General features: G+C 37.6%; 8 protein-coding genes across 24 annotated transcripts; 4 read left to right on the forward strand and 4 right to left on the reverse strand.

Moving 5' to 3' along the window:
* The first annotated feature begins 30,875 nt into the window (after nucleotides 1–30,875).
* Nucleotides 30,876–43,688, forward strand: LOC109855506 (solute carrier family 41 member 1). 3 transcript variants are annotated; one of them, XM_020429826.1, is made up of 9 exons: nucleotides 30,876–31,309; nucleotides 34,716–34,820; nucleotides 35,162–35,434; nucleotides 39,431–39,714; nucleotides 40,355–40,682; nucleotides 41,361–41,655; nucleotides 41,871–42,076; nucleotides 42,312–42,460; nucleotides 42,558–43,688. In XM_020429826.1, the coding sequence occupies exons 3-9, from the start codon at nucleotides 35,164–35,166 to the stop codon at nucleotides 42,735–42,737; spliced, it is 1,713 nt and encodes a 570-aa protein (XP_020285415.1). In that variant the 5' UTR covers nucleotides 30,876–31,309; nucleotides 34,716–34,820; nucleotides 35,162–35,163; the 3' UTR covers nucleotides 42,738–43,688. The 3 variants fall into 3 exon arrangements, with proteins under 3 accessions (XP_020285415.1, XP_020285416.1, XP_020285417.1); XM_020429827.1 differs by having other exon boundaries at nucleotides 34,719–34,820; XM_020429828.1 differs by lacking the exons at nucleotides 30,876–31,309; nucleotides 34,716–34,820; nucleotides 35,162–35,434 and adding an exon at nucleotides 38,474–39,012.
* A 2,591-nt stretch (nucleotides 43,689–46,279) lies between these two features.
* LOC109855509 (FYVE, RhoGEF and PH domain-containing protein 4-like) lies at nucleotides 46,280–51,763 on the forward strand. 4 transcript variants are annotated; one of them, XM_020429831.1, is made up of 7 exons: nucleotides 46,280–46,820; nucleotides 48,681–49,243; nucleotides 49,332–50,047; nucleotides 50,204–50,409; nucleotides 50,486–50,851; nucleotides 50,932–51,377; nucleotides 51,457–51,763. In XM_020429831.1, the coding sequence occupies exons 2-7, from the start codon at nucleotides 48,762–48,764 to the stop codon at nucleotides 51,560–51,562; spliced, it is 2,322 nt and encodes a 773-aa protein (XP_020285420.1). In that variant the 5' UTR covers nucleotides 46,280–46,820; nucleotides 48,681–48,761; the 3' UTR covers nucleotides 51,563–51,763. The 4 variants fall into 4 exon arrangements, with proteins under 4 accessions (XP_020285420.1, XP_020285419.1, XP_020285421.1 ...); XM_020429830.1 differs by having other exon boundaries at nucleotides 48,761–49,243; XM_020429832.1 differs by lacking the exon at nucleotides 46,280–46,820 and adding an exon at nucleotides 46,862–47,061 and having other exon boundaries at nucleotides 48,761–49,243.
* A 21-nt stretch (nucleotides 51,764–51,784) lies between these two features.
* LOC109855514 (cytochrome P450 6k1-like) lies at nucleotides 51,785–64,838 on the reverse strand. Of its 3 annotated transcripts, XM_020429845.1 has the most exons (7): nucleotides 54,748–54,908; nucleotides 53,728–54,475; nucleotides 53,331–53,555; nucleotides 52,820–53,097; nucleotides 52,560–52,737; nucleotides 52,231–52,441; nucleotides 51,785–52,048 (listed from the first exon to the last, which is right to left on the reverse strand). In XM_020429845.1, exons 2-6 carry the CDS (start codon nucleotides 54,353–54,355, stop codon nucleotides 52,275–52,277), a joined length of 1,476 nt encoding a protein of 491 aa, XP_020285434.1. In that variant the 5' UTR covers nucleotides 54,356–54,475; nucleotides 54,748–54,908; the 3' UTR covers nucleotides 51,785–52,048; nucleotides 52,231–52,274. The 3 variants fall into 3 exon arrangements, with proteins under 3 accessions (XP_020285434.1, XP_020285433.1, XP_020285432.1); XM_020429844.1 differs by lacking the exon at nucleotides 54,748–54,908 and adding an exon at nucleotides 62,995–64,838 and having other exon boundaries at nucleotides 51,785–52,441; XM_020429843.1 differs by having other exon boundaries at nucleotides 51,785–52,441.
* On the forward strand, nucleotides 55,245–62,513 carry LOC109855511 (RNA exonuclease 1 homolog). Of its 4 annotated transcripts, none has more exons than XR_002250300.1 (10): nucleotides 55,246–55,726; nucleotides 56,129–57,795; nucleotides 58,396–58,765; nucleotides 59,160–59,317; nucleotides 59,454–59,921; nucleotides 60,017–60,314; nucleotides 60,421–60,583; nucleotides 60,717–60,976; nucleotides 61,072–61,275; nucleotides 61,615–62,513. XR_002250300.1 is itself a non-coding variant. In XM_020429836.1 (10 exons), exons 2-10 carry the CDS (start codon nucleotides 55,627–55,629, stop codon nucleotides 61,155–61,157), a joined length of 3,570 nt encoding a protein of 1,189 aa, XP_020285425.1. In that variant the 5' UTR covers nucleotides 55,246–55,423; nucleotides 55,519–55,626; the 3' UTR covers nucleotides 61,158–61,588. The 4 variants fall into 4 exon arrangements, 3 of the variants coding, with proteins under 3 accessions (XP_020285426.1, XP_020285425.1, XP_020285424.1); XM_020429836.1 differs by lacking the exon at nucleotides 61,615–62,513 and having other exon boundaries at nucleotides 55,246–55,423; nucleotides 55,519–55,726; nucleotides 61,072–61,588; XM_020429837.1 differs by lacking the exon at nucleotides 61,615–62,513 and having other exon boundaries at nucleotides 55,245–55,726; nucleotides 56,132–57,795; nucleotides 61,072–61,588.
* On the reverse strand, nucleotides 56,162–85,859 carry LOC109855512 (solute carrier family 41 member 1-like). 5 transcript variants are annotated; one of them, XM_020429842.1, is made up of 9 exons: nucleotides 78,518–78,794; nucleotides 74,554–74,957; nucleotides 72,539–72,920; nucleotides 71,962–72,141; nucleotides 69,797–70,236; nucleotides 69,473–69,693; nucleotides 68,986–69,369; nucleotides 66,958–68,678; nucleotides 56,162–56,232 (listed from the first exon to the last, which is right to left on the reverse strand). In XM_020429842.1, exons 2-7 carry the CDS (start codon nucleotides 74,640–74,642, stop codon nucleotides 69,038–69,040), a joined length of 1,644 nt encoding a protein of 547 aa, XP_020285431.1. In that variant the 5' UTR covers nucleotides 74,643–74,957; nucleotides 78,518–78,794; the 3' UTR covers nucleotides 56,162–56,232; nucleotides 66,958–68,678; nucleotides 68,986–69,037. The 5 variants fall into 5 exon arrangements, with proteins under 5 accessions (XP_020285431.1, XP_020285429.1, XP_020285428.1 ...); XM_020429840.1 differs by lacking the exons at nucleotides 56,162–56,232; nucleotides 78,518–78,794 and adding an exon at nucleotides 85,792–85,859 and having other exon boundaries at nucleotides 66,611–68,678; XM_020429839.1 differs by lacking the exon at nucleotides 56,162–56,232 and having other exon boundaries at nucleotides 66,611–68,678; nucleotides 78,593–78,794.
* A 1,770-nt stretch (nucleotides 85,860–87,629) lies between these two features.
* On the reverse strand, nucleotides 87,630–95,422 carry LOC109855491 (solute carrier family 41 member 1-like). Of its 2 annotated transcripts, none has more exons than XM_020429801.1 (7): nucleotides 95,303–95,422; nucleotides 91,271–91,697; nucleotides 90,635–91,106; nucleotides 90,401–90,548; nucleotides 90,122–90,324; nucleotides 89,894–90,042; nucleotides 87,630–89,815 (listed from the first exon to the last, which is right to left on the reverse strand). In XM_020429801.1, exons 2-7 carry the CDS (start codon nucleotides 91,658–91,660, stop codon nucleotides 89,630–89,632), a joined length of 1,548 nt encoding a protein of 515 aa, XP_020285390.1. In that variant the 5' UTR covers nucleotides 91,661–91,697; nucleotides 95,303–95,422; the 3' UTR covers nucleotides 87,630–89,629. The 2 variants fall into 2 exon arrangements, with proteins under 2 accessions (XP_020285390.1, XP_020285388.1); XM_020429799.1 differs by lacking the exon at nucleotides 95,303–95,422 and adding an exon at nucleotides 93,732–93,907.
* A 131-nt stretch (nucleotides 95,423–95,553) lies between these two features.
* Nucleotides 95,554–97,899, forward strand: LOC109855492. Its single transcript, XM_020429802.1, has 2 exons — nucleotides 95,554–95,763; nucleotides 96,204–97,899. Exon 2 carries the CDS (start codon nucleotides 96,214–96,216, stop codon nucleotides 97,726–97,728), a length of 1,515 nt encoding a protein of 504 aa, XP_020285391.1. The 5' UTR covers nucleotides 95,554–95,763; nucleotides 96,204–96,213; the 3' UTR covers nucleotides 97,729–97,899.
* Nucleotides 97,900–99,293: 1,394 nt separating this feature from the next.
* Nucleotides 99,294–109,250, reverse strand: LOC109855490 (alkaline phosphatase 4-like). Of its 2 annotated transcripts, XM_020429797.1 has the most exons (8): nucleotides 108,887–109,250; nucleotides 106,005–106,104; nucleotides 104,811–105,031; nucleotides 103,936–104,128; nucleotides 102,697–102,863; nucleotides 102,045–102,356; nucleotides 101,062–101,482; nucleotides 100,722–100,954 (listed from the first exon to the last, which is right to left on the reverse strand). In XM_020429797.1, the coding sequence occupies exons 2-8, from the start codon at nucleotides 106,087–106,089 to the stop codon at nucleotides 100,722–100,724; spliced, it is 1,632 nt and encodes a 543-aa protein (XP_020285386.1). In that variant the 5' UTR covers nucleotides 106,090–106,104; nucleotides 108,887–109,250. The 2 variants fall into 2 exon arrangements, with proteins under 2 accessions (XP_020285387.1, XP_020285386.1); XM_020429798.1 differs by lacking the exon at nucleotides 108,887–109,250 and having other exon boundaries at nucleotides 99,294–100,954; nucleotides 106,005–106,089.
* Between the last annotated feature and the right edge of the window lie 34,929 nt (nucleotides 109,251–144,179).

Genomic DNA, 144,179 nt, shown 5'->3' on the forward strand with positions numbered 1-144,179 from the left:
GAGAGAGAGAGAGAGAGAGAGAGAGAGAGAGAGAGAGAGAGAGAGAGAGAGAAACGATGTGAAACACATAATTTACCCTCTGGTATAAAATCGTTGCAAGTTTTTGTGCAAACAAAAAAATTGTGACAAATTCTATGTGCGAAGCTAATTTTACATACACGCGATATCCACCACAAACACAGATAGATTGTATTACGATATTTCAGGCAAATAAAAATTTCTGCTTATTTGAAAAATCATGATTGTTCAACGATGTTTCGATGAAAATGTATATATATATATATAGAGCGTTATAACATCTCTGGATTACGGACTCTCGGATACCTCCTATGAAAATTACCAGTGCCAGAGTCCGGATGGCGGACGTGGTCATGTAAAGCCATTAATTTGTAGAAACTGAGGCAGACCACTTTTATTATCGTTATCAATACTGTATATAGAATCGCGTGACAAGTGCGTGACCGCAGATGCGGAACACCCTACACGGTACGCGCACGGACGTTTTCGACCGACCGCCTCAATTTGTCCTTTAAATTATGCACCATCTCGCTAAGCATGGCGCAGCGGTTTTTGATCCGCAAATAAAATCGATTAGTTTATACGTCGATGTTCATTCTTTGTTTGTTTAATTGCAATCTGGTTCGAAATCGCATTTTTTATAACTTCAAAATATCGGACAAAAGGAAGAGATAACAAATATATATGCGCGAATTTTTATTTATCTAGAAGATTAATTTCTCTTGTAATCAAATTTGTGTTGCGCGTTTTATCTTGTAGCATTCTCTATTCAGATTTGATCGTTTTTTCGTTTGTATTTTTTGTTCGCTAACGCACAGCGTTACATTGTGAAACGAATCCAAACACAAACGGTGTGCTCGATAATCGATACGGGGAAAAGAAGCTCGTCAAAGAAAAGGCCACTCGTCCGTAGGCTTGTGAGAACGTTTTTAAGGAAGAGTCTGTGTGTCGTTTCGTTCGCAGAATAACGGAGAAAGGTTCTTAAGAAGAGGCTCGGGCTAGAACTCGAACTTGTCCGTGAGGCTAAACTAATTTGCTGCGTGAGGGTGGACGGTTGAAATGTCTAGGTGGGGTGACAAGGGACCACGGATCGAGCGGGGAACAGCGAGGAGAGAAAAACGAGGGTCGAGGGGGCGCGAAGGGGGCTCTAATACCGTGTAGCGATGGTGGTGGTGGTGGTGGGGCACCGAATTCCAAGTGACCAGTAAAAGTGCCACCCCACGGCGGAGAGATCTCGCTTTTCCCTTTCATCCCCCTTTTTCTCTTCTTCCTCGTTGCTACTGCCGCGCCCCCCTCCTCCCCACAAATTCCCTTTCCCTTTCGCTTCGACACCCCCGCACCTTTCGTTCCCCTCAAAAGACCTCAGTGACCACCCGAGGGGAACTGTGAACTGGGGTAAAAGACTCATGGTAGGTCGAGAAGGACGCGTTACGTACTTTACGAACGTATATGTGTACGTACGTGTGTATGCGCGCGTACATAAATGCCCGTGTTTTTTTTTTTTTTTTTCAGCGCACGTGTGTGCAGGTGCGTAACTTCGGAAGAGGAGGAAGTGTGTCTTTGCGACGAAGCTTTGCGACAGGAATGGCCTAAGTATCATTCAAGTCCCCGAGCTTTAAACAGAAGTAGTTATCTTACGTTTTGTAGTATCGTATGACGCGTTTTTGCCGTTCCTTGCGCATCAAGCGCGAATACTAAAACTAAAGATAAAGCGCACAAAGATCAAAATACACTTGCTGTTTCTTCTTCTTCTTCTTCTTCTTACAGATATATTGTATCGCATAATTTAATTTTTTTTACCTTCTTTTTCATACGAAATTGTTTTGATCTCGTTAGCGACGTGTATATAGAAAAGTGTGAAAAAAAATTTCTCTCTCTCGAAGAAAAAGCAAGAAAAAAAATAAGAAAGAGATCCCGTTCGTTCGCAGAAAAGTGTCGGTCCTGACTTTGAAAGAACGTGGGGGTGGGCAGGCTGGCAGGCAAGCAAGGGGGGTAACTCCGTGAGGCAGGGACGTCGAATCGTAGCACACACACGGGGACGGGGGCGCGGCGGCCGCGGCGAGCTGGAGGGTTGATTCAGCGCGGGGGTGTATGGGGGAATTAGTGGATGGTCGCGGACAATGTGGGGGATACTTTCTCATATCAAGTATGGCCGCCATCGTGGCACGATGGTCAAAACAATAGTAAGTAGCCGAGGCCGCGGGCGATCCTTGTTCAACTCCGTATCGTCACGCGCCGCCATGATATATTTTTCTTTCTCTTATTTCGATCTCGCTTCTTAATTATCACGTCACCTCTCTTCGCCCATCGACAGCGCGCGACCTGCCATTATATTCCACCCTCCACCTCTCGGCTTTCCAGTGCGCAGTGAACAAAGTGGTGTTATCGTCGCGTTATCGCCGGCACACACGTCCAGCCTCCTCCTCGTCGCTGCTTAACAAATGGATAATAACGAGAGATCATCGACGTGTTGCGATTTTCCGGGGTGGTTTTACGTTCGCAAGTTACGCTGCTGATCGCGGTAAGTATGATCTTTTTATTTTTAAGACAACTTCAAGATTGTCGTCGGCGATCACGTTCGGTTGTGTGTGTGTGTGCGTGTGCGTGTGCGTGTGTCGCGGTTATGCCACGTACGTATCGGGAATTGAAGCCGATATTATGACTGTGTGATAAATTTTTATTTTCTCATAACAGATACACGTCAAAAATTGTCATTTAGTTTTATTATCATATTTTAGGTAACACATAATATATAACTCTAAAGCCAAGATTATTTATTTAGCACACTCATTGTATTTAGTACACTCATCAAAATCGCGCCGGTTTCGATTCGTGATATATAATCCTATAACGATTTGAGTAAAAAAAATTTTAAAACACCAAGCTTCAATCGCATAAAAACGTCGTTAAAAATTCGATTCGTTTTTTCTAACTTTTTCTCTCGAAGCATTTGACGCTCTCGATTTGACAAACACGAGCTTGTCGCGCGTAATTCTCCAACGGTTAAAAAATTGCATCGATTCTTGAGAAACTGTTTTTTTTTTTTTTTAATCGTGAAACATGACACGATAAACCGAGGTAACGTGATAAACGTTCCTCGGTATCGTATTAGAGTGACTTTTGCGATCGAATCGGACGGCGTTACGCCGATGATGGATTGCGAAACTTGTCACGTAGTCTGAGAAATCCCCGTCTTTCTTTAGGGAACACAGACGCGCGAAATGCGCGAAACGACACCGCTCCCCTTTCGGGGTGGACTAAGAGTACCGACCGACCGAGTGCTCTCGCCACGACGTCTTTTGCATGCGAATACTCCACGTGGTTTCATCCGGCGACACGCATTGCGCAGATCCAACCTTCCGCAATCCCCCACCTTTATGCGAATATCACAATTTTTACCATATACCGTTACGGATTCATGTGTGCGAGCTGTACTAATGAATGAGTTGACCGCGACAACGTTTCATCTTCTTTCGATACAAATTGCGCTGTAAAACAACTTTATATACGATTATCTTGTTGCGCGTTGTGTGTAAAAACTTTAAAGACGTCGATTGAACTTAAAGAAATTTGTTTCAGAGACAATTGAAAACAAAAATTTTTAAAAATTGTAAACGTTTCTAGACAACACGTGCTCAGCGGTGATGTGTATGACAGATTTGTCTGATTTCTTAATATTAAAATAGTCTTATTTCGTTTTCTTTTTAAGTGTGTAAAAATATTTTTATACACTTGCACATATATTATATATAAAGAAAAGGAAGATAAAAAATTAAAAAATTTGTAATTTTAGCAATATTCTAACGTAATGTTTTGTATTTCTTCTTTCATGAAGTTTAAAATTTTCCTAGGAAGACATTAATAAACTACATATATTGCATGTGTATATATAAATTTTATATTAATTTCCAAATGTTTACGGAAGCTATTGTTAAGTAATTTAACGAAGAATAAAAGAAATAAAGAAAAAAAATATTTAAATGTAATTTTCTCTGTGAAATGCAATTATATTATTCCACGATATCGCTCTAATTGCTAATAAGCGACATTTTGGCGAGAGCGACAACGAAGTAAGCTTCGACTAGCTTCGAGCGAGGTTCGCGAAACCGACGACGACGAATCGCGCCGAATGGACGTTTCGGGACGGAAGCGGGAGGGAACGGTGCGCGCAAGAGGGTAGGTGGATGGATTTTCAGGACTGGCGCGATGATATTTGTCTTGTTTACGGGAAGACTTATGCGCGTGTGCGAACCGCCGAAGTTCGCTCCTCGATCAATAGGCCTCTGACTGAAATCACACGTAAACGGATCCCGCGTGTATCTGCACACGCCCACGCGGCATGACACGCACGCACACGCGTGTGTTCTCGGTCGAATGTGCGCGGCGGCGACACCGGGCCAATCCACGCGAAAAGTTCGCGAGAGCTTTTCTTTCGACTTTTTTTTGCGACGAGGCTGTCATAATTCACTGTCCATAGCCGCTATTGATTCCGTTTTCTCTCTCTCTGGGCCCGTTTGGTGTCCTCGGGGTTTTATTGCTTTGCCTTACGTTCGATTGATTCACCGTCTCTCGTTCACTTTCGTCGACCTGGTTTTGCGCTTTCTTTTAATCAGACTTTATACAAGTACCGAACAAATAAATGTTCGATTACCAACTTTCCCCAAATGGAAAGGCAGAGAGAATCTTGAAAGACAATCGCTTTAATCTTACAACAAGTGCAGAAAATATTTTTCTCAAAAAATTTTCTCAGAAAATATTTTTTTCACAAAAAATGTTTATATTTTATAATTTTTATTCTTTATAATTATATATATATATATTTTTTTTTCAAGATTACGAATCATGTGTGATGTATTCGTTGTTATAATTGGACCGTTTATTTTGAAAGTGGTGTAAGTCCATTTTCTTTTGTTTCGTAAACTAGTTACACATAAAAAGTTTACATTAAATTAAGCATGAATTACGTGATATCTCATTTTTTTTCAAAAATGGACTTACACCACTTTCAAAATAAACGGTCCAATATTGTGCAAACAACTTTTCCAAAATTTATGCAGCATTTTATGTTTCACAACGCGCGAAATGCATTACGTTATTTAATTTGATTTATCGGAATTACGTTACGTCGCTTTTGCGAAATAATTTTTATTATCGAGCTTATTGTATTGTACATATACATGCATCACGCGGCAATGTGAGAGAGCAGCTGCGAAAACAACGTTTGACGTGTGTTCATCCATTATTTCGCGAGAATGCACCGTTGTTTGTCGCGCAAATGCACTTACACATCCACGCGATCCACCCACGTAAACGCGAAGAAAATCTCGTGAAAAGAGAGAGAGAGAGAGAGAGAGAGAGAGAAGAGAGTGCGGTATGCGTAATAATATTACAATCTCTTCTCAGATAGGCATCTCCGTTCGTTACACCCTGAAGCTCTCTCTTCGCTTCTCTAACGACATGTTTTTCCCAACACCCTTTCGCGAACGATCAACTACATATCCCCCGCCAGGACGGATCTAACCCACCCCTCTCCATCATTCATCCAATTTCGACGTTGAGTTTCCACAATGTTGGAGTTCTCCGTTCCTCCGCGCGACCATACGGGCGTATTTACGCGTATTTTTGGGAAATCTGACAAACGTTGCGCAGAAATATACGGGTTTCGCGTAACCCCCCCGATCTACCCTTCTCTCGTTATTTTTCTCTCTCTCTCTCTCTCTCTCTCTCTCTTTCTCTTTTTAGCGCGCGTCAACAATTGCTTTGTAACCCTCCCCGTAATCCACTTTTCGCTCCGGCGTTACACATATATACGCACCAACTGCGAATAATACGCGGTGTTTCCGTTCGGACGAGAGAGACAAAACAAGTAATTACTTTAATTGTTAAAGTAGTAATTAAAATTAACACCCTTGTGTAAACAAAACTTTTCGAGAGACTCCACTTCTTCTGCGTTTCGAAATCGAATAAATCTCGATCTCTCGCTTCTTCGAAATCGCAACTAACTTCCCTTCGCACCTTATCACCGGAGCTCACTCCCGAAACACAACAGGCGTTTTCCCGCGAGTTTTAATAATGCAACATATCGTCTCGAGCACTAACGTGCTAGTTCTCGCAACTGACAAGTTCTTTTTTTTTTTTCCTGAAACTGAAACGTCCCGATAATATTGTAACAATCGAGATTTCAATTTTTAACAACACGGCATTTTATCACGAAATAAACAACACAAAATTAACGTCTCTCTGCAATTTTTTCTCGCGCATCTTTTTATCTTGAGGAAATATTTTCTCAAACGTTGCCTGGAGCGCGGCTTGGTGTTTCTGCCCCGTCTCCGAAAAAAAAATCCAAAAATCATCCATCCCGTTGAATACAGCCGAGAACGCAGCATCGGTAGTGAAGTGGGGAGATTTGTATCGGTCTCTTCGAAGGTGGTGGAAGGGACGTGAAAACGACATGACGGACCTTTCGTAGGGCATCGCGTCTACACCTTCTAACAGTAACCTGGTAGAATCCGTACTAGACGTATTCTATCTATAAGATCGCTGAAATACCTGAACGATGGGAGAACCGTTTGTTTTGCTGTTCATTCAATTTCTTTGAATTTCGTGCCTTCGCGAAATCTCTCGCAAATCGATTCAAATGACGAGATCGAGTATAAAAGAAAATTCGATAATTCTCCGTACAAAAAAAAAAAAAAAGTAGCGAGACGATCTCGATCGATTCGCGAAAATGCTCGGTCGGCATACGCGAAGAAGCGTTGGAAATATCATCGCGATCAGATATGAGAGTGTTCTTGATCAGTGACATCTCGGAGATATAGTGCGCGCGCGGTTCATTTACCTCCGGAAAACGTCACGTGCTGGTAACTACAGACGGTGAAGAAGACGAAGGAGGCGATTGTCCCCTCGCTGGTCTGACTTTGCTGCTGAGTGCCGCGAGATTTTTGCAATCGCAAATGCACGACGAAAGTTGTCGCTCGCGTGATTATTTACGACGACGATGTTTTTTTTTTTTTTTTTTTTTTCGACGTATCTCATTTCAGTGCGATAATGATTCCCGCGTTTTATCGGTCATGAGACGAAGACGTACGAGACAGGGAAACGTGTCTCTCGCGGGTAAGGATGACCTTGCGCAAAGCAGAAGTTGTAATTGCCGTTGCAATTGTTATTATTTTTTATACGACGTTGTGTACGCGCGCGCGCGCGCGCGTGTGCGTGCGCGCGTGTGCGTGTATCGAAGTAAATATACCAATTGGTAAAATAAAGTAAACACTGTTGACGAACAAGAGAAAATGTAAACAACACAAAATTATAAAAACACTGAACTGCGTAAAATTAAATTGAACAAACAACAATTAATAACTCATGTTTTATTCAACGTGCAAGATGTGTTAAATTGTTAAGAAAGTTGAAAATAAAAACTTCCGCGTCAATAATTTACTTTCTTTTTTTTTCGCGAGATGTTAGTAATCGCGGCGAGAAAAAAACCGGGGGAACCTATACCTACATAAGAGAATCGTGTACTGAAATGTTTCTAAACTTTTGCACGCACCGCTGCGATCTTTCTCACGCGTGTATCACGCACGGCCGGACACAATAGGAGCAGATATTGTTGTGGGTTCACTGACCGCGCTTACTACACCGTCCACTTACTACTCGCGATACGAGGCTGTCATCCTGAATTAGTAATTACGCCGCGTCTCCGAAATGCATATTCGTACTATCCTCCGAATTCCCTGAATATATACGTGGGGGCGGACGTATAATATGAGTCATAAGGGTGGTTTCACCTCTCTCTCCCCCTCCCCCCTCCTGCCTCTCTCCCTTTTCGATATATTCCGTATCTCCCTCTTTCGAAACCGCATATCCGTCGCGCGAGGGTGTCTCGTTCGTCAAGTTTCGCGTGTGTCTTTGCACGAAGTGCTCGTTAGCGATCCCAACCCTCCGGATCCCGTTTCTCCGTCAAGAAAAAAATCATTATGATTTTTCTGTCGAATTCTGACGTTTGCACTTCTTCGCGACTCCGCGCGCAAGACGCAACATACGCGTTTTTCAGAATTTATATTCGCGTAATAAGCTCTTGTTATTAGATTGGAATAACAAAAATTTTATATCGGTATTAGATATATTGTGCGTCTAATTTAATTACTTTAGAAGGAAAACATAGATAGAGCTTTTTTGTGGAAAATTATTTCCTCAGCTTTTTAAACGTGAGAAATTGGTTTTTTGTTTCTCTGCTAGGCGGGTGCCTGAGGAGAAGCGGACTCGCGGAGTGAGATCTATCGAGATGTCATCGAGCGTGACGACGTCGCACGAGTCGTCGACGATGGCGGAAACGGCGGAATTGGACAGCGACGGTTCGAGCTGTGGCGAACGCGACGTATGGAAGCGCGTTCGCGGCGATTCTGCCGATGCCGGGCCGAAGAAACGCCGAAAGCAGACGACGCCGGTAAGATTCTCGTCTAGTCTGGTAACGGACGCGGACGCGCGCGAGGACGAGCGCGAGGACGAGGGCAGCGAAGGTAAGCCGTCGTCGCGATCGCCGTTGCCGGGCAACGATCATCATCATCATCATCATCACCACCATCATCATGAACACGCATCGAAAGACGAGAATCTAAACAACGAGTTTCGTTGTCAGCATTGCGGCCGGCTCTTTGACAGTCACGAGACGCTCACCGTTCACGTGGACGGCGAGCACGGCGGCGCGAGTTGTCAAGCGACACCGGGCGTGGCCGTCAAGGTAGAGCCGGCGCAGCAGTTGGATTACACCAACGAGAATCCCATTAGTCTTCTCAGCGTTAAGAACTTTGCTACCACGTGGCTCGCGTCCGGCAGCCAGCAACAACAACACGTGCAGTCGCAGACGCAGATGCAGCCGCAAACCGAGGAAACATCGTGGTCGAGCGGTCCGGTCAATCAGATTGTCACGATGACCAATCATCTACAAACGATTTCCGGTTTTCCGAGCTCTCTAACGCAATATCTGCCCCTACCGAGTTTTCCCTTGGGAACGGATTCCCAGAATCTCCCAAGATCCTCTATCGGTTCGGTGCCGATCAAGATCTTCAATCCCGAGGCTTACTGCGACTTGTGCAACAAAGAGTTTTGCAACAAATATTTTCTGAAAACGCACAAGGCCAACAAGCACGGAATTTTCGTGGACTCGCCGGCGCCGAGCGCGACCATAGACGCTGGCGCCAGCCACGTGTTCGCTACAAACTTCCACGCCGGTACCGTAAACGTGAAACTAGAACCGCCGGCGACACCACCCCAGAAGCGTTTTCGCAACGAGGAATCCGTTGTAAAAAAGCACCAAAAATCAAAAACGCACGAGTCGGATCAGCAGTCGGATAGCCAGCCACCGATCTTGTTGTCGCAAAACGAGGAGGATCGCGAAACGCCGCGCAATAGTCCCAACAGCATGGAGGTGCTTCTAAAGCATGAATACGGGGTCGAGCAAGAGGACGCGACCTTCATGCCGGCACCGAGACATCTTTCACCTCAGTCCATTCAACAGGCGCGCGATTCCGGTTTTAGCGCCGATCTCTTGCGTCGTCTCGGCGTTATTAATCCCGAAGCGTTTTGCGAGATCTGTTGCAAAGAGTACTGCAACAAGTACTTCTTGCGCACGCACAAAATGAAGCGGCACGGCATAATCGTGCAGGACAACGAAAGACCGCCGAGCAATGCTAGCGCGGCCGCCGCCGTCGCCGCCGCCACCACCACCACCTGGCATCAGGTGCAAACCAGTCCTCTCAACTTGATCGTCACCGAGACCGCGGGTTCGGAATCCAACGATCGCCCGAGCGAGGAACACGAGTGCAAGTCTTGCGACATTCGTTTCCAAACAATCGGTTTGTATCAAGCGCATTGCAGAGAGATGCACGAGAGCGAGGAACAAGTCTCGCCGAAACAGGAGTACGACTTGGACTGTACCGATCAGCGAACCGATTCGATATCCGAAGATCTTCAGAAGTTGCAAACGATGATCATGCAGTTGAACAGTTTGGATTCCAATAAGGGATTGTCCTGCGCCGTTTGCGGCAAGGAATGCGATTCGAGATCGGCTATGCGCGTGCACATGACGACCGAGCACGGCGTCGCGAACGACGAGACGACCTCACCGCCGCCTCAGGAAAAATCTCCCGCCGTGATTTTAACGAATTTTTGCACTCTGTGCGAGAAAGATTATCCCAGCCAGGAGGCATTGAAGAGACACATCGGCGAGGAACATCAGCCTGTTGTGTCCAACGTTCTGCCGCCAATCGCGATCGCTTCTTCCGCCGGTTCGACGCCAACCAGTCAGACCTCGAACAACCATCACACAACGATAACGACCGAGAGAAAGGTAACGTCGTTGACACCCACGTCGAGCTACTGTGAGATTTGCAACAAAGAATTGTGCAACAAATATTTCATGAAGACCCACATGCAACGGATGCACGGCATCGAGATCGAGAATGGCGCGCAAATTGGCGGAGTAATCTGCAACATCTGCAACAAGGAACTGTGCAGCAAGTACTTCTTGCGCGTTCACAAGCACAACACCCACGGTATCGTCGACGAGAACACGACGTCGTCGGGAGCGGCGAGCAAGCAGGAATCCTACGACGCTTCGAGCGGAGAGGACTCGGCAATGAAATCGGAACAACTGGGCGATCTTAGTCACAGATACTTCACTCACTTCACCGAGGTCTGTCCGATCTGCAATCGAAGGTTTCGCAGCGTCAAGTGGCTGAAGATGCATCTGACGAGCGATCACGGCAAGGCGGGCAGCGACAAGTGGCGAGAATTAGAACAGCAATATCAAGCGACCCCGAAAACCAGCGGCAGAAGTGTCGTTTCGACGAAAAACACTCAGCAACCGCCGAATCTGAAGATTCCCAACGGCTTCGAGATCACGCAGCAGATCAAGACCATTGATTACGCGAATCTCGGAAATCAAGTTCTGTCGAATCTTCTCGGTTCCTCGTCCGAAGAAAATTCGCTTAAGAATTATCGCTGCGCTTACTGCAACTTCGTAACTCCGGTTCTGCCGTTTCTATTTCTTCACGAACGATCGCACGCGAATCCTCAGGAAAACGTTCTCGAAAGCGATCGGACGCTACAGTGCCCGGTATGTTTGCAGGATTTCAATCAACCGGAACTGCTGCATCAACATCTGCTCGTTAAACATAAATTTCCGACTCTGATGAATCATTTTCAACATCCTCTTCTAAACAACTTCAGATCGGACGTCGATTCCAAGACGAGCGACGTTAATGATCAAGATACAAAAGACGAGCGAACGAGATGCAGCCCGATGCAAACCGATCGAAACTCATCGGCGGAATCTGGGAAGAAGCAACGGTGTCAGAATGACACCGCGGTGCAAGTGACGGCTCAGGGCGCGTACAAGTGCGCTCAGTGCGATTACGCGACGACGAATCTGAATCGCATCAAAAAACACGTGCGAAAGGATCATAAAACGTTCGGCGATCCGACGGAGAGCGTGATCGCTGAGCTCAGCAAAACGCTCAAAGACGTCGCGAACAAACAGAAAATGCCGGCCTGTTACGCGATGCCGCAGGACACGAACTCGAATCCGGACAAGACCATCATGCAACCGTTCTTGATCGAGGAGCAAGATCTGATGCAGGCGGGCGCCGAGTCCGGCTCGACCAAGAGATTCGCGCCGGCTTTGGTTTATCTGCCGGTTAAATCCAGAATCAACAACGTCCTGACCGCTTCCTTCACCCTCACCCCCGCCTGAATTTTTCGATTTCGATCGCGTGTATTTATCGCGTCTCTCTAAAAAACGAACTAAAAAAAGCAGGTACGAGTAGGCAGCATCTGCATCTGCGACCTGAGCACGTGGTATTGGTTCCTATTTATCGTGTAAGATGAGCGGCTGAACAGGCAAGTGTGTTATATTTGCACCATATATATATATATATACGTATATATATATATATACATAATATTCGGATGTTCCACTAATTTCTGCGTATTTTTCGCCAGTTTTTTTCCAAACTTTTTTATTTATATCAATTAAACGCGAGTTGTCGATGTTGCGAATCGATAGAGCGTAAGAGAATTAGTCGATCGCTATAACGCAACACCGCGTAATTATTTTACAACAATTATCGCATCGAAATATAAATTTCCGCTTGATTTTCAAAAATTTCTCTTGACGCAGCAATGATATTTTTGCAAGAATAGAGACGGTGTAACGACAATTTCAAAACGTTTTACGTTGTCGCGAAATTGCTCGTCGCTTCGTCATTCGAAGAAAGAACGAACTCGTCCGCTCGAAATACGGGAGGAAATTGTTTTGAAGCAACAAGAAATAGAATTTTATATATACGTAGCTTTATTTCAGATCGGTTTTCTCGTGCGGGAGACAAATTTAATAGACAAAGGTCTTTCCTTCGAGAAGAGAGACCACCCCCCTCCTAGATAAATAACGAGAGACGAGATTGTTATTATTGTTCTAAATAGGGAACAGGCCGGTTATATATATACATATATATATACATATATATATATACACTCTCTTGTAAATATTTATCTTAATTATAATTAACATGAACGGGTGATCGACAAAGTTCCTATTTTAAATGTGAACGGCCCCCTATCTCTCTGTATCGGGGAGAAGGGAGATGACCTTTTTAGGTTGTTCGCTCCGCATTTTATTTTGTTTTTATTTATTTTAATCTCTCGGTTCTCCGCTTTTGCTCAAAGTTGTCAAACTCGTCAAAATCGAGCACAATCGTTCGATCGGCACTTCGAACGACCGCACGTTTTACTGATTTCTTTTCGCGACAGTTCTAGTCAATATTTTATATATATATACATATATAAATATAGATATATATATATATATATATATATTTATATTTATGTGAGAGAACGCGTGTGTGCGTGCGCATATGTTTATGCGTGTGGGTAAGCAGAGTTTTGGAAATAGAAAAAAAAGAAAAAGAGAGATTTAGAGAGTGGTATCTATCGTATATATAAAAACGCACACACACAGAGTATGCTATATTCCGGGCGGATTGCGGGCGGAATGCGCCTATAATGAGGCTCTCGACCGCTAATTATCATCGCGACGATGGCCGAACGAAGGCGAGAAAAAACACGATCTGATGACAACGGTGACAGAGCATTGGACGTATTGTATATCGCAGAGAGAGAATCGCCAACCAACTCAGGGGTGGATACAGTATAACCCGCAACAAAGAGTACAATCGTATACACAGCCAACAGATTTACATAGACTTTAAATAAACATTTTAAATATAACGATGATTATAGCCGCGCGTCTCGTAAATCACCGCGTTATCGGATATCAATAAAACGCGATCGCGGCCTCTCTCCGTCCGTTTTGGAGAGAGGATGAGAGAGGATCGCAAAACAAAACGAAACACGCGAATATTTCGAAAACGAAAACAACCCCCACGATTTTTACATGCACGATCTGCGTATTATTAAAGTTTATATACGAAGCGCTCTCTTGAATTTTTTTTATTTTTAACTAAGAATTTTGCATAATCTCTAGTCGATATATCGAAAGAAACAAAAAAGATCGCAGACGAGAGTCGAGTTCCTGATCGAAAAAAAAAAGTTCCTCCCTGAATAAAAAAACTTAAATATTTCAAATCTCGTGCCTTTGCAGCTTCAAGAAACACATAATCCGCAAACTTCCTCGTTGATGTCGCGCAGGTGTCTCGAGAAAAATATCCGACGTAACGAGCCGATTCGATTGCGATTATAACAAACGGGTGTGGTTTCTGTCGGTATACTGCTCTCTCGATCGCGTCGCATACGTGTAACGAAGGTCGCGATCTTCTCTCTCTCTCTCTCTCTCTTCGTAATAAAATACAATTATAAAATCTTCTCTACTCTCTGAAGATAATAAAAAAAATAATGAATGAATCTCTTTCTCGGAAGCATTTCGCAAGTATCAATCGTGGAAACAAATTACGAATGGAGATTTATTTTATATGACGCGCAATATCTATTTTATAATCTCTTGTAACTCAGAAGCGTTTTAAACACGCTTCTGTTTTTCTGAGAGTTGTTTTGTTTTCTAAAATGAAAGAATTGTTGAAAATATAATTTAAAGCAAATGACAAAAAAGTTAGAAATCAAATCTCAGTAAATTGTAAAAATCAGATTGCTCGAAAATTGTATTAGGTTGCAAAAAATTTTTTTCGCTTGCTTCTCCGGCGACGGTCAGGGCTCGAGTTCGATCGAGAGGCTCGAAAAAACAGCTGTCATAGCTGACCATATTCTCTCGACGCGCGTGCACCCGTCGTCCTTTAACTAAGTCGTGCCTAGCTTCCCAAAATACGTTACATACGTCTCCCTCTCTCCGATGAACAAACATACACGATGCATTTCCGCCCACGCGATGTCGCTCTCGCTATCAATCAGCGAAATAATGCTTACTCATTTTTCATTTTTGCCGAAACGACAATATTTTCGATACAAATATTGTTTTTCAACAAAATATCAGAAAAAAATAATTTTTAACGAAAGTTTTTATTGCATGAATATTATATAACAAAAGATTATTCGCGCACATGTCCGTATGTGTGGATATAATTTTTACGAGGAGAAAAAGTTTTTTTAAAAAATTACCACACGGTGCAATTATCAAAATACAGACACGACACGCGAGAAATAAAGTTGCGCGTCGCCGCTAAAATCGCCGCTCGTGAAATAAACGCGATGAGATAAAAACGATTCCCAGCGAGATGCGTTCGTCGCGTTTCGTTAATGCGAATTCGGCGATAATCTCGGGAACGACGATGATTTATTTCCAAGGCGATTTCCATGGCACGAGCTGCTTTTTGTCTCAGAGGCCATAAAAGTTATCCCCGCGCAGCTGAAATTCGAGAACCGCGTCATTTAACGGGAACGCGCACCCTGACCGTTGCCGAAAATTCGGCTGAATTAGTATGCGCACACGCGTGCATTAACATACCTTAGGGGAGAGGAGAGAGAGAGAAAGAGGCGACCGAACCATTACGCGAGTTCGAGCGTCGAGGGTGTGGGAAAGAGAAAACGTGAAAGAGAGAAAAAGGAAAAGAAGAGCGGAAACGCCTGTTAAACCTGATAGAGAAGGAGAGAGATTTTGGTTGGGGAAAAACGAATTTTTAGTCGGCATTGTCGTGTGCCCAGCGAGGACGGACCCGGACAGACGGACCCCCTCCTCACATCTGGTCCCCCTTTCTGGCGAGAAGGTCAGAGAGGAGGAAAGAGGTTGCGACCTTGTGTGGCGGGGGATTTTTCCGAAAAAGTTCGAGAACGAAACGATCCAGAAGCAGAGAGAAGGGCGCAATACATCCCATCCGTTTTCCCCTCGCCTTTACCCGGCTCGCCCATTTTTCTTGTCCCACGTGCGCGATGCGCGACGACATGCAAAACGCATGCGTCCATGCAAAACGGCCGTCTCTTAATTGCATCCCGCGCAGATACGCGCATTGTGCATTTAATGGCCCGTGTGCCGACGCGTTACGCACACGGGAGAAATACGGATTTTAATTGTTATCACGAGAAAAAGAAGGAAGGGGCGCCCCGCGCACACGCACGGTCGGATAATAAATTTTATCGACGCCAGGCGAGCCGTGGTTCGTCGCGCGCGCGGTTGCACTCATTTCCGGATAATAGCGAGCGATCGTGATTTTCTTGATGAAAATCGTGGTAATTAGTTTCGATTGCATCGACGTCGCGTCGTGTTTGATGATGAATTTTCTCTCGTTTTACCTAAATCATATTATTAATAGATCACTTTACTTTTCTAATTTTGTGATGAATATTGTTTTCACAATTACGATTAATTAACGAAAGATGTCGATGCAACCGAAGAGCAAAAGTAGAACACAACAAGATTTCTAAATGGCTCGCATAACTCGAAATCAGCATTGCCTTCGTAACGTAATTGAGCGCAAAATCAAAATTTTACCGAACAAGAAGAAGACACAAAATACATATATATATATATATACACACATATATATATTGTTCATTAATATATATATATATATATATTATTGATTATATATTAAGAGCGTCGCATAGGCTAAGTGTATTACATGTGTGAATATATGAGCGAGGATTGCGCAAACACACTTGCGTGTACATTGCGTTATCTGTGCGCTACGAAAAAATATATATATATATATAAAGTGTAAATTTTGGTGGTGAAATTTAGGGAAATTTACTTGTCTAGGATGTCTAGTCATTTCTTTTCGAAGCAATTTACAATTCTTCTCTACCTACCTGATCTAGTCACACGATATAGTCAAGTGTTTCGATTATCAGCACAAACTTGTCGAACTAATTGCATATTTTTATAAATAAGACTGTGCTATAAAAGAACGAGAGAAAGACAGATATATATTTATATACACACACGCACACACACACACACACACACACACACACACATACACTTATTTTATTTTTGTTATTTGTATTTTTTTAAGTATAAGTTTTAATTTTTGTTTTCGCAATTATTCTTAGTTTATAATTATTTACATGTGTGATCGGCAGAATATTATACGAATAAAAATTTTACTTTCTATTTTTCTTTCTTTTTTTTTTTTGTTAACCTTCGTTTGTTATCCTTCTTCCTTTTGTTTTATGATTTCTACGCAAACTTTACGTTTATATATAATTTCGGCGAAGTTTTAGGTATCGTAGATACTATAAGTATAGAGAAAAAAAAATAATATAGTGTACGCGCGCGCTATGTATAACGAGAGCGTTTATATTGTCACGAGGAAATATAGAGGTCTCGATTTCGATGCGGTCTATCGAAGCATCGAAATTCGAACTCACCGGGAATTATCCCGGTTTCGAGCGTCGGTTTTAAGATATCGAGTTACCCGATTCAGTTTGATGAGCGGCTGCTAGACTCGCCGCAAACTCGTCGGATTTGCTTTTTTTTTTTCTTTTTTCAAGGGTGTCGCTCCTGGGGTGTTTTTTTATTTTGTTTTTTTTTACCACGTGTGACAAATGATATCTCAAACAAATTAAATTTGACAAATTACATCTCCTCTGTCTCCGCGCGTTCTCGCGAGTTTTTTCTAAATAGAAAAAAAACTACAGCACTAGACTAGTTTTCTACGTTTTAATTTTACATACAGAGCGAACACAGAGAGAAATAAGAAGATATATCGATATACGTCTCGCAACGTCAAACATATTTCACGTTTGAAATAACAAGCAAGGTTTTACTCCGCAAATGTCTTTGTGAAAAAATAAGAAGAAAGGCGGATAATAAGAAACTTTGCTGACGGAAGAAGAAAATTTGATAGTTTTCACATACGTAATTTATTATTATGGCAATTATAATGGGGATTAATGATATTATTTTCCCGACGGTGAAACGACGACGTCGATCGAACGGCGACGAACGAAAAAGGAAAAACGAATATATATACGATAGTTTTCAATCAGGAGAGGGACGCGCACACACGACGATGGGACACGAGGCGCTTGCGCCATATAGAAGTTTTCCTTTCGCTTGATGGCCGGTCGAGTCGAGTCGGTTTGAAAAGGGAAGGCGGAAGGACTCGTCGTCTTTCTCGCACCGAGCGACGACCCGATGAGTAAATGACACACACAGCCAGCCCCTCTCTTGGCAAACACACAGACGCGTGAACACAGAAAACGAATGTCCACCCACACCATACACACACACATACACACACATATATATATATATCCTGGGTGTACAGGGATATGTATAAAAATCAATAATATCTTGCGGTTTCCAAGAGCTCCGAAAACGAAGGAGATCGTAGCGCGAGAGGGTGGCAGTTTGTAGACAAAAGGCGGAGGATATTTCGTTATTGTTCGTTATCTTGCGACGAAGAACCCGAGGATGTTGACCCGATCCTACAGATACGCAGTAAATATTTCGGCGAAAAGAATAGTAAATCAAAACCTAAGATCCACATGTTGCCAATTTCAAGTTTATTAGTTTTGATGTAAAAAAACACACACACACTGTGGTTATAAAATTTAAATATCATGCTTTGAGTTTGTTTGTGACATCTGTTCAATCGCGTCAGTTATATTCGCGCATAGTATGTTTTTACAAAAAAATTTAAAAACACACTTGCAACTGGAGAGAGAATTTATTATCTTTTCCAATATTAATTATAATGTCTCTTCTATATACATTAAAAATATTTTAATTTCTGTTTAATTTTTATTCTTATTTAAAAAAAAGAAAGAAATTTTTGCTCTCTTGTTTTTGTTAAAACTCGTAAATTGTTTTTCGTATTTAAAGATGGTCGCTATTTCTCTTTCTCGTTCTCGCGTCATATCCCACCCTCGGATTCAATATCCGTGATCGATATTTCGTTTCCTAGTCATTTATTTACAAAAGCACGACCGGGTCGAGATACATACTAAATTTCAGAAAAAGATATCGAACCGTTTTTGCTCCCCTCTTTTCGGTCCATCTTCCGCTTTCCCTGCTCATCAACAACAACGATCCGCTTATATTCCAGTAAGGAAGTGGATTGCAATTATCAAAGTCTCTCCCACTCTCGATTCCACCCTACTACTACTCCCCGTCATTTCTCCTTGGACTTGGTCACCCCTCGATCTCATCCCTCGCGCGTTCACTTTCTTCCGTTTCTCCCCTGTCTACCGCCAACTTGTAGAAATTTTATCCTCCCGTAATAATTTCACCACCACCGCCACCATCAACTGCCATCCCTGTCGTCATATCCGCCTTCTTTTCTCCGTCTTGAAAACTTCACCGCGGTCACAAACGACGTCTCGGACGATCAAAGAAATCCACGTGTCGAGACGAGGGTCGACGAAATATACTTTTTCGCGCGGGAAAATTCGCGAAAACACAACGGCGCCGAGCAGTTGAAGAAATAAACCCCCCCAATTCGATGAAGAAAATATTCGTGATATATATAATCGAATCGTACAATAAACTTGTAATATTTATAGAGAAAAGAGAACGTGACAAAAGATCATCAGTTTGTTTTTTATTAGTTTATTTTATCGCCGCACGAATCAAGATCTGTGTATTTTCATAAAAATTCATTTCTTTTTCCTTATTATTAATGTATTAATTATTTCTTGAAATTAGTTTGCAAATCGTGATATTTCCGTTATAAATTATCGTTTATATTCGATCAAACATGATGCAGCGATAAATATTGAAATTAAATACTCGCCCGAGTCGTCAAATTCGATAGACTATAAAAATCTTTATCGCGCGCGAGAAACGGCGATCGACGTAAAACCCATCGCAAACAAGCAATGCGTCGCGGCACGTATTTATTATCGTGTGTGAGATCTTTTTTTTTATATCCAATTCAAAATCATTAACTGATTAAATTCTCCGATACAGACAAAAGCGTCGAATTTGCAGAAGAAATTTTAAATTACAGAACGTCGAGACACAATTATATTTGATTCTGATTTATGAGAAAGCAAATATATATTTCATTATTATATCTACACTGATTTTTACTTCCAAATTTATTGTCAAATAAACTTGACACAATACGCGCGCGCGCAAATTCTAGACAGTAAAACATCGATCGCTAGATATTTGAGAGAGATGCTGTTTCCATGGATTCTTCGATATCATGCAAAAGAATAAAACAATAAAAAAAAAAAAAAAAAACAGGAAGTTGTGCCGAAAAGTCTTTCATGGTTTTTCAGCTCGCGCTACGAATTGTACAGAAAAAACGAAACGTTTCCAATTGAGCAATTCCACGATGAAGGGTGAAAGTGGAGAATCCGCGAAACTGGAAACGAAATCGTTGAAGGGTTGAAATCGGGAGGTATTGTGTGGGTCCGCGCGCACCCTACGCGAAATGAAGAACTCGCACACAACCCTTTATTTATTTAACGTCGCGTTCACGCGCCGGGTGCGTTTTCCCCGCTTTTTCGACGAATTTCACCCCAAATTTTCAGCTGGCACGTTCCTCTCCCCCGACCGATTTACACAATATTTTGGAAATCCTTTATAAGATTTCGTTTCTCTCCCTTACTGCCGTCAGCTTAGCTCGTGTACTCGCTATTGTTGCGCCCCGATCGACCCCCGATGACGACGACGACAGATGGATGAATTTTACGTCGATCGTGAAAAACCGGCGCAAAAAAAAAAAAAATGTGTGTAAAACGCCGTGAATTTTGTAAAAATAGGGTTGACGCGCGCCACGCGAGAGAAAAACGTGGAATACCGAAGGAGGGAGAACCGACACGTGTCGAGTTTTATGTTTTGTTCTTCGTTTTTTTTTCTTTTTTTGAGAAAACATAAGGGAAGAGCGAAAGGTGGCGAGATATGCTTTGACAGACTGAATTTACAAAGCATTGAAAATATGTTTGAGATTTCATTTCGTGAGTAATCTCGAGTGTCTCGTTCGGACTTTCCTATTATTGGTTAAAAATTGAACGCGATTTTCCAATTAATTTGATATTAATTTTTACAATTATTTTAAAAATTAACTAATCTTGAGAGTTGATCGTGATAGGAAACACGTTCGTTTCAAACTGTTAATTATCACTCGATGATAACGAGTGTAATATAAAAAACAACGTCTCATCATATGTGTAACAGTGATACTCACGTGATTAGAAAATTTTAGTATAAAACAATCGATCGCAACTCTCACGAAGCGGCACTCGTTAACTCGTTATATCTACGTTTTTTTTAAAGTAGATAATCCGAATATACCATAATATTATGCGACACATGAATCGACGATTAATTGTTTGTAATAATGAAGAATTCCAGCTTTTGCATTTACGCGACTAACAACAAGCGCGTGACAATAATAACTCTGAAATCGTTATACAATTCGCCATTTGTATTCTGTATATGCGCACAGAAAAAAATATACAAGGTGTAGAAAAAACCCATCGTTCGATATATATAAATATTATATTTTGAGAGGATACGGTATTTGAAATTAAACGAGTCACATCGCACATATTTAAATACATTCTTTCTCGGACATTACACTCTTTTCTCACACTAAAAACGATACAGATAAATATAAAGAAACCCAAACAATACGATTCAGTTATTTTTATAAAGCAATTTTATATATAAATTATTTTACGAAAATTAACGTACTCGTGTGAAAAAAAACGAAGAACACAGCGTAGTCTCTTGATAAACGACTTTTACAATGTTTTTTTTTTTAACAAACATAACTATATATATATATACACGAGTGTCTTCGTATTTTTGAACCGCCGATTTCTTCGACACCCCGTATAGACGCGCTGATATCGTAATAAGTGCGACGCAACTGCGGAATGCTGATTCTCAGGAATCGCGTGGCTACCTCAGCAATGAATTTTTACGAAGTTCGCAAATCTTTATTCAGAGATCTGCGGAAAAACATCCGCGCGGAACGACGGCGTGGAAAAGTGTCGCGATTATCGTGGCATTTATCAAAGATGTCCTTGCACAGCGACGGCGACGCGTAAATCCGCGTGTCGCGTGCACAAGAGATAATTCAGTTCCTATTATATTTTAAACGACTAGGTTCCTATAAATTGAGCTTTATCAAGCGATACACCAGGTTAGTCCGGTCGGAGTAGACTAGATATGTCGACAACACAAAGAAACGGGCCCGATAAAACTGGACCAACCAAGTATTTTATTCGCGCGCGCGCACGTATCGATTGTATTTCACATCGATAAGCGAAGGAAGAACTCGAATATTTTTTCTACACAAGTATTATTTTTATACAAAATATTATATCCTTTTTACAGATATGAAGAAAATTTTATAGCCAGTGTAAGAACATTCCTCCGAACGAACAATCGTATGAACGTTATTAAGATTATATACACGACCAAATAGATGCGCAAATCTTCGAATGTTAATTTTATCTTCAAGGCGAACCCAACAAAGATAAAAATAAATATACGGTTTACTCACTGTTTCGAAGAATGGAAGAACATTTTCAAATTACTCGCGGATTCTTCTCTCGCTTGTCGATTTGATTTTGCAAATGTGCGTAATGTCGTGCGCAAAATGCGCGTAAATAAATTAATTAAGTATTTTAAGAAAAAAACGACGTAGAATTATAAGATATACGCGTAATACGTAACGCATGTACATGTATGGTGTAAGTTTCGAGGATAATCAAAATTAGTGGTTAAACCAGGATAAACAGCGATTCCGCAAAAAAGAAAGAATCTCGCTAAGTGAGCGATATATACATATACATATATATATATATATATATATATATATANNNATATATATATATATATATAGATGTACTTTAAATATGTATGATCAGTAAGTCACTACGATTCAGGGTTTCCTAGTTACTTCTTTTCTCGACCGAGCATAGCATAATAATTAAACTTATCTACTGGGTAAACAAAAAAAGTACAAGTATGAGTACGTCGTATCCGACACGTGAAAAAACGAATTATTAAATATATATTTACCAAAGTGTGCATTAGGAGATGTGTATATAATATAAAAAAAGCGCGCGCGCGTGCGCGCGCGATCAAAATAGAGCCACTGTAATTTTCTATCTTACTTTACAGACGACTGTAGCGTATAGTGTATACACAAACGACTACCGAGTATTTTTTAATGAAAAAAAAAAAAAATGAAAGATCAAAAGACTGCAATCACAATGTTAAAAAAAAAAAAAAACGTGTAACAACGTTCGCCATTTTTTCGTTTCACTATTCGATTACATTGCGAAAAATTACATTTCTTCTGGTTGACCAAAGCACAAATTAACATCGAAGAGAATAAATAATTACTACATATGTAACTGTACAAATTGCACAAACATAATCAAACTTGGACACGTGTTGAATAACAGATTTTAGAAACTGTGGCGCGATATATCTCTACACGTCCACGCACTCCACGTGCGTATCCGTCAAACCGGATCGTGTGGCGTGTGTGTGTGTGTGTGTGTATATTGTCACAGTAACATTAGAACGTATTTTTTTCTCTTGTACTTCGTTAAATTATAATTTTTTAACACACAAAGATGATCGAGTCTTTATTTCGGTCATAACGTTGAGTATAAGAATTAACGAGATTCACTAATGCGCGTCTATCTATAAAAAAAAAAAAAAGAAAAACAAACAAATTAAATATAAATTAAATATAAATTAAATCGAGGATCCTGTCGCGTGTGTATTTTTGCCAAAGTTCTTCTCTCGAAGAGACGAATTACTTTTCAAACACTCTTTGCCAACAATTTTAGATCGCTAAGAAGACTCACGCAGATATATCGTATGTGTTAGCTTTTGTACGTAACCCGAGAGTTTCGTAAACAAGAAAGATATCGATTGACTCATTACGGTAATCGCCACCCTCTCCCATCTTAAGTGTAACGGTAATTTAAGAACAGCAGCAGCAGCAGCAACAACAACAACAACAACAAAAAAACGAATGTTCCTATTATAATGCTTTCATCTAAGTATCGTATATATTTATATAGATATATTATATGCGATAGAGTAATCATAGTGTTTATATATGCCGTGTTCTCTATATCGCGTTTTCGTTTTGGTATTTTCAAGAAAATGAAACGAACGGTATTAGTTGTACACGATATATTTAGTGCGAGCTAATCTGAGATTAAGAATTATTGTGTATCTGTGAGATATATATATATATATATATATAAATACATATATATATATAAATACATATATATATATATATAAAGAACTGAGAGTAATATGATGTGTGTATATGATTAAATTAATTAGTATAGAGAAAAATTATTGAGAGAGAGTGCACGCATCTTCTGTAACTGATTTGTGTAAAAGATTGTGTGTGTTCACAATCACTTGAAAATCATAAAAAAAAAAAAATTCCAACCATTCTGCGCATGAATATAACGTAGATACTATTTTAAATAAAGACGCCAAATCGCGATATAGAAATAAAAAAGATTTGATACTTTATACACACATATAAATTTAATTAACGATTAAGAAATTTAAGTAATTAACTAATTCGATATGTATAACACAATAGTGTAAAGTCTCATTTCTTTTACACAAATTAGATATGTGATATACGAGCGGAAGAGTATGCTGTGCTTTGGTGTCAAAAAAAAAAAAAAAAAAACTATTTTTACCGCGCGAGAGATATTTTTCAAATTCACGTACGATCGCGTGACATTGATTTGTCATAGAGGTAAATTGTTTTTTTTTTTGTTTGCGTGTGCACACATCGCTGCACTCTATATATCTCTCCTTTATGTGCGACGTTATTCGTGAGCGATCGTTGTGCGTTTAATCGCCGACGAGCGACTGAGGGTACAAAGTGTGTGAGGAAAGAAAGAAAAAGGTGAGAAGAGAAATCCAAAATCAAAATATTCAGAATCAAAATTACATTGTAAGTTCATAGAGATTACATTGTTCGTCGATAAATATTATTTGTTAGCAAAGAATAGTTGGACACGTCCAATAATATAGTCTAACAAAACATGTTGTTCTTTCATACTCCCTTCTCATTCCCGATTATTGCATTACCACATTTTTTTTTTTCAGTTTAAAATTAATTCTCGAATATACTTTCATAAGATCCAAATTTTCTTTTTTATACAAAGCTAAAAAATAAAATGTTACGAAGTTGACAAAGTTGTTTAGTAACAGTGTATTAGTTTAAATAGTAAATTAGTTTAAAGTATTTATTTAAGATATAGCAAAAATGTAAACTAACATTAAATTGGTCGTTAAGAGAAACGCTGGATGTTCGTGCAAAACGAATATATAAATATAAATATATATACATATATATATAAAATTTTGAAAAAAAAAAACAGTCTGAAAACTCTCACTTTTCGTACGATCGCTTTTCCAATTCGGCCACCGAGAGGAACTCTCTGATGTTTTTTTTTTAATATTTTAAAATTAGATAGGGGAGAAAACGGGCATTTCTCTCATATATATGTGACGTAAATTCAGCATCCTATATGAATTAAAGAATTGAATTTTTAATTCAAAATACAGTTGTATAATTTACACTGAAATAATATAAACATATATGTATATATTTATATATTCGTTTCGCACGAACAAAGCTTTTGGCTCTTAATGACCAATTTAACGTTAGTTTAGAATTTCGAGAGCTTTATTTCTTAGAAAAAATTAAATTTATATACTGTTATGAAACATAATTTTGTCGATACATAAGTTGATTTTATAATTGTCTCTGGATATAATTTTTCTTGTTATTTTGTTAATTGTGTCTCATTATTAATTTGCTTAACCTAGTTTATAATACACGGGTAAACATTTGTTGAATATAGACGATAATACTTATAGATTTGCTGAAGTAGAAGAATGCTGATAAAATACACATCTGATAAAAACCGACATACGTGCCAATGACACAAAGTATCAGCGGGCACAAATCGATTACGTCATAATTATTATTACAATAAAGTACAGATAATGAGCGTTTAACCCAATATATAATTTCTCTCTATATCAATTTATATTTATACAATTGCCATTTTTACGTTTTAAAATCTTTCAGATAACAAGCGTTGCAAAATCTCTTCTGTTTAACGCAATAAACGTAAAAGTGATTTCAAAAGTATTTCAAATTTCTTTTTTTAATATTTGAGGCGCGATCAAAGATTACTTTAATTGTAACGTATAAGCAAGCAACAAGCAATCACAGAATTTTGTGTACTCAAAATATTTCATTACGAAATTTCTTTATCGATGTATTTCTTTACACGTTTCACAAGCAGTGCACAGTAACGTGAAAAAAATTCCGATCGTGTACACAAAACCGGGAGATCAAACTCACACGCCTGAACATACATCGAACTTATTGCCGCGCGTAAAGATAAACAATTTCTATAAAATTACATTAAAAAAAAAAAAAAAAAAAAAACAGACGCACTGACGTTATATAACAAATAATAAAAATATCGACGCTATAACTGATTTAACAGATAAATTTACAGAAATATCGCAGTACATATCTTGCGATCTTTCAACGTAGACATGTGTTTTTTTCACGCGGAAAGTTTGACGCGAGCATTGTTGTAGTAATCTCTTACCTCTCTGATGATCGCGATGACTAAGTAAGTGTACGAGTATACAGGTGCAAGTGTGTTAATCATCGTCGTATCTCTTTTGTCACGGAAGATGTGCTCGACGACTTACGCCGGTTATTCCCGGAAAGAAACGTTCTGCGTTGCGTTAGTTTTTTCCATGTCTATTATGATAAATCAAAGCTACTTGTCTCGTTAAAAAAAAAAAAGAAAAAAAAACAGAAAACAAGTGAAGAGAGAAGTCATGCGTCATATCCCGAGAGTACACAATGATAATCGCATATCGCGCACGTAGAACCATTTATTTGACAAGCGATCTTAATACGGATTTAATTATCATCAGAGACGCGATGTGTGAAATACGTGAAGGACAAACAAAAAATTTCATGTTCCAATAAGAAATTTATATTGACATAAATGTGATACGTCAATATACACGTCTATTACACTAATGTGATACGAAAGCGTAAAATTTCTGTAAAGTGTTTAAATAATTTTCAAAAACAACTTTCGATTGATTAAAAAATTTTCTTCTCGATCAAATAGTAACATCAATTTTTCAATATATTTGTAATTACCAATAAGTTTCACTAAAGGTAAGTAAAGAGAAGTTTAATAATAAGCGCGTAAATATTTATACGAAATGTTTTTTTATCTTTAGTTTATTACCTCCATTTCTTTATCTTTTTAATTAATACAAAGATATACATTTAACGATAATTGCAACAGTCTGTTTTACGAGTGAAATTATAAAGGCATGTTCGTTATCGTCACACATAAGCAATTGTTTAAAACTGCTTTATGCTGCTAAATGTGAAAGACGCGCGTATTATACTTTTTGTTTACTCTCGAAGCTCGGAGAGAGAGAGAGAGAGTACTGTACGGAGTAAATAAATTTTACAATTGCTTTATTGCGCACATTCTCGACGAGCGCAAATCCGATAAATATCCGGGCTGATTTCCTTCCGATAAGCACGATTGTAAAACGTATCACAAGTTAAATCTACGTACAAAAAAAAAAAAAAAAAAAAAAGAAAAAACGTCGAAAATGACGGTGGTATATAATCTCGACGTGAGTAAAATTTTTATTCTATGCGGTAAACTAAAGCGAGAGAATATAAAGTTTCTCTCCTTGTAAAAAAAAAAAAAAAAAAAAAAAAGAAAAAACGTCGAAAATGACGGTGGTATATAATCTCGACGTGAGTAAAATTTTTATTCTATGCGGTAAACTAAAGCGAGAGAATATAAAGTTTCTCTCCTTGTAGAGAAAAATTTTACAGAATAACATCATTCTTCACACTCCACATAATTTAATAAAATAGTGATAAACAATAAAAGAGACAGAACAATCAAAAGTCAATCGATGCAGTATAATATCAAATAATGTTACTTCATTATCATCGCGATTAATAGATTTTTTTTTTTTTTTTTTTTTTAATAGCAATATCTGCAATAGTATCACAATCAGTTACAGCAATCTCACAAAATAAGTTTAGATGAGTGATAAACGTGCTCAGTGTAACATGCATGTACATGATACAAACATCGCGTAGATAAGCTTCTTTATGTGAGAAATACATATTCCCCGCGAGTGTAACAACTGATACCTAGTAATATCAGATTCAGTCGGTGATAATCAGAGTTTGCACTCGATTTCATCAATTTCTTCTTCTTTGGATGACAACGGCTCACTGCTCACGTTCTTGAAGAATATGATAATCACTCAGCGAGAGATCTTTATTTTATCTCGAATTTTCAGTAGATGTGTTTTACGAGCAAAATTCTCACACGTCTACCTCTAAACGTTCATGATACGAAACACTTCTCTTTCACTTTGAAGAAAAGCAGCATAATTCAAAAAATAATTTACAATTGCTTACCATCACATCACGCGATATAAAAGTATGATAATTACTTAAATTACTTAATAATTATCTAAATTACACTTAATAAAATCATCAGAAGACAAAAAAACTGCGTTGACTCTCAGGTGGCGCAGATGTAATCGTGTCGTCTTCGGTGACCTCTTGGGCCAAAACAGTTGTGTTCATTGCCAAATAATGACAATGCGCGCGCATGCGTCTAATTACGGAAACAATTTGTGACAAATCGGCGGTGTTTCCCCGTTTCGGGCTGAAATGTAAATCCCGGCCATTGTAAGGTCACGTTTGCGTGCGCGGAATGTCAATCGTGCGGTCGACCGTCGTGGGAGATATAATATTCATGGGACACGCACGCGGAAGGACGACGCGTATATTCGTTAGATTAACGAGCGGGTTAAAGTTAGCATAAAGTGTGCGCGCGTACGTTACGAAGTAACGCGCGCACAAATTGACACATGACTCACTTTTCAAGGCGCTCTCACTGACGATCGAAGCGAAGCCTATATCCTAAAAATCTAATTAACGATTCGATGACGCAAGAATCTTACAATCGGCTTACGTCGTACTATAAATTCTAATAATATTACTGTCCTCCGCATGCCGGAGCAATCAAGATTCACGCGCGCACACTTCATTCACGCACTTACTTCAGCTCGTTGTCATTAATCACTTTTTAATTTACCAAGTAGGATGATCTGTCCAGTGAATGAACACTTGAGCTACATGTCTGTTAAAATTAGTTTTTAAAAATCGTTATTTAATGCACCGAGTGCTATTACAGTGAACGTGTTGTTCCATTATTAAAATCAGACATTTCAGAACGCAAGTCTAGCAATATTTAATATTTATAGTGTTTTTAAAAGTCTAATAAGATTATAAATAAAAAGTGGCCACCAAATGACCAATGAATGAACATGAATTTCTAATGAATTTACAGAAATATTCCGGTAAATAAACGGAATAATATTGTTCAAGTAAATGTGATTTTCAATGCACTTATTTATTTTTCTCGATTAATTAGAGCAATTGTTGCACACAGTGGGAAAAAGAAATTCTGAATGCGTGTAACTGTAAGTTTTTATTTAGAAAAGAGTATATAGAATAATATTAAATAGAAAATATTATATATAAAAATATTATATATGAAAAAATATAAGTATTTGTAGATATATTATACTATATACTTATATATATATTAAAGTACAAAAAAGCATTTATACAAACATTATATTTATACGTAAACAAATTAATAGAGTATGGTCGTATCAAAAAACAATTAAAATAATAACAAAATTATAACTCAAATATAACGAATTACTAACATTTGTTACAAAATAAACTTTCCACATTTCTATTTAATCTGTACAGTTCTCATGCCACCGTAAAGAGCACGACGAGCACTGAATCCGATCTTCTTTTGGAGGATCTTGAAAAAGTTCTTTACATTTAGATCATTTCCTTTCACATAATTTTACTTTTTGAATCGCTTTATTATTTTTTTTTTTTTTTTTTTTTGCATTCTTTGTCTTTATTTTTTTTAACTCTTTCTGTTCAGAACTTTCTTTTTCTTTTTCCTCTTTCATTTTTTCTTTTCTTCTCTATTTTTTATCTTCATCAATGCATGAACACTTAATAAAAATCGATATTCTTTTACAGATCTCTTATTTGCTATATATTTCATGAAAGAAATATCTATAAACAATGTAACTATAAAAACAAATTTATCATAAGATCATTAAATGCACTTAAAGTATTAATTGTAGATGTCAAGTAACAAGACTTACTTTGAACTTGTGCGACGCCATCAAAACAAATGTTCAATAAATCAAATGTAATGACATATGAATTACGGATATAAATAAGAACGTTTTTTTGAAAGACATCTGTAAATATTTTCTGAAAGTATTGTGTCAGTTTTTAAACGTCAAGAAAGAATGCTGGATCCGACTGAGTAAGGGTCAGAGACTCTGTTGCATAATCAATAAGAAAATCAACCAATTCAAGCCTTTTATTTCCATTCCTACTTCTCGTTCCAGAAAGCTTTGATTGGTCGTATCTCTTATATCTTGTGCGTTATGCATTTTAAAACAGTTTGTTCAACAGAGCTTCGGCTCTGAACAAAATTTCAATACAGGAGTGCCAACACAATTTGTTATTCTGATAGTGAAATGCATATTTGGTCGTCGATGTTGAATTGTATGCGTCAGAACATTGTCCGATTTGTGGAAGCTTGATCGTGCTTTCGGTTGGCACAACAGACGAATTCAAAAAGTAAAAGTTTTATTACAAGTCAATACACGTGACAAAATATATTGATTTCGCCACGAAAATAGACACGTCTCTGTTTACTGAAAAAAAACCATCAATCGCGAAACAATTCGTGCGAAACGAAAAAACATTGCTAACGACTTCGTTGCAGTTCTTTATTAATTGTTTTGCTTCTTGTTTACTTCTTGATATTATTAATTATTGTTAGAACAAATTTGTCAGGCTGAAGAAAAATAAAACGTAATTCAATATTGAATGTGCAATTTTATTTTTGCCGATTATCAGTGGTCTTAAAAGTTTTAGTTTAGTCAATTTATTTTTGTAACTTATTTATATAAATGCATACGTATTTAAGAGATAAAGTTTTTCTTAAATTAACATGAGTTTTGTTTTACGTGAATTTCTATTTAAAACATTACGCAATTCTGTCGGCGTTTTTTTTCTTCGTAGAAAAGTGAAAGAAAAATCCGGTTTTCTAAGAAATACTGCAATTGTACACGCGGTAAAAGAGCTTTGTATTTTCCTGTGACGCTCCAACTCTCAACCAATTGATCGACGATCTTCCACTCCCGTAAGATGGGGAAGGAGAGGGGGTGGTCGGAATAATTTTTCAAACACTCGCCGAAGATCGATCTTGGCGATTCTCACCACTGAAGAATATGACTCCCACCTAGAGCCGGCGAGATAGCGCACGTGCATACATCAACGAGGTAGATGTACGAGCTCCGGACAAGGTAAAGAATCGAGTAGTGGCTTCCTTTTATCAGTCAAGCCGAACCGTGCGCGCCACGCGGACCCCCCTGTCGCGCGCTCTGAAAATCAAAGAAGAACAATTGTTCGGCTTTTCTCATCACGGCATAATGTCTGCTGCTTTAACAACGCTGAAGTTTCTTTAAATTTCTCTGAGGGCGCTCTAAACAAGTCAGGTGGAAGGGAGTGTGTAGTATTTCGAAAGACGTGAACAGAAAAACCAGAATCGAAGCTGTTCAAGCTGCTGGTACATTGTCGTCATTATTCTTAGTGAAATCTTCCGAGACGAAGGCCCTAACGGTGAAGTCTAACACGCTGGCGCAGATTCAACTTTCTGTGTGAGTATAAATGTGCGATAACTAAATATTTTTCTTTTTGCTACCTTTATCAGCTATTGTTTATCGAGAGTTTTGTTGTTGCATTCTTGTTAAATATCGTCTATCAGATATAATATAAATTTACTCGAAGTAAGCGTGTATTATAGTTGAAACTTTTAACGCGATTCACATACCAGAGAAACGTACAAAATTTATCTTGTGTGCTTGTATGCAGAGTCTCGCTCGCAATATTTTGATATTCTTTCTTGAGAACGTCATTTTGCAAAAGTCTCAATTAAACGATTAAGCTAATTTTATGTTTTTTTAAATTTATTCTAAGTGTGTATTTTTTTTTTGTTCTTAATGCGATTCACAACGCAATTAAATTAGTAATTAATACAGTTCCTATCTGACTCTGTGAAATAAACTGATAAGACGAACTATTTGAAAATTTTGATTAATAATACGATGTGGTCTACATGTGAAAATATAAACGTACACGTACACACATGTACGCGTACGAAACACGATTATCTCACGCGATATCGTGATTTTCATCTTACGAAGGTTATCTTAAACAAAGTCTAAAGTGGGAAGTATTATCTGTCTTTTATACGAGTAATTGGCTCGCGTGGATTATATGTCACACGAAATGATAATATGATAATGTATCACAATGATATATTGACACTTAACGATTTGCGAAATAATTTACAATTACATTTAGTACTTCCATTCGAATTAGTATCATTATTTTATGATATACGATCGCGAGCACAGATTCTAAAAGAGAGAAACTGTACGTATATAATTATATTATTATTTTATTTAACATATATCAGACTTACATTAATTTAATCAAGTCAAATGAGAAAGTAATTACTAAAATTATTTAATTATTACTAAAATTATTTAATAATTCGATATACACATTTTAGGAAATATATAAAATCAATCGTACATGTGTGTATAAACTATCTCATATATAATTAATAGAAATATCAAATTACTTTTGCGACTGTGCAATCTGACAAGTCGAATTTTTCCGCTTTTTTCGTGGATTATTAACAAACTACTTTCACAGACTACTTTAACAAAAGGTACGCGTGCCATTTTTCTTCACGTGGCTAAAAAGTGTACCAGCGACATACAATGTTGTTTCGTTCCTATAACTGGCAACATTGCTGACTTCTCTGTAGAATTTCCGTAATAGATGCGTTTTTTCTTGCGTCGTCATACGCTGATTCGTTGGAAGAACCAATCGAGACGCAGCCTTAGACTGTCACGTGGCTAAAAAGTGTGCCGGCGGCATACAATGTTGTTTCGTTCCTGTAACTGGCAACATTGCAGATTTTCTTCTCTGTGGAATTTCCGTAATAGATGCGTTTTTTCTTGCGTCGTCATGCGCTGATTCGTTGGAAGAACCAATCGAGACGCAGCCTTAGACTGTCACGTGGTCTAAGGTTGTGCGTTCCAATTGATTCTTACTAGTGAACTAGCAATCAGCGAGAAATACTATCTATTATGGAAATTTAATAGAATGATTATCAACGTCGAGCAAACTTACATAATTTATAATTTGCGAGACAATATATAAGATATCACCAGCAAATGCAAGCAATCCAGCAGACAAAAACGCATCGTGTGCAACTGGCTTAAGTCACAACACACACGTGAGTTCTGGCTATTCTTACCTCTATCAGCTCCGATGATACTCCCGCTGATTTCGTATATTGCATTACACAACGCGTCAGGAGAAAATCTACTGTCTGCATCTAATGATGACTTAGCTACCAGCTGCAATTATCGTTATCAATCGCTACCGATGAAAATAATCTCTGATAAATAATAGAAGCGTCTGAACGCATTTAATGTTTATCTATTGCAGACATAATGTTTCAAATATGACAGAAGTAAACTCATTTAATCAAATATTTCGTAAGCATTTTAAAAAAATGTGAACCTAATCTAATCTTTTAAAAAAAATGTCAACTTGAAGAAAAAATAATAAAATAACGATAATAAAAAAGAGTATAACCGTTAAGAACGTTCGAACTTGAAAAGCAATAAATTACGATTGTTTTTACGTATATGAGACGTTTTCCTTAAAAAACTGTTGTTTTCTAAGAATTATGACATCCGGTCACGTGCACTTGGTCGTTTCAAAGAGTTCGCAGAAAACTTGCGACATTCTACAGTCAATAAAATTTTTTTATCATTTAAAAAAAGAAACTATTGTCAAAATGGCTATTTTGGAAATCTTTTTTATTTCATTAACTTTAAATGACGTGACAACGAAATTCTGAGATCAGATTCAACTCATCAAACTTTATAAAAAAAATCACTTTTCTTTATTAAAGCGACTAAAAAAATTATAAATCAGACCAGTGTCAACGATCGATAAATGAAAATGATTATTATCTGTGCCACATACATTAATTCGTTAAATATAGATATAAAATTGTTAAAAAAAGTAAAATCAAAATTTTTTTTAATATCTAAAAAAAAACTTTAACAGATAGAAATATACTTGATTAGCCCGCGGTTATTATTTACCATTTCTACGAGCAACGCAAAGGAACGAGAGGACAATTATTAAATCACCATCTGCTATCAATTTGGCATCGATCGATCGCTTTCGCCTGACGAGCGTGCTTATATTGTTGCTTATGAATTATATCTGGCGCCGGCGAGCGATTAGGTTTATATTAAAATATCGATCTCTTATATGTTTGTAAGATTTTCATACACCAAGCACAGGAGTTCTCAAGTTTCCGCTTGCAAAACACGGTGTTAAGAATGTTACACGATCTTCTCTTTGAATTTTGCGCAAATATCACACGTATATGTGTAATCATTTTTAAAATTTCAGACTTTAAATTTCTTCCAATTTTCGTTGTTGTGTGTTATCTGTTTTTCTTATTTTCACTGATAATAAGTATGAGACTTTGGATTTGGATAGTGCAAGTAGTTAATTTCTACTAGATAAGCTTGTCTGTGCTTAACTGATATTAACTTTAAGAAGAACCGGAGCTCTCACTGAAAAAACAATTTTGTTGAGATTACCAAATTTTGATAATCTCAAAAATTGGTTTTCAAAACTTTATTTCGTTTGCTTTACCCGCTTGTGGTTATCTCAACAAACTTGTTTTTTCAGTGCTGAAAGCGGAAAGGAGGAATGCGTTTATCTAGACAAGTTTAGTTGTCATCAGTTATCTAGATAAAAAATGTTCACACTGCACATTAAAATATACATTTTGATAAAGATGTCATGTTGAAGAAATCGTGTAACATATAAAAAAAATAGCTTTTAAAAACTGCGGTTTATACGGTATATTACATTCCGCTGCGTGCTGGACAAGTTTGAAACATAAAAATTCATGAAGATTATTAAAATAGAAATATTTTCTTTTTTTTTCAATTTCAGTAGATCAAAGATTGCGGAAACAGGTCGATCCGACGTAAGACTGTCGCAGGTCGATCCTAAGGTCTGTCAAGCGAAACATTGCAACATCGTACATCAGCGAATTCGGTACGTATAAGTGTTTCAGTAAAAACAAATAAATAAATAAATATCTTAGAGATTTTAACGAGAAGAACGTTCGTTCAAATTTTATAATTTAAAATCAGATCATTTTGATTCGCTTTTGCAATTACAATCTCAATAACATACACTTGTGCAATAAAGAATTATATATTAATAATTTTCGCGAATTAATTTTCATGTTTTTCGATCACACTGAGCGTTGCTCATTTGTGGAAGATAAATGAAAATACGACAGTAAAAACAAACAAATACCAGAGTTACAAACAAAAATCCAGTTATCACTGCTAGCTGCTTGTACACGAAACTTTTATGCGATTGCATTGCAGATATGGTCGGTTTGCCGGACTCGAAGACTGAGCCGATGTTGCTGAACGGCACTGATATTACGCCGTACAGCAGCAACGCAACCAACAATGAAAATCTGACGGACGACACCGCAAGGATTAGAGATCAGGCTTTTGCTCTACCTCGTCTTGTGAGGCCTGGTAGCAATAGCAACAACAACAACAGTTACACGCTGAAATTCGACGTGCTCGATGACAAGAAGGTGAACGCGGACAATATCAATGCAGAACCTGTTGTCGTGAAAAAAGTCGCCGGTAAGAAAACTCGCGGAACGCGACGTAGATATGTAGGGAGATCGAGTGATCTCATACACCGATTATCACACACGACTGCAGTTACACCAATACAGAGAGTCATATATCATTGACATATGAGCTGTTGAATAATTTACATAGTAAATGTGTAAAAATATTCGAGTGAATCTCGTGTCAATAATAGTATCGATCGGTTTTGCTGATTACACCGTGAATAAAGATTGAATTTTTGTTCACGACGTGTATATTGGAATTTGAACTTGTTTGAATAAAATTAAAACTTCGTCGCAATCTTTGATCAAGTGTACTTGAAATTTCTTGACGCTCGAGTGACTAATAAACGGCGATAGATACGTGAGTAAGTCTCAAAACGCAAATAAACACGTAAAGACATAAAGTCTTAAAACCAAACGAACCGAAGACATAAGGTCTCAAAACACAAATAAACAACCCAAACAACACGAAGTCAACTAAAAGTTGACTATAAGTTGACTGGAGAAGTCAAGAGTCGACTTTTAAGTCAGGCTGAATGTTGACTTAGAGTCGACTAAAAGATGACGAATGTCCCAAAAATAGTCGACTGTCAGTCGATTATTCGAGTTGACTATTAGTCGACTTTAAGTTGACTTACGGCCGATTTCTTCATACCTCTCGATAGCTATCCTCTGGATAAATTCCTCTGAGAACCAATAAGGAGAACCAATTTTGGGAGATATCTTCCAGATAAAGTTATCGAAAACTTATCTAGAAGTGAAAAAATTGGCTGTAAAGAGAACTGTTAAAGTTGACTAGCAGCCAATTTTTTCACTTCTAGATAAGTTTTTTCGATAACTTTATCTAGAAGATATCTCCCAAAATTGGTTCTCCTTATTGGTTCTCAGATGAATTTATCTAGAGGATAGCTATCGAGAGGTATGAAGAAATCGGCCGTAAGACACGTCGACTAAAAGTTAACTATAACTCGAGTATTACTAGTCCAACCAATCAAATATTTATTGTCTAGATAGGTAACGTTCTACCTTTTTGTTAACGTATGGCACACTGCATGACTACAAAATATCTTACAGACATCAGTGCCCAATAAGTTAAAAAAAGTGGAATGTAAACTATCAAATAGCTGAGTATTATTTATAGTAACTTAAGTTATGCATCTCACATGAAAAATGCTTCTACAGAAGGACATAAATATAAAAAACTATATAGTACTTTTGACAATGAGATATAATGCTCTTTTGAATTTTTTTTTTTTTTTTATTCACAATGCATATGATAGACTATTTTTTCATCACAATATTTTTATTTCTCTCATTAATTAAGTAGTAAAATTATAATCTGAGTGTCTCATTATGTTCTTTTTGTCGTACTTAGTGCGCTAATTCACTGTAAATACGTACAGAAGCTTAGAAATAATTTTACATACATGAATATATGATGAGGTTATAGAAGAAAACTGCATGAGAGAAAAAATTTATCCTGAATTTTGACATTATAAAGAACAAGCGCACTTTCTTAGCACAATTTACTTATTTTTAGAGAAACATTTTGGATTTAATGCAGTAAATACGACACAAAATCAAATATTAAAACGTTGATTTACAAGTATCTATATAGTCGGTATCCAGTACCCTCTTAAGCGCTTACAGCATGCTATAGCGGTGGAAGGAATGCGCACAAAGTAGCGAATAAATGCTTGCTGGTGTTGTGCGCATCCCATCCACGCTGCTGCATGCTGTAAGCGTCTCAAAACTGTGAACACAATGCTGTCGACTTATAATCAAACGTTGAAAAGTCGACTTTAAGTTAACTTTAAGTCGACGAATAGTATATTATTATATAATTTTTAATACTCTCTAAAATATACTTAAAAAACAACCGACGCAATGATCACAATGATTAATTGACACTTACTGAGACTTACTGAGAGGAGACGTCAGATATAAACACAAATGCATAAATATATACGTTAGCGCGACAAAAAAATACAATTATCCAAGATAAACACAATAATGTGACAAGACCAATGGTCGCGTGTACACTCTATATATTCAATAAATTTTCAACACACAAACAAAACAGTGTTCGTGCTCCCATTAGTCTTGTCACATTACTGTGTTTATCTTAGATATTTGGAGCCTTTATCACCTCGCTGATTAAATGCAATTATGTTTAAGTCGACAATAATTATATTTAATTGACCTTTCAAAGCCATCTAATTGTTGGCAAATAGTCGACTATAAGTTGACTGAAAAAGGTCGACTAATAAGTCGACAATTAATCACTCGTGTTGTGGGGAAAATTCCTGAAAAGTTAAAGTTAAATAAATTGACTTAACGTATAATTTTCTGAAAAAATAAAATATTTTACGAAGAAAAACAATACGGTTTGTCGACTTCCTTCATTAGTATTTTATTCTTCGTTTCGTGTATATTCTCTTGTATATTCTCTTTGTTTTCTCTTATCCGTCTAACGGTTAACATAACATTACGTTAATGACGAAAAGCGATAAAAACTACATTGTGCTATCGCAGTTAGTTTGTGATAAATGTAGCCAAAGAAATGGCAAAAGTACAGTCAATTTCACTCAGAGCGAACTCCGCTAAGGGTATAGTCGATGAAAACGAAAGAGATTCTTAAAATTTACTATTTTCTCTCACGCTACCACATCTTCGCTACCGTACACTCGCCATATGATCGCACACGTGATCGCGGAAAAAAACTAATCTCGTGACATGTTTCAACGCGCTGGATTGTTGCCAGAGCAAGAAATGAAGGAGCGGAAATTTCACAGTATCCCGGTTCAAAGAGCCGTTTCCGAACCCGAAATTTTATTTTAGTCCATCAAAAACGCAACGGAGCACGCTCCTTTGAATTGTAGCTACGCAAAGTGCTGCACAAAGTCGTCACGTGTGAATGAAAAAGTTTGTAGCCTCGTGAAAATTTCATGAGAACGCATGAATTAATTTATCACACTTCTGCATGCGGTTAGCACAAATATACTGTGTATGCAGAATACGTTCGACAAAAATATTTATAAAGTTCAGTGTTTTGCAAATTCCAATAACTCTTCGTCACGTGTTGCGTTCGTCGCGAGACGCGAGTTTTAGTTTTTGACGAGAAACGAAATTTTCTGCACCTCTGTAAATTGAAGAAGCGAGGAAGCTAAACTAATTACCCGTCGCGGTTTGCATAGTGGGGAAAGGTCGCACGGCGTGTGTTCACACAATAGTGATTATAATGACGACACTAGGTGACTCTTCGATTATTCTACCCACTTCTGATGGTTCCACGATCGTCGGAATTCAGAATATCGTGTCAGTACTTCGCGTCAGTACACGAAGATCACGCGAAGACGTTCACAGTACGTTCGGTGCGTTGTTTCCGCGTCGTTTATTGCGTTATACATATTGTCCAAGTAGTACATATCTCTCTCTCTCTCTCTCTCTCTCTTTCGCGCGCGCGAAATACAAGCCTGTGTTTACCCAAGACAAGACTCGATAACGTGATGAATGAATGTCAAGAGGCTAGATGGAAATTGATCGCCTGATGTCAGTGAACATTCTACTTTCCTGAAATCTCGGGTAAATCGTGTATAAAATAAATTACGTCGAATTATTAAAAAGGAGTATACAGAAAAAATTATTATTACGTGATATATTGGATAACATTATTATTTGATACTGAATGATATAAAATAATAATTTCACGCAAAGTGTACGTTGGGTGTTTTCCATGTATATAAGTTCTTTTTTTATTTTCAAACATAAATAACACGAATTGTTTTTTTTATATGTATATCTCTCTGGAAGTCACTGTGATTCATCGTGTTTAATCAAAGTTAATTATTCTCATCTCTCCAATAGATCACACACACAATAATAGATTACGTGATGATGTTATTGAAAATATTTATGTTTAGCAAATTGTAATTACATATTGTTGTGTTGTTTGTGATCGCGCGCACTCACATTATAATTTGACATATGTCCTGATCGGCAGCTGGTCTGATGCATTCCAACAATCAGACCAAGAAGGACAAAAGCATGACCGGCGGCGATGGTGGAAACGGTTCTCTCTCCAGCGGAAGTTCCTTGGCAACGATTGCGTCCATTGCCATCACAGATCCCGATCCGAATTATCACCACAACGATTTAGGTGGATCTGGAAACGAAAAGAACATCAGGAACGAAAAATGGTACCACACGATTCTACAGGTGTCGGTGCCTTTCTTCATTGCCGGCATGGGTACTATCGGTGCCGGTCGTGTTCTCACTTCCGCAAAGGTAGGAAGATTATTGAAGAAGATACGACAGCGCGCGCGCGGGAAAGATTCATACGTGAATCGTTTCTTTTTTTTTTTTTATAGGTATTAATCTTGTGAAATGAATGTTTTATCGAGAAAGTGTTCGTTCGAGAATAATAAATGAGAGAGACGATCGATTGTAATCAAAGACGATTGAAGTTGATCTTTTCTTTATCGGGTCGGATATATTTTATCGATCGCGCAAAGTAGGATATGGTGTCACTCTTAATGCGACATCGATATAGATTACATAAGAGTCTTAAACGACATCGCTTGCACACTTAAGTAATCCGAATTTCAGAAAATATTTTCGATTGACGTATAAGTGGTTTTTTTTTTCAAAGATAAAAGAACCCGCGCTTCTTAAACGAGAGCGGAATAATCGAGCGTTCGCAGTTTCTTATCGCAAGTTCGTGATGAATCGAATCCACGCATTGTTTTTTTTTTTTTAGGTCAAATTACATGTCACATTTCAAATGTCATCGTATCTGCGTTCAATACGTTCGGTTTTTTTTCTTTTATCGTGAAATAAAAAAATAAAATATTGCACGCATACAAATTTGAATTAGATAAAAATTTCTCTTCTTTCTTTAAAAATTCCAAATTTGATTCGATTGCAGGATCTGCCCGCTTTCAAAGAGGTTCCTCAATTAATGATCCTGACGACAGCGTTGCAAGGTCTGAAAGGTAATCTTGACATGTGCCTGGCGTCGCGTTTGTGCACACAAGCGAATTTAGGCAACATGACGAGCCGGCGGGAGATCGCCAAGATGATCATCGGAAACATCGCTTTGGTACAAATTCAGGCGATCGTCGCAGCCATGTGTCTGTCGCTGTTCGGCATGGGAGTGGGCACTCTCAATGAGAACGGAGCCTGGGCCTGGGATCGGGCGCTGTTGCTCGCGGTATCCTGCATGTGCACGGCGACCAGTTCCTGCTTTATCTTAGGTAAAATCATCATCTCATATATGCTTACTTTAAACGTTGATTAATGAGCAATGCTCGGTAGTGCAGGATTCGCTCTTACAAGTCAACATTTGTGTGACATACGCAGTTTATCAGCAATTAGCGTTAGCAAAAAATTGCTATCGCAGCTTGCAATTCAGTCGCGCATTATTATACTAACAGATGTATATCGTTTCTTTTATACACTCGCGTCAAACACTTCTTGTAATGAAAATATAATATGTTCTTTTTTTTCGCGCGAAGTGTTTCTACCACTGTGGAAAATTTTACACTTATTATTTGACGCGCGCGATTCTTTGTTTAGCGAAAAATTATGCAAATTTTTTCACACTATCGCATTCTAAATCCATCATTTATCATATCGTTATATTCTAGTTATATACCACGACCGTTAGTATACTTTTACCTTACACGTAATATTTCAATTTTCAACATTTTACCGTGCTTGTGGTATTTCAATAAAATTCTTTGTGGTCGTAAATCTTTGAATACTTACAAGTAATTTTTTAAGTATTTTCGAACGTATGAAGTTTCTTCGCTTACTTGACCTTTCGATTAACACGTTGTATAAATTTGGCAATCAATCTTTGAAAATAATTTAAAAATTATACTTAAAATTATTATTGTATTTTTTAAATCGTACGTAATAAAACTTTATAGATTTTGTCATGATCGCCGTAATCATGATATCTTATCGATACAAGATGAACCCAGATAATGTGGCGACTCCATTGGCTGCGTCCATCGGTGATGTTGTATCCATCAGTATACTCTCCGTGATCGCATCGCAATTCTTTTTGAAGCTTAACAACGAAATATGGGTGTTATACGTCGTTCTCGCGATCTTCGTAGTGCTCTTGCCAGTTTGGATTTTGATCGTATTGAAGAACAAGTACACGAGAAGTGTATTGAAATCTGGCTGGGTTCCGATTCTGTCAGCGCTTTTGATTAGCGGGTAAGTTTGTTCAAAATAATTTTGACTCTTTAGTTCGCGCTTCGTCGTTATCGACCCAATCGAATTCGTTAAATGCGAGTAATTAATAATAAACAAAATTTTTTACACTTGTGTATATTGCTTGATTATTTATCATTTATTTAGCCCATTACCTTGTCTGTGTGATTATATTTTTTAATTTATTCGCTTAAAGTGTTATTGTGTTTTATCTTCAGCGGGGGCGGACTGGTGCTCGAAAAAATGATCGACATGTACGAAGGACCGGAAGTATTTCAACCGGTTATTAACGGAATTGGCGGCAACCTGGTGTCGGTGCACGCATCTCGAATGTCAACCATGTTACATCAGTCATCTATTATGGGAATTTTGCCGCCGCATGGCAAAATTTGGGTGTTTCCGTGGACAGCGCTTTTTGTTGGATGTACGTACATGAAATTTTTTTTGACGCAATTTGATTTTGAAAAAATGTATTTCTTTGAGAAATTTTTCTTTAAAATTGTCATCTTATCTTTGCTTGTTTTTTTTTTTTTTATTTAGAGAACAAAATAAATTTCTAAATACTTTTTCAATCTGTAAATAATATGTCTTTAATGAAAATATTTATTATGCATTTGTGTTCTAAAATTTTCAACTTTATTTTCTCTCTTTACAAACAGCGCCGTATGCTAAGGTCGCCAGATTGCTAGTCGCCTTGGCGATTCCTGGTCAATTGGTCTTCGTCTTTATTGCCGATGCGTTGAATCCAGGCAATTGTACACTACACGTGTATTTTGTACTTTCCTACATAATCGTTTCCGTAGTCCAGGTAAAATGTCGCATAATTTATTTGTTTCGTTTTAAATCTCGCACGAGAGAAAATTGTAAAAAGACACTACAAAAACAAAAACTTTATCTTATTTCAGGTAATGATTTTGTTGTACGTCGCGCACATAATTATTCACGCGATGTGGAGGTTCAAAATTGATCCTGATAACTCGGCAATTCCGTATTTGACAGCACTGGGCGATCTCAGCGGATCGTTACTCCTAGCGTTGGCTTTCTTCTTCATGGACAAAATTAATCGACCTTACTGCACCGAGTAATAAATCTGATATATATATATATATATACGTGCATATATATATATATATATATATAAGTTTTTTGTTTTAATTTACATCAAAATAATAGCGCACGAGAAGCTTGTAGATCCACATTCGTACTCGTGATTGATTTAGAAGATCAATATTTTAATTTGAATCACGTCTATGAACATACGGATTGTCTTAATAAGATAAAGGTCTTAAAAACACAAGAATCATTAAACGCTCGCATCGGCAAGAAAATTCCCGTTTTCATGACGTTTACCTATTCAATGTGTGACCGTATTCGAGAAACAAAAAGTCGCAAGAGACAATGGCCAGACACAAAACAGAAGACGAGATACGATCAAAGAAAATTAGATATTAATATACACAATTTTAAAAGATACTTGTTGTGATACTTTTTTTAATATGAAAATATACGAATGCGAAATAAAAGTTGTTTAATAAAAGTTGATGATTGCGTCTTTACTTTGTGAAGCACAATTTTTTTTAGTACGCGTGCACAGGTCTTTCTCGTGCGGACAGATCACCAGACTAGTCGATTTAGTGGCAAAGAACATATTTTTAGAGAGAAGCCGTTTCATAGTATTTATCTCTAAAATATGGGATCAAATTGCCTCTAAATCTTGAATTTCATATCATTTTTCGTGTCACGTTTATTTCCAAGGCTTATCAGTTTTAATATGATTTAAAACACGGACATAAAGTTACAATCGTTTTTATTTACAGTCTAGTATTTCGAATTTATTATTAGAATTAAATGCAAATAGGATCGATTATATACAACTTACAGACTTTAAAATAAGGGTCAATTTACACTGCGTGTGTGTCTCAGGACAAAAAATCGGATGTTTATCAATCGCTCACACGCACATGTACAGAGTGTCCGACAATTACTTTAACATCTCTTGTAGGCAGGTAGAAGAAGTAAAACTGAGTCGAAAAGTCCTGAACCATTTTTTTCTATTACATATAATAAAGGAGTAATTATTGAGTAAATCAGGCCAATCAGCGCCGACCTTTAGCCAGGCGCACGTCAGTGAGACGCGCGGAGTGCTCACACACACCAAGCGCGTGGCTCACTGACGTGCGCCTGGCTAAAGGTCGGCGCTGATTGGCCTGATTTACTCAATAATTACTCCTTTATTATATGTAATAGAAAAAAATGGTTCAGGACTTTTCGACTCAGTTTTACTCCTTCTACTTGCCTACGAGAGATGTTAAAGTAATTAAAGTGAAAATGGAGAGGTGTCACCTCCTCTGGCTCTCTTTGGAAAATCCAATAATATGAAAAAAAAAAGGTTAAAGTAATTGTCGGACACCCTGTATATATATATATATATATATGTATGCGTATATATATATATATATGTCTATATGTATATATAAACATATATATAAATAATATATACCAGCATATATATATAAACATATACAAAAAAACCAACGTGTGTTTTATTTGTATAAAGTGATCGTGGACAGAGCTTTGTGAACAAACGAATGCCATTGCTGAGAATTTTGTATTTTTTTTATTTTAGAGGTCACAACGTTTGAGAGGAATCGTGATGAATGCTAATTGTGTAATTGTAAAATTGCGACGCAATTGCGGCTCAATTAAACCAGCAGCGATTTAAAAAAAGTGGCATTTTAAATACGTATTTCCAAAGCAAACACCGATTGTTGTTGTTTCTCATCGCCACCTCTCTTATTGTACATATCTTATTTAATTACGCAATTCGCCGGTTTTCATGTCACAACGTTACACAACGCAAAGTCTCGGACAATATCAAATAATTAGTCAATTACTTGTGTCTTCAAACATGCGAAATTCAAGGCAACGCTAAGAATTATTTTACAATAATATAACGTTAAAAATAATATTCGCACGCATTTATAGTACGTAAGCTATAGCCAAATTTTTGCTAAACGTTTTTCAAACGCTAGTTAGTTTCTTTTTTTATAGTAGTTTCTTTAAGATGAAACAATATAAGAAAAACTAAAAAAGTGCAACGTTTAACAGTTTAATGGCGCTTGATCACGGAAAATATCGTTTACAAGAAAAGCATGTGATAACAAAAAAAAACAAATTATAATAAATAAAATAAGAATATTGATAATAACAACTTTTAGAAATGTAAAATACACTGTTCATTAATATTTTTAATACTCAAAATAAGTATTATTTTAAACACACACATCACCGTTAAATTTCTATAATAATGGCAGATATGATCCTCTTAATCTATTCTCTGCACATCTCTATTTATATATATATATATATTCATATTTGAACTATTTAATAATATTGTATGTATGTACATATTTTCAAGTATTTTTTGTAAATAATAATAATTGTGATTGTTAATACTTGACAATGAAATAGTTTTTTCAACAAACCGAATATCTTAGCGTTTTAGCATGTTTGATTAATGTAATCGCAGATAGATAATAAATTATTATTTATGTTCTTTTTTTAATAATTTTGAATATATATATATTACAACAAAAGCAAATAAGTCTAGTAAATGTACCTATTTATATTTTTACACGAGTAAATCCATATCCACATGTACATTCAATGAGTCAATAGATTCTATGCTTTTACTGTAATATATATAGTGTTGCAAATTGTGTACAAATATAACAAATGCAAATATATCTTTGACCAGTATTTGTTATTGTAACATTTTTATCAGATAATGTACTTATATTTTAATCTTTCTCTTTTATCAAATTAAATATCTTACTTATTTTTTATAAAATCAACATATGTCATATATATACATAATTTACTTTATATTTTTATTGTAAATTAATTAGCGCTGATAAATATCACAATTTAAAAAAAAAACAGCACAATTTTAAAATATCCACTAAAAACAAGAGATCTTAAAAACATATTAGGGATATATCTTACGATGTAAGGAAAAATCACAAAGATCTCATGTGATTATAAAAAAAATACATTTGTACAATATTTTTAATTACCTACTTATTTTTAATATAGTTAGTGGCACCAGATATATTTAAAATTACAACGGTAGAATCTTCCACAACTTTGTTGATTTACAAAAAAATATCCCAAAATCCTATACTCATACTCGAATGCCTTAATTGTTTTCGCGCAAATAACGCAAATATTTTTTTTACATTACTTCTCTCGTAAATTGCGTTGATTGCATCAACAAGAAGCGATACTTGGTAATAAATTATACATCTGGTCAAGAAGATACTTTTTGGGGACGATTTTTTTTTCCGCAGCGGTGCTCGGATTTGTTTGCACATTTCGGCGGATGTCTGATGTGACCACATAATGCGATTGGTCGATTCTAATGAAATTATCGGTCGGTTAATCAGAAAATTGATGAGATGATGTTACCGCCAACTTGGTTAAATGTTACCGTCGAACGATAAACGCAAATTTCTCGCTTACCGACGGCAAAGCAAATAAATTTCGAAAACTGCGTTGTCGCTCCGTTGGCGTCGCTAGTGTCGCGGAGTGTCCGAGTATCGACGCGTATTGGATCGGACAAACCTGTGCGCACACAGTGTACCTGATCATTCGAACAACTTCGGAAAACGGATGAACCGGAGTGCGCGCGCGATAACGTCCTTGATGCGTAACGTGTTGTGTGTGTGCGCGCGTGTGTGTGTGTGTTCGTGCGCGGAGTGATTAGATTTAATATTCGTTATTATTGGCATCGTGCGATCTTTGTTTTGTTTCTTTATCTAATCGCTCGTTGATTTTCGCTCGGTCGTCTTGATGACTATTACGGGACAATTTTTTGCATCGCCGATCACCGCGTTGTTACTCGCATACATATATATGTACACGCACACACAGACAGCAGAGTGCCGCCGATGTACGGCTGGCTTGCCCGTTAATCAGTCGTACTTGCCGCGATCATGAACGTAGCTGATTTTGTCGGTGTTTGAGTTTGGAAAAACATATCGGTCTGTGCCACTTAGCCCCGTCTCGATTCCCCCTAAGCTGGCCTAAGCCAATCATTATGCCGATTATGCCAATCCGCGTACGCCTGTTGCTGTCTCGCTATCCTACAACCGGTCTAAAGGCAAGAGGTAATTGGAACAGTTCGAGTTTGACGACGAGACATTCTCTCTCTCTTTCTTTTTCTATCTTTATCTCACGCTGTCTAGCTCCCAGAAGCTGTTACAAGCTTTACCGTCTAGCACGAAAAGTATATGTGTGCGTGCGCGCGCGTGTGTGTGTGTGTGTGTGTTAGAGAAAAGCAGTCGCCGCGCGCCGGTCAACCTGATCCGGTCGGAAATGAAGGGCGTAGTAAGCACCTTGTGACGAAACGTAATGCACCTGCCAGTCTTTGCCCCCCAACGCTGACGTGATATTTTCAGAATGATATACTACTTACGTCGCGAAGTCGATCGAAATCGAACGTCAAATTTCTCGATCGATTTTTAAAATGAAACACGTATATATACGCACAAAAAAACTTGTAAATAAATAAACAAATAATTTGTTATTTCAAATGCCATAATATCGGCTTTCACAAGGTTTCGAATAAATTTCGTGATAAAATAACTCACAGTTTTTTTTTTCAACACACTGCGCTGTGTTTTTTTCTTTCTTTGTCGCATTTAGGAGATTAATTTTTCTTAGAGTTTGTTTACTTTGCCACAAGTGTTTGCGTGTATATCTATTTATCTACTGTAACCATCTACTCCGTCTAATTTGTTATCAGTTCTTTTGCTTCTTCCCGATTTCGATTGCCGGCTTGTGAAACAATTGCGCGTAAAACTATAATTTATAAATTAACGCGATATTGTTGAAAACATTCGACGTGTGTGCGCGCACACATACACACTTGGATTTTGCGCGACATTCTTCGTTTCGTTTCGGAACCGCTTTTGCGGCGGCTGTGTGTGCGTGCTGTTTTATAAATATAAACTTCCGATAAGAGCCGCCACTTTTGGTTGTGACTAGAAACAGAACACCATGTTGTTTTGTGTCCCGCTGTTTAGACCCCGCGCATTAGAAAAATGTTTCATCGCTCGATTACACACATAGTAGGTCGATTTAGATAGTTGCGCGCGATAGAAAGGGATCGGATCTGAGAATTTCTCGTGTCACAAATGATGGGAAATAAGAAGCTCTCACGCGCGAGCGTTTGTTTGAGAGCAACACGCGAGCACGCGTTATATATCGTCTAACGATCGTGTGTGTGTGTGTGTGTTAGCTATTTATTACGCGTGTGTATCCGCGGGAGGCATGCACGCGCGTTCAACTCGGAGCACGCCGAGTGTCAATTAGCGATGCCGAAGCTTCGCTCCCGCGCGCGCTGGAACGGACCGGCACGCGTTAATTTTAGCGTAATGGATCGATCTAAGAGAGGAGGATGCGTTTTTAAATAGCCCCTCTCTTCCCCCCTCCCCCTCCCCCGAGAGATCTATCGCGCCACGCTAGTTTATATTTCGAAACCACATTTCTCTCGCGCTCATCGACACGTCGGATTCGTTCGGCGCGCCGGCCGCGCCGATAATCTTCTTTCTTTTCTCTCGTCCAATGTTTTCGCGTCGCGGAAATATGCGGCGTGAAATTTTGACGGGATTCATCAATCCCGCGACGTAATTTAATTCATCAGCGTTTATTATTTATCATCATTGAGACCTGAAAAAGTTCAGCTTCTTCGAGTGGACTTATGAGTCAATCTCGCGATAGCGCGGTGTATAACACGCGCACACACACACACGAACTATATTTCTTTATTGTTTGTTGTCATAAAAAGATTTGAAGCGAAGAAAGAGTTACAGTTGTCATTCATAACTTGTTCGCGATTGAGAATGCGCGCCAGGTTTTTTTTTTTTTTTTTTTTGTGTAAAAGTCAAGTTGCATATTCACAACAGTGCGCTCTTATTATTATTTATTGTTTTGTTTTGTTCTGTTCTTCAAACGCGCGCTCGCAGTTTTTCTCTTCTTTGTGCGTCCCGATTGTTCGTACGCGATAATTGACTGCAATTATCACCGCAACTCACGATGATCGTAGGATGCAACGGAGTCAGTTGAGAGACTTTTCATCCTGGATGACGCGTCTATTGCCAGAACCTGGAGACGGTCATAGTTGGATGATCGAGGGATTCAAGATGTTCAGCTCGAAGAACACAAGCACGTCCACCAGCACGTTTTACACGGATCTGGACATCACCGAGAACGAGAATAAATATGAATCCCAGCGGGAGGACGAACATTCCAAAAAATCGCCGTGTTTGTTGGAACAGCAAAGCGCGAGCAGCGAAAATGGGAACTCGCAGGATTCGGACGTGTCGTCGGCGGGTGTCGAGGAACGGCAATACGTTAGACATTCCTTCCACAGGATCGCCAGTTTTGGCGGATTCCCGCGATTTCAATCGTTTGTCATGTCCGCTTCCACGCCGGCCGAATGCATCGATATCAGGAGACGCGAGGAAACTTCAACGGAAACGTCCTTTATTCAAATGTCACATAGCGTCCTAGAGTATAGAAGCAGCAGGTAGGTGGAGATTTGTGAGAAAAATCAATATATATAAAAACAAATATATATGCTTTAATGGAAAATAAAACTTTTTAAAAACACGCAGTTACGTAGCTTCGGAAAGGAGGTCTCATCAGTATACATTAGATACGTACGCGGTAAGTGAGTCCGAAAGTGAGGAGGAGTCAGACGAAACAAGGTCTTCGGAGACCGACTCGGCTATAATTGCTGATCACACAGACGAGTCTACACCGGAACCTAAATTGATTGTGAAGAAAGATTCACCCGACTCGAAGAAGAAGAAGGCGTTTCGCGTGGCGCAGGAGTTGTTGGCGACCGAAAAGAATTACGTGAACATATTGCATCTGATCGATCAGGTGTTTCAATTTAGAGTAGATCAGGAAAACAGAGCCCATCCAATGTTCTCTCCGGAGACTGTCCAACATATGTTTTCAAATATCAAATCTATTTATAAATTTCACAACGATTTTTTATTGCCCCAACTCGAAGAGAGAATGCAATGTTGGGATTTGAATCCGAGAATTGGCGACATAATGAAGAACTTCGCGCCGTTTCTCAAGATGTACACGGAATACGTGAAGAATTTCGATCACGCTATGAATCTGATAAACACATTGCAAAACAAAGTTCCCAGATTCGCGGCAATAGTTAATGAAATTCAGAAACTCGACGAATGCGGCAAATTAACACTGTCTCATCATATGTTGAGCCCGATACAGAGGCTCCCGCGATACGAGTTGCTTCTCAAAGATTATTTGCGAAATCTCACAGATGACAATTTGGATTACGAGGACACGCGAAGTAAGCAAGTTTTTATATTCACCGTTTGTTATGCGTTTTATTTATATACACACGGGTTTTCGTTTTCGGAAATTGCATGTTCTCTATATTTGTGTATTGGTAACGATGATAATTTTAAGAAAAAAACATTACGTAACGTAACGTCCAAAATTTTAGAAGCCCTCGAATTAGTTTCCACCGCTGCGAATCACACGAACGAAGCGATGAAGAAAATCGATAAATTTAAGAAACTTTTGGAAATCCAAGAAAGCATATATGATGCGACTGATCTAGTCAGTGCGACTCGCGAACTAGTAAAGGAAGGACGTATAGTGAAAATTTCAGCGCGTAGTGGTGATCATCAGGAGAGACATTTGTTTTTAGTAATTATCAATCAATTGCGTGTTATTTATCATTCACATGGTAAGACAATGTTACTAACGAGTCATTTTTTTGCAGTTTAGTGATTTATTATTACTCTGTTCAATAAGACTGATACCCGGTCCAATGTACCGACTAAGAGCCAAATTTATGGTAGAAAATTTACAAGTAGTTGAAGGCGATAATCTAGAAACCGCGAATACTTTTTACATAAGAGACGAAAACAAAAGCGTCGAACTGTATACACATGCCGCAGCTGAGAAAGCGGCGTGGTTGGACGCGCTGTTCCAAACGATGCAGGAGATCATGAGACGCAAAGCAAGTTTGAAAACTGGCAGTGTCAAAACTTCCCTGGTTAAGGCCGATGATGTAACCAGATGCATGGATTGTGAAGTTAGTTTTTCTGTGATGAAGCGCAAACACAACTGCCGGGCATGTGGAATAGTTAGTATATTGCATTGAAATTAATTCTCAAAAACTCAGTAATTACATAATGTGCGTTAACGCGTTTTATCTTTCCTTAGGTGATCTGCAGTAAATGCTCAAATCAGAAATTACTGTTTGAAGACAATAAGAACATGAGAGTGTGCAGATTATGTCACGCCGCGCTCACTCAACCGCTCACTAAATCACCATCGTCACCATCTGGACCAGTGCCAAGTTTGCTGCAAGTATCGGCGCGCGCGCCTTCAGTATTATCCGGATATCTCCTACTGAAAACGCAGGCCAGTAAACCTTGGACGAGACGATGGTTTGCGTTGCACGTTGATTTTGTTTTATACTCGTTCAAATCGGAATCGGAAAGCATGGCTATGACAGCGACACCCATGCCGGGCTTTATGGTGACCGAAGGTACAAAATTACCTGACGAGGATCCCCTGAACACGAAAGATCGAATAAGAGCGTTCAAGATGCATCATTCTAGGAAATATTACTATCTCCAAGCATCTTCTCAAGAGGACAAAAAAAAGTAGGTGTAGAAAAATTGTGTTTATTTATCAAGTTTCTTAAATGTTATAAATAACATTTCCTATATATTTTTTATATAGGTGGATGCATGCGTTGGAGTTGGCTACAAAAGCTGAACTACCTCATTTTACGCAGGCGGAAAATGAAAGCGCACAAGAAAGTCAATCGGTGAACGATGTACAATGAATGTTCGTACCTTTTTATCTACCAAACTAGCAAATTTTTTTACTATCGTAAAACGAGAAAATACGACACAGCAATGTAAGATAATCGTTAGTAGTTAATTAGCTATATTTAAAATGACGTTAAAACTTATGTTAACACATATAATATATATTGTTGTTAGTATACACTGTATATGTGTGTACGTGTATATATATGTGTGTACATGTATATATATGTGTTTGCACATATGTATTTACGTGTGTATATATACACATATACGTACATATACACACACACACACAAAAGAGAAAAATCGAGTCAATAACGGCGACCGCCGAAACGCTTGTTGTTTTGTATAATGTTCTGTTATAGTATATTTATAAAATATATATGTCTTTCGATCATGATACGCTGTGCTAAAACCGTACTTTGCAATGAGGATCGACATGTCGCAATGCTTGAGAAGTTAATATCCTTCGCTTCAGTGATAGTATGTTATCTACTAAGCTATAAGAAAATCATTTTTTATTAAACGCGTAATGAGATCTATAGTTTTATCAATAAATTTATTTCGTCGTAGACGTGAAAATTCTCGTAAGTTGTTTGAACATATCGAGCGGTCTTTACCCGAGTACATGAATGTAATAGTGAAAATTATCATTTTTTTTTCTCACCCATTCCCTTCTTACATGTATATATTTGCACGATGTCCTTTGAAGCGCTTAGATTATTTTTATGATCGATTATCACGTTTCTGGAATAGCAACCGAAATTTATCAGGCACGTTCGTGAATGTGTGTATGCTTTTTATATCCTCATTCGGTTGTTTATAGCTGAGTATATACTGCGATATGATCGTGATTAGTCCAATTTTTGTCATTATTATGGCCATTTTCTGTCCTGAAAATACATAAAAAATTGTCAAACAAATTTATGTTTTACTTTGCACACAATTATGAATTATAGAACAGAAGATAAATTTATGACTTATTTTATGATGCTTTTTTTTATAACCGACCTATGCACGACCTAGGTCCAATACCAAATGGCAACGATTCGTGAAATTTTTTGTTCTCGTACTCTCTCGTTGGGATGAAGTTTTGCGGATCGGAGAAATATTTCGGATCTTGATTGATCGAATTTGCAGACATGTAAACCGCAACACCCTTTTCAATTATCAATCCGGTGTTCTCTATCTGAAAACAAAAACATACACAACACGGGGTTGCAGAAGTAATAGTCTGTAATGATCTGTCTCTGTAAAATTTCGTTGATTACTTTGTAGTCTCTCGTAGCTATTCTATCGGTCATGGGTAGGGGAGGATATAATCTTAGTATTTCGATCACAAGAGAATCTAAGAAGGGCATTTCATTAATCACATCCAGAGTCAATTCTTTGTTCGATACGTATGTCTGTATTTCGTTGTATAAAGTGTCTTGATGATCCGGGTGACGTGCCAATTCGTACAGACAAAACGCAAGCGCATCAGTAGTCGCCTCGAATCCAGCAACCATAACACTGATCGGGTGTGCGAGTAAATTGCTTCCCTCGAACTCTGTTACAACGAGAAGATAACACATGTAAGTATACATATACATTGCGTTCTGAACATGAAAAAAATATTAACATAAGGAAATTTAATTTAAAGTTGTGATTGAAGAAATTAATTTGTGCTGTATATTATATGTCTATATATTACTTGCTATATTAATTACAACTTGCAATATACCAAGTACCACTACTGTATTGCTACTATTCAAATTGTTTTAAAAGTTGAATGATTTTTACTGTAAATAGGGTTTTGTTCTCCATTCTTGAGCGTTAAAAGAACATCGATGAAGTCTCCTCTCTTGCTTCCTGTTTTTTCTCTAGCACTTATGGAATTCCAGAAAACTGACTTGAGGTTTTCCAAGGTCCGTTTTTTCAACGGTCTGATTAGATGGCTCCATTCAGGAATAAAAAAAAAGATTAAGAAAGTCAGAATAGCTTGCAGATCGCAAAAAAGTTTCACACCTGTAAATTGACATAATAAAAAAAATTGACACAAAAATTATATTTACTAATTAAAAGTTTTTTAAACGTAAGAAGCAGAAAAATTTGTAAGAAAAAAACGTTAGTTGTTTACAGAAGAAGAATTTTGTTTATAGTTTCTGCGTTAAATAAAAAATTTGTCAAAAACACCTACAATCTTTCCACAACACGTTTGTTTTCTCATCGAATGAATTTGTGGCGATACCAAACGCATAGGAGTTCAAAATATCGACTATGTAGCGGCTGCTCATGTCTTTCGGCTCGACACCTACGCCCGTCGGTAAGTTGTCGATATAATTTAACATGAGTTTTCCGCATTCTACGATGCTCGGTGTTATGATCTTTAGTTTTTGACCGGTGAAAGCTGATGTCAGTTTGCTCCTGACGTATTTCCATTTTGGCTGCTGCATAGCCAGTAAGCTCTCCAGATCCGTTACGTCTTTCTGATCGCGCGAGCCAAATCGTCGATTCGGAAAAATATCGAAGTCCGTGATCATTATCCTCTTGATCAAATCGGGATCCCGCAGAAGTAACATAGGCTTGTGAAAGATGTAAAAACCTATATACGGATCGTTTGGATCGGCATTGTTGTAAATATCGCAGAGTACTTCAGCTGGGCGTTTTTTTAACGTTACGACGTCTTTGAAATTTCCGAAAATTAAATGCGTGGGCGGAGTCTTGACTCCACGTTTTCTCCAATAAGACAGTTTGTACTTGGCGTATATGTAGAAAAGACTAACGGATATCGCCAATACTGTTGTGCAATAGATAATATACTCCATTTCTCTCTATCTCTCTCTCTCTCTCTCTTTTTTGTATAAATCGCAGCGTGATTTCCACGTTAGTACATATATCTCTTTTTTACTTTTCTCCAATTTAAATTCCGACTATATACACGTATACTGAAAAACACAACCAGTTTATGTGAAAAATAATATTAAATAAATAAATAGCCAATAACACAAATACGCATTTAAAAAATAAAACGGCAATAATAAAGGAGAGTAAATAAAATGTAATATAAAAATAAAAACAACGTGAGAATTCAACGATATATAACGTACGCACGATACTACAAATCTCTCGTTATAAGAATTCATTCTACTCCGTTTTTTGCAACTCTATGTGTTCTGTCGAATACGGTCGTTTAATTTTTAAAATTTCAAATATTTACTGCGTTTGAAAATCGAAGGCTTTGAAGTGTTCTCTTATCTCGGAAATCTGCGTATTCGACCAATACGCGATAGATCGAATAGCTTGTTTTTGATTTTACACCTCTGACATCTTCGAAAGTTCCATCGCCGAACGCAGCTGTCGACTACTAAGCGGCAGAACATTCTCCGATCAGGGTCGGTTTTCGCTCTCGCTGTGTCTCGTATAAATTTGCGAAGTGACGTCATTTAATTTATTTCGGACGATTTAATTAGAGTCCCTTTAGATTTAATCAGTCGAAAACGCTATGCGCATCTGTCTTTCGAATATTTATCAATCGCCCGTCGCAGTGATGTAAAATTACTTATTATTAAAAAATAATTATTCGCGTAATATATTATTTATTATATTATATATTTATTTTTATATAGTTTTACATCTCTCGGTCGCGCAATTTAAATGCATTGTAAAATGGTCAGAGTAACGCGATCGCGAAGAGCAAAGAAAATTTTACTTTTTTCGAATAATCTAGAGGGCGTATCGAACAATCGATTTTGGTCGTATGAAAATAAGGTTGCCGTTCTCGAGTTTGTACATATCATGATTCGACGGTGTAACATAACCTCGATCACATACACACACACGGAACACTGTACAGGACCACAAAAATTTAGGAAAAATCGTTCGGAGTTTCGCTTGTATCAATTTTTTTTTCTTTCCACACGTGACAGATCGATGACTGAACCCATGACATGATTAATTAATGTGTTATATCGGATTGTCAATGCTTCAGATCTTGATCAGCGTGCGATAATCGTGTAATCGTCCTCGAGCATCACACGGACACATTCGTCGCGAGAAACATCTCTTTTGTAGGACGGAGTACGATGAATTATTTATTATGTTGCCGTCGACCGGGTACTTTAAGACGATAAATTGCCCGTTTTATGACAGTGGATCGTGCGATCGGCCTTATTGTCACTTCAAACATGCTAGACGAGGTAAGGGTATTTATCAATCGCTGAGTTTTTTTTTCACGATACACGCGGTACTTCTTTACAAAAAATAGTTCATAATAAGAAAACTTTCGCAAATGAACAAAATTTGTAAACAGGATTGTTGCGTGTTTTTAAACATCTAGAGTTTACTGGTTGTTAGTTGATTGTGAGTTAATATTGTCGAGACAAAATGGTTTTTGTTCTTCTTTGTTCTTTGTCTGATTGATAATTGATTACACGAGGAGGAACAATGTTTGAAAACTTGCAATACATCTTGATAAGATGCGTTATATACACAGCAGGGTTTTTACTATTTTTCTATAAAAAATTCGATCTAAATATTGTAATAAATTATATACTAGTAATCAATGATATACAAATATAAGATTGATTATATTTACATAGAAGATGCTGGAAGCACAGCAGGAGTGGCTGGAGTGGTGGAGGATCAGGCAACGGGACAAGCGCAAGAAAGCAAATCTGCCGATGTGGCCTCAAATCCTGACATGCTGCAACAGTTAGTGTCAGAAGCTGTAAAGAAGGTATTGGCGGATCAAAAGGTTACAGATACAGAGCAAGTTTCACAGAATATTGTGTCTCAAGTAGTGGAAGGACTCAAGCCAACCTTAGCTTCTAACTCCATTGCTTCTGTGCATAATGTTTTGCCAAATATAGTTGGAAGAAATATCGCATTGCCCGCAACTATTACAAAACCAAATGCTTGTGTCTATAACCCAACACCAATAGCTGAATTAAAGAAACGTCACATACCGGTGGTTTCGTATATGCTTACCAGAGAGAGTAGAGTGGCTGTCAAACGCAAACCCTCGCCGGAAGGCATTAAACCGTGGTTAAGCATTGTTCATGAATTTGAAAATTCTCAGCCAGAAGTTACATACAAACCTACTGCCATAGTTAATCAGATCGATCAGAATGCCGGAAACAATTATATGTCTGTATTGCAATCGGACGCATCTTCAAACTCGTTTGAAGGCGGTTCAAACAATCTGTTTAAACCTAAAGAAGAGTATCATCCAAAATCTAAAAAGAGAAGAGAAGAATATGTTCCTAAAAAAGTTAAAGCGCCGTTGAAGACGGTTCAGCAATTAAATGATTCCACACTGGATGGATACAAATCAGATACGTTTGACATAATGGATGAGGTCTTTGCTGCCAATATTGCTTCTAATTCCTTGGAACAAGAATTAAGCAACGATTCTCAGGAATACTCTTTGGACATTGAACCTAAGTTTTCTGATGATGAATCTATTGAAGACATATCCAAGAATAAAGATGACACAACTATCAAAAAGACTGAACAAATAGAAGATAAAACTGAGAAAGAGAAGGAAAATTTGCAATGCGCATCAACTACAACTGTAAATAAACAATCAAACAATAAAGATAATACAATAAATAACAATCATTATGATAAGACAAGTGATGCAGAAAGTAATGATAAGTCTAAACAACATGAAACAAAGGATGCGGATAAATCGTCAGAAAGAAAAAAGGATAGTACAAATAAAAGTACCGATAAGAAAAAAGAAAAACGCGACAGTCACAGTAAAAGCAGAGAAAGGGATAGGAAAGATCGTCACAGTTCTGAGAGAAGAGACAAAGAAAAGTCCAGACATAAATCAGATTCGAAAGACAGACATCGATCATCTTCGAGCAAAGACAAAGATAGAAAGAAAAGCGACCGTGACAAGTCCTCACATAGAAGCAGGGAACATTCGGACTCGCGAAAACACAGGCACGCGTCTTCGAAAAAAGATCGAAATGATCACAAATCTAGCCAGCGCGACAAACATAGATCAAGCTCAAGTTCTAAGTCGAGTAAACACACGTCGAGCAAAAGCGACAGAAAGTATCACTCGGAATCGAGTCAAAAATCCGATGATTTTTTTAAAAAATCCAGCAAACGCAAAGAAAGCAACAGCGAGGACAAATCATCCGATAGATCGTCCGATGGTTCTCCAAGCAGTATTTATTCTCTGATAGACGACGAGATGTTGGGATTATCGGATTCTGATCATGATATACAAGAAGAATGCTTGAAAATTTTCCAGGTACGTGATTTATATGATTAGCCTATGTATTTATTACGTTATTAACCTTTAGACCGTCGCAAAAACCCCTTTTGGGACTTTGATATTTCTATATATTTCTAAGGTGTTCAATTAATTGTAAAAATACCAATTAATACGTATATACGCGTAGTAAATATACAGTGTATTCACTTTTGTATATATATATATATATATATATATATTATATTGCATATATATATATATATATATATATATTGCATTTTATGTATATGCAAACACGTGTGTTTATTTATATTTGCCAAATATCAATTACAGTATTATTTTTTAAACGTATAGAATAGGCCAATGCGAGGAAGATACAAGATGTTTGTGTATAGAGTGTAAATATTTATTAAATTAAAAAAATTAATTAAAAATTTATTATATTATTTTTTAGTTAATCATAGATTCGTTTTAAAAATATTTTGCTTATTTCACTCACACACATACATATACACACACACGCGCGCGCGCGCGTACACATATATGTTTCACTAAAATTAATAAAAATACTACTAAATATATGTTTAACCTAATATATATTAGAAAAAAATTGTATATTACTGTTTTATTTTGAAGGAATACCAGCCTTGTGACCAATCAAAACTAGTATCACTCAAAAAAGAAAGACAGGAAGCCGAGGATACAGAAGAAATCGGCAAAAAAAGGATTGCTCATCCCTCAGCGGCCACGAACGTCACTAGAAATGTAGGTTCTAGTCAGCCACAAAAAAAGGTCATAAATCCACAACTGAGAATGTATGAGCGGTGGCGTTTCATGAAAACACAAGCAGCCGAAATGGCTGCAGAAAAGGCTGCGGCTAATGCAAGTACACACCCGTCTCAAGTTACATCCGCATCAGCAGTTCATGTTCCGAGTACTGCGCGAAAAGAATATACAGAAATCACATCGTCGATAAGCAATAATGACGTTCAGTCGAACACAAATGGTAAGGTTTTTTCATCAAATCAGTCATTAAGCTAGCGCTACACGGTGCGTTTTTTTGTCGAAATTTGATTTGCTAATTAGGCTAATTAGGTTTTTTTTGCTGCTGTGTAGGCAGTAATTTTTTTTAATAAAAAAAAGTTTTAATAATTTAATGATGAAGTATAAAAGAGAGTGACCTCACGTTTAATACTTCATTAGGATTCCACTGAAGATGGAACTTAAATATATAGCCGAAACGTTTGGAATATTGATATATATTATTGTTTATTACATTCCACCTTGGTTCCAATCGTCCTTCTATCATCTCTAATGATATTTTAATGACTTTTTAAATTTTTTTTAACTTTTTGCTCTTATATTTTATTAAGTGTTATAAAAACGTTAATGTATCACAGGTCGCGTTAGGATCGCTCATGTTCCGTATGCAAAGTCACTTGCACTGGAAAAAAAGAAAGTTACAGAGACAGTGGTAAAAACTGCGGATAATAAAATAGAAAACAAAACAGTTGCACAAACTACGAAGCGTGCGCGTGTTGCTCATATTCCACAAACGGTAAGTTTTAAGATGTTACAAAATATTTTATTAACTATTGTTCTTTATTATCTATTATTTTATTTCAAAAATTAACCTAACCAAACGTATAAATTTGTTCATCATTTAATACAAGTGAGATATTTAATTCGTGCAGATGCCTCAACTTATACGCTCAGAACCGCTCCAAGGCGCAACCCAGAAGTTTCCTATAAATGTTCGTCAGTATTATCTCAATTTGATGCACGACGTATGCGTGCAAATCTACACAAACGGCGACGACGCGTCACAACGAGCCGTTAAGGAAGAATTTGCGTGCCACGAGAAGTGTAAGGCACTCGCAGTTTATAAGAATTCATGTATGTTGGCAATTCACAAACTAAAGAAAGAAGTAGATCAGAACAAAAATCCGGACGAAAAATCCAGCGGACTCAATTACGGCATGATGTCTCACGAAGCTGTGCTTGCTGGTAAATCAAAGGGTTCTTGGAGTGTGATCAAGAACAAAAGAAATTTAGTAGACATTAAAGGATCTGCGTTTTACAACATACTCAAAAAATGGATCCTATCGGAGACACAACTCAGAGATAATGGCTTTCCCCGTAAACATCCAGATGGCACAAAGGTAAGTCGCAAAAGAAACTTGTCAAAAATTTCTTTCAACAAAGTATTATAGCGTTATAGTTTTTATTTTTTTTTTTTATTATACACGTCTTGCAGGGGCGAGCAAAGATTTACATAAGAAATGCGCGGAACGAAGGTGTGTTATCTAAAGTGCCTAACGAAAGAATATGCAGCCGATGTGGCCAAACGTATATGGTCAACAAGCACGGTTTTGCTGTACTACAACAAAATTGTATATTTCACTGGGGAAGAAAGTTCACCTTTAGAGGCGAGAGCAAGTACAGTTGCTGCCAACAGTTCGGATCTGCTTCTGGTTGTTGCGATGCCAAAACTCACGTGTGGGATTATGTAGACTATGAAAATCTTCGCGGTTACGTTACAACTTTGTCAAAAAGTAAGATATTTTTCTTCTACTTACACATTTTTTTTGTTCTTCTATATACGGATATATTTTGTTTTATTGTACATGTTGTTTTTAATTTTCCGTGTTTTATGCAAAGGTATTCCTACGGACGAGCAAGGTATCTACGCGCTCGACTGTGAGATGTGTTATACTACACAAGGTTTGGAATTAACTAGAGTAACGGTAATCGACGAGGATTGTAAGGTGATATATGAAACGTTAGTCAAACCACAGAATTCAATAATCGATTACAATACAAGGTAAGGTTGAAGTCTTTAATAGATACATGTGCGCATATATGTCATTGTGACAAAAAAAAAAGGAAATCTATCATAATATAATTTATTTATATACGTGCTGAGTAATTTCCCGGTTTGTAATTTACCGTAACAGGTTTTCTGGGATTACGGAAGAAGATATGAAGGACGTAACGACGACTATTTTAGACGTGCAAGCTACGCTTCTTACGATGTTCTCGGACAAGACAATTTTGGTGGGTCACAGCCTCGAGAGCGATTTCAAAGCTTTGAAGCTGCTCCACGACACTGTTGTGGATACTAGCGTTATGTTCCCCCACAAAAACGGATATCCCCAGAAACGAGCTTTGAAAAATCTTTGTTCCGAATACCTCAAGAAAATCATACAAAATGACAGTGAGTTCAATTCCTTGAATGTAGAGCGAACGGAAAAAAAAAAAAAAGAGAATAAATACCGTGCGCATCATCTAATAATAATTTTTCTATTTCAGTCAATGGTCATGATAGTAACGAGGACGCTGTTGCTTGTATGGAATTGGTTAAGTGGAAAGTGAAGGAGGAAGTGAAATTGCAGTAAATAAATTTCGTACTGATGCAGCACAGACGAACAAACTTCATCGCAATTGCTGTTTTAAAAGCAATTTTTGCTTTTGTGCGACGTGCCTACTTAATATTGTCGCGTACATCTTCCTGCCGTATGTATTATATATGTTTTCTTGTATAAATATGTAATATATGCTGGTTGCCGCGCGTCGAATTAAGATTTTGTGTGTGTTTTGTTAAAGCTAAAGTTTAAGACGGTTAGCTAATGGTAAGATGATCACACGTGCAACATATTAATTTTCAACCAAACGACAAACAATGTTTAACATCGAGAAATTGATGCAAAAGATTTATCGATTGCTGATCTTGATATGCATTAAACAATATTTCGATTAATATTTTTGTACTCCGTTATATATATATATACATATAAATTATATATGTGTGTATATATGCATATACATATATTATTACTTATTTATATTTTGTAGTATTAAAGAGAGACGAGATACGACGTTGTATCTTGGTTTTTATTTACTTCCCCCAACCTCGCAGTGTAAATAGGTACGTGTGTTACAAGGATTTGCAATATATAAAAAATTCAACACTTCTTATTACACTGATATTACATGCGTTTAAAGTCGCAAAAAAGATATTACATTTTATGTACATTTATTTGCGTATATTGCAATTGTAAACTACACAATTACACGGTTACTTTAGCACTGCAGTGAAAGAAAAAAAAGCAAGCTCTCTCAAGCATGCATTTTCAAGATTGCGTTGTCACATCGACACACGATTATATTCCTGTCAGAGTAATAAAGCAAACACCTGTGATTTGTTCAAATAACAAATTATGACTATTTAAATGTCGTTAATACTCACATAGTAACAAAGTAAGACAATTATTAACAAGTTGAAAAACAAAAAAAAAATAAAAAAAAAAATAAAAAATAAAAAACCAAAGTTTCAATGGATGTTGAAGAAATTAAGAAAACAAACGTTTGTATATGAAAGCTACAAAGTTGATGTAATTCACAATTTATATGTTTGTACATATGCATTTTTTTAATGAAATCTAATCAGAAAAAGAGAGATGTGTAAAGAGTGTGATATGTAATTTATACATATTACTTATATTTACAACGTGTAAAAAACATCTGAGAAGTGAAAACGGAAAAGTGTCAAATAAAAGCGAGAATGACGCACTGGAAAACAAAAATCTTATCTGACATTTATTTCTCTTATATATTAATCCTATATCATTTTTTCCAATAATGTTTACTTTATATTTTTGCTTAACCAACTGTTGAAAAAGAAAGGCCTCGCGGACGTTTTTGCTCTCTCTCTCTCTCTCTCTCTCTCTCTTTCTCTCTCTCTCTCTCTCTCTCTCTCTCTCTCTTTCGTCTCTTTCTCTCTCTCTCTCTCTTTCTCTCTCTGTACACTTTATTACACATATATTACAAAATAACATCTCACGCACACGTAGTGAGATCTACGTCAAAATATTTTTTGACTATTATGCTGCTTTCGACAATCTTGTTTAACAGATAATAAAAGCATGATTTTATCTAGACACACACACACACACACACACGTCGCGTGATCTATTGCGCAATTGACGCGCCGTATCTTCTCATTGTCATAAGATTTACGACTCGCGTTGAAATTCACTACAATTATCGTCATTATGTGCGATCGTTATTTTCGAAGTCGCTAATCGCGTCCCAACAAAACGCAATGGTTGCACAACTTTTTATAATTTTCAGCTGTATACGATAAAAACAACATTACAACTCGTTGCATAACGCGATTGCATTCTGCTGAACGCGATCAATCTTCAACGAAGTAAATAAACAGAAGGAACATACCTCTGTGCATATAACTGTCAAGTAAAGTCTGCGGCATCACGCGATGCTTTTTTTCTTGATTTTTCTCTCCCTCTCAGATTGTTGACGCAAAAACGGAATATCTATTTATTAATATCTAATTTATGAAAATCGTCGTGTGATGCTCGGTTGCGACTTGGCATTGAGGAAAAATGGTGTGTTCTGCTTAACACCTACTCTTCCATCTGTTAGAATCAACAACCGGTTTTTCTCGTCGTTTTTTATCGCACAAGGAAAAGATACGCGCGTTTATTTATAACAACACGATATTGTATACAAAATATTGTTTTATTCTTTTTTTTTTGTTTTTTTTTTTTTCTTGTCTTTTTGCCGCTTGCTCTATTATTGTCTGTACGTTTCCCTTACGCGTTTTAACTTACGGGACAAACGCTATTTTAAGCTACAGACAATTTGTCAAACGACTATGTTTCTTTTCGATATATTTATACAGAGACATATTTGCAATCTGGTGATCGAACGGCAGCATTTGTTCTACTCTGCACAACATTCTTTTACACGTTTTATAATAAGTAGTCAGAATAAAATGGATTTTTATGTGTATAATATATACCATTTCTATGTTTTTATTTATAAAGTCGGCTTTGTACAAGGAATTCTATGTGTTTGTTTAATTTTTCTCTTTTTTCTTTACATAAAAAATACTTCCCTCCTCAGATTGCGTATTATTGTCTGCGTGTTTATAGCACATTTTCGTGTAAAATAAAAAAAAAATTTATATATGTTTTCCGTTTCTATACATGTGAAATAAAGCGAACAACGTGTGTTCGCGCACTCACATTAGAAGCGATAAATTTAATAAATTGTTTAAAGTGACTCTTGATTTCATAATAAAACATATGAGCGAACAGTTTGAGAGAATTTACACGTTTACAAATGCGCAAGCGCAGTTTTTCACACAATTCTACAATACATATGTTTAAATTATTTTTATCGTGTTAGTGAAAGCAATTATCGCATAAATTCGTACAATCATAATAATCTCGTTTGTTTTTTTTTGGTTTTGTATATAAATGTGCTATATTATTTAGGTCAAATTGGACGCAGTCGATTGCGAAATATACGTGTCGAAGGAGCGTGTGTGAGGAATATGATTTGATGGAGTCCTGATCTTCTCCAAGCTAGCTGTTATGTAACTTAAATATTCGGAGTCGACTCCGCTCGGAATAATTCCGACTTTTTTGTTCTTTTTCTTTCAAGAGAAAAGGAAACAAACGACGCAAAAAATCGAAATTATTCTCTTCTCGGAAGAGATTTCCAAAAAATTACGTAACAACTGTCCTGGCCGCCGCACTTGGCAAAGTTCCGGGCAATGGAAAACAATTGATAATACTGAACATATGTATATACATATATAATGTGTGTCGAGAAAAGCGATATCGACTTGAATCCTTCTCCTAACTATGAAGACTAAATATTAGTCTTCGTTGTAATACGCATTAAAATGCACGCGCATCGTACTGTATTATATACACACACACACACACACGGGAATATACGCCTCTCTTTCTCTCTTTTTGCGGAATATATTCTAGTTTACAATACTATACAGTACACACAAGGTAAGGTGGAGGAATACCGCGCACTTCGAGAAACCTCGTTAATTTTTAAGAGTAATACTTCGCTTAAACAAATTGCAGAAATTTATCATAGCGCACAATCGATATATTATATAATTACGTAAAATACTTTCCCCATCGGATTAGGAATGTCGCGCATGGCATGGTGTTAATTACTCGCAATTTTTTTTCCCCTGAGGATATTAATTGAGAAAATTATTTAAATAATATATAGTTTTGATCAAATATATCAAAATAAATTGTACGTGTATAATATATTTTACACGTAAAATTAATAAATCTCAAGAAATTTGTGAAAAATATGAAAAAAATATATAAAAGTATACAAAGACTTTAAAAAAGCACTCAAAGCTAAAACGGAAACGTTAAAAATCAATATCAGCTTTAACTTTTAGCGTGTTTCAAAGTTTAGTTTTTTTTTTTTTTTTTAAATGACTGTGCGCGCAATCATCCCCTAATATGAAACAAAATTGTCTACAATCTCAACACAATATTGTCTACAATTTCAACACAAGTCATGTCATTAACTTATACATATTGTTATATAAACATTAATAAATATTCTACTTACTTGTGTCTACTTTTAATGTGAGATCAATCGAGTAATAAAGCGTTTTGCTTCGCTTATACTATGTCGTTTAAAAAATTTAGACGCGAAAACACTAGATATTACAAAACCATGAACCATCGCTCATCGTACGGAAAAAGTTTGAAACGTTTTCGTCGAGCGAAAATTAAAACGCAACGATGTGCGAATCGAAAAAAAAACATTGCTGACCACTTCCTCTTGTTTCACAAAGTGAAACAATCTTATTACATATCATAATAAATATTATATTAACGATAAAAACATTTCGATTTGCCACGAAAAAAAAATCCGAAATATTTTCGTCGAAATGTGTTTTTTTCGCTCGACGAACGTTCTTCAACATTTTTACTGAGAGCACTTGACAGTCTTCATATGTGATATCTACTCTTCAAAATCAAACAAAAATGCGCGGGATATTACGCCGCCGCACGGTATTTCCCTACCTTCCTCAGCTATCATGATAACAAACTGACAGATGTATCGAACAAAATTTAAACTTCGACCGAAGTATCGCTGTGTGATAAACGCGATTGAAATTTATGACGTGATGAAATTGTTTTCTCGAACGTGAAGGCGTGTCGTATCGTGTCTCTTGTGCAGTTAGATTAGTACGTAGTAAAGTGTTCACGCGATGTCAGAAAAACAGTATGTAACTATAAATGCTCTTTTTTGTTTTTTTTTTTTTTCAATTGAAAATATCGTTATCCTCACGAAGCAATGACTATCCGAATCGTGCGCAATTTCGTAACAAAAGTTCGTCAGGATTCGATTCATCGCGAAATACCTCGATAATAGAGAAACAAAATCTCGAATCTGTAGATTTTATATATTTCCTCAAACAACTGCACACTTTGCGTTTTAATTTCGAACAACTGCGAAACCCGCGCGACACGCACACGCGATGCTTTTCTTCGAATCGCGTGCGAGCGTCGCAACGACATGATTACAATTCTTTCGCTATCAATCCTCGCGTGCGATCCAACTACAATAGAAAAAAAAAAACATCATCCTGCACCGCAGACTCGAGTTTCAATTGTATCGCGTATTTGCGTGACTCTATCCCAATTGAGTATCTTACGATCACATTCGCGAAGTTTCTTTAATTTTCATTCGTGAAATTTTTTTTATACACACACTTCCGACTTGGTTAACAATAAGAGCGATTGGAGTAATGCTACTAACAAAATGATCAATCTCTTTGTCACGCGAGATTTTCTGCTGACTCTCTCTCTCTCTGCTTTCTCGCAATTATTTGCGCTTCATCGGTTCAATTTTAATTATAAGATATGTAGCTATGTAGATATCATTGTTTTTTTTTTTGGTTTTTTGTTTTTTTTTTTTTTTTTAATACTGCGTGTCTCTCTCTTCTCAAGGAACTTCTTACAATCAAGAGAATATTTTTTTTTTTTTTTTTTTTGAAAATTTATATACACACGTACAATAATTTAAAGAGAAAATCGTCGAATTAGTCGTCTGTAACGGGAAGACTAATTTCTCATTTTGCATGCGTATCTCGCACGAGTATCTCTTCAGAGAGAGTTCGACGCGCGCGCGCGCGCGCGCACACACATATTTTTATTTATTCGCATACACATTTCAGGATCGAGCAATAATCCGAGAGCTTCTAAAGCTTCCAAAAATAGGTCGTGTATGGCAGCTTCTAAATACCTATTATCCCTATAAATTTCGTCGTATACGAAGGCAACTATTCGAAGACACGTACGCGTTGATATTACGACTACACATACTGTTACTTACGCGTATTTGTTTTGTTTTTGTGGAAGAACCAGAATATACTTGCTGAATGACCCGCGGAATGACGAAACGAAAGGTTTTACGGTGTTGTCTTATCGCACGTTATAAATCCAATTGTGTTCAAATCGTGTCGATCCTTTTCTAATTCATCTCTTGAAAAATATAGAATTCTTCGCAATCGCCTCGATCTTTCGTTCACGCTACATCGAAGTAAACTGATCGCATTCTCGGACTTAAAAACCCTCCTTCTAATCTTTAAGCTAAATCTTAGGCTTTGTACATTACGCGCAAAAAACATTTTAATTAAACATATGTGTGCATATATATGTACAAGGTGTTTTGTAAAAATCGTGTCGTCTCATGGACAGGTAGAGAGAGATTGTGCCGAGTCCTTCATTTTTTGTGTGTTTTGCACACAGTAATGAATTATTAATTTATATAAAAGATCAAATGTGCAACGTGCACAATTCACCATGAAGAGGCAACCCGGCGTTTCGCCGCGCACTCACGGTTGCTGGACGCAAGGCGAAACGCTCTCGGATCGTATCTTCACGAAGGAGATCTCGTTTTCGCAGGTGTTTATTTAAACGAATAATTTACTAATTATTGCAAAGTGGTAAATAACTTTTCGGCACAACCCGCCCTATCTGATAAATGACACGGTTATTATCAGACACCTTGTATATTTCCGCAAGTATTTTCTAATCATATCCGTTGCTTGGTAACCGAAATTGATTAAGTAATATCTTTCATGCACAAATACACGCACACGCACACACACACGCGCACACATACACACACACACGCACACACAGAGCTTCTTTCAAGAAAATAATCTTTTATACTCTGTGATAATCAGCGATTTAAACAGGATGTCCAGCGCTATGCGATACCGGAGAACAAAGTGCGATTCTTCAAGAAAAATTCTACAATGTAAAATAAACAATTATTATTTTTACTCCACATTACATCATTTTCGTGAAGAATCATGCCCCCGTTTTGTTGGTACTGTAACTACAACAATGCGCGAAATATCCTGCGTATTAATATATCTATAATAATTAAAAAAAAAAAAAGAAAAAAACCTGAGTGCGCCCGCTTTACTTGATATAGAGCTGCGGATGTTTTTGTGCGTACTTTTATAGAAGAGAGCCGAGGAACTGAATTCCTCCGAAACGTAAAAAAAAAATAACGTTGGTGACGAAACGATATTTTTATCATTGGATCATTAGTTGTCTTGTACCGCCTATAAAAATATGCACATTGTGTACAAAACATGCGCAAGTCTATTGATAAGGCATTAATAATGTCGTATCAGTTTTATTTTGCATATTTCTAAAAGTTGTACTTCTCAAGTATTATATAGACAAAAAAAAAAAACAATCTTGTTTGTCCTACAGCTTAAAAAAAAATAAAAACAGCTGGTTTGTGAAATCTTTTGGTTTGAGATTTGAATTAAATTCTAATTAACATTGCATGACGCAAAATAAAAATGATAGATTATTAATGTTCAGCCAAATGATAATTTCGCAATTGCCCTATATAAAACATGCTATTTATTTCTTCGACTAGCAAATCGAAAAAATGGTTTTTTTTTTTTTTTGTTTGTTTTCGGTGGAATATACTTTCAGACGACCACAGCCTCGTAGGAATGCCCTTTCGGTCCGACATTTTCTACTTGTGCGTCACCCATCCCCGTCAAAGAAACGTCATAATTTGTGACTCTGCAAAAAAACAAACAAAATACGCTACATTCTACTTCTGCGAACATATTTATCTGCAAAAAAACTACTGATGTTTTTGTAAAACGCGTTGCAAATTAATGCTTCTATAATGTTATGTCTAAAAGGCTAAAGATCTAAAGATAAGTAAAGTTGTCAAATGATTTTACCGCCATTTGAAATTTGTTTTTAATTAATAGTTCCTCCAGTACATGATTTTCGAGTGACTACTGACTTGAGCTTCAACTGAGCGTACAGATCCTACTAGTTACGCGTGCAAATAAAAAAAAATTGCCAACATGTCAATTACCATCATTGGTTGTCATGTGCTCATCGTCACAGAATAACAAGTCTTAATACAGTCAGGGCGCGTCGAATTCTTGATCCCCGACCAGGTACAGAAATTGGAAGGCAATCGCGAGCAAACTGATCCCGAGCAAATCGCCCATAGCGGTCAAGTACGGGATCGCCGAGTTGTCGGGATCGATTTTTCGCTTCCACATCCAGTGGATCATAATGAAGGCGATGTAGAGCAACGCCGCGACTTGCAGCATCGCCGCGCATAGATAAACGAAGACAAATAGCGGCGTCATCGACGTGTTGCCGTCCTTCATGTAATTGATCAGATAAATAAAAATGATGTGACCCGGTATCACCATCGCCATCAGAACTCTCGTTGTTCTAGCGTGCATACCTAGAAGAAAACAAACGATAAGAAAAGATGATAAAGAGAAAAATCTTGATGTATAGAGGAAAAAAAAACTTCTGATCAGTTAGTCGGAACGAAAATTACACACCTTTTCCGAAAAAATTAGCAATGGGAGTGATGAAGATGACGGGATGCGTGTGACCAGGCGGAATTAGAAGCGTGCCGAGCTCAGCTTGTTTATGAAGCGCTGTCGATATCCTGCTGGCCTGGACAGCCACTAAGTTTCCGCCGACACCGTTGATTACCGGTTGAAACACCGTCAGATTCTCGAAGCGCGATACCATGAATTCCAATATGAGACCGCCGCAACTGTGCAACAAACAGAGTTGTATTATAGATTCCAGATTATTCTGCACCGAGTGCTTCAGGCGCAACAAAGGTAGTTTGAGAGATCAATCTGATCTTTCTTTACCTGCTGATCAGCATAGCGACCATGACCGGTGTCCAGCCGAAGTAGAGCACATCGTTGGTGTACTTGTTCTTCTTGGCGATCCAGACCCAGAGAGGTGTTACGAGGATGTAACAGGATATAACGAGAGGCGCAACCCAGTCCTGCTTATCTATGCATTCGTAGAGTACAGTGGCAATCCACGAGAGAAGCGCGAGCGACGTGATGTCGCCGAGACTTGCGGCTATCGGCGTGGCCACGTTGTCCGGATTGATGTGGCAATGACGAGAGAAAACGATGACGGCCGCGGTAATAAGACCCAGAACAAAGGAAGCGAGAGACGCGGTGACCAGACTGCTTGCGCACAACAAATAAGCGTGATCCAGAGATACCGTGCCGTTGCGAAAAGCACCCATCACGATCGCCACCAGAGACCCAAGAAAGCCCACCACTATTGCTTGACACTGCGCAAAAAGTAAAGCAATTTTTTTTACTGAGAGATTAAAAAATGCGAAATGTAATGTAATACGTATCTAAAAAGATGTATTATAAAATATTTATATATATTTACATTGAGAAAAAAAATGAACATTATTAATCCTTACTCCTGCAAACGTTTTTATTAAGTATCTTGTGTAAATCCCCACTTGTCTGACGCAATTGGTTAAAACGTTGCAAAACTTCTCTCTGTAAAAATTCTCTCACGGAGCTTTATTCAACATTCTATAGTTGAAAAAATAACATTAATTATGATATATTGTTTTATTTTCCGTATTAAGCAATAATATTATGAATTCTTTTTAGTTTTTAGAAATTCTTTCATTAAATATAGATAACAAGATTTTCTCATTTTCAAGAATCGCTCGAACATTAATGTCCGGGAGATTTACACTATTAGAGTTAACTCTAAAACAACGAGAGAACTTTCTTTCTGAAAGATCCACACAAAAGAGACGCGTTTTTCACAAAAATGATTGCGAAAAAACCCTTTCTACCAACTTCCTAAGAAAAAACGTGTGAAAAGAAAGAAAACGCCGCAAAGCAACAAAAAAAAAAAAAAAAACAAACTATTTTATTCTCAGAGCTACTCTGTACCAGACCTGGTAGGTATTAATTAATAGAGCGTATATGGTGTGATGTACGCGTATTGCAAAGAGAGAACACGTACATACATACGAGAGATCATACAAGCAAACAGTCGAGTTTATACACCGAAGGTCGTCGTCTCTACCGCGTCAGCGCTAAATGCATAATAAAATAAAATCTGGCGCCAAATGATAAGAGAGAGAGACGGTCGATACGACGGTCGTAGCTTAATTTGTTAGATTGAGCGCGGCTTAGAAAAACTGTTTTACTTGCTTTCCCTCATTGTTTCACAATTAGTCCGTTTAACCGAGAATCAAACCGCCGCCGTCGCGCTTTGTTTATTTATTTTCTTGTCAATTTTCAGAACGTATCAACAACACGAGGCGGTTAGCTATTCGGTGATTTTCACAGCTAAACAATCATCAGATTACATACGGGTCGTAACGACAAAAAACAATAATGCGTTTACTGCTCAATTGATCCTATTAAAAGACAGCGCCCGGGACGGCGTCTGCTCCCTTCTCCCGCTCCTCTCCTATTACCGGCTACCGGCTAGGCGATAATGAGCCGGGATGATTAATAGCGTAGAACTTTTCCACGCACTGCAGAATTGCTAAACGAGACACGTGCGCCTCTCCCGAGGCGTCGGGAAGTCGAGCACAGAGATTAGCCGAATAAAAGTTCAGAAAGAGGAAAAATATATGGCGCCGAATTGAACCAATATGTGTTTTGCTATATATTTGACGTGATTAAGTTATGACACACGTTCGAGAGTGACAAATGGCAAATATCAGCGTTTAATTGGGGAACATCTAGTTAAAACCAGTTTTTCGCGAAAGTAAAGTCTCTTTGAAGTCTCGGCAATAAGCGATTTGAAGCGCAACCGCGCAAAGTTTATGTAAAACTCGGCGCGTGTAATAACGCGAATTAACACACAAAAGAGATCGTCTCGTTCGAAATAATCGAAACAAAAAAAAAAAAAAAAATGTCGATTGTTGTAGAAAGTACATAGTACGAGTGACTTTTCGCGTCGACAGCGTGAAAAAAAAGTTTAAATTAAGCTTTTTAAAGCCGCTGACGATGAGACCGACTCGTTCTCTCACCTGTATCAAAACGAGATTTCCAACAATCATGTGCCACTGTTCCTTCGGCATGTCCATGTGTCCGAGATTCGCCTGAGTTGATAGACGGGACGCCAGAGTCATTTCCAAATTGCCCTTCAGCCCAAGAAGCGCCGGTACCAGAATCATGAGCTCGTTAACTTTCTCAAATACTACCCAGTGCTGCGAACAAACGTCGTGATATTACGATTTTAAAACACCCTCTTCCCCCCCCCGCCCCCCTCCCCAAAAAAAACAGACGTAATTTAACGATTCAAAAAACACCAAAAAGTGATTTTTCCGATTTACTGGATCGGAAAATCCTTTCAATGTGCGTGCAAATGAATAACAAACGATAAAGTATGGTATGATATTTGCCATTGTGTTGAAAATGAAGATCAATTCAGAAGTTTGATGCGTCCAATTGCACTTTACTTGAGAACGCCATCGCGTGCCATCGCATTGATCGCGACTTGACCTAAATGGGATATTTCTACGAATCGCATCTAACGATATGTTTCGAGGAAAATGTTGTGTTGTTCGCAAGAGAATCGATAAAATTATAAAATTTCGTTCGTACTTGGACCATATCGAGAACCAGTCCCGCGCCCACCATACCCAGACCGGCGATGAGAAAGGGTATGAAGACCTGGATGGTGATCGCCAAGTAGGACTCGAGCGGCTCGTTCTCGTCGGACACGCCGTAAATCTCGGCGACGACGTCCGGCAATCGGCCACCGTCGCCACTCTCGTCGAAGATGGTCACCTCGAGACCTTCCTTGGCGGTTGTGGTGGTGGTGGTGGTGGTTGTGGTGTTGGTGTTAGTGGTGGAGTTCGCCGCGGCCGCCTGTCCATTGATGGTGGTGTCCTTCGATTCGGAAGTGGTTCGCGAGCGGCCGTCGGTCGGTGTCATCCTGTGGGAGTTCTGCTTCTCCGGAAGCAGGGGCTCCTTACATTGCTCACTGCGGACACAGAACGGAGATTTTTGCTCGTCTTGAACGGACACCAACGACAAATCTTATTTAACAACCCTTTGGCTACAAGGTTGTGACAATCTCGAAACATTAGGATCTTTTATCCTTGAAAAAAAAAAATCATTTTGTGACCAATGGAATAATTGTTTAGAATTTAGATTTTTTTTTTTTAATAAACAAAGGTGTTATGGCTATTGAAGCAAACACAGATGTCGATGTGTGAATAGTTGAATCAATTTATTGAAACTTAGTGCAAAACGTTTTCGAACCTTGTATTAGATCTTTCTCAATGCATTTCTACAACTATAAAATTAATGTACAATCCAATTAATGAAATTTAAAGAAATTAAAAATCGCAGAGTAATGATATTATATAAATGTCACTTACAAAATACTTTAGTAAAATACGTCGCACAAGCAGACCCGACCAACACTTTACAAATGGAATAAAGCGACTGAGAAACAGAGTGTGTATTTAAATAGAAGTCAAATCCGCAAATAACATACGATGTATCATCGACAAAAGGTAAATAAGAATTGTCTAAATTTTCCGTGTCACTCTGTAAATTAAACCCGCATTGAGAAAGACCTAATACAAGGTCGAAAACGTTTTGCACTAAGTTTCAATAAATTGATTCAACTATTCACACATCGACATCTGTATTTGCTTTAATAGCCATAACACTTTTGTTTAGTAAAACTTCTTGAAGCTATATATACACATATCTTTACATACTTTTTTTTTAACTCTTTGCGGACAGACATGGGTCTCCCAGACCCACTAGAAAATTGCGCGTTGGCGTCTCTAGTAAAAATTAGTTGTTTTTTTAACGCTTATATCTTTGAAACTAGATTAGACTTTTTACATTTGTTTTTTTTTTTTTTATTGAAGCAGAATCGTTCAAACTTTCGATTTAAAACAAATTGAAAAAATATTGATTTTTCGCGGAGATATTCGATTTTAAAATCGCGATAGGTCTTACGGAGATCGACTAGTCGTTATATTTTTGAGATCTGTTCACGAAGAATTAATCAGTGGAAACACAAAATGGAAAACAATTAAACGGAAAAATTTGAAAAAGCACGGCATTTGCAACTAATTAATAAATAAATTTTGCGACACGTTATTCAGTTTTTACCAATTCACAAATTGCGATTTCGTAAATCAATCCCCGGTAGTCAAAGGATTAAGATTGCACACAATGTAATTGCCACATGATGATGCTTAACAAAAAATAGATAAATAAATAAAGCTTCGAATTTTAAATTTAATGAATGAGAAGCGTGTGATTTCGCTCGGCGTGCGTGCGATTGATCGTTACGCGTGTGTCGCACACGTGTGCGTGTCGCGCATAAAAATCCGTGCGATTTAATTTTTCTCTTTCGACACCGCATAAATTTCATTCGCAATCCCATTGTCGTTGTGCACTCACTTTATATCACTATATCGTATATATTACGATCGTCGCACCAAACGCGATCGCACGCCGTTTCGGTTAGTTTTTTTGCTCTTTGTTATTTTTTTTTTTTTTATCTTTCGTATATTTCTTCACTTCATAACTCTCCTCGCGATCGGAAGATCTCGAAGAGAATAACACGTTAATTTTTTTTTGCAACATACTTTTCAAATTTGACGCTGGCAGTCTGGGGTTGCTGTGACTTGTCGGGCGGCACTCGTACCGGATGTTGATGCACCTGGCCCTCTATCATCTTCCTACTGAGGGCTGCGCGAAACTCGCTGTCGCAAATGTATAGTCATTCTTCTTTGAGAAGAATGATAAGGCTCTCGCCCCGCCGACGACGACGACGACGACGACGACGACGACGACGACGACGACGGTGTGACGGTTTTATTTCAGGATACAAACAACGCAAAATTACGTAATTAAGCAGCTATCTCTTTCTTCTGTCTCTCTCTTTCGATGATCAGACTTGTTCCGGAGTAGATGTTAATCACGACGAAATTAAATGACTCATCCAGCGGCGCGAAGAAATATAAAGAGGTTCTTCACGCAAAGGAGATCACTGTCAAAGAAGTCGCTTGTGTTAATCGACTATACTCGCGTATATAACGGAACTTACATCTAGTGAAGCAAATCGATCGAATTTTTTTCATTTCTACCTTGTTGTTTGAGACACGAGACAAAGCAACTGGTTCGAAAAGAATTTGCGCTCTTTGATTTTGTTACATCTCGAGAGAGTGATTATCGTTTTATAAATTAAAACAAAACATTGCAAACGCTGATATCTCGTCTCGCAACGCACGCGTCTCGAAACACACTTGAACTGATTTTCTCAGATCGCGTCGATGTTTGTGAATAATTATCGCGCTCGAATAGTACTACGGACGAATGATTTATTATGCACACACCACGTGAGCCTGCTAATTAGCATTTAACACGCACAGTTTCCACCCGCGCGAGAGTTACGTCTCGATGGGAATTATGATAATTTTGTTTTGCGATATCGGCGTAGCGAGAGCGCGTGTCATTGCGTGATTATAGTAATTTGCGTAGAACGTTGAATTACGCACGTTAAGAAACCTATCAGCGACACACCGCAATTCAATTAAGTTTTCCATCTCCTTTTATCATCGTCGACGATCAAGACCGCCAAGTGAGTTTTTATACAAATTCTTCACGACCTCCGTCTGAAGTTTCCGAACGGTTTTTTTTTTTTTTTTGTAATCGTCGCTGCGTCATTTCAATTGCGATTAAACGTTATTCAAACGATCTCGCGCGGCCGGGAATCCGAAACTACTGTAAGGTGCGCGATTAAATTATGATTACACAGCTGATTAATCAAGATTGCTCTTGGTCATTATCGTTATATCTGGAGAACGATCTTCTGCCACAAAGTGGACTTTAGAAGAACGAGACAAAAATTTTGTTTCAAGATATCTGATATAATTGTGGAATTATACAAAACGATAGATAGAATGAGTTTTTTTTTTTTTTAATATTTATATGTATTCGACATATTTAATTTTTTTAAACACGAGATAAAGAGAGAGAGAGAGAGGAGAGAGAGAGAGAGAGATAATATTGGTGTACACAAATTAATTCTCAGCCCCTATTTCAGCGACCTCGGAATCTCATTTAAGTTGAACTTTCCCCCCTCCCTCTACAGTCACTTTGAAGTGCCATCTTTTAGCTTTAAAATGAGGTACAATACTTGATCCTCCTGTGAACGTAATCTGAAAAATCAGCAGTAAACGCGATGTCGTTCGAAAAACAACATTTGAGGCACTGTCTTCTCTTCGCGTTTCAACTTAAAAAAAAAAACGCGGCTGAGACGAAAGAAATGATTTGTTCGGCTTTGGGCGAGAACGCTGTATCGTACAGCACGTGTAAAAATTGATTCCAACAGTTTCGAAAAGAAAATCTCGACCTTGAGAGACGACCTAGTCAACCAAAAAAAGTAGAAGACGAGAGAAGTTGGAGGAAATTTTGGACGAGAATTCTTGCCACAAACGCAATCGGAACTTGCAAATGCGCTTGGAGTAACACGGCAAGCAATGTTTCCCATGGCCTGAAACAGCTGGAGAGGATTCTCGCAAAGAAATCCCGGTTGGTTTTTCTTCTCACGAGCTCACTCCCGAAAACAAAAGCAGACGTACTCGCTCTTTTCTTGCTCTCCAGGTTCAAGAAAAAGAATTTTTTTGCACAAAATTGTTACTTGTGATGAAAAGCGGAGTATTGTACGACAATCTTAAGAGGCGAAAATCATGGGTCCGTCCAGATGAGCCGTGCTCAACGAGCATCGCAAAACCGAACATCCGTGCAAAAGAGGTGTTGCTGTGGGATTTGGTGGGATCAGAAGATCGTGATCCACTATATCGCTCGGACAAGGTCAGACCGTGACCGCCGAGCTCTATCGACAACAATTAAATCGTGCAAATGACGCCCTTGAAGAAAAAAGATCATTTACTGGGGCAGAGTGGAAGAAGAAAGGTGATACTGCTGCAGGATAACGCCCGGTCACGTACAGCAAAAAAAACTCTCTGGAAATCATCTTCGATTTAGGCTGGGAAATTCTCCCTCATGCGGCGATATTCTCCGGACTTAGCTCCTTCGGATTATCGCCTGTTTCGAGCGACCTACAGCATCACCTAACTGATTCTCGATTCAAGTCAGTTGAATAGGTCAAAAAAAGCCACGATGAATTCGTTAATTCAAGGCCACAGTCATTTTTCCGAAACTGGAATCCGGCAATTGCCTGAGAGATGGAAAAAAAATGTATAAACAGCGAGAATTACTTCGAAGATTGAGTTTGTATTCGTGTTTTTATAAATCAATATCAAAACGTGTTGGTCGAAAAAGGCCTCGAGAATTAATTTTTGTACACCTATTTTTAAAAACGCTAAATTATTTTACTCTGTTTCTCTTCTGTTCTCCAATTTCTCTCCATTATTTGTTCTATGTTTGGAAAAAAAAACGAATATTAGTTCAACATATTTTTACAGAAGCCACGTATATATATATATATATATTTTTTTTTTTTTTTTGTTTTTTAATAATAAACATGTACATTTTTTTAATACTAGACATTTAATATTTTTTTTTTTATGTTTACTTTTTTCATATAAAAATAAAAACAGAATTTACCCGCAGCGGTTAAACATTAGACAGACTGCGAGGTCGATCGATCTTCGAACAGAAATCGGTAGCGAGCGCAGTGTGCGAGACGTACGACACGTTTCGATTGTATTCGATATATTCATTGTCTGGTCAGTTGGACTTTGCGTAATTCATCGACCGACCGACCAGTAGAATAGACAAGCTCGTTCTGGAAAGCACATTGAGACGTGCGGATTGCACGAGTTCTCGTAACCTTAACCTACGCTCAATCAAGTCGTCGGGCAAATCCCGACAAGCGCTCGCCGATCTGAATTCCGCGACCTTCGACATTGTTTTCTCTAAAGATAAATTGACAAACTACAGCCGATCTTGATCTCAGACAAACTTTTGTGATTTTTACACCCAAGACTTCGCTTCGAAACTTACTCTTGTTCGTGTAAACATTTTTTACTTGAAAGAATTTAAGAATTACGGTTTTTTTTTTTTTTTTTTTTTTTTTTTTTTTTTTTTTTTACGAATTCCGCTGTGTGAATCTGAACGGCAGTTAGTGTGTGTTTTCGGATTAATCTCGCCTCGTACGATAGAATTCAGCATTATGCACGCACCAAGGTAACGCCCTGACGGGAGAGATTTCAGATCGTAACCCGCAAGAATCTCAAGAATTCGATTCGGCAGCGGCTAACTCTTTTAGACTTAAAAAAAAAAAAAAAAACGAATTGAACTTTTTCTACTTTAAAATTCTTCTTTTTTTTACGAATTAAAAAAACGCGAATTGAATTATTCAGAGCTGAACTCGCTTCAATAGTTGTTCGCACAAAAGTTGTTGAAGAATTTCAATCTCTCGGAATTCGCTTCGATTGCCACAGTCTGTTCATGACATAAAACTTTCAACAATGCTCGGATATCAAACCAAACCGATCGGTCGCTAATCTTCGCGAACTATTGCGCTGAAAACAAAAAAAAAGTAACTTGCAAATTTCGCGTGTTTCTAAAAAAAGAAATTACATTTTCTCGCCAAAGTCGCGTCGGAGCAAGTCTCGTTCACAGCCTCGAGTCAAGTTTTCTCTAGTTCTTCTGTACCTGGGTATTCTCAGGTGTGGTCTGTAGACGAATTTTCGATGTTTCCAAGAAAGAGGCTCTTCTTCGAGGTAACTTCTGCTCAGATCGTCGCTGATCGCCGGCTTCGCGGATCGGTTTTTTTTTTTTCAAGCGCGTGATCAGCCCACGTCGAGCATCTGATGGTGGTCACCCGGTGGCCTGGTGCGAGGCCGTTCCACGCTACGGTTACATCGCGACTGATCGCGGTCCTGCATCGTGCTCGGCATGCGTGCATGCCTCCTTAAAACTAGTTTGGGGACACACGTAAACCTATGTGTGTGTGTGTATGCGTGTGTGTTTGTGTCGGTGTGACGCGCCAGAGACGGAGCAGGCGCACATTTATCGATCCGCCACTTTCCGGTGTTTAGACCGTCCAATACAACGCTCGTCGGGCTAGCCGCCGCCACCACCACCATTCTGTGGCGCGATGCGCCAATGACGAATATTCATCGCACCCGCCGTCCCGGAAGGGTTGTCTTCCCGTTTTCAGGTTCTGACGTCACTTCGGAACGACCTATCGTAAACGATTGCGTCATCGTTGTTTGGTGTACATTCAAACCGCATCGCGTTGTCCGTGATTATCTGAGCGTATCTCTCAACTCCCTTTCGTATTCTTATCCTCTTGCGCTTTAAATCCCGAGTGATAGTAGACCCTCGGAGTCTTATTGCGCGCAATTGCGTCATTATTTCGAACTGCATCGCGAATTGTACACGTGAAATGTTCGCGTGCTTTTTTTTTTTTTGATTTGGACTCGCGTCCAAGTTTCTATTGTGTTGTTTGACACAACGTTACGTTATTCTAGCAACTTTCTCGCACCTTTTCCCGCGAGTGACGTCATACGCGATTGCGTCATCACTCGACGGTTGTGGTGCGAAGCTTCTGGTTCATTCATGAATTTACGCATTACGCGAGAGTTACACAACTCGCGTCCGTTTTCGCATAATTTTCGCGATTTATGAATAATTCTGTTCGCTCGCTACTAATTGCGCCGCAATTTGAAATAATGGCAACAATTTATTCAGCAACAATAATGTAACGTTAATTGCCCATCGAACGGTACGTACATACGTAATTATGCAGTTTTTTTTTTATTATCGATTACACGTGTCGCAATTTCCTGTATAATTTTTCATTTTTTAAATAATACATTTGCAATAATAAAGTTAAAGGCTCAGCGGAGACAGACTTATGAGAAACACGTAAACCAAAGAGCCATAGGTCCAAGGTGAGACAGTGGAAATAAATTGCAACAGTAGTCTGTGTAGATTAAGTGGACAATACATTTGCAATTTTTTCTGTCATTTCGATACAATAGTCACAGTCGTACATCGATAACCTCGCGATTTACCGTGCGAGTTTATTTCAATAATTTGCGCATAATTGCGCGACCTTCAAAAATTTAAATACATTCAATACGATTATACACGTGGAAGTCTTTTAATCGACGTTATATAGACGCGTCCGCGTATCAAGGTCTGCGTCTATCGTGATACAAATGCATAAGTTATCGAAGGCTATCTTTAGATTTGCGAGCGCGACGCGCGCTTAAAACACGTTGCTCAAACTTGTGATTTACGCCAACGTGCGAAAAGCACAAGTTTCTAAATTTATCCTCGAAAGGGTGTCGTGTAATAATCGTCTTGCACACATCGTTTTTGCACACTCTTACGTAACACGCTCTTCTATGCGCGCGTGCGAATTATATATACGGGAAGCTCGATTAATTTCGCCGAGTCTTCCAAACAAAATTGAGCTACCGCGAAGAGAAACATCGAAAGAACGTAACGTTCGATCTCATTCTTTCGCGATGTGACTTTCCGCGCGCTCTATAAACATAAAAAAAAAATTGAGCTTCCCCGAGGAACTTGGTTGCGTCACTCTGGATTTTCTGAATCTGATCACTTTTACGACTGCCCGGATTAACACGCTCCACATTGCAATTCTACGCTCGCGATACCTCCTAAAAGCAACGTTTCGTAACTGCGCTTCTTTTGTGCTGTTTAATTTTTTTTTTTTGTTTCCGCCATATATGTATATGCGCGTTCTTGTTCTGATATGTAGAACTGCGCGTAACGACAAACGTATAATACGTATAAGTTCCACAAACCGTGAAACAATAAGAAAAAAAAAAACAAATGCGACACAATTGCGACGAGCGATTGCTCGTTAGTTTGTTTTACGTTACGAAGCAAATGAAACAGAAACGAATCGGCTCGAAGCAAACTTACGGACTGCGAGATGACGCAATGTATTTAAATAAAATTTACACGTTTGCGCTTCGCGTAAGTGATTTATTATTTATTTATTTATTCAGAAGACTCATTATATCGCGCAAAAAAAAAAAAGTATTGCAAATACATACGCTTGCTAATCTCATTCAATCCTTGTTATTTAAAAGTAGAACGGAAAAATTTTCCTCATAACGAGTCAGTCGGTCAATGACGCGCGAATAGGATTCACTGGTCTCGTCTATGACCGTATCCTGTATGGAACCGCGGTCGTAATGCTCTAACATCGCTCGTAACGTGACAATTTGTATTCTGGTAACTTGGAGGATTAGGCCACACACACACACACACACACACACACACACACACACACAGTCCACATATTAGAAGCGCTCAACGCTTCTCTCTAATTGTTAGATCTTCTCCGAAACTCTCTCGTGTTGTTTCATCTCTCGCGAGCACTTGGTGTTAGAAAAAAATGCGCGCGAGATTCACAATCTTAAATAAAATTACGAGAGAAAAAAAAACATAAACACTGAGTGATTGAAAACATTTGATTGAAACAAAAATAAGAGAGAGAGAGAGAGAGAGAGAGAGAGAGAGAGAGAGAGAGAGAGAGAATGTCTCGAAAAAAAAATTATAAACATATGAATTTTCATCTGCGTATTTGACGACTTGACGAACAACGCAGAAATTGCATCGCTCGTAGAATTGCGACATAGAAAACACGATGAAACTCAGCAGGTGTTAAAACTTCGCGTGTCTAACAACAACACGTTTGACGACGCATGAATGTGTTTGCGTTTCTTGATGGATAACAGTCGGTGATCCGGAAAACGTGATGCGATCGATGCGTTTGCACAGCTAATTAAGCGAGTAATCGTAAAAGCTCGCAAACTCTTGCTTTGCTCACTTGAACCGCCAGTTCGTGATCGCTCTAATCAACATGGTGAGGATGCCACTCATCGTCGAGATCCAGCGTTTGACACGAGCGATTTTGTTAACAATACAATTGTTCCGCGAGATCGACTTACGAAATCGATCAGATTTCTTTCTCGCAATTGAGTCTCTCGGTGGCGGCGGTACAAATGGTCTCACATTTCTCGGTTTCAAATAGCGCGCCGTATTTGTACGAATACGCCGCGTTTCATCTTGACGAAGCCGAAAAGAAATCCGTTTGTTCAAATTGACACTTTACGATTTTGAAGTCAAATCGATAATCGCACATCGATTATTGGTCACGATATAACACTTTCGTTACTTGCATAGTCAAACCTCGCCAACTCTCTCAAACTTTTCTTCAAATCGAAAATCTCTGCTTCGCAAATCAAATGTTTATTTTTCTACAAAAAATCTACAGTCAAAAAAAAAAAAAAAGAACTCTAAGAATATTTACGCGAGCACGTATCTATAACTTTCTAAAATTCAAATTAATTTAAAACTGACTTTTTTGCGAAAAAAACTCGTATAACTCGAAGTTTGAGGAATAAAAAAACTTCTATATATATATTTGCATTCTTATCGATTACCTTGACTTCGAGTTAAAGAGGTTTGGCCCGTATAGGTGTGTATATCGATTGCAAGCGCATTTCGAATCTCGTGTCCGGGGGTATTGGTGTAACGAGTTTCGGGCAAGGACGTCAATTTTACTACGCCCGATTGTTTGATGCTAACCGTTTGCTTATCATGTACATTTTAAATGACGACAATGTTTTTCTATTTTTATTACGTACTTCGTTAAGGGGTCTTATCGCGGGAGTTTTTTTCCTCAAAAAATGTAATATATATTTCGACGACTGATATTATTTCGCGAACGCAAAAATCCGAGTTTCGAGCGAACGTTTGCGAGTGTGAGAGATTTTGGCGCGCATCCCGAGTTACGTTTAGAGTATAAAATATACATTACACGCTTGTTCGCTAACGCATATATACATATATCTTTGGTGGTTCCTTTTCAAGCGTCGATTACGCAAGGTCCGCTCTTGATCTCTGACAAAGGTCGACATTGAAACTAGATCTGAATGAACTAGTGCAACTAGAACGCATTCAAATATGCGACGATTTTCCCGACGAGTTTCAATAAAATAGAGCACATACCCACGTGTCATTCAGTTGCGCGCGCGCTCGCGCGAATTTTCTACTGTCTCTATAAATTGTTCGATATATGAGATTTTACCGACACCTGATCTCGTTAGGTCAGTATGTCACTCGTTGTTCGTTCGCGTTACATTACTCGAAAAACGAGACTACGTTAATGGCGCGCGCGCAATTATCATTTCCTCTACTTGTGCGTGTGATTAATCTCATCATACTTTTTTTTTTTAATCCGCGCGCCACAAAATGTATAAAAATTCGTATCCGATATATTGCGTGCGTGCAAAAGTTGTCATTGCGCGAATCACAAGTATTTTGAGTAAAAAACTAGCAACAATCAATACAAACTAATAATCGTCGATTATGAAAGTTTTTTTTTTTTTTTTTTACGCGGAGGTTTTACAATTAAAACGTTCTTCGCAATAGTCGCGTGTGCAGTTTGAATAAGCGATGGCGATGAGTTAAATGTCCGGTGTATATCGATGTTAGCGCACTCTCTTTGTGGCGGGCTTATGATATAATTGACATACTAACTCACTGAGCTCATGGCCGTTCCCAAGTGCCGATGGATCGCGTGTATGTTTTTCAATTAAGATTCATCACACGAAGATCAATTGTTTTAAGCGGGTTATCACACCGATTAACTCGACGTACAATACGATCTTGATGATTTCAGATCAACTGTCGTTTAATTCTTCGTGGCATCACAATTTTAATAATAAAATTTTCAACTTACTTAAAATTAACTCAACGTTTATTTTGATTGACATTATTACAACATAAGTCGGAAATTAATTTAATACGTTCTTAAATTAAAAAAAAAAAAAAAAAAACATCTCAAAGTCACGGCGGCGCGCATTTGCTTGAAAGTTTCAAATTCAACATTCAAGAATTTGACGAGAACACAAACTTTACTTAATAAGTAGAAAGTATTTCTCTCTCGCGTCAGGTAATAAGTAACTTGTTGAAAAATATCGCATTTATAGAGGAGATCGAGACGAATTTCGCGGAACGTTAAATTTTACGTCAAAACTTCCGATTAAACTTTTTATATACTTCGACGAATTGCATCGACACTGATTGCTCTGATCGTGCGCGTAAGCACTTTTATTGCTTTTACGCGTGTGCCACCCACGTATCGTAAATACGTTGGCGAGTAACAATACGAGTATCGTCGTAAGAGCGAGATAGAGAGAGAGAGAGAAAGAGAGAGAGAATTACGCAAGAGCTACCTTACACTTGCTTCTTCAATTACCAACCCTTATACGTAGCATCTAATCGGCGTGCTACAGACGGCTGCACAAGTAACAAGATCAAGCAATAAAACAGAAAATTTATTCATTATCTCGTTGAGAAATAAAATAAATTATCACTTATTTACTTAAGTTAAAAATAGAACACAAAACAGAAGATAAGAATATTGTAGTTTTTTGCTTTTGACGTGTTTTTAGTTTTTCATAAAATCGCTCAAAAGAGGCACAAATAAACCTTGATAAATCGAATTTTTGATTTATTTGTTCTTCTTCAACTTCGAACGTTTTTAATCCGCGCCAATAGTCCACTATTGATTTGTTATTCGACATTTGATTTGTTATTTACACATCGCGATTTGTTATTATTTACGGAGCTCACTCGAGTCAGTTTGCACGAGATGTATATTATCGAGCGCGAACTCGGAGATGAGAAAGAGAGAAAGAGAAAGAGATACATCCCGATTGCAACGGAGACCACACGCGAGCGATTTGGCGCTATCGCCAAAGACGTCTTGTGATATTTTTATACTCTCTCTCTCTCTCTCTCTCTCTCTCTCTTTCGTTGCCGAGCACGTTCTTGATCGTTTCATTTGATAACACGTTACAAGATAAGTTCTCACTTTTCTGCACGTGACCGTTCAGCGTCAAAATGCAGCGCAATTGTCATTGATTTTTAATTTCAACCCTAATTAATACAATGTGTATAGAGTAATAGTTATATGTAATTATCGTAATTTATTTATACGATATCGTTTTTATCGAATGTCAAAGATCTTATTATTATTGTAACGCATTTATACGCGCGATTTATAACGCAGCTATAAAGATTCCATTCTTTATTCGCTACATATCACTCTCTAAATTGGTTAATAGCGGAGATAAAGACATTTTTGTGACGCTACGCATTTTGTATTTTACATCCCGATTCGCTTCTAATCATTATATATTAGCGTCTGTAAATCGGCGTACGTTTTGCAAGCGAAATAAAGAGATCACACGTATAATTTACGAATTCTTAGAGATAAGCGTTTTTATTGTATGTACCTTCGCCGCTTATTCTCGCTCTTGATACGCGCGTATTTCAAGAGCGCGTCTTCTAAGAGCAACTTCGCGCTGTGAAAACTGATAGATTAGTTTTTTGTTTTCGTTTTTGTATTTCCGTCATTATCGAGCTGCCGAACTCGAGACGGAGCGCGAGAGCAAAATGCGTTTTTTTTTTTTTTTTCCGAAACTTCTCGAGTTCAAGTTCTTTTCGCGCGTTTTATATCGCGCTTTTCCGTTGCGACAAAGTCGCAAACCGCTCTCCGGGCGACGCGAGCGCCTAAGCGCTTCCGTAACATATTCGCAGATTGATAAATTACTCCACGTGTTTAAGTTCGACCATGACGGGCAATAACTTAACATAGGCTCTGATACCTCGCCTCTCCCGGTGTATCTTATCTAACAGCTGTCGCTCCGCGCTCGCACGCCGGTCGATTATTTTATTTTCGTCGCTCTTCGGATATAATAGGAAATAACGCGCGAGAATTTAAGTCGCGCGCAAAGACGCTTTATAAGACAGATACTCCATATATATATATATATATTTCTTCTCGTGATACTCACGCGGTGGTCAGCTGCACCGGACGATGATGCAGTCGTTGTTGGTTGTCGGGGTTGTCCAAGAATCCGCGATGCGGCTCCGCATTTTGACAATCGCGCACGTGTAAGCACTCATTCGATTCCTCACCGTCAGTGTTCCATACGAATGTCACACGTGAAAACAGTTCTTCTCTGTCGTTCGCCGTTGCTTCTTCTACGTATATATATATGTATATATGTATATATGTCTTTCCACTTGTCGCGTCCGTCAAGAAGCGAACGTTAAAAAACAAAACAAACACTTCGCGCTCTTGGATTATCTTGCGAGCGATTTTTGAGAAAGAATCCTCGAACGGGGATTGAATTGAAAAATATTCCAGACAGAAGCAATTTTCGATTCAAAACTGATTACGTATGTTACATAAATCCGACGTTTACACCGCGAGCGGAAGTTTGGTGACGAAAGTTTGAAATAATTAGAGTTGCGGTCTTTCTGTGTGTGTGTGTGTGCGCGCGCGCGCGCGATCCGCTCGTTTCAAAGTTCGCAATTATATTCAGTACTAAAGATCGGCGTTTCTCTTGCTTAACCGTTATCGCAAGGTCGATTACACTTCATTTTCGTTATCAGTCGTTTCCACGATGGTATCGTTCGCCAACAAAATTTGGCAAAATCACCGGCCCGACACACGTTTGCGCGCAAAGATCTTACGTAAAACAATCAAAAGTCCTGTAAAAATCTTGCGGTGCCGCGAAAAAAAACAAAACTAATTTGTTACAACGTGCGTGTATATGTGTGTTCTGTTAGAACAGCACAATCCCCGTCAATCAATTATAACAATTCGATGACCGTAAAAGTAGATCACGGTCGAATCGGACGGTGCATCTGGCGGTGGGTTATACTTTGATCTCGGTATCACTTTTAAATGAAAATACTAAAAAGAAAAATCTCTCTTCCCGAGAGATTAATATCCCCATAAGATCGGTTGCGGTTTTTCAATTGCGGCGACTTCTTTATTTTTTTTTGTTTTCTCACACATCTAAGATCGACTCACAAGAGCGATTTCGATTCCTGAACAGTGCGCAAGTCTCGGTCTATAATCACAAATTCTCTTCTTAAGACTTAAACTTATTTGGGTGTCTCGCGCGCGTTTACAATAAAAATAGACAAAAGATCTAAGAAAGAGGCACCGTGTAAAGTAACAACGGTAACGGCGCGACAGTTGGCACTGACAGATCCATCTATTTCATTCACAATCGTCGTCGTCGAGCTTGACCGCGCGACTCGTCGTCGTCGCCGGGCTTGACCGCGCGAATCGTTGTCGCGTCTGTGTGCGCGTCGTGTTACGTGCACGTGCAAGCGCGAACACGACGACACCGATGAATGAAACCAACGCACACGAGTAAAACGACGACGCGCGGCGCGATTACGCGGTGTAGGTGGTTACGAGCGAGAATGAACGGGAGGATGTATGAAGGGGCGGCTCTCTAAACTGGAGAGCCGAGAAGACACGGATCCTGCCTGTCGTGACCGGTGCACACGCACTCGAGGCGTGCACGTGTGCATGTGTGCGTGGGTGACACTTCTCACGCATCGACTTGAAAAAGAACCGTCGTCGGCTTTGTGCCGTCGTCAGCTAAGTTTCCTGTCTCTTCCACGACAGTTTCTCGCCACCTGTTCGTTTTTTTGTGTTGTTTTACGGAGAAGAAGAGAGACAAGAAATTTCACGTACACAAAACTTGAATACATGCAATTAGTACAAATAGAAATACCGATTATATACACACACAGGTTGTGTTAAAAAACGGTAACAACTTAATTTTTCGCGCGTGAGGTGAATAATAACGACGTAACACACGACGATTGAAATTGCTATACATCGAGAAAAAACTTTATTTTGTACAAATGTAACAAATTGTTGTGCTCTCGAACTATTATACACACATGTATGTGTACTTGCGTATGATACATGATATATACAAATTGCTTGTGTACATATATATATATGTATGTATGTATATATAAGTAAATAGTTTCTGGTCTCGTACATAAATTCTATTTTCATTGTATAGTGCCACTTTACTTGCTCGGGTTTCTTCGTAATTTCCGCGTACGAGTTTTACATAAAATTTACATAAAATTTCAGCATATCTTATCGTTTGCACATTAACTTTCAGAAACATCGTTTTGTTTGAACATTACATTCGATATTATTACATGAGCAAAGTCCGTTGTCTGTAATCCGTTGCAGAAATATTTTTTTGAATAACACAAACCTAAGCTTGTCCAATTCACTACAAGTGAGAGAATATTATTTATATATATATATCTTATATTATTTTAATACAGTATGTACATATACAGAGATTTTTTAAACAGATTACGAACGTCTAATAATACTACAAGAATGTGTGTGGATAAACTTATTTACATACATGTATATAATCTTTTATTTTAAGTGTAATGTGATATACGCGACGCGATATCGCACGTGTTTGTACACAATTCTTGAAAATGATGTGTTTAACATGTTTTCCCGTCTAATTAACAGGATTAAATTAATAAATGAATATATAATTGGTCATTTTTCGCACAACATCCAGCAAACGGTTTTTTGCGACCAATTATATGTTCATTTATTAGTTTAAAAACTTCAGAACTCGAGATGATTTTCAGTTAATTATTAATTGTTAAGAATTAAATTAATTTTGTAATATGTTCATTTTAATATGAAATTGTAACTATAGTAACTCTATATATTTTTCGTTACGTTAACACATTTAAATATTATAAAATATTGCAAGAATTTAAAATAAACTTTACTTATTTCTTTAACAAAAGAATATTTTAAAAAGCGCGACCTGAAAACTTGATAATAAAATCTAAACATATAATTGGGGTGGATTCATATTTGATGCTTTCGCGGTGTGTTATATTAATATTCGAAGATGATTTTCGGATTCAAACCCGAAAACCATCTTTGAATATGTAATTAGATTATTAATTTATTTCATATCATTTTTCATTGTTGTTACTTTAATTGTAATGTAACATAAAATATATAAATTTTTGTTCACACGTTGTTCTATAAAAAATAGTATAAAGTTTTTATTTATATAATTTTATTTAAGTAATGTAAAACACGCAGATCTCAATATTACTGTGTATGTGTGTGTTGTGTGTGTGTGTGTGTACATACTGCGTATATCTTGGTCAAACTAAATTATTTGCTCGATTTATACAAGACGATTTATCATTGAACATTACAAGTGTATAAAAAAATATTTTGTTATATACATGGCAAAATATACTTTGTTTAAAAAAATCTCAAAGTACATAGCATAAGATTTAGCAATATATTATATTATTTATATTTATATAAGATAGCTTATGGCATATACTGGCATAAATCACGATGTAGATTCGTCAAGTTTAATAAACGTTTGTTAAATTGTTTTTTCGTATCACGTAAGAAGAAGTTATTGAAAGCAAAACTAACATTGACAAATATACTATGTATATATGATTTGTTAACGTCCGATTCGAAATTTGTAATAAATATACGCTTAATTTAATTTGTACTCTCAACATACTCTTGTCAAAGAGTCAAAACGTGTGTTCCTCGGAAAGTTTCAAGAGAGATAAACTTACTGCAATAAAAGATGCTACGAGAGGTCAGGTAAGGATAATTTCGAATCACAGTCAGGTGCCGTACAAACTCTTTATATAAATTTGGCAAACTTAAATTTCTACTAATTCTCTCACAGAAAAAACAAAAATCTAAAAACTGTAATTTTAAATTACAGAATTATGTAACATATGTTATAAAGAATTCGAAACAAAGTATACAAACGTTTGAAAGAATCAATCTCCTACGTCAGAATCGCCATCGCCTATGGCATAAAGAATGTGGAAGGCAATTCCGAGAAGTGCGGTGCCAATAAGATCGCCAGCCGCTGTTAGATATGGTATCGCGGAACTGTCCGGATCCATACCTCTTGTCCACATCCAGACAACCATCATTTGCGCAATGTACAACAACAAAATTACCTAGAAATCGAACGCATGTAATCGTGTTTTTCTTTTAAAATATTAGCAGTAGATTCGATCATATTATATCAAGTGTACCTGCAGCATCGCGGCGATCAGATATATCGTAATAAAGATAGGCGTGAACGAGGTGTGTCCTGCCTGAAGATAACTAATAGTATAACTAAAAATCAAATGTCCTGGTATCACCATCATTAACAATACCCTGGCTGTCCTCGCGTGTCCTCCTGTGACAAGGATCACGTTTTTTTTATATTAAAAAGAAACACGCGTCTTTTGTGTAAATAAATTCATAATAAATCTCACCTTTGGCAAAGAACGCGTGAAACGGGCTAATGCAAACGTTGAGATTATTTTGAACACCCGTGTGACAGTTTTTGTGTAGAGACGTGGATATTCTACTGGCCTGAACGGCGACCAAGTTGCCTCCAACACCGTTAATTACTAATTGAAAAACTGCTATGCCTTTATAACTCGATATCGTATAGTCCAAAATCAGTCCGCCGAGACTGGAATTAACGTTATTTGTTAAAGTGACGTACATTTAGCCGCAAATTTTATTATATACGCAACGAGGTAATTTACCTGCTGATTAACATCGCGGATATCACAGGCGTCCAGCCGTAATCCAATACTTCTTTAGTAAATGGATTTCTAGCTGCTATATAGCCCCACACAGGAGTTGCAATTGCACAAAATGTTATTAATGTTGGAGCTATCCATGGAGCGTGATCTAAAAATTATGTTTAATATTCGAAAGATTATAATTTGAGTAAACAAAAGAGAGAGATATATATATAAAATGACATTTGCTTGTACCTATTGCATTGTATAACATAGAAGCAATCCAGGATAAAAGAGCTAAGGTAGTTAAATCTCCTAAAGAGGCCGCGATAGGAGTAGCAACATTGTCGGGATTAATGTTCATTTGCCGTGACAGCAATATGACGGCGACCATCACGAGTCCTAGCAAAAAACTAGCTACAGAAGCGGTGATCAAAGCACTGGCGCACAATAGAAGACCGTGGTGTATATCGAAATGAGCCTCCGGAACCCAACCGAGCACCACGGCGGCTAAAGATGCCAGAAGACCGACCACCATAGCCTGACATTGGATTAAAGCCAAATTCCCGACGATCAACGTCCATTGCTGCTTTTTCGTATCCATGTGACCTAGATTAGCCTGAGTCGACAATCTAGAGGCCAACGTCATTTCCAAATTTCCCTTTAGGCCCAATAGCGCAGGAACTAATATGTACACTTCGGATATCACTTGGTATACCGGCCAATGCTGAAAATCAACATAATCAATTCCTGATGAAGATCAAATAATAAGAAATATAATAAAGCAATTCTTAATAAAATAAACAATACTCAGTAAACAACAAATTATTAGTTAATTAAATAAATTCTTTTATTTCTCTCTAAAAACATTAATGTAAATCTTTGATATACCTGTACTACATCCAGTAGCAAACTGGCGGCGACCATACCGAAACCAGCAAGTAGAAAAGGAATGAACATCTGGATGGATATAGACCAGACGCTTTCGTCGTCCGTAATTTCCGCGCTGCTCTTCTGACTGTTTATTTTCCCGTCGTTGTAGACCATGTCTTCGTCTACCGGGGACGATATCAGCCGCTGCTTATCACCTCTCTCATTCTCGTCGCTTTCATCATCGGAGCTAATTTCCAATTCCATAATGTCAGCGATATCCGAAACACACAGTTCGTCGCTGCCCAATCCGACCATTTTACTGAGCGGCGACCTGCTTTTTCCTAATTTTCTTTGACGAATTTCACTGTGCTTCCTACGATAACCTTTTTGCGAATTTGCATAGTTCATCCTCTTTAGCTTTCGTTTCGCGGATCACCGACGAGCACTGCAACAAACAAAAAAATTTATTAGAACTATTACATTGGATATGATTTGCTTTGTAGACGCTCACACGCGTCGGCTTGACTTTGTTTCATATTTTAAAAATAAGCAATAATTAGTTATTGCGCGAACTTGCAATTTTGTTTTTACATGCGAGCGTTCATTTTGTGATATTTTTAATCTTACTAGACGCAATAGTACGCCGTGCTTTATCTCCAAAAGGATCTATATTTTTTTCAAATTTAACCATGTCCAAACACACGAGAAAATTTCTGTCACCAGATGGCTACCAGAGCAAACTATTTCCCGTATTCAGGTTTTTACTCCAACTGTATATGTGGGAGTCCAATAGCAACAGAAAATTTAAGATCATGTATAGGCGGTATCATGATATAAACAAATCCATGATAATGAGAGAGAAACTCTCTTTCCTGAGCGTGAGAACGACAGCAGTTGTTTCAGACTTGTTTCGAGAACTCTGTCATCTCGATGATCGGTTCACACCCCAGAGTTTTCTGAGTGGTTATCTTTTCTTTAAGACACTTTTTGAACTAACCAAAAAATTAACTACTAGGTCATTTCTAAACTATCGAAGTGTTAACTTTTAAGAGACAAGTTTATACAAATCTGTAATTTCACTATCGTAGATCGAAAAAGTTTTCTCATGTTGCGTTTTTAGGAAACAAAGAGAGCGATTGCTCGAAATCTCGCTCGCTCGCACCTACACGTTCGACATCACTCTGAGATATTTTATTTCTTAACGTTAATAAATCTACGTAAGTAATAACTTATAATTCTCAATAGAATGATAGAATAAATACGATTGAATATAAATTTCTTTCTAAAAAAATATTTTAACGAATGCACGTTAATTTTTTGACAATCAGGTATTTCTAAGACAAATTTGACGAGATTTGCGTATAGGTAAAAGGTAAAAGAATTTTTTTACAGACAAGAATTAAGATAATAATTATTATTACACATTTTCTAATAAAACAAAACTAAGCACGATTGTTTTGTACACACGTTGTATTTATCGAAATTTAAAAACATTTCCGCGACGTTGTTTTGTTGTCGACAGCTTAAGTATGCAACTAAACCAAGCAGACGCTCTGAACGAGAAAAGAGGTCTTCGTCGCGTCTACTGCTTAGTCTCATTTTAGAATGGATGCTAATTTAAACTTGTTGGTAATTTCGCGCAAGTGTCAGTGATTCTTAATTTTTTTTTATCGTCTTTTTTTTATGCAAAGTCTACGTGTATATGTATATTTAGAGACAAGTTTTGTACTTATTATTGTATGCGCAAATCAACATATATTTATAGCAAATCAATTTAATGTTATTGTTATGTGACAATTTCGAATATAACGCAATGGATTTATACAAGTGATGAGTTTTCTTAACACCGTCACAAGCGTTGTATAATTTGTCTTCCAAATAATTGGAGAATTTGTCAATATTAACAAACAAAAAATCAAAATGTGTAAAAGAAATATGCAAACTTTAAGTAATGCGTTGAGATACTCAAAGATATAAAATAATCGTTTTTTCTTTGATTACTTATTCAGAGAATTTTATTTATAATCGATAATTTCTCGAGTTTTATACGTAATGCAAAAAAATAGTACATAGCAAAACATAGGTAAATAGGTAATACACAAAGGTAAAAACATATAAAAATAGTAAAACATAAAGGTAATAGTGTATAATAATTTTACTTGACTAATTTGTTTTTGAAATTTGAAAAAATCTACATATATACAATGTGTTTTAAATACGTTTTAAATCTGTCTTAAATATGACATTCTCTGACAAAATGTCACAAAATGTTACAAAAGAGTCTAACCTTTACACCAAAAAATCTTGACAATTATATAATACAAATACTATTCGCCGAAAATTTTTTTTCACCGTAATTCTCAAACAATTGCTACGAAAGTAGTTTAAAGCCTTGACAGGAAAAAAATAGATATATTTCTTGTTGTCGGCAAAATTTGACAAATCCGACCTCGTCATAACCTCGAAATGTGCCACGTACCCCAAATGTGGAATGACACTCGTTCGCGTGCTGGTCCATCGGCCGATCATACGTACAACCTTCACATATATAATGTTCCAAACAATGAAAAATTTCTTTACAAAAGACATATGCTTTGAAACATCTCCGTAGCCCCGATACACGGTGATCCCAACACGTTAACAAACAAACCACGTATTCACATACGGCACAACTATCGATTGCAATTTACGCGCGAGAGTTCGAGACTATCGAACGACGTGCTCGCTTGCGATTATTGAACGTCATTTGCACGCAAATTCAAATCGTTGAATATGCGCGTTTCCAGATTGCGAGCGTTTTCGGATAAGAACGATACATTTGTTTCGGATTTTTGTGACGAAATCAGCGTCGAATTGTTCAAAGGTGAGTGTTTTTCGGCGAATGGGCAGGGTGTGATAAATTGGCGAGATGAAATCGAATGGAATAATGCGGATAATCGAAGGAATCATGAATTTATTTGTTACAAGATAAAACGCGTATTAAATCAAAAATTCTTCCAATCGCATTTGAGGAATGTTATCTCTAAGTACAGATAACCTTTGTATAAAGCGATACGTGACTCGAACAACGAGGTTTCGACACGAACGCGGTTTACAAAAATGATAGAATGGACCTAACCTCGTTTTTTTCAATACGCGAGCCTCGTATAACGCGATGTACGCAACATTTATGTGGAACAGAATATATCTCTGTGTTAGACACGAAGATTATTTGTATGTGGGAAATAAAATAAATAGAAAAAAATAATTAAATTAATAATGAAGAAGAATAAGATTCTTCGAGGCTCGGAAGTCTTTAAACTAATGAATGAATTAAATTCGGGTTGTTTGAGCCGTTTTGCGGCTCAAGAAGAAAGAGAAAAATAATTATTTAGTTATTTAACATAAATAATTATTTCACATTTTAGAAATGTGAAATAACATTTAAAATACACATGTACGCACACACATAGATTTATTTTCCACATAATTTCTTGACACTTATGTATTGCGTAGTATTATAAGTGAGAAAAAAATTAATAAATTATTTAAAATCAATGTAAAATATATTTTCAGATACACAAGAAGCGAGAAAAAGTCTCAATTTCTTATTGCTAAGCTGCTTTGCGTCTGCTGTTAGCTGTTACTACGTTCGGTGAGTCTATGTGTATTTGATTGCGTTGTTATTTTATTGTTACTTTGAAATTTTATCAAAAAAAACACCCAGCGCGCAATAATTCTCACATATCAAGTTGTGAGTAAGAGAAAGCAAGATGTGTTTTTTTTTGTTTTTTTTTTAACAAAACTGATAAAATTGTGTGTAAGTTTATCTCAGAGAAATTGTTTATGTATTATAAAAATCATATGATAGTCGTAAAATATCTCATTAATATACGCACGGTAAAAGGATAAGTTTGAATCGAACAGTATCTCACTCACAGCGTACAGTATTATTTGAGCGATAATAATAGACTACAGACGTAGGGCATCATGCTTCTACGCGTACGTTTGCACACGTTCTTTCTGGCACTCATGTCAACTTGTACAAATGCTAACATGTATTATGCTTACGAATTCAGATGTCAGAGAAAATTTGCACCACTTTTTATCTTTTAGCACTTTTTTACTCGAGTGACAAATTATTAAGTTTCCAAAATATACAACTCTTTCGAACGCGTCACTCGAGTTTGACTATTCCTCTTCGACTATACTTCCTGCTGCCAGTGCGCGGGTCTTGAAATACTTTATGTCTGGGCATCTAGGCATACTGCCCATCGACGTACTCACACCTTGATAATACCTCGAGGTACCCTGAGCGATCGAGACGTCCAAAGACGATCTTTTGTATCGCGGTGTCAAAATCACACCCGCAACATCAATTTGTTCTTTCGCACCGCGAGAATTTCACAATAAAATTTGCACAAAGAAACAGTGCCATCGCGGTGTTAATGTTATTTTGCGGAGTGTATGTGTGTGTGAAAATCTATTAATTTAAAATCCAGCGATATCACACGCTTTTGAATAATAAATAAGTAAGTACATGCATATTTTTCCGTTTTGTATTTAATTAAAATTTTATTGATTGTATATAAGTATATATTACTTATTTTTATTTTATTATATATTTTATTGTATCACTTATTTTGTTAATTTTATTATTAATTTTTGTATATTAATATATAACGAGTGATGTTAAAATTGAAATAAATATATAATATAAGAGAAAAATGATTAAATACGGTGTTATAAATTGGGAATTGTCTTTTTTTTCTTATATGTATTCTTTAGCGTAATGCAGTTATGTAAGCAATTGTGTTCGCACTAGAAGCACTCATACTTGCTCGTGCGTCGATACATTATGTAATTTACAATCACTCGTAATATAAATAGACGAAAATTTATTCCAAACTTAAATGTTTATTTACACGCTCTCTCTCACTCTCTCTCTCTCTCATTTTAATTTTTATTTCAGTTTTTTAATAATGGGTCGCAGAAAAAAGAATTCAAAAAAGATTCCAAGCGTTATTCAAAAACCGAACGAAAGTAAGATATCAGAAAATTCGAACTCTGAGAAAAAAGAGATAACAGAACAAAAAGAAGAGAGTTTGTCCATTCTTGAAGTCGCGATCGACGTTTACTCACGCTTGGAATTACCACTCGTGCAATCGATGCGGCATCGACTGTCGAACGACAGCGACGAAGACGAGGAGGACACCGTCGAATTGAAGTTTTGGCCGCGTTTCGTCTTCGTGTCGAACTTGTGTCTAATATGCATGGAACGATCGGAGGAGACTTGCGAATCTTGCGGCGTGGTTTCTTACTGCAGCGACAAACACAGGAAGCAAGACTGGCCGAAGCATCGAGACTTGTGCAAAATTCTGACGGAAGTCTGCACGACCGGGGGAGGCTTGTCGCTGCTTCCGGAACTTACCCCGGACGATTATCGCGTTTACCGTCTGAAACTGATCGAGATCGTGGAATGTCGCCTGGGCAGATGTCTCGAACTCTGGGAAAAAGAAATTCTTCTTTATCCTCGCGTTTGTTGCAGCTGTCGTAACTTCGGGAAAATTCTAAAATCCTGCGCCACCTGCGGAATCGAGTTGTTCTGCGAAAATCACAACGATAACGAACACGAAGAGTCGAGATGTCGAGAATATCAGGTGTTTCGCAGAGTGCTCTTCATGCAGCACAAAAACGGCAACGTGGATCCCGACATGCCGGACAGTTTTCAAACGCAGCCGCTTCATCTGACGAACGATTTTGACGCGTTAATGATGCGACTCTACGGTCGCTCGCCATATTACCGCAACATGGATTGTTACACCTATTGCTGTCTTTCTCATATATTGACCATTCCATTAACAACTCTATACTCAATGCAAATTTCTTGCCAGTGTTGGGAATCTATAAATACTTTCGTGATCCATATAATAGGTGCCGAGTTTCAATTCGAGTGCATAAATCTGCACGTGTGGGAGAAACTCTTCTTGCATCTTCTTCCAAGTTTGAAACATCTCAGATTAATGTTTGTTGGTCCGGAATTGAGATTGCCACCGGGAGTTCCGTTAGATTTACTAACTGCCGTAAAGCTCTGTTCTGCTTGCAAATCATCAGATCGGCGCGTGAACGTTTCCTTTCATCCTGCGCAGTTCTATCACGAATTTTGTCGTTCAAAACAATTTGTAAAACCACATCTCGCGTGTCTCTTCAATCCGGGTCTTTATCGAGTTACCGGTTTCGAAGGCAGAGACACGTGGCCGGAAACAATAAGAGAATTCTGCAAAACCAGAGCTCCCGTTTGCGTGACGTCTTACACGAAACACGAAATTCCTCGGGAAATGATAAGAATAAAATCGATCGCTGACGTGGAAACAATATTGGAACCACAAATAAATCCGTTCGCATCGATCAAACCTGACAGAAACTTTGTCAGCGACGACACAGCGCCGCTTATCTATAAAAATTACTATCTCGCTATCGTAAGAGGAAATTCGTAAATTTATAAAATTAATTAATTAAGGTAGTTATCGCGCGACAATTCTTCATTCAAAAGTTTGATTTTGCGCTACAGAAAAATTATTCTCAGAATTTGATTCAAATGTCGCACGAATATTTCAGATTCTATTTTATCAACATGTCATTAGTGTATAAATAAATAAAAAAGTAGTTTTTTATATATTATGCTCAAAATTTTTTTAAACAATTTTATTTTTTACGAGCCGCCGCTTTGCAGGAATGTTATGCTGAAATGTTCTATTATATATATGTTCACATGTAAATTTTTACACGTGTTTTTTGAATTGAAATTTCAATTCTTAAAATCATACAAGTATGCTATACTTGCATCTCATGTATGAAAGACCCCGAGAATACCTCCCGAACTAATTTTAAAATATTGCGAAAAAATACTTCTCAGCCAGGAGTCGAACCTGGAATCTCCGGCTTTCCGGGCCGTCGCCTTCCCTGTTAGGCTACCGAGGCACTTGGAGACATTCTTCGCAACACTCGTACATGAGATGCAAGTATAGCATACTGTATGATTTTAAGAATTGAAATTTCAATTCAAAAAACACGTGAAAAAATTTACATGTGAACATATATATATGTATACATATATATAATAGAACATTTCAGCATAACATCCTGCAAAGCGGCTCGTGTAATCTTATTTTTATTCATTTCTTAGTTGTTGCTTCAAGAGAACCTTAAGTTTCTTTATTAATTTTATTTCTTGTTGCTAACGCGGTAAACTTTTAGTAACGATTTAGTAAGATTTAGTAATCAATTCAGTTCTGAAAACGTTTCGCGCGCGTTTAATCAAATCTGTCGGTTTGCTTAGCTGTCAAACGAAACTACTAAAATGACTTCTCTATTTTAATACAAATACTAAAAAAAAAACGCTTAAACACAATTTTGAGTATGACAGAGGCAAGAAAAACACGGTGTGTCAAGATCTAAGTACCTTGTGCGAGAGGCGACATTGTTGCCGCTGCTACTCGCCTAACTATGCCTTGTGTGTGTATCGAGAAATATTATCATCTTTCCGCGACTTTATTTCGACAACTAGACGGCCAATAATTCTAAAACTTTTTTTTATAATATTCTTATAATCTAATCTACCGCATTCTAGTTTTTTTTTTATCAATGTCGCAAATGTAGTTTGACAGCTAGAGTTTAAAATGTGCCTTTTTGAATGGGTTTACGCATATAACACATGTAAAAAGTGTCATTTATAATTGCAATTGTCTCAACTTTGGGGAACGGTCAAACATTTAGAAACTTCACGAACGCTTGCAAAGCCTTTTAAGCTTAATACGTGGTTCAAATTTGAAAGAGTTGGCAAGAAATCGATTCTACGCGATAACTACCGTAATTCGCATTTTACTCATAATTTTAAACAAAGACTTGCTTTTTTATGTAATCCAACTATTTGCAAAAAAAAAAATGGAAAAAAGACTGTATAAAAGTAAAGAGTGCTGCTTTAGAATCTACGTGACATAAATTTGTTTGTAGTTTCTATTTTATTTGTTTTTTTTTTTTTTATATTAAAGAGATTGTGACGTAACATCAATAACATAAGTAATTTATTCGCATTAAAATATTTACATAATTTATATGTGTCTACGCAATGACATGAAGTTTATGAAAATGTGACATATATAACGAGGAACTTTTGTTTTAATTACAATTATGTTATAAATTATATATATAAGAACGCACGATTAAAGCATTCGGACCAAAAGTATGTTTCGTGTCATTTTTTAATAAAATTATATTGTACTTTGTGTATAATATAATGTGCTAAGGTATATATAAATATATACACAGATTTATGTTTGTGTAAGTAACATATCAAAGTACATAAAACTATTTCTTTCGGAGTATTTTCCGGATAGCGGTCCCGTCTATATTCCTCTTCTCTACTACAAAAAAAAGCCACGTACAAGTCGTTTGTTTTGTCACGCTCGCGTTCGTCTTTTTCGTGTTCGTTCGTTCCGAGCGGTCAAGTAAATTTATGGCCTATTTTCCAGAAAAGTATGTACACTATCTGACCTCTCTCTGTTAATTGCCTCGCTCCGAGAACTTTTATCCGAGAAATACTGCATTTAGGTTTCTTAAATTTTCGAATATTACATTTTTGTATTCTCAACTGTTTTGTGAAACTCTGGAAAAACGTACATACGCGGAATGTTTAATTCCGTCGTAATTTAACGGCAGTATTGCAAATATTTATTTTCAAGAAATAATGACGTGTGTTGTAGAAATATGTACACAGCTGGTAAATTCTATTAGTAATACTATTTTAATAAAATGTGTGTTTACGGCAAATGTCTTTCAAGTTTCTGCATGTTTTGAAAATATACATCATTGTTGTCACAGTAATAAAAGAAAAAAAAAAGATCATCTTGTTATTCACGTGTACAAAGAACTTATGCGAGAAATATTATTTTAGTCATAATTGTGTTTGTTGAGTTCTCCGAGTGTTGCATTATGCAAAATTATACACGCGTGTATGTAGTTTTTACATGATGCAACGCCATCCTGTGTGTTATTCAAGTGTGTGAGGAATAATTTATAAAGACATTAAGTATAATATATTATTTCTATAAAACAAAAGAGCTCGTGGTAATTGAATAAACAAAAAAATCGTATACAATATTCGATCACAACTGACGTATTGTTTGATTCGAAGATCAGATAATTGGACTGTTTCAATGTGGAATAATGAATTAAACAAATTATATTTGTTAAATCTAAAGAAATTTCTCTATACGTACGGAGTAAAAAGAAAATACATCGCGTCATATTGTTGGATTCCCTGTAATGGAAACAAATCCGTTTCGGAAAATATGTACAAAGCGAAAAGAAGACAAAAATGTCTATTTGGTAAAATCTATTTGTACTTGTAGTCAATTTATTAAATAAATTGTTGTTTTCCGACGTTTAATATCATTCGTTCGTTTGGCTGTGAAAAAAGATACGTCGTTTATCAGAGCCGTGTGAACATCATTGCCAATATGAAGACCGTGAAAGTCGCGAACGATGCGGTATTTTGTACCGCGGAACTAACTTTGTAGTTTCCCGGCGCGTTAACGCTGTAAAAGTAACGATGATAAGACTTGTCACAGTGGGACGGCCAGTCTTTGAAACATGCCGCATACGCCACGGCGTGAGCGATGTAATTCTGTTCAAAAGTACCTCGGAACAAATGCGCATAGGGCCCTGTGAACAAAATCATCAATTTGTAATTATTTCACTAAAATCTTTATTATTTGCGAAATCAAGCAATCAATGATTTATTTTAGTCAAAGACTTATCGCTTATCTTACCGATAGCATAAACCCCGACGTCTTCTCCACCGTGAGTCTCATCTTTGAGGTAGATACCGGCAAAATTTCTGTAGAAAGGTTCGTCACGAGTCTGATCTTCCTCGACTTTTCTCCAGGTCTCGTTAACGTTCGCGCTGTCATTTTTTCGATGATAGAAAAATCCGGGCCCGTTGGCGTAGGTGAGCGTTTCGTAGAACTTTTTGTTATCCTTGTTGGCGAAGCCGAGAATGTCGTTGCCTCTCGTTGGATATCCGTTCAACGTGAACGAGTGCGAGTGATCAGCCGTTACGATAATTAACGTCTCTTCCAAATTCACCAGTCGAAGAGCCGCTTTGACCGCCTGTTCGAGCTCGTACAATTCGCGAAGAGCCAGTTTCGCCCAATTGCCGTGATGGGCCAAGTCAATTTTGCCACTTTCAACCTGAACAGATTAAAAAGCACGTGTCATCGCATATCTGCAATCTTCGGATTGTCAGGTTTCTTCCGTGCTCTCCGAGATTCGACGATTTTTTTTTTTTTTCACGTCTAGTCTCTGGTTCACTCAAAAATTTGCATACAACGTTTCCGAATTATGCGCGGAATCATGCGTTTAAGTGGCGCGCAACCTTGACAGACATTTGAAAAGATGAAATTCCAAGAATACGTGTCGCGTATCGCGTTACTCGAAAATCGCGCAATTTGCATGGAAATTGCATTAGAGTCGAGTAACACTGCCGGCAGGATTCCCTTCAACATGTAGTCTCGATTTACCTACTTTAACGTTTTACCTACTTTACGCGCATCATTATTATCTTTAATAATAAACTTCTATACGGCGTTCAAATCCTTTCCTCTGCTCTACCGTTTTTTTTTTCACGAAATAACGATTAGCAACTAAGTGTTTGAATTAGAAACTTATCACGTTTGATTCTAAATATCCGATTTGCATCCGCGACGAAATAAATATTCGCATAATCGTTTCATTCGATCACGTGACTACTAACCATCAGCAGGAATCCGTTTTTGTTCTTCTTCAGCAGTCTTATCGCTTGCGTTGTCATATTCATGAGTGAGGGTATTTCGGGAGTCTTAACAGCGTGATAGGGCAAGTGATCGGGCGAGAAAACACCGAAAATCTGCGACGTGTTGCCGATGTCGATGGACATGAGATCCTGCAAGTTGGTGACGGCTATTCCTTCGGGATGACTCGCTTGCCATTCTTCCACCAAATTTCTGCCGTCTTCTCGCGAACAAACCTCGGCGTCGACTGGATTCACTTGCGCGCCCAAACATTGCGCGCCACCGCCCATGATAACCTTTCCAATAGATATCGATAAAATATATTTCATGTCTTCAAATAATATCGAACGAAACGACATATTACCGGATGTTTTTTTTTTCATTGCAAATATAATTAATTTTAATTCAAATAACGGCCAAAAACTAATAAAAATTAATTTTTGACTGCAGTTGGAGGCAGTTTAGTATAAATAACGTAATTTATTAATTAGTGTAATAATATATATATATAATTAATAATTAATTTTCAAGTAGAAAATTATAGTTTTGTGTTCGCGACAACTCTTATTCTGCACTTGTAAAATTTTACGTATCTTGAAATTATTCCGTGTAATATATAATAATACGATCAGCTACCTTAAACTGATTTCCCGGTTTATCCTCTATGAGTTGCCTTGCGATATCCTTAGTGCAATTTTTCTGATCTTTTGGTATCTTAGAATCGCATTCCCAATCCCGATGGTTGACGTGCGCATAAAGTGCCGCGGGAGTAGCGTGAGTGACACGTGTGGTAGTGACAAATCCTGTCGATCAGACGCACAAAATTATGCGCGAAATGTCGAGCTGTTGTTAGTCAGAATATAAAAAAAGCGCAATAAATAAAAATTCAAATTTTAATAACCGCACGTTAAACCGTTTTTGTAAACAATCATTTTTGAAGCTTTTTACACACACACACACACGTATAATGTGTTTTGCGTAAAATAGAATGCAAAATAAAATATTAAATTCATAAAATATCATATCACGTTATGATTCATTGCGCGTTTATAAATAAAAGGTGTTCTTGTGCTAAGTCGTCCGCGTGAAATGAGCACCTTGGCGCTCGGCCAAGGTGCACTAGGAAACGAATGTGTAAAATACTAATCGACAAGTCAGAACATGTCGTGTAAAAAGCTTCTGTTATTTTTTTTTTTCAGTAGAAATCAGTCACGTCTGACTGGATTGTCCTCGACAAGGTGGAAGGTCGGCTCATGACCTCCTCGCGCGTTTATTGAACAGACTTTCACTGTATATAAACTTCAACAAGGTCCGCTCCGGTACCAACACTTTACGTTAATGAAATAGCCGATCGTGCGTGACACGCGTTCTCTACCTACGGGGTTGATAACTCGCGTTTTATCACGTGAGAGAGAGAGAGAGCGCGGATATATTTACACACACACACTTCTAAAACAATGTCCTTTTAACATTTTTTTAGCTGTGTGTTTAAAAATATCAAGTTTTCTCTATTTTTAATTGTCGCATTGTCACAATTTGAGTGTTTTTCGGAATTTAGATAATTAGAAAAACGGAATTTAGAACAGGAAAACATTTGTGTAATTGACCATTTCGCTTCGCCTCACCCTGTAAAAGCTTCTCGTAATCGTTTTATCTAATCGACCGATAACAATCGACGATGCGTGAAATAGTCTTGAAACCTAATTTGTCTCATCAGAATCGGTTTTCTGTGTCTTTCGAGTAAGAAATTACGAGATATTCAAATCGGAAGTGTATATAATATATATGTCAAGGTGTAATGTCGCCGTTTAAAAAAGACACATAACTATAAGTTATTTGTCAAATAAACACTCGAAGACAAATCGAAGTTTTCACCTGTGTCTTTGCCGGATTGTTGCGCCCAATCGGCCACTGTTGTCAGCGTGCTACCTTCATTGATCTTCTTATCACACTTTGATGTTTCAGCTTTGGCGTCTAATCCAATGACCTTGTATCGGCACTTGACGCCGGAAAATATAGCGGTGGCTGTCCCCGCGGAGTCGGGCACTTGTTTATCTACATTGTAGGTCTGAAAATAAGAATACAATAATAATCGCAATGATATCTCGCCAATCATATTTGTGCTCAATATTTTAATCTTGATAAATTTATTTGCAACGGAAGTTTGATTTCCTCGATAATGAATATCGCGCGATCAAATTTCTGAAGTGTGGTCTTTTATCAACGTGTACATAACATGTTATACAAAACTGTTGGAAAAAAAATATTGATAACATATTTCCAAGCAAAAACAAATAATGAGATTATAATAGTTTATTTAAATATTACAAGTAAAAAACAAACAGCGCGCAAACAATAGAAATTACAAAACTCTGTTATAAATCATCACGTATCTTTTGATATAGTTTTGAGACACCCCGTATGTACACGCTCGTGCTTCCGGTAATATAGTCAGTGTTGCAATCACGTCGTTACTGTTATAAATGTACGATAAATCGAGACAGATGACGAATTCTCGTATTTGACGAGCGATTATAAGATCGACAAGAGAATTAATTGTAAAATGTGCGAACGCCGCGCGTTTGTTGTATTTTCTCGTTGAAGGTATTAAACGCGCGTCGTTCTTATCAAAGGCGCGCGCGAATTAAGCGGCTTAACGTGACAGGATTTCTCGATATCGTCACGCGCGAGACCACCGTTGAGATTACAGACGCGATCGATATCGAAATTTAAATTTATATGTAATCTACCTTGGCGAGACCGGTGTTGGGGAACTTCTCGAACGCAAGTTGGTATTCTTCACCGGCCTGGCCATTGAGCTGACCTACGTAGATACGGCCGGACGTGATAGTGGACAGGCCCATACCGTCGCCGATGAAAATGATCACGTTCTTGGCACGATTTACGTTGTTCTGATGCGCCAGAATCTTGTGCAAGGTTTCTTGTCCAGACTTCAGCCAGAAGGACATATCTGATGAGAGATCAGAGTTTCGCCTCGTTGGCAAGGAACAGTATACGTCACATTGAGACGTAATTAAACAACACACCAAAGCTCGAAAACTAATTGTAAAGATGTCAGAGAGACACTTTAAATAGACCAGCAAATTTCTTGAATTGTTCAACTCTCTTGCTCATGATGTCTCAGATGATTTGTTATCTTTCTTTACATTATCTATGTTTTTCTTCTCAATGTGAGATAAATTACTCAATCGAAGTTGTGATGAGAAAGCATTTACGACGTTATTTTTAGCATTGTCATTGTATAGAAGTTTGTTAAACTTTCAACAAATAAATAAATAACATTATTTAAAATAAATTTGAAATAAATAAAGCAGATTTGGAAATCTAAATCATTCTGATTGTCGCGAAGCGACGAAATTCAAGTATTGTATTAGCGTATTGTTTTATTAACAAAATCCGTTATTGTGATATAAATAAAAATTTTGCAGATTTAGCAAAGTTACATTTATCATTATTTTGTTTTCAGATTTTTTGTTTTTGGTAACTTTTTTGATAATTTGTTTTATTGATAACAAAGAAATCGTTATCTCGAAAAATGATTTGCAAAAATATTTTACAAAAAAATATTTTATATATCTGATGTCAACAATAAGTGACAAATATCGATATTTGCACCAAGGACAGAACACACATATTTTATTGACAGTCTGTGATAAAACATATTTGTTCAGAGGAGATTTGAGAGCAGCGAGAGCAACTGCTTTCTTTAAGAGATTTGAAGAACTTCAGAAATAGAAATCGATAAAATTTTACTATCATAACAAATGACACAGTACAATGTGTAAAAAAATTATAAAAACATGAAATATTAATCTCTGTTATGCAAACTGGAATTTTAATCAATTTTAGTGTGTTTACATAAAAAAATTATACTATTTAATTTAATACTAAATTATATAATACAAATTATATTATTGTTAGACCTTCATACTCCGTAGATCCTTGACGTAAAGCGTCAGAATCTTGAAGAACCGCCGCAACACAAAGCAACAAGACGCAGCGCTTCATTGTAAATATTTTTTCCTGCAACATATTAAACAAATAACCTATTATTACGTGTAAGATTAGTCGAGATTCACTCGGTTAAGAGGAGAACAGATGTGTAAGATAATTTGATTAAATGAAGTCGGGAGAGATTAAAAAGTCCGATGTACGTCCGGAGGATTTCTGTGTATTGATCGATTATCTCGAGATTGCAAATGGAACTACTCTGATTTTTTTAATTATTATCTTTTTGTTTCCTATCTCAACCTTTCCTCCTTCCCTTTCACCCCGGAAACTTTACGATCTCTTGCAGACTAACGTTTCCTCACTGATTTCGTTATCCCGCGATTGTCTTATACTTCTTTTTGTTAAAAAAAAAAAAAAAAAACTGTTTTCTCTCATTTATTTTAGATTGAAACATTTATACTATCATTTATCGCATATTTTGCGAGAGAACACAGTATATGCCTACACAGTATTTTAGTATCTTTATATCTTTGAAGTTTTAAAAATAAGTCTACGGTTTTGTATCGTAGCAGAGTATCGATTATCGGTAGATTCTATTATTTACTCACTACTATTTGAGTACTTTTTATCTTGAACCACTCACTCAAGATCTTACAAGAGAGTCGGTGAGATCAAGATGGATCAGAAATACTACAATCATGACTTGAACATTTTCAATAGTCGTGAGCGCACTCACTCGAGAATTTACAAGGGTCGATCGAGGATCAAGACGAATTAAAAATATTATAATCGTGACTTCAACATGTTCAATAGTCGTAAGCGCGACGCGCGCGTGTGCGTGTTCGCAGACTCCCGAATTCCCAAGAAACTTGTACTCAGACGACGATCGTAGAACACAGAACGTAAGAGCGTTTCAGAATTTTCTTATTTCCTGCTCGTTTCTAATCAGAAGGAAATCCTTAAATCTTCAACTTCTTCTGTGTTTCCTATCATTTTTTTCTTTTTGGTTGCAGGCAGTCTGATTATTTTCATGATTTATGATGTCTTTTTTGATTAGAAACAAGCAGGAAACAAGAAAGAAATAAGATAAAAAAAATTCCCAAGAAACTTGTGCTCAAACGAGGCAGGAAATAAGAAAAAAATAAGATAAAAACAATTCATAGATAAGAAAAACAAATAGCTGTTGACCTTAAACCATGAAAATAATCAGACTATCAGGCAATTAAAAAGAGAAAATGATGAGAAACACAGAAGAAGTTGAAGATTTAAGGATAGACGTAGAAAAAACGCGTATAAAATCGAAAAATATATGAAAATCGGTGAAAAGAGGATGACTCATGACATAAATTAACCTTCGGACGCGCTTCGACAACTGCTGCGCGTGCAGGATCAAACGCGAACTCAAAGATTAACTTTCGTTTTTATGGAAAAACTTTTTGCGATAATGTGCAATAAAGTTTCGTAAATGTCACGAAATATCGATTGTAAAATCACGTCATATTTTGCAGTATTTCACGTATTGCGTGCAACACACATGTGTCACATATTTATTTCAGACTCTCTTGCAAAGAAACGGTCGTTTTCAAATTTTTTATCGCACGCTTCGCTTTTATATTTTCGTTGTTCTTTAACCGTTATTCGCATTTATTGATATTACATAAATCGTGGCTCGAACCAGTGCGATCAGCCGTTCCTAATCTGACGCGCCATTAGCTTTGCATTTAAGCGACTATTATACGTGGCAAAGGGGAGTTTTATAGAGATCAATTCGTCAAGTTAATAAAATTATAATAAAATTTAATAAAATTATAAAATTTATTATATAATAAAATTTATTACGAAGCACACACACAAAATGCGCTTCCTACTGACGTCAGGAAATCTTGTTTTGCACAGACGACATCTGTCGCCACGTTTACGTTTATTTGCATAAAATAAATACGATTGTTAATATAGCGCGGGTGTATAAATATTTTCTGTTTTTCCTTCTTGAAGAAAAATCAACAACTGTTTCGTACGTAACTCCGTAACTTGTTTGCAAAGTGTTCTCATTGATGTGCTTTGATATTCGAAAATTGGTTGGTTACGACAGTGTACAATTTAATGTAATTATACGATAATTTCTTGTTGCGTGTAATTATCTTGTAATAAGCGACGATTCAAAAAGAACAAGGTGTGCGCTTGTTATTGAAACTCAAAGCGAGTTTACAGAGTGTTGTACAAGTCGAACGTTATAAGCGCGTGTAAGAGCGTAAAATTACACTCTCTGCACGCACATAACATTAAATTTATATTAAATACTCGTTTATTTTATACATAACTTTTTTTTATTATCGTAATAAAATTACGATTATAATCGTTTTTTAATTAATACTTTGAATTTTTCTTTCAAATGACGTTTAGATTTTTTAGAAGTTGTTCTTTATAAGTGCAATATACTTAACCCAATGCATCGATTTAAAGACACACGTATACATCCACATAATTATAATTTCGAGTACTATATTTTTTATTACGTGTGTGTGTGTGTGTGTGCTCTTTTAGTTATAATATCGATAACTCTTAACGCATTTGTGTCACTTGAGAGAAATATATCTTATAATATCACAATGCAGAAGTTTGTTTTGAACGCACACTAGGAATATATATGCAATACGCGTCTACTACACGATATTAGCGTGTACATACGAACGGGGTCGCTGGTTGACCCAATTTCTAACCGAGCGCGTCTTCAGCATCCGCAAACTGATTGTTCGCACGTGTTTCGTCTTCGCACACCCCGAAGTGCAAGACAAGTTTAATCTTACTTGCAACAAATAGGTGTAGCAAACTGTATAACAAAAGTTATACCTACCTGAGGTGTTAAGTAAGAAGGGACGTGAAAAGCACCGTGACGTGGTGTCAACTTGATCGGTGTGTGTCTGTCGAATTGCTGTCAATTGAACGGTGTCTGAGCGCAACGCGTCTTAAAGTGCGACATTCTCGGAATAAAATTAATTCGGAATGAAAAACAGATGGCGTTCTTTAAATTGAGCCGCGTAATCGCGTTAACGCTTCTCCAGTCGATCGGCCACCGATACGACAAATGACAATAACGTAGACAACTGAGATTTCTTTTCGAATTGCGCGACGCGGCCGGAAAGCGCGAGTTTAAAGCCGGAGCGAGAGATGCCAGAGCAAGCCCGTCAGCAGCGAGCCAGCTTTGTCACTTTATATAGCGTTTCAAAGGCCGTAGCGGATTATGCGTGCACGAGGTGGCGAAGCGTGCAAGGGACACTGGGTACCGCGCGGAAAAAGAGAGGGGAGGAATCCCCCTCGTGTATTACTAATCTAACCGTAATTGACTGGCTCTGTGTCATTTCATCTTACGTTCGTGATTCGTGGACTGCTTAATTCATGCGCCCGGAACCTCGTTCAGGGAAATTTTTTTTTTTTTTCTATGCCTCGAGACGGACGTTAATAAAAAGAAAGTCACTGTCTTCTTTTCTGTTTTATATTAGAGTGTTTTTTTTTGTTTTGACGTAGCAAACTACATGTCGTTTGTGTGCGTAATATATCTTAGCTTTTTTACATTTGAAATAGTATTCAGTTATTATTTACATAACATTTTGATTTAACTCGTGCTTTGTATTTTGTCTACTAAGAAAGAAAAGTGATAAATTTCTTTTCCATTAAAAAATATAAATATTATTTTTAAAAAATGTATATATGTTGATAATAAATATTTTATTTTGTAAAACAAATTTTCTCTAATTTAAAGAGTTTATTACAAAAGTATAATAAATGAATTGTAAACAGATCTATTGTAAAAATTATCGTTAAATCCTAGTTGACTTTATTTATATAATTCGTACAACTTGCTGCGATGAAAATTTATGCAACTGATGACCAAAAAACAACTTGTTATATTAATGCGCAAATTCGTATATAATCGCGAGAGTTAATTCTAATATCAGATAAACTCGCGGTTTGTGCTGGTGCACGTATTCGTAGATTTAAGACAGTTGCGCCAAAAGATGTGCAGCGCGTTACTGTTTTGTCGCGTGTATTGAGAAAAATCACGGAAAATCTTTTCTAAACCGCAAGTTTAAAGAACCATTATATCTCGTGTAATATAAAAAAACGACCGTTTTAAAGACCATATTATATCGTCACTTAGAACTAATGGTGTTACGTAAAATCTTCGCGTGTGTCAAAAGAGATAATAAAAGATAATAAGTGAACAATAAAAAAGATAATAAGTGAATAATAAAAAATTGCGAAAGAAAACACGCAAAACTGCGTTTCAACTTTAGACATTTGTTTAACAAATTTTTTAAATTTCAGTTGAAAGCTAACATTTCTTGCAAAATGTCGCGATTGACGCATGTTTTCTTCAGATTGTGCAACGAGCGGTGGATTTTGCGAACGACAAAATCCCGTGCAAACAGTTTTACCCGATAGGTATTATACGAGTTTGATACCAACATGGTAATTACAATATTATCAGATATTCTATCTGCTCTACTTGAGCAACGTAATACAAAGATTTGTCGTTTCCAAACTTGTGATTAATCTCGAGCCCCTAGTGTAAGTTAGGCTCTCATCTCGTGATTGTCGCTCAACACGTGCGACAAGTGACAAATACACGTGTGCACATCGGCCCCTCGATCGTGTATCTCGCGAGTGGAATACGTGATAACGCGATGGAAATATTATCGTAGCACGTGTCTACGATAAACATTACCGTGATCGGAGACTGAGTATTGCGACTGCACAGTAATGTCAGAATGAGTTTTATCTTATTGATAAGAGGTTCCAGCTTTACACAATCGCTACTTTATTTGTCACAAAATCACTATTAATAAAACTGAATTTGTAAACTTAAATTTAGAAACTTGGAAAATTATAAAATATTCCGTAAATTGTTAAATAATTCTTCCACAGCATTAACAGTAATTAAAATAATAATTATAAAAAATAGTAATTATTAAAATTACAGAGTATATCTCTTTTAACAATCTCGTATAAGATCATTTACGATAGAATTACAATGGATTTTATAATTAATTTGTTATACTTGTTTGTAATAAACTCTTTAAATTATTGAAGATTTGTTTTTTTTTTAATAACAGACTTATATTACATGTATATATTATTTTTTTTCCAAAAAAATAACTTCGATATATTTTTTAACAAAAAAAGTAATTTGAAATTCACCACTTTTTTTTCTTATTAGTATAAAAAAATACAGATATATAAAATACCACATAGTGCAAAAGAAAGTAGAAAACAATTATTACAGTAGAAAACAATAATTTATCATAAGGAAAGGAGAGTTTATGATTATCACAATGAAAGAATTATCTTTGAAGTATTCTGGGAATTCCGAATTTTATCGTGACTGTGTATCAATGTTTGATGTAAAATAAATACATAGATAAAGAACAGTTTTAACTGAAGATTAAAGCCAGTATCTATAATCGATTTTTTATTTAATGTGCAAACCTATCATGAGTTAACGAGAGCAAAGTGCGATTGTTAGTGTGTATTCTTGTTTGCTTTTTGAACAAAGTTCAGACTTCTGATTATCTTTAATTTTTTTGCATTAAAAAAAAATCAAAATAATGGTCTGCAGCAAATAAACAAATTCGAAAACCAAACAAGAATATACAAGTAACAATCTCGCTTTTACTGGCTATTTTCCATCATACATTGAAGTTTTCGTACTTATTAAAACATAAAACTTGTTTTATTATACTATACTTTTTACCTAAGATTATTTACTTATTCTGAAATAAGAGGTAAAAGAGAAAAACATTTTTATAACAAATTTACATTTTGTATCTCTAGTAGATAATAGAAATTGCATAACGACAGATGATAACAGTGTAGATATATACCTTCTTACAGCCAAGAAGAAAATGGCTTATCGCCATAGTCGATAACAAAGAGATCTACATTTAATACAAGCAATCTTTCTCCATACAATGTGTGTGTGTGTGTGTGGGAGTAAGTAATTTTACAAAAAGAAGGTTAATAGAAAATTACAAAAATAAAATTATTTACATATTTGCTCGAATAATTAACACATTATTAAAAAACCTTACATATTAAAAATTTTCAATATTTATTACAGTACATATATAGAAAGCGCATAGAAAAAGATACATGTTCAACTTATTACAGCTGTGCACTGATCACTGAGCTGTGAAATAATATCCTTTTGTTCAAAATTTCGTATTAAATAATATACATTCGTTTTGTTTCAACTATACAATCCTTGCACACACACACACACACACACATACACACACACACACACAGAGCAGTATCTTCTCTCGCGAAACACTCGGACAGTCGGATATAACGCGCAATAACGGGCGGAGGCAAAGTTGCACATCGAGAAATGCACTGGGGTCGTTGTCCGTTACGAGATGGACTGCATAACAGCCCAGTGTGTCGAGCTTGCTACGGCATTATGCAGGGATCCCGGTGACGCGAAGCCGAGGAAGGATACAGGGATATCCATGATCGTGGCTGCAAAATGCTGCGTTTCGTCTCATATCCCAGTCTGCGTTGTGATCTCGTTATCAAATGTTTCCCGGCAACGTGGATACAAATCTTGCGCACATGTGCAACATCTATGCGCGGAGACAATAGAATTTTTCACGCGCGGCGATACAGCCGAAAAACCGAATGAGAGAATGAACAGAGAAGAAATTACTTCGTTGAGAAGATATTTTTCGGACAATAAATTTATTCATCGTGCGCGAGAGAGATAAAATATAAATTGAACATTTATTGTTTTTGTTTTTTATTTGTTTTTATTTCAGCACCGATGCTTGTGCTGAATGAAATAGCGATGAGATTTTTTGGCAATAGAATCGCGGAAATAGGGAAAACGCGTGAAAGCATCGCGTGTTCATCAAAAATATAGTCCGAGTCGCGTGGCGCGACCGTTCGCCTGGAAGTTACGCGTGGTTTAGGACACCAATGTGTGCGCGGCTCCATATGCATTTCGCGACGTCGACCGGTAGTTCCACCAGTGCGGATCTGCGTAAAACTGCGTAGGCGACCGAGCGTTAATTGCAAAAGCAAACAATTGTTTTGCGCGAGGCGGCGCCGTCGTGCCGCAGATTTTTTCACAGGCGACAACTTAGTTTCGCGCTTGGTGCATACGTCACACGCACACACATACCGTCGCGAGAAACGCTGACGTGCGAGCGGGTTTGACCGCGTAAAAGGCGAAAAACCACGTCACGAAACTTTCGCGTTGAATCTCAAACGTACGTCCCGTCCTCGCCGCGCCACACGCGTTCTGAATAAGTGCCATTTCGTGATGCGCGGTAGTGATGTCGTCGTTTCTAAACAAAAAGAAGCTAATGAACCCAACACTGAGCGCGCATTTACGCGCGAATTAAAGTTCCTTAAATATTTAAATTAGAATACGACGCGTTAAATAGAATTTCTGTTTGCCTACGCGTATAAATTTATATTTGCGGACACGAGCGGTGTTCGCGAACGGAAACACGTTCAATTAGAATTTACACACGAAAGATGGATATTACGTCATAGGAGTATAATTAAAATTATACTCTTATCTCAAACATAATTACAGTTTTTCGCATTTCAAACGTAACATAAGTGAGAAAGAAGGTAATAAATTATTACATTACAAAATTTTGTTATATTTTTAACTTAAAATTTAATTCTATTTTTAACTATATCAGCGCATTGGTCTCACACAAACCGACAAAAGGTTTATTTTATTTTACATATATATTTTTATTTTTTGAAAACTTGTGATATAAAAGACTAAAAATGTCAATAAGATTATTTTCTGACGAATTTTTGTTTCGATCAAATAAATTGACACAATTCTCGAGACAAACGTCCATCTGTGATGACATCGCGCGCGGGAAAAGTGTCACGCTAAATGACACGGGTATATATAGGAAGATTAAGATTTATATCGCTATATGTTATATATTTATGACCACGTAGTATCTTTTCGAAGTCGCGTCTCTCAAAAAATTAAATAAATAAAATATTGAAAATCCACGAGAGAGAAAACAAACTTCTTAATATCTAAACTGTTTTAATGCGCGATATGCTATCTCGCGGACAGCTGCGATGATTTTCTTTCTACAAACTTCTCTTCTCGTGATAAGGAATATTGTTTTATCCGCGACTAACGCGGAGGGACCCAATAGACGGATACCGAAGAATATATCTCTTGCGCGCACTGATAAGAAACTTTGGAGAACTTCTCTCTCTCTCGCTTAAAGTCGTCGAAAGATTAGAGTACAACTCGCTTCGAGATTCTGGCGGGTGGTTTTCATAAATCTTATATTTGAATATTCTTCGTTTAATATATCCTACGCGAATCTCTCTCTTCCTTTCGAAAGACGTACAAAGTATATTGTAAAAATTGTGCGCGTGTTTACAACGACGACTTATGTTACGTTTCTCTCTTCTCTTTTAATCGCGAGAAAAATTTTTTTTCGTCTTTTTCTCTCGTTGCGAGAGAGCGTGTATATATCCGCGTGTAGTAAATTTCAAAGTCTCGCCTTGTGTTTCAGCACTTCAAAACTGATACTTGGAAAGTAGGACGGGAGGTTAATGTCCGCGTATAAGTATAATGCATGTCTCGTGTCGCGCTCGCATCTTATCAGTAATTAATTCGTCCCTAAGCCGGAACTTGTGTATCAGGTCTCTCGCTCTTTCTCTCTCCGCAAACTGGCTCTTTTAGTTGACTGTTTCCTTTAGCGGGCCCTTAAACAACGCGCTACGTAACTACCCTATTGCAGGACCAATATCTCGGATCTCCTACGGGAGATCTCCCGTGAGCTATCGCGCGCGCGAGCTCACATACGTGCGCACTCGTCGCGGGGACGAGTTACAGGCGTACGTACACACAGGCTACGTAATGGGGAATATGCAAACTTGGGACGCAAACGCGAAGTAAACACGGACCGTAAACTGCCGTGTTAATTTCAAGGCCGGGCTCGGGTAGAACCGAGACGGTCGCTGTTTTAATTAACCGCAGACCAGACCCGCCACCGCGTGATATCGTGATTAAGAATTATGACGCGTCCTGGGAACCACCACCTCTCTACGCGCGCACGTGGTTAACACTCTTCTTCATTGTTGTAATAAAGGTAGTGTCTCGTTCTGTTGAACTAAGAGTTTGTGTTCATCGATTAAAATCTCCGACGTGTGTCCATTTATTTTCCTCCTCCCTCCCCTTCTATATGCGCAACAACGCGCGCGCGAGACCGCGTCTGAAATGCATCTGAATGCTTGTATGCAAGAAATATCACGGAAAAAAAAAAAAGATTTGTTAGAGTAGCGAGGAATTAGTAGGGACTATGTTGGTCGGCCAGAAAAATTTGCTCAGTCTGCGATTTTTGTTTTGCCAACAAAATGTTTTGTTGTTGTGCCAACAACAAAGTGCTTTTGAAACAACAATGTTATAGACAGAACACATTTTTCTTGCCAGCCGTATAGTAGCAAAACTTTTTTTTTCGTGTACCAAATGAAAAGTTTCGAAAAATGTTTATAATTTTCTACGTCTAGTTTGTACGCTCGCTTTTTTATACATTCTTTTTACAATTCAACATTACCGACTTTTATTTCTTCTTTAGAAATAAATCGTAGTTTCCATCTGTTTTTTTTTTTTTTTTTTTTTCAGGTTTTTGTTGTTCTCGCCGTGTTATTTATCGTTCGCGTATCTATGTTTGAGCAGAGAGAACGTTGTTCTTTTTTTTTTTTTTTTTTTTTTTTTTTTTATTGAAATACTGTATTTTCGATGGCTTTTCGCGGCTACGGTTACAAGAGCGAGCAACGTTCATGGCACCTAACAGACTCATTAATGGAGGAACAAGGCGAAATCCAGCGTTTTATTCGGCGAATTGTACTCGTAAATCCGGCACGGACATAAAATCGAACATACATTCCGATCCGGACTTCTATCGCCGCCGTATAAATGCGCACAACCTATATCAAACTGCATAACCGTAGAATATCTCGATTTAATTATAGCATCTTTGCTGTTGCGTGACAGCTTCATAAAGTTTGTTCGCGACACGACGTCGTAAAAATGATTTTTACACGCCATCAAATGCGTGTGTTATATGCGATGTGTTTACGGGAAAAATCTATGTATATATATATATATTATACGTATAATATATACATACACACACACACATACACACAGGAAGAAAGTAAATAAATAGATGATCAGAACAAAATGGATTTTGAAGAAAAAGCCGATACAACAGGATTACAAAAATAACTTCAAAATCATATTGCGAGCGCTCTTCTGAAAAGAGGATGAGTTACAACGTGTATTTACACGCGAACTAATCAATAAATGCAATAGTTTATTGTCTAGCGAACTTTGCAACCAAAATTAATCAATTACTACCTACTGGTTTAATTTCAACAAGGGGAGTTATATATTTCGAAGTGTTGCAAAGTTATTTTTTTTTTAATTTTTTTTCTATACACTTTATTGTCTCTTCTGCTACTACCTATCACCGGCATACGTATTTCCCTTTGTACGTATGCGCGCTGATATATATTTTTACCGATTCTGTCAAAAAATTTGTAGCGAAACGAATTTAGAGTATGAGCTCGAACCACGTTTTTCATGGAGTATGCTAAAGTTGTTAGATTCCAAATTGACAAAGCTCGCGGGGCGATTCGATTATATCGAGTAATCGAGTTACTACTACCATTTAAAATTTTCTCCCGACCGAGTTGACCGGCTGACGATAATCGATATTAAAAAACGATGAAGAAAAAAGCTGGAATTAACGTCGCGGGAATAATCGATCTTTCGCGAAAGGACGAAAGCGGCTATAATAATTATCGTTACTATTAATGGATCGGAATAACTCGAAGCGACGTCGAATCGCGGAAAAGTCGGATATTATCGGCGGAATATCCGGCGAGAAGCGTTCTTTCCCGTTTACATTTCCCCGATTTTCTGCTCGTCAAACGCGCTTTGCAGCGCTAAGCAAAACGACAACGATAGAAAAAATTTTTACAAATTTACATAAATCAAGCAAATTAATCAGGATTTATTTATCTAAATATAAGACAATTTTTCTTTTCTTAAAACAATTATAAACTATATTGGAACAAAGAGAAAGTTACAAGTGAAACAGCTTTATATTTTGCTACAAAAAAAACTAAATAAAAATAAAGAGAATATTATACGTGAACAATTTGTTCACAAACATTGCATTTATTAAACGAGTCTGTGTAAGGTCGATCTCTCTGAGGATAATCATCGAACGTTCCGAAGATAATAAATTCATCGAAAATAATTAATTAATATGTTTACCCACGCTCGTCGGTTGACTATTGTTCTATAATGGATCATGTTTGTTACTGAACTCTCGAAGCTGAATCTTTTACATGTGCTCACATATATTATGTGTGTGACAAAAGAAACGAATTTCCTGTGTACATCGTACGTGGTTAACGTCATAAGAAGTGTAAAAGGAGAGAAGAAACCAGTCAAAATATTGTCTTCACCCCTGATGGGTGGAAATGGAGAGAAGCCGCGGCCGGAAGAGTGCGATCTGTTATTCTGTCGCGGAAGCGCGGGGGAGAGGGATCGAGACATAAAGGTCTCTGGCCGTAATTCCGAAAGGACTACGTCGTGGCCTCAGAGGGAGGAAGAAGGTTAAGAGCGGAGAGAAGAGTAATCGAGGTTGATGTAGCGGCGAGGAAGGTCCTTCTCTGGCTTTTGGTCCACGCGCGCTCTACGTTCTGTAACTCTTGCTTCGTACGAGCTCTAAAGGTCACGTAGTGACCGCTTCGAGTATAGTCCTGAAAGGCCGACTGTGTGTATGAAAGACAGAGAGAGAGAGAGAGAGGGGGAGAGGGAGGGAGAGAGAGAAAGAGAGAGAGAGAGAAAGAGAGAGAGAGAAGGGCATTGCCCCGTAAAAAAGCAAACTTTCGGCCGTAACGCTTTTCTTCTCGCCGCTCGAAAAAAGCGACGGGGTCAGCAACGTTTCTTGAAAGGAAATTACTTTTAAGTAGAACAGCTTTTTATGGTTATAGAGTCGTGAGAAAATTGCACCGGCAACATAGCGTAGTGACACGCGTGTTTTACTTTTCTGTTTTGAAAGATTTGCAAACAACGTATTGCTACAAAACAAACAATAAACATTGGAAAAAAAGTGATGTGTTTGTTTTTTGTAGATTCTTCAGAAGCCCCCCTTACATGAAGCTTCGAAACTTGGTATGCTGATGTCGTAGATTCGTTAGAGCGAATGTGGAAAAACGCGCCGCCGTGCCGGCACTATCTCAAGTAACGTATCTTTTTCGGACGGCAACTCTCCGCGAGTGCTTAAAAGCTCTCCCGTTTTTCTTGCGACATAGTCTCCACATGAGGAAACAGGAGAAAAAAATAGACTGAAAAAGAAACACGGTTCTGAGATCACGATCGCGGGGATTCGCCCGCCAAATTAATCGCCCATAAAATTAAAGGTCTACTGCCGAGACAGGATTACCGTAATTGCACATCGTCCTCGACAATATGCAAATATTCGCGATTGCTACCGTTCCCTTTTCTCCGTTTCCTCAAATTCTCGTGTAAGCGCTAATTAACCGTGCGCGTCTCGCTACGGATAACCGATTTTTGTCGATGAATTAGAGCGCGACGTGTGTTTTCGGAGAATTAACGTAGAACGTTTCGGAGCATGTGTGAACCATGATACATCACGTTCGCTGCCAAAATCTGCCATAAGTCACTCTCGACAAATTGCGACAAAATTTTGTCTCGCGGCGTGTCGCGATAACGAAAATGATGCCGCCTGACATTAGCGTCAAAAGCAATTGAATCGAGAGTTTGATTTATGCCGAGCTTGAATTACCCCCCCTCTCCCCCGAGAAGTTTGATTTACGCTTTACCACACCAAGTTTCGCCAACAGTTCCTGATTGACCCTAACTCTGTTTACCTGTGATATTCCGAGGTCAACTGATTTCGCGATTTCCAGATATAAATATTCAGATTTCTTTCTATCGATTATATATAACGTAGAAAATATTATTGCCATAACTTGCTTTCTCACGTGACGCAAAAGAGAGTAATTTTGTGATACTTTTTCTAAAACAACAAAAAAAAAAACATACCACTCGCTAGTAACTTTGCTACGAAAAAAACAAGTGCTCACAGTTGGGCGAGAGCAAACTGTAGAGAGAGAAACCTATTCCACAGAGGGACGCTTCTCGGACGTAGCAAGTGAGCGTGCGAGTGTGTGTGTGTGTCGAGCGAGAAGAGTCGACACTGTCGTCGGTTTCGGGAGAATCTCTTACCGTCGCGGATTTACGGATGGCGGATCTATGGATGTGCGCGAGTCTCTCGGATATTCGAATAACGTTCAATCCGGATTGTATCGGTTGTATTCCGGTACTGTTGCGCGGAAAGTAGACGGCCATCGCCAGTCGGGGGTCGCTCGTGCGAAGGATCGAGAGGTGGATTTATCACGAAAACGCTTCGCTCGCAGTAATCATTTTTTTGCCAGCGATGAAACGCGCGGTAGTGACGCGTGTGACAGATTTATTGCGAGCTCGAGAGGGTGCGCGTTGCAGTTATTGGCGCAGACTGTATGCACGTGCGTATACGTGTATATATATATATATATATATATATATATATATATATGCATACATATATAATAATATATAATGGCAAACACATATTTTACAATTTATTTTGTTATGGAATTTATGGTAATTTATTGCCCGAGTTCGGTGCGTTATTTATTATTGTTTTAGTTATTACGCGCCTGTTGTGCGGGAAATGTGTTCGCAATATTTCAATAGCATATTAACGACGCATCTTGTTTTTTGTTTGTTTTTTTTTTTTTTTTTTTTTAATCCATACGGTGCTTTCGCAAAGCGGAAAAGTATATTTATGTACATTAGCCCCGGGGATTTTCTTTCTTCCGTACTTTTCGTAACGTAATTAATTTTTTTTTTTTTTTTTACAATGTGTTTCTCTTTTTTTTTGGGGGGGGGGGGGGAGAGGGAAAAGGTAGACACACCCATTTGCGCGACTTACATTGTATTGTAAAATCGTCTCACGTCATTTTGGCTTTTAAGTCTCATGAATTAGTAGGCGAACGCTAACTACTAAAACCAATGCTGTACAACATTCAACAAAGTTACAAATTCTGGACGGCNTTTTTTTTTGGGGGGGGGGGAGGAGAGGGAAAAGGTGCGAAGTTTTCTTTGCGCGACATTTTTACTTTCCGCAACGTTTCACGACATATTTTGGCTTTTAAGTCTCATGAATTAGTAGGCGAACGCTAACTACTAAAACCAATGCTGTACAACATTCAACAAAGTTACAAATTCTGGACGGCCACGAAGCTAGTCTAGCAAGATGGAAATTACGGCTCAATCTCTCTCTGCATTGTTCAATCTCTCTCTCGCTGACGTAAGGCGGCGCATCCCTAAGTTCGCAGACGCGAACATGATGAAGTTCGTTGACCCAATCCATAATTAACCGCGCATACGGAATTCCGGAGACAATGTGTGCGCTTGAGGGGTCGCGCGACATAATGTACCCAAGACCTTTGATTCGTAACGGAGGAAGATCCAAGAGACGAACGCGCGCAGAAACGAAGGAGCTGCTCCGGGAAAGTCAACGCTGACGTTCTCTCGAAGCGCGCGCGCTACAGCGCGCTGCGGCCGCCGCGCAGTTCAAGCGCATTCTATGTAAATAGCAATCCAGTTTACTCAAGGATCAGCAACCCTCAGATTTGGGAGCTTTGGCGGACGGAGGTTTCCGTCTTTGCGCCTCCGTTCTTGATCCTTCGAGCTTACCTCGGGCGTCTGCTACCGCCTTATCGTATTGCCTCTCTCTCTCTCTCCCTCTCTATCCCTCTCTCTTTTCACTCAACGAACCTTCCTCTTGACAAGGAACTGGCCCGCTGTGGAAAAGATTATCGGCTCCTGTTGGTCATCGCACGTCCTCATTCGCCAGGTTTACCGCTTTGTGTTTACGGAAAATCGTCGAAATGTGTTATTTATTTGTTCCGTGACTATAATCTTTTATTTCCTATTTGAAAATTCAATTAAAACATTGCGTCTTAATTTAAATATCATGATAAATTAAAATAAAACAAATGTATAAAATACTTTTGTAACAATTAAAATTAGTGACTCGCGGGAATAATGAGATAACGTAGATTGTTTGAGTTTGAACAAAAAGCGATGTAAAACGAAATTGAGATCGGTTCGCTTTGATATTTCGTCTGGGTATAAGTGACCGGGGGCTTAATCGTTTTTGCAGTCGTCTCGTCGTTCCAAGTTTCAAGAAGTCCTGAGGAAAGATTTGCACTGTCCGGAGAGGTTAAGCACGGTTGAGCGACGTCTCGTCGTCCGTAGACTTTGCGGCGAAACACTTTCATTAGGATGGAAACTTAATTAGGGTGGGCTCCTCACTTCACAGAGTTCGCGGAACTCTACAACTTGTTTGCAACAAATCAATTTTGTCTCAAAGATTCGCCGAAGTGTCAACGATCTCTGGTTTTCGAAAAACTTTGCTGTCTTTTTTGAGATATTTTTTTTTTTTTTTTTTTTTTGGAAATTGCCAATTCTTATTCACTTCTTATAAGGATCTGTTGATTCGTCAGCCAGTTGCCGAAATGCGTGATTCCGTCGCGCATATGGGAACAAAACTCGAGTAGCGCCGCACACGTTATAGTGCGTGTAAGTTGCGGAGAAGAAGGATAAGTTGCGCAACGCGCGCGCGGTTCGTCTTGATTTCCCTGTAGGGCACTGCCAGAAAGCTTTCGCGTTTCTCGTACATCACCGAGTTGTTTTTCCCTGTCAGATCTCTTAAACGTGCGCAACATCAGTTGATGACACGAGTCACGCAAGTCACTCGCGATGCATAAGATGCGCGGAGTTGTGAAAAATTGGAAAAGACGTGAAAATTGCTTTCCTTCAAGATCGGGTTGTTTTTTTTTTAATTCGAGACTATCTACTTGTCTCTTTGAAAAAACTAAAAAAAAACTAAAAAAAAAAACAAAACGCGTTCAAAAGTTAATCGTATCGTTCAGAACGTCCGTTAGTTTTTCCGAAGCTTTCAGTTACGGAAATAATATAAATTTTCCGATAACATTTGCAAGAGATAGAAGGAATAGCTTCCAGATATCAACGTGTTTTGAATTCGAAATTTATACGGAAAATAATAGATGAGAAGAGATATCTCTCTCAGGACTCTCTTGAGATCTCGGTGTCATAAATCTGTTGCGCGACCGCGAGATAATATAAGGATTCGGCGCTATCTTTTTTCGGCGTTAGAAAAAAAAAAAAAAAGAAGAGTTACTTCTCACGTGAAAACGTGAGTTTGGAAAACGCGCGCGGTGGAAAATTGATGGTATTTTTCGAGGCCCCGTGGCTTTCCGAGAAGGATAACTACTAATTTGTCTAATCCATCTTTGCATCGACTACGTACATCTTAGACAGTAATGGATTCGGGAGAGAAGCGCTGCGCTCGGATGGATGATCGATGAGCAGAAAACTAAGGAACAATAGAGGTTCAAGGCCGTAAACTTCATCTGGCGGGGCAGACCGCGTTAAAGAGCAGATAGAAGGATGAGGGGCATACCTAGACAAGATTCATATGATAAATTACGATCAATATAAAACTGTCAGAAATAAAAAAAAAACTTCTAATGATTTTTTTTTTATTTAGCGACCTGTAACGCGAATAAGAACAAAACGGTATGTGGTTATGTTTTTTTTTTCCAGCAGCAACAGTATTTACTTATAGTTCAATGTGCACACAAAAAGTACGATTGTATTTTATATCAACAATACGTAGGCATTCAGGAGAATCTCGTATATATATATATGTATATTTTAACAATACATTTTATTTCGGTTTTTATATATAAATTTTTTTTGTTTTATTATACCCTAAAGGTTTCCTCGCGCAGTAGAAAAAAAAATATTATTGCTTTTTTTTACTTTTAAATTCGCATAAAATACATATGTATAAAAAGCAAGTTTTATACGTATAATAAACAATATACTCTTTATTAAATATGAAATGCCCATTCTTTTTTGCAGAGAACAAGTTGTTTTTACGAAACAACTCGGCGGTTATAAAGTTCGATTAGCTTCTGAATTTATTTATATTTCATATGAACAGTTTATTCTATTCAAAAAAAAAAAAAAAAAAAAAACGTAAATATTCAGATTTTATCAGAGTTACACACGATATTGGAACATATGTAATCAAGAGATGATACCGCGAGTAATCGAGCGAATTGCGCGTTACGAAAGAAAGAGAGAGAGAGAAATGGCGTAAAAAATCAGAATGGGAAAAAAATATCATGGAAATTGCACACCGGTCCCGTCTAACACACAAAAGCTTTTAACTCCTCTCTTTTCCATTCCTCGAATCTCCGGTAAAATATATATATATATATATATATTTTGTACGCAACAGCGCAAAAGTATAAGAGCGCGCGACGCGAAAGCAAGCAAGCAAGCAAGCGCATTCTTTCCGCGCGGCAAAAGATATCATTCCGCATCTTCATTCTTTCGCGCAAACTCCGTATTTTCTGCCTGTTCTCAACAGGTCGTTCTTCTTCCCGGCAATTTCATCTATCTATCTATCGAAGAGAAGACAATATTTATAAGTATTTTGTCGTGATCGATATATATAAAGTTTGACGCGAGAGGGGGAAGACGCGCGATCGGATATCGCGTCGCGCGAGTTTATTCGGCAAACGCTCGTTTCCGATTTTCGCCAGTTGCGCATCGCCAAGCTTGTGAAATGTTTCCCTAAAACGTTCGTATATTTACAAACTGTGAGATGTGTGTAAATTTATTTACGCAAAGAATATTACCGATATGTTTTTCGAACATTTTCACTCTTACGACATGTGACGCGGAACATATCACATTTTATTAAACAAATTGAATTTTCAGAACGAAACTTCAAGCGGAATATGGCGCACACACACACACAAATATAAAAAAAAGGTCGGTATATATATTGTGTAACACAGAAACAAATTATTCTTGGAAAATAAAGAACGGCGGAGAAGCATATTTTCTATCTGATAAATTACGAGAGAGCGCAGCACGGCGACTATAGAACTTTAACCCGACGAACGTGATCCTCATTTTTATCGCGAGGCTCACCGGCGTTATTAGAAGCCTCGCGATATCGCGTGCGCGGTTATTACACGCATGATTTAGGACGCGGTCGGGCGCGAGAGCGAGGTACAAGAGAAACGTGTCGAGAGATCGCGCCAACGTCTTGATTCAATAATTGAAAGATTAATCCGAGACACGCCGCCGCCGTTTCTCCGGCAGCTGCGAGCGAACTGTAAGAAACGACGGCGCGAACGAAGAAGGATTTTAATTTCGCGACGCGACCGTAGACGCGACGCGGTAGGCGCTTCTCTTTCTCTCTCTCTTCTCACCGCGAGCTATTTCATATTCATGACGCAGGTAGCGCTGTTCTGTTAATTTCATCGTCGCGAGAATCCCGCGACGCGCCACGCCGCGCCGCGCACGATGCCTCGGAAATATGTGCCACAAATCATAAACCACCTTCGCTGGCGGGAAATTGAATCGAAGGCGCGGAAGCGCAGTTATGGCTTGCTTTAAACCGCTTGTTCGATCGATAAATCTCGCCATTGGAAAGAGATACGACGCCGCCGAGAATCGTTATGCGCTTGTCTCTTTTGTATATGCATGCGTAAAGTATAAAGCGTAGTTAAACGTTATGATTTAAAGCTTTTTGATAAGCCAGCATTTCTCTCTCTGATTTACGCCACACATATGTAGAAATAATGGATGAGTATATAATATATGTATACGCGCGCGTCTTTCTTCTCCCCTCCTCTCCCCCGTGCCTTGTTAAATATAACCGTGAATCGTCGAGTTTAAGATAGTGGTTATCGCGTAAAATCGATTTTTTTCTTGCCGACTCTCCTCCAAATTTGAAAACCACGTGTCAAGCAAAAGGTCTTTGCAAGAGCGCTCGTGAAATGTTTAATTGTTTCAAAGTTGAGATAATTGCAAGTTTTTTCCGCATTGGCAAGAAGAAATATTAATTGTTCAAAGAGATTTTAGAGAGAGCATAATATATAAAACTACTTTTATTTAATTTTACACTAATGATAACATGTTGATAAAATGGAGTCTGAAATATTCGTATACGACGTGTGAGAGAATCGAGTTCTGAAAATACTTTTCTGCAGTGTAAAATTAAACTTTTGAATGAAAACTTTTGTCGCGCTATAACTATCTTAAGAAAATATATATATATAGTTTTAACTATATATAGTGTGTTGAGTTTAAAATATCGTAGAAGAGATTTTTCGTACGCGTTTAGATTTAAATAGGATCGAGAATGTTCGGTCTGTTGTTCGGCGTTGCGCGTAATAGTTCTTGCGTGTTTTCATACGTACGTGTAACGGACGTGAAAACAGGTAAGCCGACAGAAAGAGAGAGAGCAGTCGCAAATAAACACAGCCGAAAGGAGAAGTCGCGAGTGAAGTCGAACGAAGTGCCGCAAGTTGAAAAGTGAATCTGTCGCGCGCGCAATTACATATGTGACACATTTGCATTCTATTGATTTAATGTGTTATTAAATATGTTAATTACACATGTATACATTCTGGTGTCTCGATATTCTCCAGAGAATCTAAATCTTCACACTGTTTTTCTACAGATACATACAGGGTGTTCCATTTAACTTGAGCATCCTAAATATATCTCGCTTATTTTTTATGACAGGAGGATGCCGAAAAGGATCATTATTCAATTCGAGAAGACAAATATTGTAATAAACAAGAACTTTGTGGATTTGTCCATTGACCTTGCCTATCATATCGCGAGGATAAAAATTATGTACTTTCAGATGAAAAAAGTGACAACGACCTTGAAATCCTAAAAAATATGACCTTGAGAAAAATTTTTTGTTTATTTGACGGTATTTGTCTTCTCGAAACTGAACAATGACCCTTTTCGCCCGTTCTCCTATCGTAAAAAATAAGCGAGATATATTTAGAATGCTCAAGTTAGATGAGACACTCTGTATACAGTTTTTATTTTCATTCGTTTCTTTATACATAAGCGTAAAATGGAGGTTTTCGGTTAAATGCGAGTCAGGCAGTTGGAATTACAGCGGAAAGCGTCCTTTGTTTGTCTCCGGTCTTTTCTACTGCAACTACTTTGTAAACTTCGAGACAGAAACAGCTTGAGTAAGCGAGAAAACGCGCCTCCAACTTAACGCCAAAATGTTTAAGGCTGATTTTCACGCGGATGCACCTTGACACGTCCGTGATTCGCGGGACGCTTCGTCGTCAACTACATTTTCCCGGCGAATATAAGGTCTGGAGTAAACCGACTCGCGCGTCGCCGTCACGGGAAGAAGTTTCCCCTCCGGGCGCTGCGCAAAACTTTATGGGACATAATATTTTATTTTAACTTTATCCGCTTTATATTTTACAATAACGGAGAATTGATACCGTAAACAAAAAAACAAAAAAAAATGAAAAACAAACGTAAGCATAATTCTAGAAGTTTTTTGCTTTAACATACTGTTTGTATTATCGAAGTTCGAGATCGGCGAGCGGATTCGCGATCTCGCGAGTTATTGGAATATTCTCAAATTATAAAAATTTCGATTTCTAACACGCGCGAGAAATAACAAATTTCTTTCGATATTACGTTTCAACGCACGAGAGCTCACCGCCCCCTTTCCCTCCTCCTCCCTTCTCCGCCCCCAGCTGTCACTTCGCATGTCTCGATATTATCGAGAACTAACGCAGCGGGAATAATCGCGATCGATGATGCGCAGTTTGAAGCATTCGAGAAAGAGATCGCTTCGGCGTTCACACAGAAAAATCTACTTGTTCCCGGAGCGTGGATTATTTTAAGCTTCTCGTCGCGTAGTCGCGTATGTATACATATATATATATGTATATACACACACACACACACACACACACACACACACACAGTGGACTCGCCCGGGAATACAAGAAATACATATTTCCACGCTACCCGCTATTCTCTTTTCTCCATTTTTCAGCAAGATCCATTGGAATATTTCAGAAAAAAATGCTACCGGTGTGCCACGGTCGTTCTCTCTGTCGTTGAAAATTTCTATAGCCATTCGATCGTTCCGAATGTGTGTACATTCGACAGATGCGTTTGCGACTCGAAATAATTACTCAAGGTTTTTTATCTACAACGCGCGGATTTGCGCCAAATTTCTATCATATTTCTCTCTCTCTCTCTCTCTCTCTCTCTCTCTCTCTCTTTCTTTCTTTGTGTCTCGCGTTAAAATATCCGAAAACTTAGGTGTTTCGCTAGTTAGTTGCCTTGTCGTTTCGAGAGATATTATCGGAAAACAACCGAGCAACATTGAACGGTGAAAGCCGCCGCATCCGATACTCTTCTTCCGCGAGAACGGGACTCTAAACTTCTTCGGACAGAATTCTAAAGGAAAGTCGACTCGAACGGCGGAAGAAGAGAAAGGAGAAAGAGCCCTTCTCTCGGAGGGTGGAGGACGTGCGAGCCCCGTATTCCGTCGATCTACAAGACCAAAGTTTTTTCACGGAATTAGCCGGAGCAAATGAATTCACGAGTCCACGTTGCATCTGGGGAAAGTTTCCATTTATGGATGGCGACCCGGCGGCTAGCTTTGCTCGTCGATGTCGTTATCGACATTAATCCACGAGGGAAAAGTAATCTCCGAATAGGGAAGGAAAAAAAAAGGGCGTTATAACAGGGAGGGTGGAAGAGGAAGAGGGTCCTAACTTCTAAAAACAAAAACAAAAAAAAAACAAAAAAAAAGTTGTAACTCCAAGTCGTTACAACTTCGATTAATGATGATAACGAGATTTGTCACACGCTCGCGCGAAGAATAAAGCGCGACAGTGAGTTGGAATAAAGTGCTCGCGGGATAAAACGAGGTAACTCGTCATTATTTCGAGCGCGTTAAGTAGTTTTTTGTTCTTGCATCCGTGGACGCCACAATGTAGGCCTCCCGCACGTGTATAGTCGATATAGCGATTACTCACACTTCCAACGTTCAACAACAGTTCGCTCTACGTTAATTGCCTCTGCAGGCAATGCTCGGAAAAGTATCGGAACTGCGGCGTTTTAGAAACGCCGGGATATCATCATCCGTGCCGGCCGAGACGATATTTTCGTGGAAAACCATTTTGACGAACACGTTTCAAGTCTTCGATTTGTGTCTCTCTCGTAAAAAGTATTATAATATACCCGCGAAACGAAATTTCGCTTACACAACACAAGTTGTCGAGGCCTCTATAGTGCCATCGAACTCGTCAGTCAGGCGACTACCTGACGCTCGATAATCGCTTGAGTTATAAGGGTCGCTTATGAGCGTCGAAACATTGTGTGTGCAAGCTGTTACGATCGCGCCACGAAAACTCAACCGAGTGATGGATAATGGCGTTATAACGGCCGATACGATCTCTCTCGTTCATTTACGGGAGACATTTACGTTGTCTATTAGAGCCGTTGCTGGCGTTGAAGCTAATATCGTCATCAAATGCGTTTTTAAATATGCCACCGTGTCGCAAGTAAACCGTCTCTCGTCGCTTTAAATTTTTATCTTCAAGCGCGCACACACACACGAGTCGTTATATTCACAATTTTCTCAAATATCGTTGATTTTATCGATCAAAAATTGTAATTTTCCAACGCGAGCAACACTCTATTTGTCAACGTTATGGAGAATATTTTTGACGCGTTTCAGCGCGCAACGTTCTTCACAGAATTATTACGCAACTCTTACATTTAAATAACATTGTAAAAACTCAACGATTCACGTCACCGCCACTTCTACTTCCGTTTTTTGCTTGTGTATTAGTAGACGGATTCGCGTGGATACGCGATTTCAACGTCGTCGGACGTTGCGGAATGTGGCGGATCATTAATCACGTTAACCCAGATCGACGATTTTTCTCCTATTGTCGGCTTATCGTAAAACGCGCGCGCGCGCGCGCGCGCGAACGACTTCTCGACGCGCAAGTTAGTCGTTGCCTTATCCACGTCCAGATAATTCTCTCGCGATTCATGATTAATACAAAATTTGAATAGAATTTTGAACGAATTAATTATTGATCTGAAATCTGAAAACGCGTTATTATTATTATCGTTATTTTGTAACGCGACGCGCGGAGCGAAGCTTTGCTTTCTAGTGGTGTCAGAAATTGATCTGTCAATGTCAGAAGGAGAAATCCAATGTCTCAGATAAATCTAAAACGCTATTAGGGAAAATGTGCAAGGAGGAGGCTTGCAGACGATAAATCAACCGTGAAGATTAAGAACGAGAAAAGGATATAGATTATATAGATGGCTCAAAGAGAGAGAGAGAGAGAGAGAGAGAGAGGTTGCCTCTTTTATCTCTGATATTTTCTAAAGTATCTACGCTGCGGCCGGCGCAGTAGCTGACGGTTAACCCAACGAAGTCACTCTTTCGGCTTTTTCTTCTACTTTTTCTCTTCTCTTCTCCATTTTCTTTTTTTTTTTTTTTTATTTGGTTTTTTTTGTTTTGTTTGCGGATGTCGCAAGTCTCGTCTTTTTTCGTAACAACGGCTACGTTGCAACGGCAACGGCTCGTTGGACGAGCAACGCGAAAGTTTGTCCTCTCGGCTTCCTTCCTTTGCACTTTGGTCCTGTCGTCCTTCTCCGCGTTATACTCACCCTCTTCTCTTGCTCCGCACCGACCGCGCGGTATATATACCCAGGTCGCGCGTAAATTACGCGACAAGAGAAAGGGAGAGAAGTTGGAAGAGTGCGGAAGGAGGGAACGAACCGAGCCGGTGACGGCTCGTTAGGCATTTATAAATAAATAATTCAGACGTTTCTAAATAAATGCTCCAGAATATATATATATCCGCGCTCTCCGTCTCCGAGAGACCGTCTCATCCGAGGCAATGGCAATGACTGGCCGTGGAAAAGAATGTCGTGCGATAATAAGCGCTGTCTCTTTCGCGTGACATTTGCGCGCAGATTTTTATTGATCGCTCATCTCTTTTCTTCCCACGCTCTTGTGTGCGCGCGATTATATTTTTAAAGATCCCAATTAAAACCACACGTTGGATTGTACAAATATATAATAAAAGATGTGTTAATATTTTTACATTGCACACGATAGAGAGACAAATACGAGCGGTATTTTGTGCGCGCGATGATATCGACAAAACTCGTTAGACATTCGCGAATAAATAATTCATTCGTCTCGCTGTGAAAACAAACACTCGAAAGTCCCTCGTTAAGACGAAAGCTATATAGAGCGCAGCACTTAAACCACCCTCGGCAAACCGGCGAGGAAAAGGAATTCGCGACGGGACCATCGGAGCGCGCGCGCGCGCGCGCGTAACGAATCCAGTTAATTGATTTCCCGCAGAATCGCGACGCAAAACGGATGCGAGACGCGACGATGATACTCGCGGAGGGACGGGAGGGATGGGAGGGATGAGAAAGCGTCTCTCGCTTTTCTGAAAACGTAATGGTGTAATCGGAATTTTAATGCGATTTTGATTTAAACGATGAACGTTTATTCCAGCGTGAACGCGCGGCTCGTTGCATAAATTAAAGCGCGGATGCAACGACGCGACGGCTCTGTTCGTCCCATAATTTGCGAACAATTTTCTTAGCAGCTAACGCGCGGAGCAACACAACACGGCGACTTAACAAACGACACAGAGCCGTATCCAATAAAGTTTTACCTGCGACGAGTGTCGTCTCTCGGAAGAGATACGATGCGCGATAAGTATTTTTGTTTGTTTTTTTTTTTTTCTGTTTCATCTCGAACCGAGTAATAAGAACGGCTCTTTATTGAATTACAACATTATTTGTAGCTTGAATTATTGTTGATCTCAATGTTATCATTTCTCACGCCATACAGATAAGATATTATACAAAAATTTGAAGATATTACGTACATTAGATTGGCTATTATTTATACTCTTGGTCAAACTGTTTTTTTTTTTTTAACTTTTTTCGCATCTTGGAAACCGTTAGTCGTACGAAAAAAAGTAATAGATGATAAAATGTACTTCCGACCCAGATCTCCGACTTTTGTTTAACGTGTTTTTTGATATAATCAATAAGTTGGAAGACAATCAAGTAAAATCAATTCATTATGCATTTAAATAATTTTTATTATTTAAATTAATGAATTATATATGCATTTCGCACGAACATCAGAGCGTTGGCTCTCATTGACCGGTTGAACTTTATTGAATTTAAATCCGAAGAGTCTTAATTCTTCGTTAATTTGTTAAATAACAAAGCCACAAAAAAAAAATTTTCTGTCCTGGAAGTCAGATCATGTTTACTATATGTTTTTAAGGTTGCTGAGACCGAATCCGAAGTCTATTTAACCCTATCACGTCAGGTTTTCGACATAACTTCAAAAGACCCTATAATCCAAGCCCACAATTAGCCTAATATGTTATACCTAAAATATTAAACCCATTAACCCCAATAACTCCTTAACCATTTTTACTTTTGCGATATTTAGCTTAGAACGCGAGATTTTAGCAAAAAACTAAATCGACAAAAATTGCGATCGAAGTGGTTAAAAAAATCTTAAAAAACCATGAAAAAAAGTGGCTCAAATCCTTAAAATAACTGGTGCGTTTGACGCGTCTTGACAAGCCCTACAAGGAACCATCTTTACTTTTGCGATAGTTAGCTTAGAACGCGAGATTTTAGCGAAAAACTAAATCGACAAAAATTGCGATCGAAGTGGTTAAAAAAATCTTAAAAAACCATGAAAAAAAAGAAGTTATTGTAATTTGAGGTCAAGAGATTAACGGATTAAGGGGTTCAGGGTTATGGGGTTGAGGGATTATAGAGTTAATTGGTTTAATATATTAGGTATAACGGGCTAATTGGGCTTGAATTATAGGGTTTTTTGAGATTATGATCAAAACCTGACGTGATAGAGTTAAATGAACTTCGGATTCGGTTTCAGCGACCCCAAAAATATATAGTAAACATATAGCAAACACGATCTGACCTCTAGGCTAGAAAACTTTTTTTTGTGTGGCTGTGTAATTTGTTAAATAATTTTATTAATATTCAGAGAACTCTTTTTCCCTTTATCCGATCGAGCTGAACTTTTTCACAGATTATTGTTTTAGCAATTGGAATCATTCTAGAGGGTGTCGCGAAAAAAACTCAAAAGTCAAAAGCAAGAACCACTCTAATGTATAGCACATTCCTTTTATTCTCACATTCTCTTTATTCTCACAATGTGACATCCGTAAACTCGCTGTTTTCACGTTTCCCCTTGTGTACCACTTTTTAACAAGAGTGCAAAAACGATACTACGCGCGCAAGACTTGCGTAGCTGCGTTCCGACGTACGCGATTAGCGCGCGAGTATATGTAGGGTAAAGTCGGCAGTGGAGTAACATCACGATAAGAGTAGACGAACTACAACAGAGTCGACTGTTCGCGAAGAAAAAGAGAGAATCGTAAAAATAAAAAAGAATGCGCCGTAAAGATTTACAGTAGAAAACATCGTGAATATTTTTACATATATGCATCGCACAAACTATCTTTCTTTGCAGAGATTTTTAACATATTGCACCGGGTACGTATGTACAATGACGTAAAACGCGCACGCTAAAGAAAATGGTTATTTGATTTTCTCAAAAAAAAAAAAACAAAAAAAACAAAAAAAAACAAACAAAGATCCCTTTGAGCGAATAGCTGCAACTTGTGAAGACCGTCACGTACTCTTGTGTCTGACAATCGATAGGGGAAAAAAAAATCCTGCGTCGATTGGGGAAAGAGATCGCTATTTAAACATCGTTTCCCGGGATTGACGGAAAAAATATTCAAATGTAATTTTCGGGTTTAAAATCTAATATCAATAGCGACTCTATGGAACCACTAATACGATTCCTGGTCAGCGCCTGGCATCGGTTCGCGTATTGATCTTTGCGTTTGTAAACCTCCGAAGTGTTTGAAACTCTCTCTCTCTCTCTCTCTCTCTTTCTCTCTCTCTCTTTCTCTCTCTCTCTCTCTCTTTGGATATTCCAAAAGCGCGATAATTCAGAGTCGAATCGGATATGGCGATTGAGTTGTCGTTCTTGGAATAGGAAGCGGAAGTCACGTCATCGGGAAATAGCTTTTCTTCATACATAGACGAATCGATCGATTCGAACAACCAGCAGTATTTAAGAGAGAGAGCGTATTAAAAATACCAGACTCTGCGCCTGACATCTTACGTCGTAAACTATTACCTACAATTTGTTTTTCGTCTGTAAAAATTCTTCTTGGCGTATTTGTATTACAACTTCCGACACACGCCCGACCGATCACGCATCACTTTCCTTACGTAGGGGGGGGGGGGAGGAGAGACCGGATCTAAATCGACACTATTTTTTCTCTCTGACGATTTCCAATAATAAAATAAAGAAACTTTTGGCCAAATAAATGGTACCGTGGAAAAGAAATGATCCCTTGGCTACAAAATGCTCGAGGCAGTTTTGGCTCACGTCGCTTCATTTCATCGGTATATATCCGGATAAAAAATGACACACAACCTCCAAATCGCAAAATTGCCGGGATAAAGTCGGCACCCAATCGTTTCCGACAATTTTTCGCGAAGATATCGATATCATTGTGTAAACATCTGGTAACGAGGTGTAGGAACGCGTGCGCAAAAAATTGATAACTGTTGTGTAATTGTCGAAAATAAGCGTATAAAAAATTTGAGTTGGGTGAAATTCATGGACTCTTTTTTTTTTTGCTAATCAAAAAAGAGAGAGAGAGAGAGAGATTGGCCGACCAGCTCGCGTATGGTATAAAAACATCACTCGATTCGATCGGCGTAAGATCAAATCCGATGTAACTCGAGAAATGGGAATTACAATGTTATTGCGCGATCGTCGAATTTCGAGTGGCCTGTGTAATACGACAACGCTGCCGGTCGGCGAACAAATTTCTGCACCCGGCTCGTGTAACCGCTTGTTTGAGCATCGTAACGGTGATATTTCTGGCGCGCGCGCACGCTCGCGAATATAACATAGAGATTATAGACGATGTTATTACGCGTGCCGCGCGCTATCGCACACAGCCCGACGTAATCCCGCCATTGCAATTGTTTTTAACGACTTTAATCAGCGTCGAATATATTGCACTTTCGCGTTAAATTACGCGTGTTTTGCGAAAGGCCGATGCGGAAGCATTTATTAAAACTCCCGCAATGGCGAAATCAAAACTGCGTTTGCGATGCAAATTATCTGCGAGCGAGCAGCTATATCTTTTTCCGATTGATACTTTATATAGGCGCTTTGTTCTATATATATAGATGTGTGTTTTGCGGATGCGTGTATACACAAAATATACATGTACAACATCACGGAAAGTTTATATACTAATTTTACACAAATTGACTATACAAGATTTCGAGAATTGTGACGCGCGATTCGATACTTCAAAGTTATTCAAAACTCTTTGTCATTTCGCAATGAAGATATATATATACAGCGCGATGTGAAATATTTCAACGTATATATGTCGCACGTCACATTTGTAAATCCATCTGTTGACTTACCTTGCGTGACGTATTTTCATAACTTTTGTTAAACGATAAAACTTGATAATAACTCGCCGAACTTTCGTAAAATATTTCCCGACAGAACGTGTAAACATATTTCATGGATGCAAAGCATGTTTAATCGCATCGTTGCCGCTGCTCGCTAAACATTCAAATTAAAGTAATATTTGCCGACTGAAAAATTTTTCGGTTTGCACGGCATTTACGGAGGCAGCGAGGCTTAATCAAATTCTACGCGCTTCAATCAATTTTTGCGCCTGGCGTTGCGCGCGCGACGGTGTTTATTTTTGATCACGCAATTTTTCGGAGATACGTGTGTGTATATATATATATATATATGTGTATGTGTATTTTTTTAGTTTTATTCACGCGTACAAATGTATTTATTTCTGTGCTGACTTGTGATACGCGATCGTGTATGTATATATATACGTTATAGCGGCATTACGCCGAGATTAATGTTTACCTGGGAAAATTCGTTATTTTGGGGGAGAAAAAAACCGTATGCTTTTCCAGCCGATTCGTGGATATCACCGCGCGTTTATCTCTCGACGATAAGACCTAAGAGGGGTACGCAGCTCCGCAGAAAAGCTGGCACGTATCCAATATTCTCGGGGACAAATAATCCCAGGTGTTTGCCAACATCGTTTAATCTCGCGTGACGCTATCAAATACACCCGACAAATCCCCTATACCGCGACGCTAATTCGTTGTTAAATGACACGGCCGCGGCGCGCGGCCACGGAAAAGTGCAATCGCGTCTCCCCTGCGAAATCAGGATTTGCATTGTACGCTGTCACTATTACTACTCGTTTCATATATTCGTCGCATATTTTCACGTTACGTGATGCTAAAATTATATGCGCGATTAGGGAATAAAGGTCATAATGGACATTAAACAAACAAGTGTACGTATGCGCGCGCGTGTACGTGTGTGAAACAGATAATATATATATCAGTAAAAAGATAATTAAGGAAAAAATAAAAAATAATTAAATAAAGCAGAAAATGTATATATAGCGTGTTTTACACGCGTATAGGGTAAAAGTGTCTATTATCAGATAGTCGCCTAATATACGAGATAGCGAGCTTATTTCGTGTGTGAACGACTGCAAATTTATAACCGCGTATTTTTGACACATCACTTACACAAAATTATCAAACTTTTTGCTAGCGTCGTTCACTGCCGAAGGTGACGTGATGTCTGCGAAGAAGTTTTCGCGTACGCGCAGAGAAGAAAAATAATCATTATAACTTTAAAATATGTATTTTTAAAAGTATTTAACGCTTTTATGTCAGACTTCACTGTCATTTCAGTTCACTCGAATATAAACATACATTGCAAATGATTTATCGAGTAGTTTCGTCAATTTATTACATACTTTGTCGGTATAAACTTAAACTTTTTATAATTTTATATTCCCTAATATGAGACACGCAGCCGCTCTTAATACGAGGTACTTTATATATTAGGAACTGTCAAGTTGATATTTGATGCTTTCGCGGTGTGTTGTGTTAACATTTAATGATGTTTTTCGAGTTGGAACCGCGTTAGTGTCAGTTTTTTACCGACGTTTCAGCTCACTTCGTCAGGGTTTCAAGAGTATCAGGCTGCTTTTAAAACGCACTGATGAAGTGAGCTGAAATGTTCACGAAACGTCGGTATAAAAGTGACACTAACGCGGTTCAAACCCAAAAAAAAAAAAACATCTTCGAATGATAATTGTCAAGTTCTTTATTCTGTCAAGTTCTTCGTTTGACGTGAGTTTTTCGTAATTATATTTTCAGATAGAGGCAAAGAAGAGGCAATCGTGGTCAATTAGAGGCTGTTAAGGCAGTAAGAAGCAAAGAAATGAGATATTCAAAAGCGTCTAAACGATTCAATGTCCCAAGGCATACTGTTGAGCGATATGTTAAGAATGTTCTGTTGTTGCTACGATTTTTATAGAAAAGAAACAACTCATATTAGAAACCCTTTTTTTGAATCAGCAAAGTCAGCACTTTTGATGAAAAAATTCACATAAAACATATAAAACAAAGTATAGCTATTATCGATTGCTAACTTTTGGCAATAAAACTTGAATATATTTTCCATAAGTTTGACATAAAACTAAGAGAGTTAAGATTACATATTTAATCAATTTTACAAGCCTTTAAAAAAAGTATCTCATAATAGGCATCGTTACCCTATTTTATTTAACTACACAAAAAGATTGTGTATTATTATTTTTGAAGAAGATCCCACAGTGGATCGAAACGTTTGTTAAAACTTTTTTTAAATCTTAGAATTATAAAAAAATTGTACCCGAACATCTGGTGTTAGCTTGTTATTGCCATTTCCTTATTTCTTTTTATTTATTATTTTTGATTGCATTTATTTGTTATTATTTTTAGTAATTGTTCTTAAGTTATATAAGTTTTTATAATTAAACGCATTATATTTCTGTTTAGAAAGAGAGAGAGAGAGAGAGAGAGAGAGAGAAGTTTGTTTTTCTAACAATAAAACTCTTAAATAAACATGTGTGTGTGCTTGTTTAATTATGTAACGACGCGCGAAAATATTTCATCCAGCGTGGTACACACGAATTTAAATCGTTTCAAGTAAATGAAAACTGCGCTTGTGTACTATTTGTGTACATCCACCGCCCGGAAAAATTGCCGACACAATTCTAGCCGCACATTATACATGTATATAAAAACATTTCTCTCCACGCTTCATTTATATACATTCATATCTAACTTTTCTTAATCTGAAATTTAGATTCAATGTTGCGAAATCTTTACGTGCAAATATCTTTGCCCCGTTGATCCCGGTTCTTTCTCAATGAGTAATTTCAATGTGATGTTTTATTAATGTAATCTACAGAATAGTCGAAGAGGCACATCTGCATGTTTTCTTAATGATCCGCCGAGAATAATGGGAGAAAAAAAAAAAGAAAAAGAAAACGAATATTATCTCGAATACTCCACGTTCCCATGCGCGTTATCAAAAAAAAAGAAAAAAAAGAAACGATTTGACTCTCGATGCAAATCTTAGACTCATTAATCTCTTGCTGTCGCAAACGCGATTGCATTACACGCCGGTGTAATACATGACGGTAAAATCGACGTTCGATACATAAAACCGCGCGCATATAACGTTCCGCCCAATTTCACTTGTTGTTACCCCGCTCGTACTTGTTATGCCTCATTAGTCGTAACATTCATCTTTCTTACGTGCTCGCGGATCTCCGTGCGCATTCTATGCGATTGTAATACATTGGACTCGTAATTTATCAACGATTAGATTGTTTCTTGTTTGGATACGGAGGAACACGATATTGTTTTGTAACAAGTGATGAGATTTGCTCACATTCTTTTGGTCATCGGAATTCTTGGTTGTTCAACGGATGTACTTAATGTTTTTATAAATAGTTCGAAAAATCCATCGTTGAGATCAAAGTGATTATCGTGCGCGAGAAAGAAGGCGAGAAGTCTCGCGTGAGTGTGTGTGTCGTTCGATAAACTTACACAACGATACATATTCTTACGTGCGAAGTCTCTAACTAGTCCCAGCCGAAACGTGCATGAAACGTTTATTCGGTTATGCAGATATATATATATATATATATATATATATCTTTTCAGTTTATTCTTAAAATTTCAAGTTTCGTATGAATGCACAGGTTTTTTTATTCGGTTGCTTGCCGAGTTTAAGGTGCAGACTTTTTTCGTGCCTTTACTCAGCTGGCAAGTTTGCCGCCGTTTGCGAATTCTACCGTATCGTCGAAGTTTGAGACTATCTTTCTCTCTCTCTCTCTCTCTCTCTCTCTCTCTCTCTCTCTTTCTCTTTCTCTTTATGTTGTTCTTCTGTTTCTGTTTTTATTTTTCTACACGTTGTTGCTGTCAAACGACGATGTTAAAAGTTTATATTATTTTCATATTCGCGCTAACTAGTCGAAAATACTTTTCGTTGTATTTTTTATCAGATAATTTATTCTCGATGTATATATTTATTGGTTTATTCAAGTATATATTTTTTTCTTATTATTTCCATGCAAACACACTGTTTTCGTGTACGCTAAAAGAGAGGAAGAGAAAATAATATAGAGATAAACAATCGAAATTATCAAACGCAATCTACAGAAGATCGGTAATTTTACTAACGGCGTCAATAATCGAGTGGTTTACGTTTCAATCGCATTTTGTCTCGATAAAATCTTTATCCTTTGGTAAATTACACAAAAGAAAACAACGCGTCGCTTTGCCATTCGCGAATTGTAACGGCAATTTAAAACGGCGTTACGATTTCAAAGATATTGAGTATCATTGGATTCGAGTTTCCGGCAGCATCGCTTTTAATGTCATCACCGATATTGTTTCCCTGCTATCGAGAGATCCCGCCGTAAACGATAGAAATTTGTCGGACAGACTTTCGTAATCGGTATCAGCGCATTGTATGACGGTGGTCGGATTTTTCCTGCGGCGCCGTGCAAACTGCGTTTGGGAAATTGTGTGTGCGCGATCGTGCAGAAAGGTGTGCCAAGACAAAAGATCGTGAATATTTTTGTCGTACATTTGCACAATGCACCCGTATACAGGGTGTCGCAATATTTTTGTCAACAATTTTTCGATAAAATTTGGAACAAAATAAGATTAAACCCACTCGCTCCGCTCCTACTTTTTTTGTCTTTTTACCGAACAACATGTTTTTATCCAACGCAGATTAAAAAAAAGTATATAGTCCGATTAACTAAAAAAAAAAAAAAGAATGTTTACCGTCTATCTAAAAAAATTATCTAAAATACTTATTATAATCAGCAAAATGCTGATTGTATATGAATCACGATAATAATTAAAATTAGCATTATGTTAATATCCAAAGATGGTTTTCGGGTTTGAACCGCGTTATTAGTTTTTGGTGTCATTTTTATACCGACGTTTCGCGAAAACATTTCACTTCGTCAGAGTTTCTCATCTTCGGATAGAACTAATGAATTATATATACAATAACACCTTATTTGTGATATTACTTTTTTAAATTTATAATATTAAAACAACAACTTTCTTGACATTACCTTGCGATATTTATAATATTAAAATGACACCCAGTAGATTTGGGATATTTCGTATATATTTTGCATATGTAAGAGAAGGGCATTTATTATATGCAATGCATTTGTATGTAACCCGCGCGTCTAGGATGCGAGTATCGTTCTTCACACGTAAACGTTTACAGATACGTACCGCGCGTATATGTGCGCATGAGTGTTCGCAGAATTGCATGCAAATGCACATCCGGACGCCCCGCGGTGAGCGCAAAAATAATGTGCACACGCCGGTGAGCGCCTGCGCCAGCAGCCCCGCATTATGCCGAATCCACTTCCGTTTTCTTCCCATAATCTTCGTCGTGCGCGTTACGCTCCAGTCACGTTTGCCGTTTTTACGTTTCGCCCGAAGCGACATTTTGCGTTTCGCGCAAGTAGCGTATTTCGGCTTCTTGCGCGAAGAAAAAACAAATGGCAATAAGTGCGAGTGACACGCGGGAAAGACAGGCGGGGAAAACGTCCGCGATAAGTCGAGATGATTTATTTACTCCGTATGCGCGGAGCAGAGACCAAAGACACATTTTATATGTTGAATAATTGCACGACATTTGAATTAAATCGTTTGTCTCTGTACTTGGCGCGTATTTTTTTATTCATATATATTTTATTCTTGATAAATATCGTACAAACACGTGGATAAAAAATTGACGATAAATCTTGTATACAAGAACTTCTTTCGATTTAATGTTGCGTGTACTGGAGACCGCAACTGAATCCGGTAACATCATCATGTATGTATTTCCACGTTGAAATTCTGGTTTATTGGTTTCAGTCTCATTTATGATGGTTTCTGCCACAACCAATATAATAGTAATTTCGCTGAAATTTTGTGCGGTATCACATGATCAAAACTGTTTATTTTTAATATACAATACAGTTTATATATATATAATATTGTAGAAACTGAAATTGTATGTTTTAAATTCGAAAATCTTAGATAATCAATTTCTATTTGATAAACAAAACTGAAAACAAAGAAAATTCTACAGTGTTATTATTATTATTATTATTTATATAGGACTTTCTAGCACAATTAATTTTTATGATATTGCTATTTTTCAAAATATAGATTTTCATATGCAAGAAAAAAATAATATTAAAAACAATATACATTTAGCATTTGTGTGATCAAATAAAAAAAAGTGTAAATCAACCAAGTTGTCTCGAAGTCGCAAAGTCGCAATGTAAGAGCGAAGGAATTAAAGAAACACGTGATACACTTGTTTTTTGATATTGTTTAATTCATCCAATTTATTTATATGCTATAGTATAATCTTTCTAAGAGAATAAGGATCGTAAATTAATCAGTAAATCACAGCTATTTCGACATGACATAAATCTAGGTGAATCTATACAGACGAGCGAATGATGTAATTTTTACCGGAGAAAACGTATGCTGATAGAGATCGTAGACGTGTACGTGTTGTGGGTGAATGTGTGTCTGTGTGCGTGTATGAGAGAGAAAACGGAGACAAATAATACACACATATTATCACAGTGAACATAGTAATAAATAGTCGCGCACTCACATGTGCGTCAGAAGAAGAAGAAGAAGAAGAAGGAAAGAGAAGTGCCATCTCTCTCAATATATAATCATATTGATAAGATATACACACTATCATGTAACTTCGTCGCTCGATTCGCCGGTTTAGCAAAAACGTATAATCTAACCTATAAAATATATCCAATATGATACATAATATATTTTTATATATATATATATATACGCGTGAAACATTTCCGGCAACTTACAGTGGCAATTATTGCAATATATATAATATATATATATATATATATATATATATATATATATATATATATATATATATATATATATATATATATATATATATATATATATTTTTGTGTATATATATATATATGTATATATATATAATCTGTGAATTTTTTCTCTTTTTTTTCGTGTCAATATATTATTCATCTTACAATTACTGTTACTTACATAAACATACACAGACGTTCACGCATTTCCCGCGCATTACAGTTTAAACATTTAACCGCCTCCCGCGCGTATGCACAATGCGCGCGTAGCGCATTTGCACACACGGTTGAATTCTCTCTCTCTCTCTCTCTCTCTCTTTCTCTCTCTTTCCCCGGAGATCCTTACTTATGTATACTTACACAAAGAATATTTACCGTTGTCGCTTTCCACACTCGCGCATCCATAGTGTATGGTCAATTACGCTAATCACCGACCGCGCTTAATCGAGATAATTAATTGAGTAGTTCCGCGTGTCGCTCGTCTTATACGTGTTACATATACGCGCAGAATGTCTCATCGCGCGTTGACATTTTTTTTTATATTATTAAATTAATTCACAAATTGCCATTAGAAACAAATAGCTAATGTATATTTTGATAGTATAACTTTTAAAACTCTATATATGTACGATATAGTGTGTGTAGCATTTATTTTTAATCTATATAATTTTTTACCTCGTACCTTGCTGCGGAGAAATATTTCAAATATATTAAAGTTTTTATAAACAAACGAATTTGCTCGCGCGCGTGCAAGGGGTAGAATCTCGTTACTTTAATCTCCAATGTTTGTGGCTACCTACCCTCACACACTCACAGATTTAATGATCTTCCTTCTCCGTGTCAGCGTTAGTTGACTATAGATGCGCGCGCATCTGAATTGTAATTTTGCATGCAAGCTTCGCAAGTGTGCGCGCGACTAATCTCGCGCATATAAATTACACAGCTCGCATTGTTGCGAGGGTATACCCTTTACTTTTGGCTTTTCCCTGAATTGCTATCCGGACTATCAAAAGTGACGAGTTTCTACTTTAATGTGGGACTCGGGGGAGAGATGAGACGTCCTGCGCGTAATATGCTTCACGAGTTCCTTAAGTGGTATTACTTCAGTTTTTCATCATAATCACGTTTACAACTATAATATCCTTAGCACAATTTTTTTTTTTTTTTTTACTTGAGTTACCGTAAACCGCTATGGTGCATTTCTGAGTTCGAAAATACGAAATACGGAGACGAACAAGAAGGTTTGGATTTGTGCTCGCGTTGGATTCCACTATTCTCTCTTTATATTTGCAGACAAATAAATTTGACAAATATATATCATTTGATATAAATTTTTTTTTGTTCGATATTATTTATGAAAAAAAAAAAAAATCGATTGAAACTCTCCGCAAGAAACAAGTGCAAATTTCACATAACTCTCTCCGATCATCCGGAAGAAACTAGAAACTGAGAAGAAAAAAAAACGTTAATGTTATTTTATCGGAGAAGTCACCTTCTCCGATCTCATTCGGCCGGGAGCCGGCAATTCTTGACGCAATGGAAGATAATTGGGGATCTGGAATTTTCAGAAAAGTTTAATCCAACTCGATCGTAACTTCCCCCAATCCCCCTTCTTTCCTCAGGTGCTGGCGAGCCCTCGCGGTCCACGATTACATCGAACGAATAATTTTTTTTTGGGAGGGGGGAGGTTTTGAAATATGCTACATGCACTAACTAGGACATGATCGTGGTACGCGAGGGCGCTTTATAATTTTACAGGAAGATTAACACTTGAATTAATTAAATTAATACTTTATTTGATTTTTATATTATACATACATGTTAAACGCGTATTGCGCCCGAAGGGTTCATTATTTCCTATCTAACGCTCTGGTAGACCGGCAGCGTATGTATTTGTGTGCCTATCCACTCGTTTTTTTTTTTTTTTTTTTTATCCGCAGGGTGCTCGGAATAAAAGTTTTTTGACGCCGTCAAATCGATAACACAACGTAAAATAACCGATCGCAGCCGAAAGTGGTTTACGCGATTATTTAAATGAGCCGAGAATAACGCGAAGCTTGCGCACGACCGATCGTTTTTTAAGACCGCCGTCGTACTTTGCAGCGGCAACGACGACGACGACGACGTTGGGGGGGGATTCGTTCTCGCCGGGTAACGAACAAAATCGACAAAACGCGCGAAGTGACGAGCGCGTTACCCGACTACTACGCAAGCTTTTTGTGGCTTTCGGCGCTCGTCGGTCCATAAAATCGAGGTATCGATCGTGACCGTACAAAGAGATTTAGCGTTGGATCTTCGATCCATGATTTTTTATCGGATTTGCCGGCGCGCTGCAGAATGGAACCTGGCAAACGGAGAAAATGTTTACGACTGTGTTAACTCGAACGACGGTGCGCGGCCATATGTACATGGATCCGTCTATGCGGTGAAAAAAAAGAAAATAGCTTCGCTTTTGTTCTTCTCTTTCTTTGAGAGAAGATTGATTTGAAAGCAAGTACAACTCTATTTTTTAGCATTTAAACGTTCGAAGTTTATTTTTTTTTTCTTTCAAGTTTCTCTTACGCTTACGCGACGTGAGATGATTCCAATGAGAACTTTGAGATAGACGAGAGAATTCGTGTAAAAAAAAAAATCATCTTAAAAATCTTTTTGTTCAAAAAATGATATTTTTA

The sequence above is a fragment of the Pseudomyrmex gracilis genome, unplaced genomic scaffold, assembly GCF_002006095.1.
Source record: "Pseudomyrmex gracilis isolate BER0280 unplaced genomic scaffold, ASM200609v1 scaffold_91, whole genome shotgun sequence".
Classification (NCBI taxonomy): Eukaryota; Metazoa; Arthropoda; class Insecta; order Hymenoptera; family Formicidae; genus Pseudomyrmex; species Pseudomyrmex gracilis.

Bases quoted from the DNA above. Each gene is read 5' to 3' on its own strand.
- LOC109855511 (XM_020429835.1), top strand. From the start codon at position 55,627: ATGTTGCCGTCGACCGGGTACTTTAAGACGATAAATTGCCCGTTTTAT. The intron at 59,922-60,016 runs GTAAGTCGCAAA...CACGTCTTGCAG, and splicing joins AACATCCAGATGGCACAAAG to GGGCGAGCAAAGATTTACAT. The intron at 60,584-60,716 runs GTAAGGTTGAAG...TTACCGTAACAG, and splicing joins ATAATCGATTACAATACAAG to GTTTTCTGGGATTACGGAAG.
- LOC109855509 (XM_020429831.1), top strand. From the start codon at position 48,762: ATGCAACGGAGTCAGTTGAGAGACTTTTCATCCTGGATGACGCGTCTA. The intron at 49,244-49,331 runs GTAGGTGGAGAT...AAAAACACGCAG, and splicing joins CTAGAGTATAGAAGCAGCAG to TTACGTAGCTTCGGAAAGGA. The intron at 50,852-50,931 runs GTTAGTATATTG...ATCTTTCCTTAG, and splicing joins ACTGCCGGGCATGTGGAATA to GTGATCTGCAGTAAATGCTC.
- LOC109855512 (XM_020429842.1), bottom strand. From the start codon at position 74,642: ATGATAGAGGGCCAGGTGCATCAACATCCGGTACGAGTGCCGCCCGAC. The intron at 72,142-72,538 runs GTACGAACGAAA...GTTTGTTCGCAG, and splicing joins TGGTTCTCGATATGGTCCAA to CACTGGGTAGTATTTGAGAA. The intron at 69,370-69,472 runs GTGTGTAATTTT...GTTTTCTTCTAG, and splicing joins TGCTAATTTTTTCGGAAAAG to GTATGCACGCTAGAACAACG.
- LOC109855506 (XM_020429826.1), top strand. From the start codon at position 35,164: ATGGTCGGTTTGCCGGACTCGAAGACTGAGCCGATGTTGCTGAACGGC. The intron at 39,715-40,354 runs GTAGGAAGATTA...ATTCGATTGCAG, and splicing joins GTGTTCTCACTTCCGCAAAG to GATCTGCCCGCTTTCAAAGA. The intron at 41,656-41,870 runs GTAAGTTTGTTC...TTTTATCTTCAG, and splicing joins TCAGCGCTTTTGATTAGCGG to CGGGGGCGGACTGGTGCTCG.
- LOC109855490 (XM_020429798.1), bottom strand. From the start codon at position 106,089: ATGAAGCGCTGCGTCTTGTTGCTTTGTGTTGCGGCGGTTCTTCAAGAT. The intron at 102,864-103,935 runs GTGAAAACTTCG...TCTGATCGACAG, and splicing joins ACAATCCGGCAAAGACACAG to GATTTGTCACTACCACACGT. The intron at 102,357-102,696 runs GTAGCTGATCGT...TCTATTGGAAAG, and splicing joins AACCGGGAAATCAGTTTAAG to GTTATCATGGGCGGTGGCGC.
- LOC109855491 (XM_020429801.1), bottom strand. From the start codon at position 91,660: ATGAACTATGCAAATTCGCAAAAAGGTTATCGTAGGAAGCACAGTGAA. The intron at 90,549-90,634 runs GTACAAGCAAAT...CATAATTTTTAG, and splicing joins TATGTTATACAATGCAATAG to ATCACGCTCCATGGATAGCT. The intron at 89,816-89,893 runs GTACACTTGATA...TTCGATTTCTAG, and splicing joins TGATCGCCGCGATGCTGCAG to GTAATTTTGTTGTTGTACAT.
- LOC109855514 (XM_020429844.1), bottom strand. From the start codon at position 54,355: ATGGAGTATATTATCTATTGCACAACAGTATTGGCGATATCCGTTAGT. The intron at 53,098-53,330 runs GTAAAAATCATT...TCGTTGTAACAG, and splicing joins AGAACAAAACCCTATTTACA to AGTTCGAGGGAAGCAATTTA. The intron at 52,738-52,819 runs GTAATCAACGAA...TTTTGTTTTCAG, and splicing joins TAGCTACGAGAGACTACAAA to ATAGAGAACACCGGATTGAT.
- LOC109855492 (XM_020429802.1), top strand. From the start codon at position 96,214: ATGGGTCGCAGAAAAAAGAATTCAAAAAAGATTCCAAGCGTTATTCAA.